Source organism: Coregonus lavaretus (genome assembly GCF_964263955.1).
Source record: "Coregonus lavaretus genome assembly, chromosome: 1".
Taxonomy (NCBI): Eukaryota; Metazoa; Chordata; class Actinopteri; order Salmoniformes; family Salmonidae; genus Coregonus; species Coregonus lavaretus.
Genome location: NC_139988.1, coordinates 73,011,455 through 73,136,572, shown reverse-complemented (window position 1 = coordinate 73,136,572; position 125,118 = coordinate 73,011,455). Strand labels below are relative to the sequence as shown.

General features: G+C 43.9%; 3 protein-coding genes across 3 annotated transcripts in view; 2 read left to right on the top strand and 1 right to left on the bottom strand.

The window, feature by feature from the left end:
- The first annotated feature begins 3,529 nt into the window (after positions 1-3,529).
- On the top strand, positions 3,530-34,197 carry mto1 (mitochondrial tRNA translation optimization 1). Its single transcript, XM_084171516.1, has 13 exons — positions 3,530-3,727; positions 4,280-4,493; positions 4,626-4,825; positions 5,209-5,326; positions 25,094-25,392; positions 25,652-25,764; positions 25,853-26,043; positions 27,142-27,272; positions 27,764-27,968; positions 28,293-28,464; positions 29,145-29,254; positions 29,453-29,610; positions 33,956-34,197. Exons 2-13 carry the CDS (start codon positions 4,298-4,300, stop codon positions 34,127-34,129), a joined length of 2,067 nt encoding a protein of 688 aa, XP_084027642.1. The 5' UTR covers positions 3,530-3,727; positions 4,280-4,297; the 3' UTR covers positions 34,130-34,197.
- Positions 34,198-34,296: 99 nt separating this feature from the next.
- Positions 34,297-67,386, bottom strand: LOC311137174 (tectonic-3-like). The gene is made up of 14 exons (XM_084171527.1): positions 66,770-67,386; positions 66,550-66,664; positions 64,683-64,783; positions 64,478-64,596; positions 64,258-64,366; positions 63,706-63,818; positions 58,949-58,990; positions 56,730-56,810; positions 56,491-56,610; positions 54,184-54,279; positions 52,723-52,826; positions 48,416-48,563; positions 35,220-35,357; positions 34,297-34,629 (listed from the first exon to the last, which is right to left on the bottom strand). Exons 1-14 carry the CDS (start codon positions 67,107-67,109, stop codon positions 34,393-34,395), a joined length of 1,863 nt encoding a protein of 620 aa, XP_084027653.1. The 5' UTR covers positions 67,110-67,386; the 3' UTR covers positions 34,297-34,392.
- Positions 67,387-79,746: 12,360 nt separating this feature from the next.
- The window catches only part of LOC311137183 (uncharacterized protein), a 58,699-nt gene continuing 13,327 nt past the window's right edge, over positions 79,747-125,118 (top strand). The window contains exons 1-4 of the mRNA XM_084171539.1: positions 79,747-79,873; positions 101,803-102,155; positions 108,508-108,592; positions 108,869-108,998. Of these exons, the coding sequence (XP_084027665.1) occupies positions 101,803-102,155; positions 108,508-108,592; positions 108,869-108,998 (568 nt within the window). The 5' untranslated portion in view covers positions 79,747-79,873. The remainder of the gene's footprint in view (positions 79,874-101,802; positions 102,156-108,507; positions 108,593-108,868; positions 108,999-125,118) is intronic.

Sequence of the window (125,118 nt, the reverse complement as noted above, 5' to 3'; positions counted from 1 at the left end):
GAAAGTGTGGTTTCACGTAAAACTCTTTTCTAAATAGTGTTCCATCAACAATATTCGAGATCACACCCTCATGTTCCTGACTTTACCTGCTAAGCTACCGGTCAGGTGTAACCACATGTACAAAATCATAACTATATTTATGAGTACGGTATCCAGTAGAGGTCGGTGTTTGAAAGCAGCTTAATCGAAGAAAACACCGGAACCACAGCGAAATCAGTGGGATCTCGCATTTTGCAACACACGGTTTGAAAAAGCACAAGATCAAATGAAGCTTCGGAATTAATTGATGACGTACTTCTGATAGTCATACACACATCCGCACACTGCTTCGAAGATATGCCGCGTTAAAGTGCTAGTCGGAACTAGGACACTCTGACATTTCCGAAGCACCACATCATTGCTCCCTCTCTCTCTCGCTCTACTGTGTGTGTGCATCTTGCTAGCTGTCACTCAAATGGCAAGAGGCTGAAGTGCATTGGCTAGAACTTGAAATTGCTAGGGGCTGGCCAACATGGGGGGAAATGTAGGGAAAATGGTGATGCACAGCTTCCAGAAAACAGTTGCTTTCAAACTAGGGAATTTGTGGCTAATTGAGATGAGACAGTAATTCTGCTCATAGATTATGCATGTATGAACTACACATTGACACATGCAGGTTTAAAAAATACTTACTAGTCGCCAAAGTACCGGAGCATGTCTTTAAGCCTGATACAGAGGCTATTTCTTTTGAGCTATTGCCTGTGTACAGTCGTGGTCAAAAGTTTTGAGAATGACAAGTATTGGTCTTCACAAAGTTTGCTGCTTCAGTGTTTTTAGATATTTTTGTCAGATGTTACTATGGTATACTGAAGTATAATTATAAGCATTCCATAAGTGTCAAAGGCTTTTATTGACAATTACATTAAGTAATGCAAAGAGTCAATATTTGCAGTGTTGACCCTTCTTTTTCAAGACCTCTGCAATCCGCCCTGGCATGCTGTCAATGAACTTCTGGGCCACATCCTGACTGATGGCAGCCCATTCTTGCATAATCAATGCTTGGAGTTTGTCAGAATTTGTGGGTTTTTGTTTGTCCACCCACCTCTTGAGGATTGACGTAAATGTAAATGATTGAGCACAAGTTCTCAATGGGATTAAGGTCTGGGGAGTTTCCTGGCCATTGACCCAAAATGTCGATGTTTTGTTCCCCGAGCCACTTAGTTATCACTTTTGCCTTATGGCAAGGTGCTCCATCATGCTGGAAAAGGCATTGTTCGTCACCAAACTGTTCTTGGATGGTTGGGAGAAGTTGCTCTTGGAGGATGTTGGTACCATTCTTTATTCATGGCTGTGTTCTTAGGCAAAATTGTGATTGAGCCCACTCCCTTGGCTGAGAAGCAACCCCACACATGAATGGTCTCAGGATGCTTTACTGTTGTCATGACACAGGACTGATGGTAGCGCTCACCTTGTCTTCTCCGGACAAGCTTTTTTCTGGATGCCCCAAACAATCGGAAAGGGGATTCATCAGAGAAAATGACTTTACCCCAGTCCTCAGCAGTCCAATCCCTGTACCTTTTGCAGAATATCAGTCTGTCCCTGATGTTTTTCCTGGAGAGAAGTGGCTTCCTTGCTGCCCTTGACACCAGGCCATCCTCCAAAAGTCTTCACCTCACTGTGCGTGCAGATGCACTCACACCTGCCTGCTGCCATTCCTGAGCAAGCTCTGCACTGGTGGTGCCCCGATCCCGCAGCTGAATCAACTTTAGGAGACGGTCCTGGCGCTTGCTGGACTTTCTTGGGCACCCTGAAGCCTTCTTCACAACAATTGAACCTCTCTCCTTGAAGTTCTTGATGATCTGATAAATGGTTGATTTAGGTGCAATCTTACTAGCAGCAATATCCTTGCCTGTGAAGCCCTTTTTGTGCAATGAATGATGACGGCACGTGTTTCCTTGCAGGTAACCATGGTTAATAGAGGAAGAACAATGATTTCAAGCACCACCCTCCTGTTAAAGCTTCCAGTCTGTTATTCTAACTCAATCAGCATGACAGAGTGATGTCCAGCCTTGTCCTCGTCAACACTCTCACCTGTGTTAACGAGAGAATCACTGACATGATGTCAGCTGGTCCTTTTGTGGCAGGGCTGAAATGCAGTGGAAATGTTTTTTTGGGGATTAAGTTCAGTTTCATGGCAAAGAGGGACTTTGCAATTAATTGCAATTCATCTGATCACTCTTCATAACATTCTGGAGTATATGCAAATTGCCATCATAAAAACTGAGGCAGCAGACCTTGTGAAAATTAATATTTGTGTCATTCTCAACTTTTGACCACGACTGTATATTTGGCAAACCTATTTGTATATGTTGTATGATATGGTGCTTTCACCATTGGATCACCAAGATCTGTAAATAAATCTGCACTTCAACCTGCCTTGCCTTCTGCTGATTTCATGCCCTTAAGACTGCTACAAGGTCCCTATTCTACAATTACATTATGAAAATGTGTTGTAGACAAAATAATGAAAAGAGCTGTCTGGTAGCCTCAATAAATACATATTTGTAGATGATCAAGTTGTTGCATGTAAAAAAAATTTTACTTGACTTGAAAAAACTCAAGACTCGACCCGTTCTACTTGGGACTCGACTTGAGACTCGGATCTTGTGACTTGAGACTTTCTTATGAGTTGAATAATAGCTACTTGGTCCCACCACAGTCTGCAGGTAGCACATGCAATCTATACAGTCCTTTGCCATTTATTCTGTACGATTCTGTATCTCTGCATTGGCGCCCTGGTGTATTCATTCAGTATTTGTGTATACCTTTGTTTCTGTCCGTTACAGAACCACTACCTTTCCCACTTTCCATCCCCATGTTCATCTTCGTCAGTGTGTGTGAATAAAGTTCCCTGTGTGTGTTACGTCTTGTGCTGCCTTACTCCCCTCTAATCGGGGCGGTGTACTTAGAGCCAGCAAATACTTAGAGCCGGGTCGCTCTCTTTCATGTCCAATAGACACGCTAGTTTTCGTTGCTAAAACGAGAGTTTCTACTGGACAAATTCAGGTAGGTCGCTCCCCGTTTCGTTCCGTTTGCTTCCGTTTAAGAAACGTTTTCCAACAGAATTTGTGTAAGGAATACTCCATTATGCTAATTAGCTCGCTATGTAGTTTGCCGGAACACCACCATGTAAGCGTACTGTAACTGGGGAGGAAGTGTAGTTCGTCAACTGGTGGCATACACAGCTTATCGATCTGTGCAAATCTACTACAGTAATTGTATATTTTTTTTATTTGAAATATTATTTATCGTTTATGAAAGATAAGGGCCATATGTTTCGAAATCAGTTTGGCAAGTGATGCTTATTGACGTTTCCAAACGTTAAAACACAGCACCGGAATTGTAGTTCACATGGCTAGTTGTGGGCGAAGTTAATCGCTGAAGGGTTTTCGAGAGCTAAACTAGGCCTACAGTACCGACGTCATCTTCATCATAATCATCATTATCAACAAAACTGTGCCACATATTTTAGTGCGCATATACACACTATATTACGGTTACGGGCACTGACAGCAAACAATGGCGGCCCGGGTGTGAACGACTGGATGAATGTTTTGTAATACTTCTCCTCACAGCAATGTATCTATTCTGATACTTCTGCAATATTGTAAACCCCTGTATGATTAAAAAAACTGTTTCGAGACCAGTAAAACTGATCACATTGTTCATTCTGCTATGAGGGCAATTGGTAAGTGGACATGGCTAGCTGGCTAGCTATTCAGAACCAACATTGAGCTTTATAGTTGAGGTCAGATTAGATAAGAGATGAAGCCCGGATGAGATAGATCAAGTCTACGTTGAGATCAAGACATCTTATTCAGATGCTCCAGTAAAAAAAAAAAAATGCAGGCATCAGTTCTTTTGTCAAATCAAAATCACATTTTATTTGTCACATGCTTAGTAAACAACGTGTAGACTAACAGTGAAACGCTTACTTGCGGCCTGGGCCCTTCCCAACAATGTAGAAAGGGGGGGGGAAAAGAGAGAAATAATAGCACGAGGAATAAATACACAATGAGTAACGATAACTTGGCTATATACACGGGGTACCGGTACCAAGTCGATGTGTAGAGATATGAGGTTATTGAGGTAGATTTTGTTAGGATAGTCTTGGAGGTAGTGCCACATTGACATTCTAACATGTTTCATTTGATCATATTTACAGATCTATTTTCAACAAGTAAAATAATGTTTTGTTTATCTGCGCAACCTAACTCTCCCTCTTCTCTCACTTTGATAGCTGTCATGAAACTTTGACATGTTGGCACGGAAACTGCACCTGCTCCGACACAACTTCCTGTCATTTGTATCCTCTCGGACTGGCAGTGACCTTGCCAGGCGCCAGTATGATGTCATCGTGGTGGGAGGAGGACATGCTGGGACGGAGGCGGCGGCCGCAGCAGCCAGATTGGGAGCAGAGACCCTCCTCATTACCCAGAAGATCACGACTATCGGTGAGAGAGAAAGAGCCTCCTGTAATTTACTTGTGGGATCAGTAGGAATAGAGCAGTGTCTCTCTGAACCACCCACCCACTCACACTCCCTCCCCCTCTCTCTCGCACCCTTCTCCTCTCCTTGTACCTCAGGGGCCCTCTCCTGTAACCCCTCTCTGGGGGGCGTGGGGAAGGGCCAGCTGGTGAGGGAGGTGGATGCTCTGGACGGGCTGTGTGGGCGAGCAGGTGACTGGGCCGGGGTCCACTTCTCCATCCTAAACCGCAGCAAAGGGCCCGCTGTGTGGGGCCCCCGGGCACAGCTGGACCGGGAACGCTACCGCCAGTTCATCCAGGTACCTACCGCTCAGCACAGCCAGGATCTGTCCAAGTTCATTTAAGTGAATTGTTTAAACAGGAATCAGACAAGTTGTTTACATAAAGTCCTGTGTGGGCTTAGATGGTAAGAGTGTGGTGCTAGCAATGCCAAGGGTTTAATTCCTGCAGGTATCACATTTTTTTAAAATTATGCACTCACTGCACTGTAAGTCCCTTTAGATAAAATCATCTACTATGTGGCATACACAAGAACACATATTGGCTCCAAATCCATTTTGCAGTGATACTCCTCTTTTTAGTTTACCATATATCTCAAGAAAGTCTGTCTATCTAGAAAATTATTAATGCTAAATCCTCTCATTGTAACCTTTGTTTCCTTGTTTGTCTCACTCCTCTGCAGTCAGAATTGCTGTCCACTCCCAGGCTGACAGTGTTGGAGGGTTCAGTGGAGGAGCTGCTGGTGTCACAACCCAACCCAGAGGAGCCTGGACACCACAGAGTCACTGGGATATGCCTGGGTAGGAAAGACTGACAGACTGATAGACTGGCTCTCTCTCACACACACACACACACACACACTACATACTACACAATGTCTCTCTTACTATCTGGTACTAGTGTTTTCCTGTTGAATCTTTGACCATTCCCCTACAGTATGTGTCTGTCCTGTGAACCTCCTGCTGTCATCTCTTTATGTAGGATGATTGTAGGTTTAAATGATGTACAAGTATTTGAAATGTAGTAGTATGCATCCTAATGAAAAATACTTATCAATATAAAATCTATTTCTCTCTCTCTCAAACTCCTCTGTCTCACAAACACACACTCCTCTCTCAATTTTAATTAAATTCAAAGGGCTTTATTTGCATGGGAAGCAAGTGGAATAGATAAACAATCTGAAATGAACAGGAAAGATTACACTCACAAAAGTTTCAAAAGAATAGAGACATTTAAAGTGTTATATTACTGGCTATGTATAGTGTTGTAACAATGTGCAAATAGTTGAAGTACGAATGGGAAAATAAACAGATAAATATAGTTTATTTACAATTGTGTTTGTGCTTTGTGGCAACAGGTCACAAATATTGCTGCTGTGATGGCTCACCTAATAGATATGGGAGTTTATCAAAATTGGATTTGTTTTCAAATTCTGAGTATGTCTGTGTAATGTGATGGAACTACGTGTCTCTAACATGGTCATTCGTTTGTCAGGAGGTTAAGAAGTGCAGCTCAGTTTCCACCTAATTTTTTGGGCAGTGGTCACATAGCATGTCTTCTCTCGAGAGCCAGGTCTGCCTAGGGTGGCCTCTCTCAATAGCAAGGCTATGCTCACGGAGTCTTGATGTAGTCAAAGCTTAATTTTATTCTGCCACTGTGTACTCGCTGTTTAGGGCCAAATAGCATTCCAGTTTGCTTTGTTCTTTTGGTTAGTTCTTTTTTCAATGTGTCAAGTAATTATATTTTTGTTTCCTCATCATTTGGATGGGTCTAATTGTGTTGCTGTCCTGGGGCACTGTGGGGTCTGATTGTGTTTGTGAACAGAGCCCCAGAACCAGCTTGCTGAGGGGAATATTCTCTAGGTTAATCTCTCTGTAGGTGAGGGCTTTGTGTGGGAATTACTTATTTTTACGTGGTTGAAGAATTTAACAGGTCTTTTCTGGATTTTGATCATTAGTGGGTATCATACTAATTCTGCTCTGCATACATTTTTTGCTGTTTTACGTTGTACACAGAGGATGTTTTTGCAGAATTCTGCATGCAGAGTCTCAATTTGGTCTTTGTCCCATTTTGTGAATTCTTGGTTGGTTAGCGGACCCCAGTCCTCACAACCATAGAGGGCAATGGGTTCTATAACTGATTTAAGTATTTTTCTGCCAGACCTAATTGGGATGTCGCATTTTATGTTCCCTTTGATGGCGTAGAAGGCCCTTCTTGACTTGTCTCTCAGATCGTTCACAGCTTTGTGGATGTTACCTGTGGTGCTGATGTTTAGGCCGAGGTAGGTATAGTTTTTTGTGTGCTCTAGGGCAACGTGTCTAGATGGAATTTGTATTTGTGGTCCTGGCAACTGGAAATTTTTTGGAACACCATTATTTTTGTCTTACTGAGATTCACGGCCTAGGTCTGAGAGAATCTGTGCAGAATATCTAGGTGCTGCTGTAGGCCATCCTTGGTTGGGGACAGAAGCACCAGATCATCAGCAAACAGTAAACATTTGACTTCAGATTCTAGTAGGGTGAGGCCGGGTGCTGCAGACTGTTCTAATGCCCTCCCCAATTCGTTGATATATATGTTGAAGAGGGTGGGGCTCAAGCTGCATCCCGGTCTCACCCCACAGCACTGAGGAAATCTGTGTGTTTTTTTCCAATTTCAATCGCACATTTGTTGTTTGTGTACATGGATTTTATAATGCCATATGTTTTTCCCCAACACTGCTTTCCATCAATTTATATAGAAGACCTTCATGCCAAATTGAGTCAAAAGCTTTTTTTGAACTCAACAAAGCATGAGAATACTTTGCTTTTGTTTTGTTTGTCAATTAGGGTCTGCAGGGTGAATACTTGGTCTGACGTACAGTAATTTTGTAAAAAGGCAATTTGACATTTGCTCAGGACATTGTTTTCACTGAGGAAATGTTGGAGTCTGCTGCTGTTAATGATAATACAGAGTTTTTCTTCCGAGGTTGCTGTTGATGCATATCGTACCGTAGTTATTGGGGTTGAATTTGGAGTTTAAGTATAGCCAATTACAATTTATGGTCTGTATATTTTATCATTTCATTTAGGATATCATCAACACCACAGGCCTTTTTGGGTTGGTGATTGGTAAACTGCCTCATATACACTATATATACAAATATTAGTTCAAATTAGTGGATTCAGCTATTTCAGGCACACCCATTGCTTTATAAAATCGAGCACACAACCATGCAATGTCCATAGACAAACATTAGCAGTAGAATGGCCTGACTGAAGAGCTCAGTGACATTCAACGTGGTACCGTCATAGGATGCCACCTTTCTAACAAGTCAGTTCGTCAAATTTCTGCCCTGCTAGAGTGGCCCCAGTCAACTGTATGTGCTGTTATTGTGAAGTGGAAATGTCTAAGAGTAACAACGGCTCAGCCGCGAAGTGGTAGGCCACACAAGCTCGTCTGTCCTCGGTTGCAAATCGTCTGTCTTCGGTTGCAACACCGAGTTCCAAACTGCCTATGGAAGCAACGTCACCACAATAACTGTTCGTCGGGAGCTTCATGAAATAGGTTTCCATGGCCGAGCAACCGCACACCAAGCGTCGGCTGGAGTGGTGTAAAACTTGCCACCATTGGACTCTGGAGCAGTGGAAACGTGTGTTCTCTGGAGTGATGAATCACGCTTTACCATCGGAAGTCCGACGGACTAATCTGGGTTTGGCGGATGCCAGGAGAACGCTACCTGCCCCAATGCATAGTGCCAACTGTAAAGTTTGGTAGAGGAAGAATAATGGTCTGGGGCTGTTTTACATGCTTCGGGCTAGGCCCCTTAGTTCCAGTGAAGGGAAATCTTAACGCTACAGCATACAATTACATTCTAGATGATTTTGTGCTTCCAACTTTGCAGCAACAGTTTGGGGAAGGCCCTTTCCTGTTTCAGCATGACAATGGCACATAGCGAGGTCCATACAGAAATGGTTTGTCGAGATCTGATAAAAGTACGCTCTTTGTCTTTATCAAACTAATGTTTTTACATATTTTCAATGTGGAATCTGTCTATGTTTAGGCGGGTAAGAGCGTCTGCTAAATGACTTAAATGTAAATGCCACTAGCAGTTCGCAAAGTAGGGTCGTCACTAACGTTAGTTGCCACAGCCACAAAGTCATAAACCCTGCCTGTTTCTACAACTTTGCTTCTTAAAATCTGATTTTAAACCTAACCCTTAACCACACTGTTAATCTTATTCCTAACCTTAAATTAAGACCAAAAAGCACATTTTTGTTTTCATGAATTTTTACTATATAGACAATTTAGACTTTGTAGCTGTGGTAACTAGTGACAACCGCAAAGTAGCCTATAAACTAAATGACGGAATTATTCAAAAACTGCAGCTCATTGTTGGAACACATCAGTGGCGATTTTAGCATGTAAATCTTGGCAGGGCAAACTCCCAAACATTTTTTGGATGCATTCCAGCAAAGCCACCACTACACAACACACCACTAAACAATACATTAATTGCAATATAACGGTGACAAACGGTGCCCACAAACTGTTAGGGCCTACATAAAGCTGTCCCAACAGCAGTCCCAACATCTTACCACTGCTACACCTGGCTATCAGCAGAGCCTTGTCTGGCAGCAAAACAGTTAATTCAGCCTTATTTACTGCCTTTTTAAAAAACATAGCTGATATGGCTGACTTGCTTAAACAAATGTGGATTCTACTGACAATTGAGATGTACAAACTATGGCATAAGGGAATGATGAGCGGATAAGAGGCAATTCGTAATTTAAATTAAGACAATGAGCGAGCTAAGACGGACGTAGTCAATAGAACTATTTGTTCAGCACTTTTGAAATGTACAGCAACAGAATTCACAACATGGGCCGTTCTTACAGTATTCTCCCTGTACACCAAGTCAGAACCGTAGGATAAATAAAGGGAGCATATAAGCAGACAAAGAAAGCTCTTACAATATTTTCGATGATGACATTTCTCTAAAACTGGCTAAAGGCTACATGTGCACCACCAAGTAGGCTAAATTATGAGGGGGAAAGGGACCAAATTACGGTGAGGCACATGGGCTACTAACAGCTTACTACACAACATACACTTAGTATTACTTTCTTAGCTACAGTATACATATCTCCCTGGCATAGTACATCATTTATGCAGCAGCATACAATATTTTTGGACTCACCATGTTTTGTTGTGCTGTGCTCACTTGAACATGAAGGTGGCGCGGCAGTCCTTCTAGTGGGCAAATTTTGTCATCAAACTTTGTCATCAAAGTCTGGCATTCTCTGGATTTATGGTTATTTCAAGACAACTGGGAACTCTGGAAAAAAAACAGGGTTGAAACATGACGTCAGTGATCTTTAGGTCGGAGCTTTAGAAAGAGGCCCGAGTTCCCAACTTGGAATTCCGAGTTGGATGACCGTTCAAAACGTATTTTCCCAGTCGGAGCTCGTTTTTTTCAGAGTTCCCAGTTGTCTTGAACTCACTGAAGTCTGAGATTTCCCAGTTCCGAGTTTCCAGTTGTTTTGAACGCGGTAGAAGTCATGCTGGATTGACAGCATGGCCAATGTATTCAACCTTTTCTGGCCCATGGTGTTGCATGTGAATGTTTATCCTTTTAAGCTTGGAAAAGAGACCCTTAAACCCAGACTTGGACCACACACCCTCTCCACTGAATAGCAGGCTAGGGATTGCTTTGCAATGCTTGCAGTTAGCCACTGATTCCTTCCAAACCACTCATTGTTGAATTTGCGATTTCCAACTTGTGTAATGTTTATGTCCAATGGCCGATGAGCACTGATACGTTTTATCTATAATTTCTCTTCATATAACAAGGATTGAAAAGGATTTGCCATTAGATTGTCGACTTGATTCATGATGATGACTGCTTGTCTAGCTTGCTAGCTAAGATTTTGAAAGTATGATGTTGACATGATCAGTCCAATTAAAGCTACGGTAGATATAACGTGATTTGACATCCTTTTATCTGTGGCCAATGACCTTGAGGCTTCTTGGATGGGCACTTCTAATGTAAATCAATAGCAGCACCCAAGAGGCTTGAATTTTTGAGCGCTCCCTGTAGATTTAGCGGTGACATAGTGTCCCCATGAGTGACAACACTGAGCCAATCACAGCGCAACTAGAGAACATTACCAACCTCTACGCTCTGTATTTTCCACTGGCTGCCCCTCCACCACAGAAAGCACTGAGCTAGGCTGAAACACCTGCATTTTGGAGCTGCCTTGCTCAAGAAAGCAAAAAAGAGTCCATGTTTGTATGCGGTTTAATTAATGTATTATTATTTAAAAAATTATATTGTTTGCAAACTGATATGGTGACACTTATTAATGCCAAAATAACATTTTTTTTTGCTAAACAGGTGGGGTACTGCCACTGGAACACTTATTTCCCTACTTCAGTCAACCAGTCCATTTAACATTTGTGATGAAACTGTTGTCAATTGGCAAGGACTGTAGCTTGTATCCCATCAGTTAGATATGTTTTTATAGGCATTTATTTCTGTAGGCGCACATAGCACGCGTGTGTAGAAGGAGCGGTCGGAACGCAATTGAGTGAGTGACACGGAGAGGAAAGGGAATTTAGGGAGCAGAACTGTGATGCTTGGCTTGGTTTATTTTTTGTTATGTCCCTCAAATGCACATGTACAAATGGAACAGTCAAAGAAAATGTACGTTGTCTTCAAGACAACATTTTGACCAAATAGTTTTACAGTACCAGTCAAAAGTTTGGACACACCTACTCATTCAAGGGTTTTTCTTTATTTTTACCATTTTCTACGTTGTAGAATAATAGTGAAGACATCAAAACTATAGTTAGGCACTCAAGTTCAGTTTTTTTGTCTTATTTCTTGTTTGTTTCACAATAATAAAATATTGTGCATCTTCAAAGTGGTAGGCATGTTGTGTAAATCAAATGATACAAACCCCCAAAAATCAATTTTAATTCCAGGTTGTAAGGCAACAAAATAGGAAAAATGCCAGGGGTGGGGGGGGGTGAATACTTTCGCAAGCCACTGTAAATAGCTCAATTCTGGTTCTGAATAGTTAGTCAGCTAGCCATGTCCACTTACCAATTGCACTCATAGCAGAATGAACAATGTGATCCATTTCACTGGTTTCTAATCATACAGGAGTTTTCTATCTTGCAGAAGTATCAGAACAATGCGTAAATTGCTGTGAGGAGAAGTATTACAAAACATGAATCTAATTGTGCACACTGGGGGCAGCCATTGTTTGCTGTCAGTGCCCGTAACCGTAATATAGTGTGTATATGCGCACTAAAATATGTGGCACAGTTATGATGATTATGTCAGTACTGTAGGCCTAGTTTAGCTCTCTCAAACCCTTCAGCGATTAACTTCGCCCACCGCTAGCCATGTGAAGTACAATTCCGGTGCTGTGTTATAACGTTTGGAAACGTCAATAAGCATCACTTGCCAAACGTTTTTTGAAACATATGGCCCTTATCTTTCATATCAGTGAGAAATAATCTTTAAAATGAAAAAAATATACAATTACTGTGGAATGCAGTGTTTGGTTTTCGCCAGACGTAATGGGACCCATCTCGTCCAAGAAGTCGACTCAAGTTTGCCAAAAAGCACCTGGAAGCAGCTGGATGATCATCAAGACTCTTGGAAGAATGTTCTATGTACAGATGAGTCAAAAGTACTGTATAACGTTATGGAAGACATTATGACTGGCGAAAACCAAACACTGCATTCCACAGTAAGAACCTTATACCAACGGTTAAGCGTGGTGGTAATGTGATGGTTTGGGGATGCTTTGCTGCCTCAGGACCTGGACGACTTGCCTTAGTATAAGGAACCATGAATTCTGCTCTGTATCAGAGAATTCTACAGGAGAATGTCAGGCCATCCATCTGTGAGCTGAAGCTGAAGTGCAGCTGGGTCATGCAGCAAGACATTGATCCAAAACACACAATGATGTCATCTACATGAAAATGTCTAAAAAGCAACACATTTGAAGTTTTGGAATGGCCTAGTCAAAGTCCAGACCTAATCCCAATTGAGATGTTGTGGCAGGACTTGAAACGAGCAGTTCATGCTTGAAAACCCACAAATGTCGCCGAGTTAAAGCAGTTCTGCATGGAATGGTGGGCCAAAATTCCTCCACAGCGACGAGAGAGACTGATCAACAACTACAGGAAGTGTTTGGTTGGAGTCATTGCAGCTAAAGGTGGCACAACCAGTTATTGAGTGTAAGGGTGCAATTACTTTTTCACACAGGGGCATTGGGTGTTGCTTAACTTTGTTTATGAAATAAATTAAATAAGTATTGTGTTATTTGTTCACTCAGGTTCCCTTTATCTAATATTATGTTTTGGTTGAAGACCTGATAACATTCAGTATCCTAATGAAGACAGCTTGTCTGTCGAAACGTTGGTTATTAAATTATTGCATCTGAGCTCCTAGAGTGTGTGGCTCTCCTTTTCTTTTTCAAGTGTTCTACTCCGTAACATTCAGTATCAAACATATGCAAAAGTAGACAAAATTATAAAAGGGGGCAAATACTTTTTCACAGCACTGTACATGGGGATGGAAATTGGGAAAAGTAGTGGTTCTGTAATGGGCAGAAACAGAGGTGTGTGTGTGTGTGTGTGTGTATACACACATACTGAATGAATACACCAGGGCACAGATACAGAATAAATGGCAAAGGACTGTATAGATTGCATATTCTACCTGCAGACAGAGGTGGGACCAAGTCACTATTATTGAAGTCGCAAGTCTAAAGTCACAAGGTCCGAGTCTCAAGTTGAGTCCCAAGTAGAACGGGTCAAGTCTTGAGTCAAGTCCAAGTCGTGCATTCTAAGAGCAAGTCGAGTCACAAGTTTTTTTCAAGTAAAGTAAAAAAAACTCTTTACATGCAACGACTTGATCATCTACAAATCTTTGTGTATTTATTGAGGCTACCATACAGCCCTTTTCATTATTTTGTCTACAACACATTTTGATTATGTAATAGGGACAGCCAACAAGTGCTCAGCATATGTCGGAAATGGTTGGAAAAGCATTCCAGGTGAAGCTGGTTGAGAGAATGCCAAGAGTGTGCAAAGCTGTCATCAAGGCAAAGGGTGGCTATTTTAAGAATCTCAAATATAAAATATATTTTGATTTGTTTAACACTGTTTTGGTTACTACATAATTCCATATGTGTTATTTCATCGTTTTGATGTCTTCACTATTACTCAACAATGTATAAAATAGTAAAAATAAAGTAAAACTTGAATGAGTAGGTGTGTCCAAACTTTTGACTGGTACTGTATATACAGTGCATTCGGAAAGTATTCAGACCCCTTGACTTTTTCCACGTTTTGTTATGTTACAGCCTTATTCTAAAATATATTAAATCGTTTTATTCTCCCTCAATCTACATACAATACCCCATAATGACTAAGCAAAAACTGGTTTTTAGAAATTTTAGCAAATGTATTAAAAATTAAAACCGGAAATATTACATTTACATAAGTATTCAGACCCTTTACTCAGTACTTTGTTGAAGCAGCTTTGTCAGCGATTACAGCCTCGAGTCTTCTTGGGTATGACGCTACAAGCTTGGCACACCTGTATTTGGGGAGTTTCTCCCATTCTTCTCTGCAGATCCTGTCAAGCTCTGTCAGATTGGATGGGGAGCATCGCAGCACAGCTATTTTCAGGTCCCTCCAAAGATGTTTGATCGGGTTCAAGTCCACGCTCTGGCTGGACCACTCAAGGACATTCAGAGACTTGTCCCGAAGCCACTCCTGCGTTGTCTTGGCTGCGTGCTTAGGGTCGTTATCCTGTTGGAAGGTGAACCTTCGCCCCAGTCTGAGGTCCTGAGCGCTCTGGAGCAGGTTTTCATCAAGGATCTCTCTGTACTTTGCTCTGTTCATCTTTACCTCGATCCTGACAAGTCTCCCAGTCCCAGCTACTGAAAAACATCCCCACAGCATGATGCTGCCACCACCATGCTTGACCGTAGGGATGGTGCCAAGTTTCCTCCAGACGTGAAGCTTGGCTTTCAGGCCAAAGATTTCAATCTTGGTTTCATCAGACCAGAGAATCTTGTTTCTCATGGTCTGAGAGTCCATTAGGTGCCTTTTGGCAAACTCCAAGCGGGCTGTCATGTGCCTTTTACTGAGGAGTGGCTTCCATCTGGCCACTCTACCATAAAGGCCTGATTGGTGGAGTGCTGCAGAGATGGTTGTTCTTCTGGAAGGTTCTCTCATCTCCACAGAGGAACTCTAGAGCTCTGTCAGAATGACCACCTCCCTGACCAAGGCCCTTCTCCCCCGATTGCTCAGTTTGGCCGGGCGGCCAGCTCTAGGAAGCGTCTTGGTGGTTCCAAACTTCTTCCATTTAAGAATGATGGATGCCACTGTGTTCTTGGGGACCTTCAATACAGCAGAAATGTTTTGGTATCCCCAGATCTGTGCCTCAACACAATCCTGTCTCTGAGCTCTACGGACAATTCCTTCGACCTCATGGCTTGGTTTCTGTTCTGATATGCACTGTCAACTGTGGGACCTTTATATAGACAGGTGTGTGCCTTTCCAAATCATGTCCAATCAATTGAATGTACCACAGATGGACTCCAATCAAGTTGTAAAAACAGAATGCGCCTGAGCTCAATTTCGAGTCTCATAGCAAAAGGACTGAATACTTATGTAATAAGGTATTTATTTTGTATTTTTAATAAATGTGCCAACATTTATAAAAACCTGTTTTCTCTTTGTCATTATGGGGTATTGTGTGTAGATCGATGAGAGAAAAAAAGATTTAATCAATTTTAGAATAAGGCTGTAACGTAACAAAATGTGGAAAAAGGGAAGTGGTCTAAATACTTTCCGAATGCACTGTATTTGTATTTATTATGGATCCCCATTAGCTGCTGCCAAGGTAGCAGCTACTCTTCCTGGGGTCCAACACATTAAAGCACTTACATTACATATAAAACAAAAGATAAAACAGTAAATCATATAACATTATTACACCACTACATATCTACAATACAAAATGTATAATACCACCATACAACAGTATTACAATGTATGCGTGTGTCTGTACCTTTTGTGTGTCTCTTCACAGTCCCCGCTGTTCCATAAGGTGTATTTTTACCTGTTTTTAAAATCTGATTCTACTTCTTGCATCAGTTACCTGATGTGGAATATAGTTCCATGTAGTCATGGCTCTATGTAGTACTGTGCGCCTCCCATAGTCTGTTCTGGACTTGGGGATTGTGAAGAGACCTCTGGTGGAATGTCTTTTGGAGTATGCATGGGTGTCCGAGCTGTGTGCTAGTAGTTTAAACAGACAGCTTGGTACATTCAGCTTGTCAACACTTCTTACAAAAACAAGTAGTGATGACGTCAATCAGTTTACAATCCAGGGTTACTCCAAGCAGTTTAGTTACCTCAACTTGCTACATTTCCCCATTATTCATTACGAAATGTAGTTGAGGTTTAGGGTTTAGTGAATGATTTGTCCCAATTACAATGCTTTTAGTTTTGGAAATATTTAGGACTAACTTATTTCTTGCCACCCATTCTGAAACTAACTGCAGCTCTTTGTTAAATGTTGCAGTCATTTTCAGTTGCTGTAGTAGCTGACGTGTATAGTGTTGAGTCATCTGCATACATAGACACACTGGCGTTACTTAAAGCTAGTGGCATGTCGTTAGTAAAGATTGAAAAAAGTAAGGGGCCTAAACAGCTAACCTGGGGAATTCCTGATTCTACCTGGATTATGTTGGAGAGGCTTCCATTAAATGACACCCTCTGTGTTCTGTTAGACAAGTAACTCTTTATCCACAGTATAGCAGTGCGTGTAAAGCCATAACACATGCGTTTTTTCCAGCAGCAGACTATGATCGATAATGTCAAAAGCTGCACTGAAGTCTAACAAAACAGCTCCCACAATCTTTTCATCATCAATTTCTCTCAGCCAATCATCAGTCATTTTTGTAAGTGCCGTGCTTGTTGAATGTCCTTCCCTATAAGCGTGATGAAAGTCTGTCAATTTGTTTACTGTAAAATAGCATTGTATCTGGTCAAACACCATTTTTTCCAGAAGTTTACTAAGGGTTGGTAACAGGCTGATTGGTCGGCTATTTGAACCAGTAAAGGAGGCTTTACTATTCTTGGGTAGCAGAATGACTTTTGCTTCCCTCCAGGCCTGAGGGCACACACTTTGTAGTAGGCTTAAATTGAAGATATGGCAAATAGGAGTGGCAATATCGTCCGCTATTATCCTCAGTAATTTTCCATCCAGATTGTCAGACCCCGGTGGCTTGTCATTGTTGATAGACAACAATAATTGTTTCACCTCTTCCACACTCATTTTACGGAGTACAATGCTTATCTTTCATAATTTGGTCAGATATACTTGTAGTGTCAGCGTTTGTTGCTGCCATGTCATGCCTTAGTTTGCTTATCTTGCCAATGAAAAAGTCATTAAAGTAGTTCAAATCAAATCAAATCAAATTTTATTGGTCACATGCGCCGAATACAACAGGTGCAGACATTGCAGTGAAATGCTTACTTACAGCCCTTAACCAACAGTGCATTTATTTTAAACAAAAAAAGTAAGAATAAAACAACAACAACAAAAAAGTGTTGAGAAAAAAAGAGCAGAAGTAAAATAAAGTGACAGTAGGGAGGCTATATATACAGTAAAATAAAGTGACAGTAGGGAGGCTATATATACAGGGGGGTACCGTTGCAGAGTCAATGTGCGGGGGCACCGGCTAGTTGAGGTAATATGTACATGTGGGTAGAGTTAAAGTGACTATGCATAAATACTTAACAGAGTAGCAGCAGCGTAAAAAGGATGGGGTGGGGGGGCAGTGCAAATAGTCCGGGTAGCCATTATTAGCTGTTCAGGAGTCTTATGGCTTGGGGGTAGAAGCTGTTGAGAAGTCTTTTGGACCTAGACTTGGCACTCCGGTACCGCTTGCCGTGCGGTAGCAGAGAGAACAGTCTATGACTAGGGTGGCTGGAGTCTTTGACAATTTTGAGGGCCTTCCTCTGACACCGCCTGGTATAGAGGTCCTGGATGGCAGGGAGCTTTGCCCCAGTGATGTACTGGGCCGTACGCACTACCCTCTGTAGTGCCTTGCGGTCAGAGGCCAAGCAGTTGCCATACCAGGCGGTGATGCAACCAGTCAGGATGCTCTCGATGGTGCAGCTGTAGATTTTTTTGAGGATCTGAGGACCCATGCCAAATCTTTTTAGTCTCCTGAGGGGAAATAGGCTTTGTCGTGCCCTCTTCACGACTGTCTTGGTGTGTTTGGACCATGATAGTTCGTTGGTGATGTGGACACCAAGGAACTTGAAGCTCTCAACCTGTTCCACTACAGCCCCGTCAATGAGAATGGGGGCGTGCTCAGTCCTCTTTTTTTTCCTGTAGTCCACAATCATCTCCTTTGTCTTGGTCACGTTGAGGGAGAGGTTGTTGTCCTGGCACCACACGGCCAGATCTCTGACGACCTCCCTTTAGGCTGTCTCATCGTTGTCGGTGATCAGGCCTACCACTGTTGTGTCGTCGGCAAACTTAATGATGGTGTTGGAGTCGTGCCTGGCCATGCAGTCATGGGTGAACAGAGAGTACAGGAGGGGACTGAGCACGCACCCCTGAGGGGCCCCCGTGTTGAGGATCAGTGTGGCAGATGTGTTGTTACCTACCCTTACCACCTGGGGGCGGCCCGTCAGGAAGTCCAGGATCCAGTTGCAGAGGGAGGTGTTTAGTCCCAGGATCCTTAGCTTAGTGATGAGCTTAGAGGGCACTATGGTGTTGAATGCTGAGCTGTAGTCAATGAATAGCATTCTCACGTAGGTGTTCCTCTTGTCCAGGTGGGAAAGGGCAGTGTGGAGTGCGATAGAGATTGCATCATCTGTGGATCTGTTGGGGCGGTATGCAAATTGGAGTGGGTCTAGGGTTTCTGGGATTATGCTGTTGATGTGAGCCATGACCAGTCTTTCAAAGCACTTCATGGCTACAGACGTCAGTGCTACGGGTCGGTAGTCATTTAGGCAGGTTATCTTAGAGTTCTTGGGCACGGGGACTATGGTGGTCTGCTTGAAACATGTTGGTATTGCAGACTCAGTCAGGGACATGTTGAAAATGTCAGTGAAGACACTTGCCAGTTGGTCAGCACATGCTCGGAGTACACGTCCTGGTAATCCGTCTGGCCCTGCGGCCTTGTGAATGTTGACCTGCTTAAAAGTCTTACTCACATCGGCTACGGAGAGCGTGATCACATAGTCGTCCGGAACAGCTGGTGCTCTCCTGCATGCTTCAGTGTTGCTTGCCTCGAAGCGAGCATAGAAGTGGTTTAGCTCGTCTGGCAATATCAGTGGGTTTTGTGATGGAGCCGAGTTTGCTTTTTTCCCCCAGAATTTCATTTAAGGTGCTCCAAAGCTTTTTACTATAATTCTTTATATGATTTATTTTTGTTTCGTAGTATGGTTTCCTTTTATTTAGTTTAGTCACATGATTTCTTAGTTTGCAGTACGTTTGCCAATCGATTGGGCTGCCAGACTTATTTTCCATACCTTTTGCCTCATCCTTCTCAACCATACAATTTTTCAATTCCTCATCAATCCAAGGGGATTTAACAGTTTTTACAGTCATTTTCTTAATGGGTGCATGCTTATTAGTAACTGGAATAAGCAATTTCCTAAATGTGTCAAGTGCAGCGTCTGGTTGCTCCTCATTACACACCACAGACCAGCAAATCATCAACATAAGAATCACTACAAAACTTATTGTATGACCTCTTATACACTATATTAGGCCCAGCCTCCTAGATATGGCTACTATATTGTGATCACTACTGCTTTAAAGCAACTTTCTGCAGCATTAGTAAAGATCTGATCAATACATGTTGATGATTTCATTCCTGTGCTATTTGTAACTACCCTGGTAGGTTGACTGACATCCTGAACCAGGTTGCAGGCACTGGTTACAGTTTGAAGTTTTTTCTTGAGTAGGCAGCTTGATGAAAGCCAGTCAATATTTAAATCACCCAGAAAATATACTTCTCTGTTGATATCACGTACATTATCAAGCATTTCACACATATTATCCAGATACTGACTGTTAGCACTTGGTGGTCTATAGTAGCTTCCCACAAGAATGTGCTTTAGGTGAGGCAGATGAACCTGTAGCCATATTACTTCAACATTATTTAACATGAGATCCTCTCTAAGCTTTACAGGAATGTGGTTCTGAATATAGACTGCAACACCACAACCGTTGGCATTTCTGTCTTTTCGGTAGATGTTATAGCCATGTATTGCTACCACTGTATCATCAAAGGTATTATCTAAGTGAGTTTCAGAGATTTTCAGAATATGAATGTAATCTGTTACAAGAAAGTTATTGACTTCATTAACCTTGTTTCTTATGTAAATATGTTAATATGGACTATTTTTAGCACATTTCTGGGTTGCTTTATTGTTTTTAATGCTTTACTGAGAAGCTTATCAGAAGTAGACTGTTATTTATATTGGAGCTGATAGTGCACAGTGAGCTGCACACAGTGGAATTCCTACTAGGGCACACCGCCTCAGTGCTAACATTGTAACTGGTTCATAGGCACATGATTACTACATACAATAGCTGTAGGATCAACTGATGTATTCAGGGCAGTTAGTAAAATTAATTTACTTACATTGTGTCTGCCAATGCCCCTGGGATAATGTATCTTATGCAGCATTATGACAACTCATTGTCACAATGGTAGGGATTAACTGAGCTGGTCTTGGGTCATTGAGAAGTCATTAACGCAGCCTTGAAATGTGTTAAGAGTCCAGGAGCCAAGATGATTTGAATGGACTCCATCATTCCTGTAGAGTATCTTCTGTTTCCAGAAGCTGTCAAATGTATCTATAAAAGGGATTCCAACAGAGCTACAGTAATATTTTAGCCAGATGTGTAATGCAAGTAGCCTGCTGAATCTTTCACACCCGTGGCCCAACGATGGTACCGGACCTGAAATGATTGGACGCTTTTTGGAATCTTTCAATGCTAGAATCAGTTCTTTAAAATACATTTTCAGAAGTTCAGAGCTAGCCCTCCTGATGTCGTTTCACCCCAGATGGACTACGACAGCGTCAGCTCCCGGCATCGGTCGTAGAATGGTCGGAAGCAGCCTTGTAATGTCCTGTACTCGTGCTCCTTGGTAGCACAGGGTTTTTGCACTGGGAACCGAGATGTTTCTCACCATAGAGCTGCCGACGATGACAGCTGGTGAAACAGCCAGGGAGGTCCGGCCGTTCTTTCGCCTCGAGGGGTTTAAAAGACCTCTCGAGGACTGAAGGGCGGTGGGGCCCGATGGACCAGAGCCGGCTGTAGTATATGTGGTAGAGACCCCTGGGCTGGAGACAGGGTAGAGAATGAAGGACCATGAATCTCTGGAAGCAGGTGGGCGAAACTGTTGGTCAGCAGGATGGGATCCCCAAAGCCATTTTAGCCCCATTCACCAAAAACCGCTGCCTTGTGCTGGGCTTACGGTGTGTGACGTGCCTCCACTGAGATGCAGGATCTATAACTGTGGCATCCGCCAGCTCCTCATAAAGCGTCCTTGCTCCTTTATTCTCTGAGGGGGGGCCGGGATGGGAGGTCGGGGTAGGATGGGGAGGGCAGGTGAGATGGGAGGGGAGAGGTGACTGCAGGGCAGTTCTGGCCAGTCAGTCAGAGAGTGGCAACATGGTGGCGAGGCAGTGGCACGACGACCAGGCTGAGGAGTAAAAAAGGAAAAGGTCTTAGTGGGACCTATCCAGGATATGCTGCAATGTCTCAATTTGCTTACTCTGGACGTCCAGCTCAGATATATATTCCTCAATAAGCTGACAGTTTCCACATTGGAAATATGTCCAGACACTATTATCCCGGAACTGTGAAAAGTAGGTGCAGCTCCTACATGGGATGAAACGTTCACCGTAGTCTCTGAAGGTGGTTGCTGCCAATCTGGAAAAAAGTAAGTTTCCCCTTATGGGGGAAAGTGGTAGACACAATTTTGTTAAAATCCACGCAAATAAAATAGGTTGTTGAGGAATCAGCTAAAAGTCAATCAATCCACACAGTGTGATAGTCAGATTGAATCACACAGTTTGTAGGATCACCACAGTCATAGGCAGCAAGCCAGAACCCAACCACAGGCTAGAAACCAGCCAGCAGTAGGACCCACAATAAACACAACCAAGGCACAAAACTCGCCAGCATAAAAACAGCAAGGAGAGAGCGGTGACTTACTCAATGCGTTTGAATGCTGGGGCCCATCAGCAACGTAATGGAGGCCGTGTTCCCAGTACGATAGCCAAGAGAGAAGCACCTTGGAGGGGATGTAGTTTCCAGTACAGGTTGGTGGAAAGCCGGGAGGGTGGCAAGCGCTACACCGGGACACGAGAGTCGAAAAGAGTAAAGTTTGGCAGTAGTCCAAAAACATCCCAGGCACAATGTCAAATGGAAGGATGGAAGCAGCAGTAGGCAGGTGTCTGTATAGTGTATCTGTGCTTTTGGTTTGTGGGCGCTACTTTCAGAACTACTGGCTAAAAAGTATACAAAAGTACTGGATATTCCCTTGAACCTATCCTATATGAAAGGACACAAGTAGAGGGCAAGACTGCACAGCCTCCCCTTGAGAAACCAAATCGAATATGTCTAACAGGAGCTCAAACAGGTACATATAAGCACTTGGCCCCTCCCAGGACCATACAATTACCCAATTGGCAATTACAACCAATAAACTGCTTCTACAATGTAAAAGGCAATTTCCACATCCATTGTTAAAATCAGAATTTAATGATTATGAATTATATTTCATCACCATACATAAATGGAACAAACAATTTTCTCTCATTCAATGTACTGACTCCAAAGCGTGCACGCTTCTATTATGCACAACTAGAATGACAAAGACATAGGACACAGACACAAGGAACTCCAACATAACCCCGGAAATATGAACAAAGGAAACCATACATTGAATTAAATAAACAGAACTTCTACCTCATGAGTCTTGCGAACGTTCATGTGCACAATAAACATTGCGCCCACTCAGAGGTTAAGACATGGGGCTAAATTAAAATGTATCAAAACATGAAACAGAAATGTCTAAGGGTTGCAATAAACAGTATGGGGATGGAATGATGAAACGCTAACATTAGCAATTATTGTAGGATTAGATGGAATATAGATTTAGCACATATGTATTTAAAGGTGTGAAAGCAACATCAAACATTTCAACAACAGAACAAGCGCTCCCAACTGGCCACTGGCGGGAGTTTGGAGAGCGCAAGTACGTCTATGGTGCGTCTTCGCCACAGTAATAATTAATTTTAACAGCAAATTCCAAATGCAAGCTTCATAAGTAAATTATTAATTTCAAACAATTTTGACAAAAGACCAGTAGGCCTATGCAAGTAATTGTTACTTGATGCCCCATTGCTGGTGAGCTTGCAAAGTAGGCCTAAACAGTAGTGATGTTACGTTTGATAATGGAGCCCAGAGGCATGCGTCGAAATCGCAAAACAGCTAATGCCACGTTCACATACTAGTCGGAACTAGGAAACTCGGAAATGTGCGACTTGCTGATTCGTTGAACGCGGCACCTATATAACTAAAACCAGTTAGCAAGTCGGAAATGTCAGTTTCCTATTTCTGACTAGCTCTTGAACGTTGCATATCCTCAAAGCTGTATACTGATGCGTGTATCACTTGACGTCCGAAACTTCGATTGATCACGAGATATCCACAGGAAAGTATAATTACATCAGGTTTTCAAAGCGCTGGTAGTGCATTCAGATTTCTATCACCTGAAGCAAGCGCACAAGGTAAAAATACATGCACGAGATGCATGCATACTTGCCGAGCTTGTGTACGTGTTTACATGGTTCTGCGCATGCCTAAAGTGATATAAATCTGAATGCACTACCAGTGCTTTGAAAAGTTTATGTAATTATACTTTCCTGTGGATATATTGTCTCACATTCCTACCACCAAAAGGACCAACCGCATTGACAACCGTTAAAGTGCGTTAAAATATAATTGTATTCAAAATTATGTCTTGTAAAGGTTGTGATAGGAAACTTTCCTGATTCAAACGTTCATTTCTGCCCGACGTAGAATTCAATGCCATTCAACTTCGGGTTTCCAGGCAACCCAGTAGCCTGTGCTTTCTTGTAGTTTGTACATCCAGGTACTGAGCACCACACCATGACTAAAATGTACAGTTGTTGTCGACACTAAAATAAAATAGTTATTCGCAAGCTGATGTTCTATGAATGAGTGGCTGGTCCGGTGAGTTAGCTATCTGTTGACACCCATTCTCAACTGGATCCACCTCGACAGGGGCGGTACCACATCCTGAAGTCGCAATGAATTGTGGTTTGCTTACAACCAGGAGATGTAGATGGCCCGTTTCTACCGGTGAGATGCAGAAAGGCTCGTATTTGCGTATAGTGAGGAAATTCTTGATTTTTATGACACATGTTAATAACATATTAGTGGACATATACAGTGAAAGAGCAACGGTAAAAATGTCCCTTAACAGAACTTTGCCTACTGACTAATAATGAATTATATCAGAATAGAGAGACTGAAAACAATAATTGTTAAAATATGGAGAGTCAGTGTACAAAACATTAGGAACACCTTCCTAATATTGAGTTGCACCCCCTTTTGCCCTCAGAACAGCCTCAATTCATCAGGCCATGGACTCTACTAGTTGTCAAAAGCGTTCCACAGGGATGCTGGCCCATGTTGACTCCAATGCTTCCCACAGTTGTACCAAGTTGGCTGGATGTCCTTTGGGTGGTGGACTATTCTTGATGCACATGGGAAACTGTTTAGCATGAAACCTTGCAGCATTGCAGTTCTTGACACACTCAAACCGGTGTGCCTGGCACCTACTACCATACCCCGTTCAAAGGCACTTAAATATTTTGTTTTGCCCATTCACTCTCTGAATGGCACACATACACAATCCATGTCTCAAGACTTAAAAATCATTTGACGTGTCTCCTCCCCTTCATCTACACTGATTGAAGTGGATTTGACAGGTGACATCAATAGGGGATAATAGCTTTCACCTGGTCAGTCTGTCATGGAAAGTTCCTTATGTTTTGTACACATGTAAATGTCTCGATCTGAGTTGACTTTTTTTTTTTTTTTTTAACCAAATGTATGTTTTTTTCTTTTCTCTCTGCTGTGATATAATTCGAAAGATCTTCTTTAAACCATATTATAATCCCTCCTGAACCTCAGCCACATTTTACATGTGGATGTTTCACTTAAGGTACAGTAAACTCCCTATAATTTTTGGGAGAGGATGTTTTCTAAATCTCCTCGACTCGCTGTTTCTAGAGGTATAATAATGTCTGAACTATATACAGTATCTACAAAGTCTGTGTCTGGGCTTTTAATACCAAAGGTTGAAGAGCACAAACCCTGCATGTTATAGCAGCTTATACTTAAGGATGCTATGTTTCAAATGTTCCTTTAGGACATGTTCTCTCTCTCTCGCTCTCACTCTTCTCTCCTCTCCTCTTAGTGGATGGAAGCCACCCCATCTTGTCCAGCTCAGTGGTACTTACCACTGGCACTTTCCTGTCCGGCTCCCTCTTCATGGGCCAAACCACCTCTCCCGGGGGGAGGATGGGGGACGCCCCATCATGTGCCAGACTTTCATACACACTGAAAGAGACATTGGGGTTGAGGGTGGGTCGGCTGAGGACTGGCACACCCCCTCGGATAGTGAAGGAGTCCGTAGACCTGTCCTTGGCTCAGATCCAAGCCCCGGACAAACAGCCCACTCCCTTCAGTTTTCTCAACACGCACACCCGCTGCAAGGTAAAAACAACAAATGAGTACAAAGAAAAACTACAACTGCCAATATGCCAACATAAAACATTACACCCGGCAAATATTGTTTTTGGGTTATGATAAGGTAAAGAAGTAATACTAAGCGATTTCAGGTATTTCTAAATCTTATTCTTCAAAAACCACTGGTCAAGACATAATTATAGACAAAATGTTGCAAATGCACCTTAAATTCTCTAGAAACTGGCTGTGATGCTGATATGCTATTTGTCCATGCTATGCCCTGTAGCCAGAAGAGCAGCTCCCCTGCTATCTGACCCACACCACTCCTGGAGTGGAGACAGTGGTCAGGGAGAGTGTCCACCTCAACTGTCACATACAGCAGGACACCAAAGGTCCCAGGTACAGACACACGCAGACAGAGACACACACTCACCCACACACTGCACACACTACTTTAAACACTGCATTTTGTCTTTCCTCCTCTTAGATACTGTCCCTCCATCGAGTCGCGGGTGCTGCGGTTTCCGGGGCGACGGCACCAGGTGTGGCTGGAGCCGGAAGGTTTGACCTCTGACCTGTTGTACCCCCAGGGCCTGTCCATGACCATGCCCCCTGACCTGCAGCTCCGCCTCCTTAGGGAGATCCCCGCCTTGCACCGAGCTGAGATCCGCACTCCTGGTACGCAGCCCTATATACAGACACCCACTCTGGGTCCCAATAATCTGTCCTTTCTCCTGAAGTGTTCACTTCCAATCCAATGAGTGAGTGGGAGGAGTGCACACAGAAAAATGGTATGCAGAATCTCAGGTCAACCTATCCCCTACCCCTTGACATTTATGCACCTTCCTAGATCTGAAAGAATTGGATGGGCATAAACAATATAGTAATAGCTCCACCTAGCTAGCCTTCCTGTATGCTAAGTGGGATTTTTGCCATTTTACTTATACCCATCCAGTTCTTTCAAATCTATGAGGAGGAATCCAGAAGATAACTAACTGTTAAACTTTCAATCAGATTTAAGCGCACCTGTTCAGCTCTACTGTTGTAGTTGTTTTGTTAGATCAAGTTAGTCACAGTTATCATCAACTCAGTTGTCAGAGCACCTTACCGATCACTGCACCTGTACACAGCCCATCTGAAATTAGCCCGCCCAACTACCTCATCCCTATATTGTTATTTATTTTGCTCATTTGTACCCCAGTATCTCTATTTGCACATCATCTCTTGCACATCTATCATTCCAGTGTTAATACTAATTGTAATTATTTTGCACTATAGCCTATTTATTGCCTTACCTCCATAACTTGCTACATTTGCACACACTGTATATATATTTATTTCTGTTGTATTTTTGACTTTGTTTTGTTTTACCCCATATGTAACTCTGTGTTGTTGTTTTTATCGCACTGCTTTGCTTTATCTTGGCCAGGTCGCAGTTGTAAATGAGAACTTGTTCTCAACTGGTTTACCTGGTTAAATAAAGGTGAAATAATAAAAAATAAAAATAAAACTTAATTGACCTAAACATGTTTTAGTTCACTGCCTACAACTACATTAGCACACTCCGGGGTGTGTCATTGTGGGTGTTTTGGAGAGACTACACTATAGTTGGACTGCGCAGAACCACTGATCTACAAATCACCTTGCATCCCAATTAACTACTCATTATTATGTGAAATTACTAAAATGATTAGAGATTCTGCGTCTCACCTTGCTCAAACTGATTCCCTCAAACACTCCGATTATAACCTCCCTCCTTATCTCTCTGGATTCCAGGTTACGGGGTGCAGTACGACTTTGTGTGCCCCACCCAGCTGACCCCGTCTCTGCAGGTGAAGAGCACTCAGGGGCTCTTCCTCGCGGGTCAAATCAACGGCACCACGGGCTACGAGGAAGCGGCCGCACAAGTAGGGGTTAAATTTCTTCTAATCTGGGAACTGGGACACCAGGGTCGTGTCATTAGGGCACGTAAGGGAAAATGTTTTGAAACTTTTTGCAACTAAAATGTGCATTTCTTATTGGGCAAGTCCAGGTAGTCCCTCCCTGTTTTAGTATTTTCTTCCATTTGGTGCCTAGTAAACACAACCCAGGTGTGTGGACTCTCTGGCCAACAAATGGTGACATTATCAGAAAAGAAAACCAGCAGCACTCTAGGACTGAAGGCTGGTAGCAGAATAGCCATTTTACATGTTTAACATTTTGGTCATTTAGCAGACGCGCTTATCCAAAGCAACTAACGGTACAGTGAGTGCATACATTTTTTGTATATGATCACTGTGGGACTTAAACTCACAACCTTGGCAATGATACCGGCCGTTCGCCACACTCTTACCAACTGACCCACACAGGACCCTACAATATATGCTACAACAAACCCCTTTCTCTCCTCACTCTCCAGGGCTTGTGGGCGGGGGTGAATGCTGGTCGGACGGCCCTCTCCCTGCCGCCCATGGCGCTGTCTCGTACCCAGAGCTACATCGGGGTGCTGATCGATGACTTGGTGGGCCGAGGGGTGACAGAACCTTACCGCATGTTCACCAGCCGCGCCGAGTTCAGAACCTCCCTCAGGCCCGACAACGCAGACCTCCGTCTCACCCCCAGAGGTACCATAATGTGTGTGTGTCTGACATTACCCAACTACTGGGTGCACTTGTTTTGGCTTACATAGGGCCCCGGTTGGGTGGAGTTAGCATATTTTAGACCATTCTATTGGCCCCAAAGGGACATCTCCACCCACCCGGTCACTGGGGGAGCTAAAACAAACGCCAACTGGAGGAATTATAAGATATATTGCATCTCTGGCCATGTTCGACTGACCACAGACTGAGCAAACTTAAAGTCACCAACTGCAATGTAGTCAATCTCAAAATGCCTTGTCAGACTTTGTGGATTAATAATATTTTATGACCTTTAACCCGGTCTGCAAGGGTTTGAGGAGGTGGGCTGTGTGACTTTGCGGCGGTACGAGAAGGCGGTAAGGGTGAGGGACGGCCTCCAGGAAGCCCTGATGGCCCTGCAGTCCGTGGCTCTATCCTCCACCCGCTGGAGAGAGAAGCTGGGTAACATCAGCCTGAGTGAGAACAAGAGCGCCACCTTGAAGTGAGTAGGAAGTGGTTCAGTGGTGGGTGGTTCAGCATGCATTTACTGGGGTGCACTCAGCAGGAAACAATGTTGTTGGACGTTCAGATAGAAATATACAGTGCATTTGGAAAGTATTCAGACCCATTGACTTTTTCCACATTTAGTTACATTACAGCCTTATTCTTAAATGGATTACATGTATTTTTTTTTTGGAGGTTCCAAACTTCTTCCAATCAAGTTGTAGAAACATCAAGGATGATCAATGGAAACAGGATGCACCTGACCTCAATTTCGAGTCTCATAGAAAAGGGTCTGAATACTTATGTAATACATCTGCAAAAATTTCTAAAAACCTGTTTTCGCTTTGTCATTATGGGCTATTGTGTGTAGATTGAGGACATGTCTCTCTGCAACATTCAGCAAGGTTTGCCTACTGAATGTGGCCATGACTTTCTATTGTTCTATGTATGGGAACAGTATCTTTCAAACACATCCTTATCTGGTATTTGTGTACACACACAGGTTGTCAAAAGAGTATTGTCTGTTTCAGAATGTGGAGTCACTAACAACACTGCAACCTATGAGAAAGTGAATGCTTACTACATTTTCAAAATTCCTTTCTATTGTTTAATCAAGCAGAGGTGTATATAGTCTGCTCATCATTAACTTTTACTATACCATTTATCTTTCTCTCTCAGTGGTTTGGATCTGTTGCAATACAAAGATGTGTCCTTTGACATGTTGGCCTCTGCCTTCCCAGAGTGCCTTTCACCATATTTTGAGTACTCACAACGACTCAAGATTGAAGGTAACTGCTCTTTTTAAGTCTCAAGCAGTCTGCGTCTGAAATGGCAGTCTATTCCCTACATAGTGCACTGCTTTTGTGGCTCTGGTCAAAGGTAGTGCACAATATAGGGAATAGGGTGCCATTTCAGACACGCACTCAGTTTAGTCTGTTAAACTTTACTTTAAAACAGTACTGAACCCTCTGCCACGTGGCTTTCAGCTGTGTACAGACCCCACTGCGAGAAGCAGAGTCGAGAGATGGAGAGAATACGGAGGGAGGAAAGTCTGACTCTCCCCTCTGACATGGACTACCTCTCCTTACCAGTGTCCCTCTCTCAGGAGGTCAGAGAGATACTGGACCGAGTCAGGCCCAACACTGTGAGTCTCAGTAAAACTACAACATAAACCATCAGTAAAGTCATATCGTAAAAAAATATAATCACGACAACTGATGGAAACAGGAAGTTTCTGTAACAATTTTATAAATACCGACAGATAATGTGTTTGTTTGACATGCTGGGATATTTTTGTGTCGGTAAAATGAATTATGCTGGAAATGGTGGTGGAAAGATATACAATTGTATTTGTCACATGCGCTGAATACAGCAGGTGTTGACCTTACCTTGAAATGCTTACTTACGAGCCCTTAACCAACAATGCAGAGTTAAAAAATTATAAAAATGTGCTAAATAAACTAAAGGAAAAATAGTAACACAATAAAATAACAATAACAAGGTTATATACACTGCTCAAAAAAATAAAGGGAACACTTAAACAACACATCCTAGATCTGAATGAATGAAATAATTTCTTTACATAGTTGAATGTGCTGACAACAAAATCACACAAAAATGATCACACAAAAGTGGTCCTCTGTAGCTCAGCTGGTAGAGCACGGCGCTTGTAACGCCAAGGTAGTGGGTTCGATCCCCGGGACCACCCATACACAAAAAAAAAATATGTATGCACGCATGACTGTAAGTCGCTTTGGATAAAAGCGTCTGCTAAATGGCATATTATTATTATTATATTATTATTATGTCCCAGATGTGCTCAATTGGATTCAGGTCTGGGGAACGGGCGGGCCAGTCCATAGCATCAATGCCTTCCTCTTGCAGGAACTGCTGACACACTCCAGCCATATGAGGTCTAGCATTGTCTTGCATTAGGAGGAACCCAGGGCCAACCGCACCAGCATATGGTCTCACAAGGGCTCTGAGGATCTCATCTCGGTACCTAATGGCAGTCAGGCTACCTCTGGCGAGCACATGGAGGGCTGTGCGGCCCTCCAAAGAAATGCCAACCCACACCATGACTGACCCACCGCCAAACCGGTCATGCTGGAGGATGTTGCAGGCAGCAGAACGTTCTCCACGGCGTCTCCAGACTCTGTCACGTCTGTCACATGTGCTCAGTGTGAACCTGCTTTCATCTGTGAAGAGCACAGGGCGCCAGTGGCGAATTTGTCAATCTTGGTGTTCTCTGGCAAATGCCAAACGTCCTGCACGGTGTTGGGCTGTAAGCACAACCCCCACCTGTGGACGTCGGGCCCTCATACCACCCTCATGGAGTCTGTTTCTGACCGTTTGAGCAGACACATGCACATTTGTGGCCTGCTGGAGGTCATTTTGCAGGGCTCTGGCAGTGCAGTCCTCCTGCTCCTCCTTGCACAAAGGCGGAGGTAGCGATCCTGCTGCTGGGTTGTTGCCCTCCTACGGCCTCCTCCACATCTCCTGATGTACTGGCCTGTCTCCTGGTAGCGCCTCCATGCTCTGGACACTACGCTGACAGACACAGCAAACCTTCTTGCCACAGCTCGCATTGATGTGCCATCCTGGATGAGCTGCACTACCTGAGCCACTTGTGTGGGTTGTAGACTCCGTCTCATGCTACCACTAGAGTGAAAGCACCGCCAGCATTCAAAAGTGACCAAAACATCAGCCAGGAAGCATAGGAACTGAGAAGTGGTCTGTGGTCACCACCTGCAGAACCACTTCTTTATTGGTGGTGTCTTGCTAATTGCCTATAATTTCCACCTGTTGTCTATTCCATTTGCACAACAGCATGTGAAATGTATTGTCAATCAGTGTTGCTTCCTAAGTGGACAGTTTGATTTCACAGAAGTGTGATTGACTTGGAGTTACATTGTGTTGTTTAAGTGTTCCCTTTATTGTGGGTTCGTTTCCCAGGGGGGGCCAGTATAAAATATATATATATATGTATTCACTAACTGTAAGTCGCTCTGGATAAGAGCGTCTGCTAAATGACTAAAATGTAAATGTAAATGTAAATTTTTTTGAGCAGTGTACAAGGAGTACCGGTACCGAGTCAATGTGCAGGGGTACGGGTTAGTTGAGAAAATAAGAATAAAATAAGGGGGTCAATGCAAATAGTCTGGGTAGCCATTTGACTATAATTGTTTAGCAGTTTTATGGCTTCGGGGTAGAAGCTGTTAAGGAGCATTATGGACCCAGACTTGGCACTCCAGTACCACATGCTGTGCAGTAGCAGAGAGAACAGTCTATGACTTGGGTGGATGGAGTCTGACAATTTTTATGGCTTTCCTATCGAAGTAAACTTGGAGTCACACGATGATTTAGTGTGTGTGGTCCTCCCACTATGACTTGGGGAAACTATGCAGTTATTAGGCTACAGCTTAAATAAATTATGAACTTCACAGGGTGGTGAAAGTGCACTGTGATGAGCTTGGTGCTCCTTTCCAATAAATATCGAGGGTCTTATTCTGATGACATGATCGATGCTTGACTGCTGTTTGACAAATACAAATATTCTCGCACTTATCCATAATAATCTCATGTAGACTAGCCTATCTGCACAGCCTACCCGCACTGTATCTGCGAGCTGTTGGCTGGAGCGCACGTTCCAAGACCAGAGTAGGTACATTTGCTATTTAACGCAACAGTTTTTATGAAAACTATCACTAGTTGAAAATGTGATGGAAACGCATTCGGTACATGAAAACGTAAGCGAAAAATAATATGTTATGTGCACTACGTCATCACGCACTGATTTTTATCGGCAATAAGTCATTTTGGTGGAAACACACCACTGGTGGGAAAATTCGCAAATTTTCTTTATACGGATTTTAGAATATTTGCATGAAAATCTGTCGCCAATTGGATGGAAACCTAGCTGGAAACCTAGCTACAGCTAGTCATTTGTTTATGACAAAAAATATATAACTGACCTAGTGTGATGTAGGGCCGTGTCCGATCACTCGTACTTGCGTCCTAAATAGGTTGTTTAGGTATGCGAAAATAGAAAGTATGACCCATGTGTTTGACAACAGCTGATAATCAGATAAGGTGACTGACTGTACCAAAATGAACAAATGGTGGAAAACATAGCAATTGCGCATTTGATGACGCATTCTCAGTATGGGTGAGCCTAGTATGTTGATATTTGTATATTTATATATAATGACATGTTACACTACCACAATATAGTAAATAGATCTAACACCTTTCAGCAGAATGCCAGTGGTTATCCAAATCTTCACCTGCTAAATGAGGTATAAAAAGACATAAAAAACTGAACTTGAGCGTGCATAACTATTCACCCCCCCAAAGTCAATACTTTGTAGAGCCACCTTTTGCAGCAATTACAGCAGCAAGTCTCTTGGGGTATGTATCTATAAGCTTGGATGGTGTTCTCGGGGTGATGAGAGGTGTTGGGTTTGCGCCAGACATAGCGTTTTCCTTGATGGCCAAAAAGCTTACTTTTAGTCTCATCTGACCAGAGTACCTTCTTCCATATGTTTGGGGAGTCTCCCACATGCCTTTTGGCGAACACCAAACGTGTTTGCTTATTTTTTTCTTTAGCAATGGCTTTTTTCGGGCCACTCTTCCGTAAAGCCCAGCTCTGTGGAGTGTATGGCTTAAAGTGGTCCTATGGACAGATACTCCAATCTCCGCTGTGGAGCTTTGCAGCTCCTTCAGGGTTATCTTTGATCTCTTTGTTGCCTCTCTGATTAATGCCCTCCTTGCCTGGTCCGTGAGTTTTGGTGGGCGGCCCTCTCTTGGCAGGTTTGTTGTGGTGCCATATTCTTTCCATTTTTTAACAATGGATTTAAATGGTGCTCCGTGGGATGTTCAAAGTTTTGGATATTTTTTTATAACCCAACCCTGATCTGTACTTCTCCACAACTTTGTCCCTGACCTGTTTGGAGAGCTCCTGTTTGGTGCCGCTTGCTTAGTGGTGTTGCAGACTCTGGGGCCTTTCAGAACAGGTATATATATACTGAGATCATGTGACACTTAGATTGCACACAGGTGGACTTTATTTAACTAATTATGTGACTTCTGAAGGTAATTGGTTGCACCAGTTCTTACATATGCACGCACCAGTTTTCCATATATTTTTATTTTTATTTCACTTCACCAATTTGGACTATTTTGTGTATGTCCATTACATGAAATCCAAATAAAAATCCATTTAAATTACAGATTGTAATGCAACAAAATAGGAAAAGGGAGATTAATACTTTTGCAAGGCACTGTATAGCTTCAAAGGGGTGTTCCTTGATGAAGGCTAACAATGATTCTATAGAAATTCTAGCTATCGAAGCTATCTAGCAAACGTTGGGCTGCCCTGTGCTTAAATAGTCATGATAATCAATTATTTGTAAAATTATTTATGTTGAGCAGATTGATGTTTTTGAGTTTGACTGAGTTTAGACTTTTGTCTTGTCTTTGTAAATTAGCTGGGCGCTGCTACCCGTCTACCAGGGATGACGCCCGCTGGGATCATCCACCTTCTCAACTATGTCCTCAGGACCGGGCAGAGGAACAGACACACAGAGCACAGAAACCGATCGAGCCAAAAAGAGGGGGGAAAGGGACAGCTGTGTGCAAGCAACATACAGATATCGCAGTGAAATAATGACTGTATAACAACTGTTAAAAAATAATGTACAAAAATAAACTATGGTAGTTTTGGAAATCATCACTGTTTAATTTGGAATGACTTGAGATTTCAAACCAAACAATTATGTGCACAATTTCACTCATTTAATTATCTATTCATCCTTGCCTTACTCTGAAGCTCTCACAAACAGTACCAAACAAAATCCAACATACAAACTATCACACAAGCTAAATTGATTATCGAGTGAACATTTCTAGTTCTGTAACAAACATTTTAGTGAAACCAACCCAACAGTAGTAGTGCAACCAACATTGTATCCCACGTGAGCTTTCTGAGGTCACTACTGTTGGTGGTGACAGTCTGTCCATCCAGCTCGCCTGTCCCTCTGGAGAAGAAGTCAAACGGAAACTTCCACTTGGGCTGTGGCGTTCCCCTGGGGGGTTCTGGGTAGACAGTAGTGTCAACAAACATCACCTCTGTGGTCACAGCGAAAGGCGAGACGAGGGGACACTGAAGAGGAGAAAGACAGTGTGCAGGGGGAAGAAGGTGGTTGAGAGGGAAACAATGGGGGTTCCAGGTCATTTATTTTGCAGTGGCATATCTCAAAAGACTGCAGCTGTATCATATTAATGTGGTTCCAGAGAAGTTTAACACTTCTCCTGGCGTTGTGAGAGCTGCTCAGCACAACTACAGAAAATATCATAAGGTCATAAGCCCTTATGAGGTTTATGCATACGTTATAGGGATAGTTTACCGAAATTACACATTTCTTTCCTTGGTGAACTATCCCTTTAAAATGGCAAAGGAGGTTGGAGGACACCCACCAATTTAAACTAAATGAACAGAGACTAGAGTAGGGGTATTCAAATCTTACCCTATGAGGACCAGACTACTGCTGGTTTTCTGTTCTACCTGATAATTAATTGCACCCACCAAGTGTCCCCAGGTCTAAATAAGTCCCTGATTAGAGGGGAAGAATGGGGGGGTAAAAAGCAGTGGAACTGGATTCGAGGTCCAGAATTGAATTTGAGGGGACTAGAGGATATGGAGAGGTTGAAAACTGCTCACCGACTCCAAGAGGAGACATGCTTGACCCTTACCTTGACCCTCTGACAGTGGAAGAGGTATTTGGCCCCTAGGATGTACTTCTGGGGAAAGACCAGGAGACCTGTCTGAGCCCACAGCACCTGGACAGACAGGGAGTGGGGGAGGAGACACCCGGACTCACACGACGACTCCTGAGACAGAGGGAAGAGAGAAGACATTTATACATGTACATTGAATGTGTAGAAAAGCCCCCTGTTGAGTGACAATCTTCTGTGTATTGCGCAATCTCCGGTTGCACACGGCCTTGCACTCCCTCTCGTGGCTTCACAGACTTTAGTTAATCTGCGGCATTCCACCTGATGCAAGCCTGCATCTGATAGCAGCTCCATTTAGGGATGGCCCTTGCTATCCGGGATCATTGGAACTTCCCTACCCCACTGACATTTAAAATGGTTAGGACTGCCCGTTCCATGATCTCGCCATCACGGTTGACAACTCCGCTGTGTCCTCCTCCCAGAGTGCGAAGAGCCTAGGCGTGACCCTGGACAACACCCTGTCGTTCTCCGCCAACATCAAGGCGGTGACCCGCTCCTGCAGGTTCATGCTCTACAACATTCGGAGAGTGCGACCCTGCCTTACACAGGAAGCGGCGCAGGTCCTGGTCCAGGCACTTGTCATCTCCCGTCTGGACTACTGCAACTCGCTGTTGGCTGGGCTCCCTGCCTGTGCCATTAAACCCCTACAACTCATCCAGAATGCCGCAGCCCGTCTGGTGTTCAACCTTCCCAAGTTCTCTCACGTCACCCCCCTCCTCCGCACACTCCACTGGCTTCCAGTTGAAGCTCGCATCCGCTACAAGACCATGGTGCTTGCCTATGGAGCAGTGAGGGGAACGGCACCTCTGTACCTTCAGGCTCTGATCAGTCCCTACACCCAAACGAGGACATTGCGTTCATCCACCTCTGGCCTGCTGGCTCCCCTTCCTCTGCGGAAGCATAGCTCCCGCTCAGCCCAGTCAAAACTGTTCGCTGCTCTGGCACCCCAATGGTGGAACAAGCTCCCTCACGACGCCAGGACAGCGGAGTCACTCACCACCTTCCGGAGACATTTGAAACCCCACCTCTTTAAGGAATACCTGGGATAGGATAAAGTATTCCTTCTAACCCCCCCCCCCCCCCCCCCCAAATTGTAAAGTGGTTATCCCACTGGCTATAGGGTGAACGCACCAATTTGTGAGTCGCTCTGGCTAAGAGCGTCTGCTAAATGACGTTAATGTGCCCTTGAGCAAGGCACTTAACCCTAATTGCTCCTGTAAGTCGCTCTGGTTAAGAGCGTCTGCTAAATGACTAAAATGTAAATGTAAAAATGTTAGGTAAGGGTTATGGTTAAGGTTAGGGACATCCCAAGGATCCCGGAGAGCACTAACCATTTAGGGATGGTTTGAAAAATGTACAGAATGGGGACCTGGAGGAAAATGGCGGGAGGGTCATGCTTTTTCAACTTCAGTCAGGGGGAGGGTTTAGTATTTTTTCAATCTAATCCAGGGGTCATGTAATTGATGAAATGTCAATATTTCAGAATAAGTTACTTATTCGGCTATATATCGATGTGTGCCCGATGCCGCCCCTCATCTCTGATTCTCTGCTGGGCGTAATATCAAGTGTGCGTATAGGCTATTTAGTGTGGTCTCAATCAAATGATCCATAGGCCATGCTCGGAGAAGCACAGTGCAAAGTTACACTACATTGCCAGAAGTATGTGGACACCTGCTCATCTAACATCTCATCCCTAGATCAGGGGCATTAATATGGAGTTGATCCCCCCTTTGCTGCTATAACAGCCTCCACTCTTCTGGGAAGGCTTTCCACTAGATGTTGGAACATTTCTGCGGGGACTTGCTTTCATTCAGCCACAAGAGCATTAGTGAGGTCTGGCACTGATGTTGGGCGGTTAGGCCTGGCTCGTAGTCGGCGTTCCAATTCATCCCAAAGGTGTTTGATGGGGTTGAGGTCAGGGCCCTGTGCAGGCCAGTCAAGTTCTTCCACACCGATCTCGAAAAACCATTTCTGTATGGACCTTGCTTGTGCACGGGAGCAGTGTCATGCTGAAACAGGAAAGGGCCTTCCCCAAACTGTTGCCACAAAGTTGGAAGCACAGAATCATCTAGAATGTCATTGTATGCTGTAGCATTAAGATTTCCCTAAACTGGAACTAAGGGGCCTAGCCCGAACTATGAAAAACAGCCCCAGACCATTATTCCTCCTCCACCAAACTTTACAGTTGGCACTATGCATTGGGGCAGGTAGCGTTCTCCTGGTATCCACCAAACCCAGATTTGTCCGTCGGACTGCCAGATGGTGAAGCGTGATTCATCACTCCAGAGAACGCGTTTCCACTGCTCCAGAGTCCAATGGCGGCGAGCTTTACACCACTCCAACCGACGCTTGGCATTGCGCATGGTGATCTTAGGCTTGTGTGCGGCTGCTCGGCCATGGAAACCCATTTCATGAAGCTCCTGACGAACAGTTCTTGTGCTGACGTTGCTTCCAGAGGCAGTTTGGATCTCGGTAGTGAGTGTTGCAATCGAGGATAGACGATTTTACGCGCTTCAGCACTCAGCGGTCCCGTTCTGTGAGCTTGTGTGGCCTACCACTTCGCGGCTGAGCTGTTGTTGCTCCTAGACGTTTCCACTTCACAATAACAGCAGTTACGGTTGACCTGGGCAGCTCTAGCAGGGTAGAAATTTGACGAACTGACTTGTTCGAAAGGTGGCATTTGAAAGTCACTGAGCTCCTCAGTACGGGCCATTCTACTGCCACCGTTTGTCTATGGAGATTGCATGGCTGTGTGCTCGATTTTATACACCTGTCAGCAACGGGTGTTGCTGAAATAGCCAAATACACTGAATTTAAGGAGTGTCCACATACTTTTGGTGTATTTCTAAGAAAATGCACGTCTTTCTCGAGTCTTTTGCGCTGCTGGGATGGTGTAAAAAAAACTAGGCTGCATTACACACTGCAATAGATATTCCAACCCTGATCCCCGGGTTGCTCTGCTCTTGTTGATCAAAACCTTTTTTTGTGCTTCCTAAACAATGGCTGTGCTGTGTAGGCCTACGATGGCAGTTCAGGAGGAGAGTCGAAGGCTTTTCCTCTTAACTTTTTTGATTAGGCGGTCATGTTCAGTTTGAGGAGAGAGCGAAAATGAGGTGGACCTGAAGTCAATTTTGATAGCTTGCTCCTGCTATAATTGATTTGAATATAAACAAAATGTTTCTTGCCCATGATGTATTTGTCAGAGTTGATGACCTCACAATAAGCCAGATAATTTACATTATGGTGCTGAAACTTGAAGCGGCAGCTGCGGCACAATCAATCGGAAATGGACAGCTAATGGTGCTGATAATAGGCAAATTCGAGTAGGCATAATTCATTTAAACAGTCTTCATTTTAATTTGACTTTACTAACAACTTTGTGTTGGATACTTTTTTGTCCTGTTTAAAAATAAGAGGTAGGCCTACCTGTTTGACAGATTAAATGAAGTTATAGGCTGCTATCCATAGATTTGTCTGCCAATTCCGCCACCCACCATGCACTTTTTAAATAGCCTACCTCTGTGTCAGTGAATGGCTGTTAAGACGTGACTCCGATGCATATGGGAATATCTTTGTTTAGTTTCTTTGACATTCAGAGGCTGAGCTATAACATTCTATAGCCGAGGAGACAAAAAATGTACTTTGCTTGGGAAGAAATCTAATTCTGTTACTATCAATTGATTAAGCAATTTACTTTCTGTACAATATAAGATGTTTAAACCCAGACAGCTTTTAGGGAAACACTGATGACCTTCTCTTGTTGGGTTAAGCCATGGAAGAAGAGTAGCCAGCAGTTAAACCTCAAATTTTTCTGCGTCGGTTGGCCTACTCTGTCTGGGGTGGAAAGGTAGGCCTAATTTTTGAAAGTACCATGCTCAGATTCATAATGACATCTCAGATTTAATTATTTGCAAACAGGGACAGTTTTGTTGCAAACAAGACACTGATAAGATGAACGCATAGGCCTATCTCTCTGTCCATTCTTAGCCTGTAATTTCAGTAATTTGTGTATTAAAAAAGATTCTGCAAAGGTCTCCAGTCATGTATAATGACGTAGAATTGCATGAAATGTTTATAAAAGGCAACTTTTTCTCTGACTCGCAAATACCATGATAGATTCATGCTTTTACTATAAAGGAGATCTTTCTACCCCTATTCTTGTCCACGGGGGTCTGCGAACCCACTACTTTCTGGCCCTGCGTGCGGCAGGTAGCTTAGTGGTTAAGAGCGTTGTGCCAGTAACCGAAAGGTCGCTGGTTCTAATCCCCGAGCCGACTAGGTGAAAAATCTGTCTGTGCCCTTGAGCAAGGCACTTAACCCTAATTGCTCCTGTAAGTCGCTCTGGATAAGAGCGTCTGCTAAATGACTAAAATGTAAATGTATCAAAATTCCTGCGTTGCCATGCAATGCTTCCAGGACGAAGAACAGTTTCTAAAACTGCACACCTAAGTCTCTGGTCTGTCCTAGGAGAGAGGGTTAACGGTAGGCATGTTCTCTGCTATCCACTTTGTGTTAATTATTATTTTGGGTATAGGGGAGGGTCACTTGTTTTTTTTCAAGCATTTAGGGAGGGTTTAATTAAAATATATTTTGCTGTAGGGAGGGACATCCATTTTCATTTTGGAGAGGTCCGATTTTCTCCAGGTAACCCTTATTATAAATAATGTACACTCCCTTATTGTTTTCCCTTTATATTATTGTGTTGTGTACACCAATGTGCGTAACTGCTAAAGTAAATTCATGACCTTGTATTGGTTGTTACTGTGATGACAATTAAGCACTATCTGTTATTTACCTTGTATAGAAGTTTCTGCTAATTAGCCTGCTACTTGCTAGGTCGTCATATGCTGGCTTAGCTTATTCCTATATTGAGACACTACCTGTATTTCGGCATTACTGCCTCCCGAGGTTCATAATTAATGTGAACATTTCAGTATTTCCTATACAGTTGTTCTGAATTCTATTTCTGTATGCAACTTCACCATATAGTTAGGTTATTATAGCCTTATTGTCCCCCACGATGAAATCGGGGAGGGGACTGTCGATCTGTCTCCATCCGTTCGTTCGTACGTTAGTCACACACGATATCTGACAGCACTGAGCCGATTTTGACTAAACTTAGGTCAATGAAGCGTCTTGCCATAGAGATCCAGCATTTACAAAATTACACTGATTGGCCTAAGGTGGGAGCTATAGTAATTAACAGAAATGTGTTAATCACATGCAATCTCAATTGTCATTCTCTGCCTTTATTTGTGTATATTTACAGTGCTTAAGCCATGATCAGCTTTAATATTGCAGATAGATTGTGGCTTCGGTCAATGTAATTATCTGCATAATTTCCAATCCCCCATATTTTTGCTGGGGAGTATTTCTGTCTGCAAAAAGCCCTTTTGTGGGGAAAAACTCATTCTGATTGGCTGGGCCTGGCTCCCCAGTAGGTGGGCCTGGCTGCTAAGTGTGTGGGCCTATGCCTTCCCAGGCCCACCCATGGCTGCACCCCTGCCCAGTCATGTGAAATACATAGATTAGGGCCTAATTGTGACCCGTTTCAGGAAACTAGGCGTATATCGCAAGTCACGACTTCACAGGAGAGCCATTTGAATTTTAAAATGTTTTATAATCAATGTGCTTTTTGGCAGAAATGCCTTCTGGAACATTTGAACTTTCATGCCTTAATAATAAACTTGTAGGCCATCTGTAAATACAAATAAAGTTGTTAAATTACAAGCCTAGTCAGTTTAGCCACAGAAATAGACGGGAACCTTCCCGCTAGCCATGATTGGCTGAGATAATGAGTGGGCTGGACATGCGTTTCAGATTGGTCTGCGGTGTAGCAGCTTGTGTCTATAAAATGAGCTGCTCGTTATGCGTAGATACTCCTTTCTACTGCAGTTTTTTCGAAAGATATAACGTTAGTCATGGAGAACTGCAAATATGTTGCTACTGCGCTCAATAACATTTCTGCCCCGAATTTATCAGGCGCTATCAACAAAGGTCAGTGGGAAAAAGTTGTGATGGACTACTTTCTGGAGGACGATCGTGCCATGCTGACTCACTCTGACTCTGAAAATGAATCAGACGATGAGGAAATCCCAGATTCAGGTAAAATCATTTTAATTGAAGAAGACATTGTAGTCTTCTGATGACAGTGATGGGGAAGAAACGGCGATCAACAGTGTTGTCACGGAAGAAGTTGACCGAGTTTTGAAATCAGTGGAATGTCTGGTAGAAGCAGAGTATGATAAGGAGATGAATAGAATTCTGCCGTTTGATTGGAAATGCATAGGGGGTTGAAAAGAGAACACAGAAGGCTGATGATTCTAATGGCATTGCACACACTCAGTGTGAACCAGAGTGACTTGACACAACGGGCCAAGCAAGCTGTACAAACAAAACGGAAACGACACAGGACGTCTTATTTAATGAAAGCGGTTGCAGTGAAGCGTTCATCCATGTATACGGGTAAGAGTCTAGCTACAGTTTCAGATATTATGCCATTTTCGCATTGCTAGTTATAGCCTAATGTTTCGCTAGCTAACATTTTACTTATTTGGTTAACTTTAGCTAGCTATGACAATCAGTTTGTATTGCTAGTACTCTATGGATTGGGATTGTGTTTAATTGTTTAGCTAGCTAGTTACATGTCTAAACAAAAGTCCAAGTTAAAGCTTACTGTTAGCTAGCTAGCTGACGACCCATCAAGTTAGCCAGGTGTGTCTGATGGTGATTACGGCTATCTATTGTATAATAATGCTAAAATATTTGTATCTGGAATTTGTCTTTCACCATCAGTAGAACACGCCTGACTCTCCTCCACCAGTCATACAAGGAGAATGGTCTGATGCCTCCCATCAAAAAGAGAGCTGGCCCAAGCAAGCACAGGTTACATCTGAAGCACGAGGACTTGCATCGAGTGGTTAACTTCATCAACAACTACGCAGAGGATAATGCAATAGTATTACCAGGACGCCACCCACCCAGGACACAAACACTTTGGTGGAAAGCTCAGATCAAGCAGTACTAGCACTTCAGGTGAATATCATTGCATTGTATGAGGTTATTCTTCTTATCTAAACTTGGGAGGTGAATTGATGTTGTGCAAGGTTGTAATGTCTTCTCATTTTTTGTTTTGTTATTTCCTGTTTTACAGCTTCGATGCTCTGGAGCCTGGTGTTGTTGCCAAGGAGCGTTCGGAGTCAGTCAGGACCAGGTTTCAGCTGCTGCGCAAAGCTGACATCCTTCCTCCCATAGATGGTCTGTACAAGCACCACCCGGACTGGACACAGCTAGACAAACTTATCTTTTTGAGAAGATCAGGGAGTTTTGCGACGTAGAGGCTATGGACATCACATGCCCTGCGCCAAAGAAAAAGGGCAGGACAGAAACAGGCTCTCCGAATATAGATTCCCTTGTTCATGCGTGGTTCGGACAGACCAGTCATCAGCACTATCTTCAGTACCTCTATTCAAATGACTCTCTTCTAACACACACACGTCTGGACACTTTCTGTTTACCTTGAATTTTTCCTTATTGTAGGCTACTACTTTTACCACTTTTAGTCTTAATCTTTACTACACGACTCACTGTTTAGCACATGACCTCACATGTGAATCCTTAAAGAGATGGGTGGGGATGGCTTAAGAGGGTGTGAACAATGCTGAATGGGTGTAGACAAAGGAGAGCTCTCCAGTAGGTACCAAAACATTCAAAAGGCCATTTTCTCAAAAGTGAGTTTACAAGTTTATCAACATTCAAAGCAGAATTACTTTCCCATTGTTCCTCAAAAATGCAGTGTATGATATACAGTGGGGAAAAAAGGTATTTAGTCAGCCACCAATTGTGCAAGTTCTCCCACTTAAAAAGATGAGAGGCCTGTAATTTTCATCATAGGTACACGTCAACTATGACAGACAAAATGAGAAGGAAAAAAATCCAGAAAATCACATTGTAGGATTTTTAATGAATTTATTTGCAAATTATGGTGGAAAATAAGTATTTGGTCAATAACAAAAGTTTCTCAATACTTTGTTATATACCTTTTGTTGGCAATGACACTGGTCAAACGTTTTCTGTAAGTCTACACAAGGTTTTCACACACTGTTGCTGGTATTTTGGCCCATTCCTCCATGCAGATCTCCTCTAGAGCAGTGATGTTTTGGGGCTGTCGCTGGGCAACACGGACTTTCAACTCCCTCCAAAGATTTTCTATGGGGTTGAGATCTGGAGACTGGCTAGGCCACTCCCGGACCTTGAAATGCTTCTTACGAAGCCACTCCTTCGTTGCCCGGGCGGTGTGTTTGGGATCATTGTCATGCTGAAAGACCCAGCCACGTTTCATCTTCAATGCCCTTGCTGATGGAAGGAGGTTTTCACTCAAAATCTCACGATACATGGCCCCATTCATTCTTTCCTTTACACGGATCAGTCGTCCTGGTCCCTTTGCAGAAAAACAGCCCCAAAGCATGATGTTTCCACCCCCATGCTTCACAGTAGGTATGGTGTTCTTTGGATGCAACTCAGCATTCTTTGTCCTCCAAACATGACAAGTTGAGTTTTTACCAAAAAGTTCTATTTTGGTTTCATCTGACCATATGACATTCTCCCAATCCTCTTCTGGATCATCCAAATGCACTCTAGCAAACTTCAGACGGGCCTGGACATGTACTGGCTTAAGCAGGGGGACACGTCTGGCACTGCAGGATTTGAGTCCCTGACGGCGTAGTGTGTTACTGATGGTAGGCTTTGTTACTTTGGTCCCAGCTCTCTGCAGGTCATTCACTAGGTCCCCCCGTGTGGTTCTGGGATTTTTGCTCACCGTTCTTGTGATCATTTTGACCCCACAGGGTGAGATCTTGCGTGGAGCCCCAGATCGAGGGAGATTATCAGTGGTCTTGTATGTCTTCCATTTCCTAATAATTGCTCCCACAGTTGATTTCTTCAAACCAAGCTGCTTACCTATTGCAGATTCAGTCTTCCCAGCCTGGTGCAGGTCTACAATTTTGTTTCTGGTGTCCTTTGAAAAAATTCTCAATTTGTCTGTCATAGTTGACATGTACCTATGATGAAAATTACAGGCCTCATCTTTTTAAGTGGGAGAACTTGCACAATTGGTGGCTGACTAAATACTTTTTTCCCCACTGTACCATTTTGTAGCTCTGTGTCTACTTTTATCCATTGTAAAAAACACCATTTCAAATTTTGCTACATAAGATTTGAGCCGGTCGGTCACAATTATTTTCTTTCAATTGACACATTTCCTTAAACTGTGACTCAGTAAAATCTTTGAAATTGTTGCATGTTGCGTTTTATATTTTTGTTCAGTACATATTCCTTCTTTATTATTTTCCCCTAACCCTACCATCCCTCCCCTAATTGGAGTAAACTAATGGACAACAATACTTAGGATTCTACTTCCAGCTTATACATACTATATACATTTTATGGACACAGTGTATATTTTACATGTTATCTTGTTTTTTTTTGTTTTTTAGTCCCACCCTTCAGCTCCTCTCAACCCCTCCCATCTATCTCTGAACACTATCCAGTTTTGATTTCTATTTAACATATATTTTTCAACTGTGCTGTTTCACAAAAGTTCTGAATCTTTCTATTCTCATAGTTTCTACAGATTGTAAATTAAATAAACATTTTTGCTAAGAGAATTATATTATTGATCAATTGACAATTACTTTTCAGATCACTCAGCAGTGCTATTTTCAGAGTTAACTCCAGGTAAATGTTGCAATTCTTCAGCCATTGCTGAACCTGCAACCAAAATCAAGCTACATCTAATGACTCTCTTCGCAGCAAAATCTGCAGAGCTGTGAAGGTTCTATCCCCCATATACAGTGCCTTCGGAAAGTATTCAGACCCCTTGACTTTTTCCACATTTTGTTAGGTTACAGCCTTATTCTAAAATTGATTAATTAACCCCCCTCAATCTACACACTTTACATTTACGTCATTTAGCAGACGCTCTTATCCAGAGCGACTTACAAATTGGTGCATTCACCTTATAGCCAAGTGGGATAACCACTTTACAATATGTTTTTTTTTTTTTTTTTTTTTTGGGGGGGGGGGGGGGGGGGATGGTTAGAAGGATTACTTTATCCTATCCCAGGTATTCCTTAAAGAGGTGGGGTTTCAAGTGTCTCCGGAAGTTGGTGAGTGACTCCGCTGTCCTGGCGTCGTGAGGGAGCTTGTTCCACCATTGGGGTGCCAGAGCAGCGAACAGTTTTGACTGGGCTGAGTGGGAACTGTGCTTCCGCAGAGGTAGGGGGGCCAGCAGGCCAGAGGCGGATGAACGCAATGCCCTCGTTTGGGTGTAGGGACTGATCAGAGCCTGAAGGTACGGAGGTGCCGTTCCCCTCCCAGCTCCGTAGGCAAGCACCATGGTCTTGTAGCAGATGCAAGCTTCAACTGGAAGCCAGTGGAGTGTGCGGAGGAGCGGGGTGACGTGAGAGAACTTGGGAAGGTTGAACACCAGGCGGGCTGCGGCATTCTGGATGAGTTGTAGGGGTTTAATGGCACAGGCATGGAGCCCATCCAACAGCGAGTTAAAGTAATCCAGACGGGAGATGACAAGTGCCTGGATTAGGACCTGTGCCGCTTCCTGTGTAAGGCAGGGTCGTACTCTCCAAATGTTGTAGAGCATGAACCTACAGGATCGGGTCACCGCCTTGATGTTAGCGGAGAACGACAGGGTGTTGTCCAGGGTCACGCCAAGGCTCTTCGCACTCTGGGAGGAGGACACAACAGAGTTGTCAACCGTGATGGCGAGATCATGGAACGGGCAGTCCTTCCCCGGGAGGAAGATGACCAAACAAAAACAGTTTTGAAAGAAAACATAAGTATTCAGACCCTTTACGCAGTACTTTCTTGAAGTATCTTTGGCAGCGATTACAGCCTCGAGTCTTCTTGGGTATGACGCTACAAGCTTGGCACACCTGTATTTGGGGAGTTTCAGCCACTCTTCTCTGCAGATCCTCTCAAGCCCTGTCAGGTTGGATGGGGAACGTCGCTGCACAGCTATTTTCAGCTCTCTCCAGAGATGTTCGATTGGGTTCAAGTCCGGGCTCTGGCTGGGCCACTCAAGGACATTCAGAGAGTTGTCCCGAAGCCACTCCTGCGTTGTCTTGGCTTAGGGTTGTTGTCCTGTTGGAAGGTGAATCTTCACCCCAGTCAGAGGTCCTGAGCGCTCTGGAGCAGGTTTTGATCAAGGATCTCTCTGTACTTTGCTCCGTTCATCTTTCCCTCGATCCTGACCAGTCTCCCAGTCCCTGCTGCTGAAAAACATCCCCACAGCATGATGCTGCCAACACCATGCTTAACCGTAGGGATGGTGCCAGGTTTACTCCAGACGTGACGCTTGGCATTCAGGCCAAATAGTTAAATATTGGTTTAATTTTGTCATTTAGCAGACTCTCTTATCCAGAGCGACTTACAGGAGCAATTAGGGTTAAGTGCCTTGCTCAAGGGCACATCGATAGATTGTTCACCTAGTCGGCTCGGGGATTAGAACCAGCGACCTTTTGGTTACTGGCACAACGCTCTTACCCACTAAGCTACCTGCCGCCCCGGCCCCAGAGAATCTTGTTTTTCATAGTCAGAGTCCGTTCGGTGCCTTTTGGCAAACTTCAAGCGGGCTGTCATGTACCTTTTACTGAGGACTGGCTTCCGTCTGGCCACTCTACCATAAAGGCCTGATTGTGGAGTGCTGCAGAGATGGTTGTCCTTCTGGAAGGTTCTCCCATCTCCGCAGAGGAACTCTGGAGCTCTGTCAGAGTAACCATCGGGTTCTTGGTCACCTCCCTGACCAAGGCCCTTCCCTCCAGATTGCTCAGTTTGGCCTGGCGGCCAGCTCTAGGAAGAGTCTTGGTGGTTCCAAACTTTTTCCATTTAAGAATGATGGAGGCCACTTTGTTCTTGGGGACCTTCAATGCTGCAGAAATGTTTTGGTACCCTTCCCTAGATCTGTGTCTCGACACAATCCTGTCTCGGAGCTCTACGGACAATTCCTTCAACCTCATGGCTTGGTTTTTGCTCTGACATGCACTGTCAACTGTGGGACCTTACATAGACAGGTGTTTGCCTTTCCAAATCATGTCCAATAAATTGAATTTACCACAGGTGGACTCCAATCAAGTTGTAGAAACATCTCAAGGATGATCAATGGAAACAGGATGCACCTGAGCTCAATTTCGAGTCTCATAGCAAAGGTTCTGAATAATTATTGGAAATAAGGTATTTAATGTAATTTAATTATTTTTGCAAATATTTTTAAAAACCTATTTTCGCTTTGTCATTATGGGGTATTGTGTGTGTGTGTAGATTGATTTTTATTTATTTAATCAATTTTAGAATAAGGCTGTAACGTAACAAAATGTGGAAAAAGTGAAGGGGTGTGAATACTTTCCATAGTCATACGCCAGTCACGCATCTTGTCACGATCGTCATAAGTAACGGACCAAGGCGCAGCGTGATATGCGTACATCTTTTAATGAGTACTTTACAAATATAACAAAACGATACGTGAAGTCCTAAGATTAACAAAACACAAACCTCTCCGGAACAAGATCCCACAAATGACAAGTGCACAACAGGCTGCCTAAGTATGGTTCCCAATCAGAGACAACAAGCCACAGCTGCCTCTGATTGGGAACCACCCCGGCCAACATAGAACCACATGAACTAGAACATAGAACAAACAACAGACACTACACACCCTGGCTCAACTTTTAAGAGTCCCCGGAGCCAGGGCGTGACACATCTAGTATTCCACAGAATATTACAGTAAATAAAAACTCAATTACCTGAAGTAACTTTTTCTAACACACTGATGACATTGAGGAATATCAACACACCGATAGACTTAAAAAGGGACAGTTCAGCCCAACACAAGTTTGTTTTCAGACTTCAAAAGTAGTCTAGCTATCTCAACAGAATATCATTTTTTAGGTCTGAAAACATCAAGCAAACGTTGATTTTGGAAGTAACTGTGCCTTTAAGACAAGAGCATGATTGCCTACTCATGTCATCTCTCACTCTGTGCCGTTGGCGTGTGCTAACTGTAATATTGAAATGAGTAAATTAAGAGTCTGGCTGAGGTAAAGCATTAAAGTGATAGTTTACTATCCTTTTAACAGACTCACCTGTGGTGTCACAGAGCATGCCTGTGTGATGACTCTTGCCCAGTCTGGTTGTGACCCCACGGTCATGGCAACCAGGTTGGGTGTGGCAACCCCCCGGAGGACCCTATAGAGCTGGGAGCGCAGCGTAGAGCAGTTACCCGAGGGGGAACTGAGTATTGACAAAGAATGAGAGAGACAGAAAATAAGGAACTAAATGCTGAAAAGAGGTTCAGGGACTTTCTTTAAAGGGATAGTTCTCTGAAAAGTTAACTTTCTGTACCTCGAAAGAAGCTCATACTTGAGTACTGTAAATTAATTGCTGTGACTACTCAACTACAGTGCTTTGCAAAAGTATTCATCCCTCTTGGCGTTTTTTCCTATTTTGTTGCATTACAACCTGTAATTTAAATTGATTTTTATACACAAAATAGTCCAAATTGGTGAAGTGAAATGAAAAAAATTACTTGTTTCAAAAAATAAATAACGGAAAAGTGGTGCGTGCATATGTATTCACCCCCTTTGCTATGAAGCCCCTAAATAAGATCTGGTGCAACCAATTACCTTCAGAAGTCACATAATTAGTTAGATTGCACACAGGTGGACTTTATTTAAGTGTCACATGATCTCAGTATATATACACCTGTTCTGAAAGGCCCCAGAGTCTGCAACACCACTAAGCAAGGGGCACCACCAAGCAAGCGGCACCATGAAGATCAAGGAGCTCTCCAAACAGGTCAGGGACAGAGTTGTGGAGAAGTACAGATCAGGGTTGGGCTATAAAAAATATCAGAAACTTTGAACATCCCACGGAGCACCATTAAATCCATTATTAATTATTATTGCTCTTATCCTTCTAGACCTGTCTGCTGCCTTTGATACTGTGAACCATCAGATCCTCCTCTCCACCCTCTCCGAGCTGGGCATCTCCGGCGCGGCTCACTCTTGGATTGCGTCCTACCTGACCGGTCGCTCCTACCAAGTGGCGTGGCGAGAAGCTGTCTCCGCACCACGTGCTCTCACCACTGGTGTCCCCCAGGGCTCAGTTCTAGGCCCTCTCCTATTCTCGCTATACACCAAGTCACTTGGCTCTGTCATATCCTCACATGGCCTCTCCTATCATTGCTACGCTGACAATACACAACTAATCTTCTCCTTTCCCCCTTCTGATAACCAGGTGGCGAATCGCATCTCTGCATGTCTGGCAGACATATCAGTATGGATGACGGATCACCACCTCAAGCTGAACCTTGGCAAGACGGAGCTGCTCTTCCTCCCGGGGAAGGACTGCCCGTTCCATGATCTCGCCATCACGGTTGACAACTCCGTTGTGTCCTCCTCCCAGAGTGCGAAGAGCCTTGGCGTGACCCTGGACAACACCCTGTCGTTCTCTGCTAACATCAAGGCGGTGACCCGATCCTGTAGGTTCATGCTCTACAACATTCGGAGAGTACGACCCTGCCTTACACAGGAAGCGGCATAGGTCCTAATCCAGGCACTTGTCATCTCCCGTCTGGATTACTGCAACTCGCTGTTGGCTGGGCTCCCTGCCTGTGCCATTAAACCCCTACAACTCATCCAGAATGCCGCAGCCCGCCTGGTGTTCAACCTTCCCAAGTTCTCTCACGTCACCCCGCTCCTCCGCACACTCCACTGGCTTCCAGTTGAAGCTCGCATCTGTTACAAGACCATGGTGCTTCCCTATGGAGCTGTGAGGGGAACGGCACCTCCGTACCTTCAGGCTCTGATCAGTCCCTACACCCAAACGAGGGCATTGTGTTCATCCACCTCTGGCCTGCTGGCTCCCCTTCCTCTGCGGAAGCATAGTTCCCGCTCAGCCCAGTCAAAACTGTTCGCTGCTCTGGCACCCCAATGGTGGAACAAGCTCCCTCACGACGCCAGGACAGCGGAGTCACTCACCACCTTCCGGAGACATTTGAAACCCCACCTCTTTAAGGAATACCTGGGATAGGATAAAGTAATCCTTCTACCCCCCCTTACCCCAACCCACCCCCCCTAAAAAATAAAAAAATAAAAAATAATATTGTAAAGTGGTTGTACTACTGGCCATAAGGTGAATGCACCAATTTGTAAGTCGCTCTGGATAAGAGCGTCTGCTAAATGACGTAAATGTAATTTAAAAATTGAAAGAATATGGCACCACAACAAACCTGCCAAGAGCGGGCCGCCCACCAAAACTCACGGACCAGGCAAGGTAGGCATTAATCAGAGAGGCAACAAACAGAGACCAACGATAACCCTGAAGGAGCTGCAAAGCTCCACAGCGGAGATTGGAGTATCTGTCCATAGGACCACTTTAAGCCGTACACTCCACAGAGCTGGGCTTTACGGAAGAGTGGCCAAAAAAAGCCATTGCTTAAAGAAAAAAATAAGAAACACGTTTGGTGTTCGCCAAAAGGCATGTGGGAGACTCCCCAAACATATGGAAGAAGGTACTCTGGTCAGATGAGACTAAAATTGAGCTTTTTGGCCATCAAGGAAAATGCTACGTCTGGCGCAAACCCAACACCTCTCATCAACCCGAGAACACCATCCCCAAAGTGAAGCATGGTGTTGGCAGCATCATGCTGTGGGGATGTTTTTCATCGGCAGGGACTGGGAAACTGGTCAGAATTGAAGGAATGATGGATGGCGCTAAATACAGGGACATTCTTGAGGGAAACCTGTTTCAGACTTCGAGAGATTTGAGACTGGGACGGAGGTTCACCTTCCAGCAGGACAATGACCCTAAGCATACTTCTAAAGCAACACTTAAGTGGTTTAAGGGGAAACATTTAAATGTCTTGGAATGGCCTAGTCAAAGCGCAGACCTCAATCCAATTGAGAATCTGTGGTATGACTTAAAGATTGCTGTACACCAGCGGAACCCATCCAACTTGAAGGAGCTGGAGCAGTTTTGCCTTGAAGAATGGGCAAAAATCCCAGTGGCTAGATGTGCCAAGCTTATAGATACATACCCCAAGAGACTTGCAGCTGTAATTGCTGAAAAAAGGTGGCTCTACAAAGTATTGACTTTGGGGTGGGGAATAGTTATGCACGCTCAAGTTCTCTGTTATTTTGTCTTATTTCTTGTTTGTTTCACAAAAGTATATATTTGCATCTTCAAAGTGGTAGGCATGTTGTGTAAATCAAATGATACAAACCCCCCAAAAAATCAATTTTCATTCCAGGTTGTAAGGCAACAAAATAGGAAAAATGCCAAGGGGGGTGAATACTTTCGAAAAGCAAGACGATTAACAAATAAGTATGTCTCATTGCCACATCATCAACAAACGTGATTGTAACGGATGTACAGTCAGGTCCAAAATTATTGGCACCCTTGATAAAGATGAGCAAAAAAGACTTTATAAAATTAATAATACTAATACTGAGCTATACACAGTGTACAAAACATTAGGAATACCTTCATACTGAGTTGCACCCCCTTTTGCCCTCAGAACAGCCTCAATTCGTCGGGTATAGAAAGCGTTACACAGGGATGCTAGCCCATGTTTACTCCAATGCTTCCAAAAGTTGTGTCAAGTTGGCTGGATGACCTGGGTGGTGGACCATTCTTGATACACATGGAAAAATGTTGAGCATGAAAAACCCAGCAGCGTTGCAGTTCTTGACACACTCAAACCAGTGTGCCTGGCACCTACGACCATACCCTGTTCAAAGGCACTTCAATCTTTTGTCTTGCCCATTCACCCTCTGAATGGCACACATACACAATCCATGTCTCAATTGTCTCAAGGCTTAAAAATCCTTCTTTAACCAGTCTCCTCCCCTTCATCTACACTGATTGAAGATGATATCAATAAGGGATCATAGCTTTCATGTCATGGAACGAGGTGTTTGTAATGTTTTGTACAATCAGTGTATTGTATGCTAAAAAAAGTAAATAATACAAGGGCCTGGAAAGATTCTGTAAGGAGGAACGGTCTAAGATCCCTCCCATGTGTTCTCCAATCTCATAAAACATTTTAGAAAAGGCTCAGTGCCTACATCCTCGCAAGGTGAGGTATTGAAAACGGGTGGCAATAAGTTTTACCCATATCTTTGAGATAAAAACATTACTTGTTAATCATATAATCTTTCTCTGAGCAATTGTATTAGTATAAAATAATAGAACTTTCCTGAATTTTTGAGCATACAATATAGCTCAATATTTGTATTATGGTTTTTTTATACAGTCTTTTTTGCTCATCTTTATCTAGGGCACCAATAATTTCGGACCCGACTGTATATAAAACTACAAACGGAAAAGCCAGGTGGACAGGACACTGTCACTAAGGGATGAGCATGATGGATAGGTAGTGTAGTCTCACCTGAAGGTACAGCCTGTGATGGTGTTGTGAGTGAAAAGGATGGGCATGCGGGTGCTGGGGTTAATAGAGCACTCTCCCCCCAGTGACACACCCAGAACAGTTAGCTGAATCTGAGTCAAAGAACAGGAACTCACTCAGTATATTGGCACTACGCCTCACCCCATTTAAACCAATGCAGTGCAGTATAAGAATGGAAAAATAAATATAGCTGCAAGCAGCAATGAAACGTGGTGCTGGCTATGAGCAGGCTTAAAGAGACAGTTGCATGGAAGCATTATACATCCTCCCTCGTGTACATGTAACAATTCAAAACATGATATATGCAAGTTTCAAGTTGATGAATTGAAAAGAAGTGAAATTAGGATTTAAGCCTAATTGAGGACAAAAAAAAATGGAAAATAGAAAGTAGTTATTTTCCTAAATGCTTCATACGGGGCTTATTTCTTTATTTTGAAAGTTACATATCTTGGAAACGTGAGTGCTGCCAAGAAAAACATTTTGGGACTATGTCAACAATGAAACAAATATCAAAAGATAGTTTGTGTGGAATTGTCCTTTAACTCTTCTCAAACCTACTAGAGACAGACATGATTGACATACATTCTGAGTTTTGTGTCAATCTGATGTACGGTTCATGAGATGATTTTTGAAGATGTTATAAAAAATCCAAGATGGTTGAAAATCCAAGATTGCGGCAGTCAGGTCCATGAGGCAGAATTGTTCCTTAAATTGAGAAACACTCATACCAAGTGTTGTGCTTGCATGTGTAACTGGGGGGTGGAGCTGACCCTTAGTCTTTTTATATCATTTAGATTTTTTCAAATTGATTAACGACTGACATGGTGAACATACTGTATATTTGGAGTTCCGAGTCAAACAGTTTTACAGTTCATGAGAAGAAGATTTTATTTATAATTCAGGATGGTGGAAAAACCTTGAGTCAAATTTGTTCGTTATGATGAGAAACATTGATATACCAAGCTTCGTGGTTATACGTCAAACAGGGCACTGCGGCTGAGCCTTAGTAGACTTTGAATGCTTATTACAGCACCACCTATTGGCCATATTGCCAAAGTATAATAATTGTTTTTACCAATCGCGCATTGTGATATTGCAACAAGTGCGAAAGAATAATCAGAAGAAAAAAATGATTCCATCAAAAACAAAAGGTTTTCTTGCAGCTTTGCTGTCAGCACCCCTAATAATAACATTCAGTACATAGTGTCAAGGTTATGTAAAATTCTTCAAAGCGACTGTAGTGTAGGCCCATTGATTTTACTGATTGATTTTACTGATATTCAGTTGTCTTCTCTGAATAGTTTTTAAATTAAACAAAGTCGCATACATGTCTCTGTATATCAACAAATAGTATGTCTCTGTATATCAAGAAGTAGTATGGCAAAAAATGAAAAACATTGTCTCTGCATGTCATGATGTATGCTATTCCCGAAGTAAGGATACAGGTTGGACTGCTTCGCCAAACTGACCAATCACTGGAGACCCCACTGTTAGTCCCACCACAGGGGTTGGTTCAGGAGTCGGAGGGGGTGTGGCTAACTGTGAGAAAGAGATGACTTTCAATTACATTTGAATATTGAACCATAGCATTGATACAATAGACATACAGTGCATTCGGAGAGTATTCAGACCCCTTCCCCTTTTCCCAAAAATGTTTACGTTACAGCCTTATTCTAAAAATGGATTAAATTAATTGTTTTCCTTATCAATCTACACACAACACCCCATAATGGCAAAGTGAAAACAGGTTTCTAGAAATGTTTGCAAATGTATTAAAATAAAAAACAAATAGCTTATTTACATAAGTATTCAGACCCTTTGCTGTGAGACTCAAAATTGAGCTCAGGTGCATCCTGTTTCCATTTATCATCCTTGGGATGTTTCTACAACTTGAGTGGAGTCCACCTGTGGTAAATTCAATTGATTGGACATGATTTGGAAAGGCACATACCTGTCTTTATAAGGTCCCACAGTTAACAGTGCACGTCAGAGGAAAAACCAAGCAATGAGGTTGAAGGAATTGTCCGTAGAGCTCCGAGACAGGATTGTGTCGAGGCACTAATCTGGGGAAGGGTACCAAAACATTTCTGCAGCATTGAAGGTCCCCAAGAACAATATGGCCATCATTCTTAAATGGAAGACGTTTGGAACCACCAAGACTCTTCCTAGAGCTGGCCGCCCGGCCAAACTGAGCAATCGGGGGAGAAGGGCCTTGGTCAGGGAGGTGACCAAGAACCTGATGGTCACTCTGACAGAGGTCCAGAGTTCCTCTGTGGAGATGGGAGAACCTCCCAGAAGGCCAACCATCTCTGCAGCACTCCACCAATCAGGCCTTTATGGTAGAGTGGCCAGATAGAAGCCAGTCCTCAGTAAAAGGCCACATGACAGCCCGCTTGGAGTTTGCCAAAAGGCACCTAAAGGACACCATGTGAAACAAGATTCTCTGGTCTATTGAAACCAAGATTGAACTCTTTGGCCTGAATGCCAAGCGTCACATCTGGAGGAACCCTGGCACCATCCCTACGGTGAAGCATGGTGGTGGCAGTATCATGCTTTAGGGATGTTTTTCAGTGGCAGGGACTGGGAGACTAGTCAGCATCGAGGGAAAGATGAACGGAGCAAAGTAGAGAGAGATCCTTGATGAAAACCTGCTCCAGAGTGCTCAGGATCTCAGATTGGGGTGAAGGTTCACCTTCCAACAGGACAACGACCCTAAGCACACAGCAAAGACAACGCAGGAGTGGCTTCAGGACAAGTCTCTGAATGTCCTTGAGTGGCCCAGCCAGAGCCTGGACTTAAACCCGATCGAACATCTCTGGAGACCTGAAAATAGCTGTGCAGCAACACTCCCCATCCAACCTGACAGAGCTTGAGAGGATTTGCAGAGAAGAATGGGAGAAACTCCCCAAATACAGGTGTGCCAAGCTTGTAGCATCATACCCAAGAAGACTTGAGGCTGTAATCGCTGCCAAAGGTGCTTCAACAAAGTACTGAGTAAAGGGTCTGAATACTTATGTAAATGTGATATTTAAGTTGTATTTTTATTTTTTAGAAACATTTATAAAAACCTGTTTTTGCTTTGTCATTATGGGTATTGTGTGTAGATTAATAAGGGGGGGAAAAAACTATTTAATCCATTTTAGAATAAGGCTGTAATGTAACAAATGTGGGGTCTGAATACTTTCCAAATGCACTGTACCAGGGTAGGAGTCAATTCCATTTCAATTTAGTCAATGCAGGAAGTAAACAGAAATTCCAATATTTAATTTAATCAGTCATGTGTTTTCATGGTCATCACCCACTCACTGTTAAAGGGATACTTCGGGATTTTGGCAACCATTTTTATGTCTCTGTGTCCAGTATGAAGGTAGTTAGAGGTAGTTTTGCGAGCCAATGCTAACTAGCGTTAGCGCAATGACTAGAAGTCTATAGGTATCTGTTAGCGCAATAACTACAACTAGCTTGCTAGTAGATACCCATAGAGACTTCCCGTCCTTGCGCTAATGCCAGTTAGCAACTTCCTTCAAACTGCATGCAGAGACATAAAAATGGTATCCACAAGTTAATCTGTCTCTGGGGAAGTATTGCCAAAATTCCAAAGTATCCCTTTAAGTTTGTCAAAGTCCCGACATCAGCGTATAGCTATTCTGCAACAGGGCTTTTTGACGCAAGAATGCGTGCACATCGTTCTAACGTGATGTTTGTTTGTAAACTAAAAATTGCACTATACACCATTGATTGAAAGCCTACCTGGAAACGGACAGTGTGCTTCTGCAACAGCTTCGTATCCGAGTCAGTGTCTACCAAGACCATGTTTACTGTTGCCATCGTGATCTCCCCTATAATTGTGTACCATATAAGATAGTCAACCTGCATGTGGAAAAGAATGAGAAGATGTGAGCTAGAAAGATTACATGGATATTCAGTCAACTTCTCAAATGTATTAATGTTCTTGGACAATTGTTTAATTTGATTGTTTAATCTCTAACCTTTGACACCACATTGAGACAGGAACCATTTTGTTCTCTCGGCTTAGGCCAACCAGGGCCAACTAGTGGAGTGACTGGGATCTAACACAAGAAGAGAATGCGAGGTCAGTGTGTGCGGTCCAAATCTTTCCCCTTAAGCCCTAAAGAATGCACTTCTTCACTCCCTTCCCCAAAGTACAGTGGCTAGTGAAAGTCTACACACCCCTTGCAGTCTTCAAATGTTGCTGCTTTAAATCAAAAACTGGATTAGATTATTATTTTATTTTTTACTGATCTCACAACCTACAATCCACATTCCAAATGAATAAACATTTCAAAACAAAAGATGTCTTGATTGCGTATGTCTTTACACCCCAGAGTTCATACTCGGTGGAAACACCTTTGGCAGCCATTAAAGCTGTTTTGTCAACATTTCTCAAGCTCAATACATTTGGTTGGAAATCATTGATGGAAATCAATATTCAAACCTTATCTAGGATTTTCAAGCAAATTTAATTCAGGACTGAGACTGGACCACTCAGGAACACTCAACACCTCTTGTAAAGCTATTATGTTGTGTCTTTGGCTTTAAAATGTGTGTAATTGTCCCGCTGAAAAATAAAACTAGCCCAGGGTTAGGTTTTCAGAAGGCTGAGGCGGGTTTGATCCTTTAAGATCCTGACAAACTTTCCAGTCCCTCCCGGTGACAAGCATACCCATAACATGATGCTGCAGCCACAATACTTAAAAATAGAGAGGGGTTCACTAGTGTGTTGTATTGAATTTGACCCAAACCTGTAGTTTTTAATTTAGGCTAACATTTTTAATTTATTTGCCGTGTTGTATTACTTAACGGCCTTATAGCAAACACAATGGATGATTTGGAGCGGATTGTTATTTATTTTTGTACTTTTTACTCCTTTTTCGTGATATCCAAATTGGTAGTTCCAGCCTTGTCCCATCGCTGCAACTCCTGTACGGACTCGGGAGAGACGAAGGTCGAGAGCCATGCGTCCTCCAAAACACGACCCTGACAAGCCGCACTGCTTCTTACATTTTACATTTTAGTAATTTAGCAGACGCTCTTATCCAGAGCGACTTACAGTTAGTGAGTGCATACATTTTTTCATACTGGCCCCCCGTGGGAAACGAACCCACAACCCTGGCGTTGCAAGCGCCATGCTCTACCAACTGAGCTACACGGGGCCTCTTGACACACTGCTCGCTTAACCCGGAAGCCAGCCGCACCAATGTGTCGGAATAAAACACTGTACAACTGGCGACCGTGTCAGCGTGCATGCGCCCGGCCCGCCACAGGAGTCGCTAGAACACGATGGGAAAAGGACATCCTGGCCGGCCAAACCCTCCCCTAACCCGGACGACGCTGGGCCAATTGTGCGTCGCCTCATGGGTCTCCCGATCGTGGCCAAGTAAAGAGGAAAACCCGCCATAGTCTTCTGAAAACCTAACCCTGGGATAAAGTTATATTTTTCAGTGGGCCAATTACACAAATTGTAATGCCAAAGACATACCCGAATGGCTTTCCGAGAGGTGTTGGAATGGTCCAGTCTTAGTTTTGACTAAAATCTGCTTGAATATAGCGGTCCATCATGATTCCCAACCAAATTCTGAACTTGTGCAATTTTTACAAAAACAATGGATATACTGTATGTTGCCCTAAGAGTTGTGCAAAGTTGGTAGTCTTATTCAAAATTATTCACAGCTGCAATGGCTGCCAAAGGTGCTTCCACCAATAATTAACTATGGGGTGTGAAAACATATGCAATCAAGACATCTTCATTTTTTATGTTTTATTAATTAGGAGCATTTTCTATAATTTTTCATTCACTTTGAAAATGTGGAGTAGGTTGTGTAGATCGGTAGGAAAAAAATCTAATTGAATCACTTTTTAGATTTCATTTAGGGCAGCAAAATGTGAAGACTGCAAGGTGTGTGTAGATTTTCACTAGCGACTGTATGTACTCATTTACCTTTCTCCCCGAAGGATGTACTCGTTCACTGCATATATTGAAAGCATGGGATTGGTATAAGAAGAAATAAGGTGGAGACGCTCTCCAGCTCCATGCTCACACCAATCCAATGCTTTGAAATCAATGAGGGGAAGTGAATGAGTGCACACTTCGGAAAGAGGCTAGAGAATGGGGCCGCAGAAAGTGAGTGCCATCCAATCTGAGACAAGTCACATGTTTTTGCCCTCTGTAATGTGTGGTCAATCTTACCAGATTATCTGGTAATATCTGAATGCTCTCATGGACTGGAATCTGTAATGACGACAATAATTAGTTGTGGTAGAATGTGTTAACATTACTGGAATCTTCACAGTGAAAGACAAGGCAATAGAAATGTTGCCAATTGCAACGAAGACGTTGAACTTCTTACATAGCACTGTGTTATTGCTGGTTTCTTAAAACAATATTAAAGGGAGATTACATGCACCTGCGTGCTAAAATAAGATTGATTGCAACGCAAAACCCACAAGAATAAACCAGTGATTTAGCTGATCTCACGTTGACACCAGATAGCTGCAACTTTTGGCGTCTAGGTTCTCTATTCCCGCCCCCAATGAAATAACGACATATCAGTAGCATCGGAGACCACAAGGCTGATGAATGTAAAATACTTATATCAGTACAACAATATAAAAGTAAGACATATTTCATTCTAACATTCAAACATTTAATCGTAAAATAGAAACATATTATAGCCTAATGTGCCATTTGAAATAACTTCATTAGACTACATTTTCATTTGATAAAAATTATATAACTCAATTATGATTGGCTTGATTTAGTTACACATTTTAAAATATGGACAGTGCAGGGATATCCCCCCCCATTTCATTTAGTCTCTGAGAAAATAAGCTAATTGATTGCACCCAAATTGGCAATTTTAATTGATAGGATTCAGATATTAAATAAATTGGAACACTTTACTTGACACCCAGCGCCATAACACGTCATGACAGTCATAACCATGTCATAATAACATAAGAGTGTCAAAACCCACAAAACCTACCACATAAGGCAAAACATTCCATTACACCATAGCCTACTTGTCAACAGTATGTTTATGTTATTTTAAAATGTTCTGAAATTGACCATATTAAATTATCATTGTAATTGTGCACACATTGATGTCAGACATGCACCTACCCCCCATGCTCTTTCTGATGACTGGGATGAATGCATGAGCAGACTTTAGGAGCACGACAAGACACCCTCTGTGACTGATGACTGACATAGGCCTATCACGTACATGCTCTTATCTGGCTTATATGATTATGATGGTCATAATGCTTCTTGACAGTGTCATAAAGTGTATTTTCTTAGTCCAAGTAAAGCGACACAGGATGGTCATAATGCTTCTTGACAGTGTCATAAGGTGCATTTTCTTATTCCAAGTAAAGCGACACAGGATGGTCATAATGCTTTATGACAGTGTCATAAAGTGTATTTTCTACAAGTTATTTAACCTTTTCACGCGTGAGTTCCAAATATCTCTAACCGTTGCCCCTGCATGAGTTTTTTCATGCGCGTGATGTCAGAATGCTCTCACTGTTCCAAACTGTGATTGTTACGCAACAAGACAGTTACCCGCGCTGCCCTCAAACCAAGGCACGCTGCCTACTAATTATCTATAGGTCGTCTCAACTTGTCAAATTCAAATTATTTTCTAACAGTTTGAATTAACCGGAAAGGCCGCTCAGCAAGGAAGAAGCCACTGCTCCAAAACCGCCATAAAAAAGCCAGACTACGGTTTGCAACTGCACATGGGGACAAAGATCATACTTTTTGGAGAAATGTCCTCTAGTCTGATGTAACAAAAATAGAACTGTTTGGCCATAATGACCATCGTTATGTTTGGAGGAAAAAGGGGGAGCTTGCAAGTTGAAGAACACCATCCCAACTGTGAAGCACGGGGTGGCAGCATCATGCTGTGGGAAGTTAAAGCTTGGTCACAAATGGGTCTTCCAAATGGACAATGACCCCAAGCATACTTCCAAAGTTGTGGCAAAATGGCTCAAGGACGTCAAGGTATTGGAGTGGCCATCACAAAGCCCTGACCTCAATCCTATAGAAAATGTGTGGGCAGAACTGAAAAAGCGTGTGCGAGCAAGGAGGCCTACAAACCTGACTCAGTTACGCCAACTCTGTCAGGAGGAATGGGCCAAAATTCCCCCAACTTATTGTGGGAAGCTTGTGGAAGGCTACCCGAAACGTTTGACCCAAGTTAAACAATTTAAAGGCAATGCTAACAAATTATAATTGAGTGTTTGTAAACTTCTGACCCACTGGGAATGTGATGAAAGAAATAAAAGCTGAAATAAATAATTCTCTCTACTATTATTCTGATATTTCACATTCTTAAAATAAAATGGTGATCCTAACTGACCTAAAACAGGGAATTTTTACTAGGATTAAATGTCAGGAATTGTGAAAAACTGAGTTTAAATGTATTTGGCTAAGGTGTATAAACTTCCGACTTCAACTGTATGTGTAAAATCCTTTTTTTTATGTTGTACTGATTATGATGAGCTAATGCTAAGCTATTTGCCGGCTATGTGTGGGACCATATTTGTTGACATTATACAATGCATTCTGGTTGTCACGTAAGCGTCTGTCAGACCAAAGATGTTATAACAAGAGATAGTTCACTCGACTGACTTATGGGTGCTTTCAAGACAACTGTGAACTCTGAAAAATACTAGGTAAAATCATGACGTCAATGATCTTCAGGTCGGAAAGTCGGAGCTCTAGAAAGAGTTCCCGAGTTGGATAACCGTTCAAAAATATTTTTCCCAGTCGGAGCTCGTTTTTCCCCTGAGTTGCCAGTTGTCTTGAACGCACTGAAGTCGGAAGTCAGAGATTTCCCAGTTCCCAGTTGTTTTGAACGTGGCATCAGATTGTAACTTTGGTACCTCAGGGTTGCCATCTCAGACCCCCCTTTCCAGGGTTTTGTTTGCACCCCATTTATTGATAAATCCCCCATCATAGTAATATTTCCTGCATCATATCCCCCCATGATACCTTCCCCCATTTCTACCCCCCATGGACTTGAAACCCCCCCACAAATGAAATGAACCCCCCCACAAACCCCCCTAAAATGGTTTCATCCCTGTTTAGCTTTCGCGCTACGGTTAGGCTAGGCAGTAGGCTTGTATTTGGTGTGATGATCTGTGAGGTGAAAACATGTTATTTGCTTTGTGATTTTGTCAAAAACTGTAAACGACCTGTCAAGTCATGTGCTCCAGTTCTTGTATTCACTGTAACAAGTACATCAACAATTTGTAATATGCTGAAAAGTGGCTAAACTAAGTTCATATTTTTGACTTTGTTTATTTGTGTCTCATAGTGAATGGCATTCTGGGATTAGGGAGTTTTTGCCAAGTCAAACATAAACAAACATGGCTGCCATCATAAAGAATTTAGCTGATGTTAGCTTAGCTGACACACATTTATTTTCTTAACAACATTACATTAGTCTCGTGCTCACCAGAGATGTGGTACATTGTAAACTAGTCTAGCTGTTAGGTCGCTAACTTATGTTTTGTTTTTTGTCAGCGCAACCTGTTATTTAGACTGGTTTATGGAATTAGTTTGGCTGTGGATGTGTTCCGTGTGATGCTTGGATGATGAAGTTCGCATTTATCTTTTACGATAAAAGGTCAAATAAAGTTTAAGACCTTTATTTTCCACCAGTACAAAAAAATATATAGATGCTGTTCAGACAATAATGCTGTTTAGACACGTTTGTTGCGTCATACGTTCTGTTGCTACTGTTCCAATCACATATTTGAGATCGTACGCTGCAGGGACCACTCAACAATGATCACAAATACGTGATCATACGCATCAAAGGGTTAAAATATGATGAAAAAAATGTACTAAAGAATTCATTACAACAACAAAGGACTTAAACAAACTTTCAAACGAAAGGCAACTTCTTGGCAGGAAAAAAACACATTTGAATAAATGTGGGTTGACACTTGTGTCATAACCAGCCATAAAATTATACAGTATATGGTCACAACAGGTGTAAATATGGGTCAAGACAGTGTTATGACCATATTATGACATGTTATGACAAGTTATGTCAGTTATTATGACATGGTTATGACCGTGTCATAGCGTGTCATGACGCTGGGTGTCAAGTAAAGTGTTACCAAATAATTATAGTACACAAAATCTAATTTGGACCAAACTTCTTCCTACTAATGAGTAAGACATGAGGAATCCAAATAAATGGTCAAAAGCCACCCACAGACCCCATGCAATCCCACCCCAACAACCAGTATCAGTTTTCTATGTTTGATGAGTAGTATGGAGCTGCGTCTTGGAGTATTGCTTCTCCATATTATGTAACGTATTCCCTGTGAATCTGGTAAATCCCCCCATTCAGAGAAATTTGTAATTGAAGTCGCTTGCATTATTTACCATAAAATACATTTAAATTGATAATTTGGGTGCAATCAATTAGCTTAATTTCTCAGAGATCAAATTATATTTCCACAAAATAATGATTCAGGAATGCTAATCGTATCTGTTACTAACCACAAACTATTTCAGAACAATCTGAGATGGTGGGTGTCGAAATCGTCTTTCTTGTGCTTTTTGAGGTGGAACGACCCTTGTACGGAATGATTGACAAATAGTTAAATCTAACCTTGGTCTGCTCAATAAGCAGGTTCAATAATACCCACCAGAGGGTGAAAATGTCTTCAAAGATTTTGAACTAAAAGTTAACACTGACATCTGCTTTAGGGAGCGGTAATTCAGTGGCCATTAATGGTTGCAATTGAAATCAGCTCTGCGGGTGATTTTATTGTGTATTGATCATTTAACAAGACCTTATCTTGTGTTAATACAGTGGCCAATGGTGGTTGCAATAGGCCCAAGGTGTTTAAGGTATTTATATTATAGAGATACTGTCCACATGCATCCAAACCTTGAGCACGCACATGCACACACACACTAACCTTGAGCAGGCTGATGCCATTGAAGTAGGACTGTGCATTGAGACTTGGGTCTGTGGCACAGGATTGGGGAGTCAGTGTGCGGGTGCAGGAGAGAGAAATAGATCGCAGGAACCCTACAAGGGGAGACCAGATATAGAAATATAGAACAAACCAAAAAACGTTTTAATAAAATAATGACTTGAGTACTGGTCATTAATGTACGCAATGGAAAACGAAAATGAGCGATTCTTATTGGACAAGTCCAGGTAGTCCTTCCCTGTTTCAGTCAGTTTTCTTCCATTTGGTGCCTAATGAACATGACCCAGGTCTCCCAAGACTGTTAGCACCACCCAGCAGTTCAGCCAACTGCAGCAGTAAATAAGATTTCTACTTTATTCAGAGTACAGGGGCAGGTTCAGCAGGACACAACGTTGGCCAACGTTCAGATAGACATTTATGTTCTACATAGCATATTTCTATCTGACATGTTGAAGGAATCATGTCAACTCTATTCATGGCATGTCTATCGGCAAGGTTCAACAACGTTTGGCTACTGAACAGTTGCCATCTTACTGGCAGGGTTACGCTCGACACAGGAAGATGTGGCGGCCCCTGGTGAAGGCTGTCGAAGGACCCCCCGAATGGAGGAGCTGTTGAAATGGGACATGATTGTGTCATCAACCTGCGACAAAGTAAGAAGACTGATCAGAGGAGAGAAAAATTACTACGCCTGTCTGAATGATTCAATCGCTGGTTAAGATAGTTATTATACAGACACCACATCTCAACATACCCTGTAGAAATCTTTGGTGTGGGTACTATAAGTTGCGGATCCCTTCCAATAGAAGTGGTATGAGGCGTACAATGGTGTATTAGCAAGAGCTGGAAGGGTCTGGGAAACTGTAGTTTTATCTGTAGAAAAGGAATGGATGGATCACTATCAGGAAAAAACACCCGTAAAAACATTTATGTGTGTGTGTGTGTGTGTGTGAGATTACCCTCTTCTGGTCGAATGCAGACAAATTTGTTTGTGACAGTGACGCATGAAGGATCCACATTGACTCTGAACATCAACCAGCTCTCAATGCATTCACCATATCTGCAAAACATCAAACAATTCAATTGGTAAAATCAATGTTCCTTGATGTGCTTTAGCAATGCATAACTAAAGAAATCTGATCAATTGCAGTCATTTACTTTACAGTGCATTCATAAAGTATTCAGACTCCTTCACCATTTCCACATTTTGTTACGTTACAGTCTTATTCTAAAATAGATTACATTTTTAAAAATCCTCAATCTACACACAATGCCCCATAATGACAAAGCGAAAACAAGTTTTTAGAAATGTTTGCAAATCTATTAAAAATAAACAGAAATACCTTATTTACATAAGTATTCAGACCCTTTGCTCTGAGACTCGAAATTGAGCTCAGGTGCATCCTGTTTCCATTGATCATCCTTGATGTTTCTACAACTTGATTGGAGTCTACCTGTGGTAAATTCAATTGATTGGACATTATTTGGAAAGGCACACACCTGTCTATATAAGGTCCCACAGTTGACAGTGCATGTCAGAAGAAAAACCAAGCCATGAGGTCAAAGGAATTGTCTGTAGAGCTCAGAGACAGGATTGTGTCGAGGCACAGATCCGGGGAAGGGTACCAAAACATTTCTGCAGCATTGAAGGTCCCCAAGAACACAGTGGCCTCCATCATTCTTAAATGGAAGAAGCTTGGAACCACCAAGACTCTTCCTAGAGCTGGCCGCCCGGCCAAACTGAGCAATCGGGGGAGAAGGGCCTTGGTCAGGGAGGTGACCAAGAACCCGATGGTCACTCTGACAGAGCTCCAGAGTTCCTCTGCAGCACTCCACCAATCAGGCATTTATGGTAGAGTGGCCAGACGGAAGCCAGTCCTCAGTAAAAGGCACATGACAGCCCGCTTGGAGTTTGCCAAAAGGCACCTAAAGGACTCTCAGACCATGAGAAACAAGATTCTCTGGTCTGATGAAACCAAGATTGAACTCTTTGGCCTGCATGCCAAGCATCACATCTGGAGGAAACCAGGCACCGCTCATCACCTGGCCAATACCCTCCCTACGGTGAAGCATGGTGGTGGCAGCATCATGCTGTGGGGATGTTTTTCAGCGGCAGGGACTGGGAGACTAGTCAGGATCGAGGGAAAGATGAACGGCACAAAGTACAAAGAGATCCTTGATGAAAACCTGCTCCAGAGTGGAGCGAAGGTTCACCTTCCAACAGGACAACGACCCTAAGCACACAGCCAAGACAACGCAGGAGTGGCTTCGGGACAAGTCTCTGAATGTCCTTGAGTGGCCCAGCCAGAACCCAGACTTGAACCGGATCGAACATCTCTGGAGAGACCTGAAAATAGCTGTGCAGCGACGCTCCCCATCCAACATAACAGAGCTTGAGAGGATCTGCAGAGAAGAATGGGAGAAACTCCCCAAATACAGGTGTGCCAAGCTTGTAGCGTCATACCCAAGAAGACTCGAGGCTGTAATCGCTGCCAAAAGTACTTCAACTAAATACTGGGTAAAGGGTCTGAATACTCATGTATATTACATATTTCAGTTTTACATTTTTTATAAATTTGCAAACATTCATAAAAAACTGTTTTTCTTTGTCATTATGAGGTATTGTGTGTAGATTGAGGGAAAAAAAACAATTTAATCAATTTTAGAATAAGGCTGTAACGTAACAAAATGTGGAAAAAGTTAAGGGGTCTGAATACTTTCCGAATGCACTGTATATCCCAACTTGACACCTATGTAGCGAACAGTGGCAGTGAACGCAGCGTCCCTTGTGAGGATCAAACCTGGATCACAGGCTTATTAACTTACATGATTTCATCTAAACATCCATTGAAGACAGAGCTCAAGTCAGGGATGTCGCAGTCCACAATGTCACAGCAGCAGCCAATATCACAGAAGTCTGGTGTCAAATCACATAAACACACTACAAGACAGCAAAGGTTAATCTCAAAACTATTGCAGTGCACTAGTGTATTTTTCTATGACAATATTTGACATACTTGTGATGTGTAACTATCTACCTACCTACCCTTTGGAGTCAGAATTGCTTTGGCAGTAGTTGCAACAGGAGGAGGGACAGTTTCAGCGACTGGCTCAGTGGTGGCTTCAGATGATGGCACCAGGTCCGAGGTTACCGTGGAAACATCATCTTGAGTGACAGTTTCAGCAGAAGCAGTTGCAAAAGTATCCAATGCATTGGTTGATACGGTATACATCGGGTCAGTGGTACTGAAAGGCTCATAGGTTGTTTGACTGTTCGTTGTTATTGAAGACTCTGTGTTGACTCCTCCATCTGTGGCCGCATGGGTCACACGTACAGAGAGGACAATAACTAGCTGCACTGCACGATACAAACGGTATGTGGACATGTTTTGTCTAACAGGTGCGAACTCTCTCTACGGCTAACGTTAACGTAAAAACATAGCTAACGTTAGCTAGCAACCTGATTTGGCTTGTATAGGTTGCAAAGCTACTTCTGCATCACGTTTGCTAGCACAGCGAAACAACAGCTAACATAAACTAGGAAACAAGAGACGAATTACTCACATGTGCATTTATCTATGCACTAAAATCAAACATTCTTGAAGACATGCTAACAAAATGTAGCTATAAAAAAAGCCTCACGTTGCCAAGGAAGCTGAAACCGCTTGGGTTACATCCGTTTCTTTTTCTTCTTCTATGGTATTTTGGAGGTCCGCAAACAATCCTTAGAGGTGCATGCCGCTACACACCGTGTACAGGTGGTAAACTATACAACAAATATCCATTGTAGGAAAGCAATAAAAAAACTGCCATCAAAATACAAACACAGACACATAAAAAAAAGTAAAATCCACCGGAAATCTATCTAGCACGTTGGGGGCGATGAAACAACGGAGGCCAATTAATTTTCAATGAAGCGAAATGGGCGAGGGAGCATAAACAGGGCAGGACCAAAGTTGGGGAAAGTTGGGCCATGTTCAGTTGCCAAACGTTCACGAACGTTGCAGATAAAAATGCCAAGAATAGAACCGGTGTAATTCCGTATGCTACATATCAGAGAGGCATGTGTGGTCTACATAGCTTGTTTCTATCTGAACATTGCAAAACGTTCAATCCTGGTGAACCCACCCCAAACGGTTTTACATACAGAATAAAACGAAATGCTCTGAAACCAGGTTGCAGCAGAAGAGCTATGGAACGCCACTGGGTGGTAAGGTATGAATCCTTTGGGTTTCCATAAAAAGCGGGAAAAAACGCTTCTCATCTCTGTGGTAGGCTAAGTGAATAACGTGATATGCCTCTGCCTGTAATATTTTTATTTGGATTTAAAAGGGTGGGGTCAAGTTTACCGTTGAAGCTGCTTCACTCTTAGTTATAGATGTAAAAAGCGTTAGTGTTATTAGCCTTAGCCCATTTAAATAGCTCGAACCAGCTAATCTGCCACGATGGATATCAGAAATGGTCTTTGCCAAAGTACCCAAACAAAGGAGAAGGAGAGCGATGACCAGCAGCAGCAGCATCAAACCACTGAGGCCACCGCAAAAAAAAAAAAAAAAAAAAACACTGTATAGCCTCAAAGCATGGTTAAAACTATACGTTAGATATCATGGATGGTTAGTCCTTGTATCCATAGCTATGAATTTGACAGTGGTTACATTTCTCCAGCCCCATCCCTCAGCTTTTTACTGAAACAGTGGCAGGGAGGACACTTTGTTATTGTTTCAACTGCTGATTTCAACTGAGATGTGATATGAGAAATAATAAGATTCCACAGAGTATGATCACAACAGCCTCAATGTCCTTTTAAATACCAGAATAGGCATAATAGAACTGTATGCCCTCACATTTTGTTTATGACCCTAAAGGTGATCCTTTCTTCAAAAACGAGTTTAAAAGTGCCCAACTCTGGGTGAGATGGTAGGTAATTGCTTGGAAAGGAGGAATAATGTACATCTATTATGTGAACAATTTGCAACCCTCTGTATTGTGTTGTGTCAAAGCAACATTATTGTTTTTATTAAATTAAAAACAACCAAACATTTTAAAATAAATATTTCAATGTACAAACATGGTCAGCAACTTTGCATTGTTTAAAGGCCAACTATCTCAAACTCGCATAGGCATTTCTTTGTATGCATTTTTCAGAGGCCACTCCCCCTCAGTTGCGAAATTTGTGATGGCTCCATAACTAGATCTGACTAGGAATCATAAAACTACCTATGTACCAAACATTGAATACAGGTGAACACATTATTCATCCAAAGGCATGAACTAGGTGTGACACACACAACCCCTCTCTACCAGCCCCTCTCAATTCAATTGATTGGACATGATTTGGAAAGGCACACACCTGTCTATATAAGGTCCCACAGTTGACAGTGCATGTCAGAGCAAAAGCCATGAGGTCGAATGAATTTTCTGTGGTGCTCAAGACAGGATTGTGTTTCGGCACAGATCTGGGGAAGGGAACCAAAACATTTCTGCAGCATTGAAGGTCCCCAAGAACACAGTGGCCTCCATCATTCTTAAATGGAAGACGTTTGGAACCACCAAGACTCTTCCTAGAGCAGGCCGCCCGGCCAAACTGAGCAATCGGGGGAGAAGGGCCTTGGTCAGGGAGTTGACCAAGAACCCGATGGTCACTCTGACAGAGCTTCAGAGTTTCTCTGTGGAGATGGGAGAACCTTCCAGAAGGACAACTATCTCTGCAGCACTCCACCAATCAGGCCTTTATGGTAGAATGGCCAGACAGCCACTCCTCAGTAAATGGTACATGACAGCCCGCTTGGAGTTTGCCAAAAGGCACCTAAAGGACTCTCAGACCATGAGAAACAAGATTCTCTGGTCTGATGAAACCAAGATTGAACTATTTGGCCTGAATGCTAATGTCTGGAGGAAACCAAGCACCGCTCATCACCTGGCCAATACCATCCCTACGGTGAAGCATAGTGGTGGCAGCATCATGCTGTGGGGATGGTTTTCAGTGGCAGGGACTGGGAGACTAGTCAGGATTGATGGAAAGATGAACGGAGCAAAGTACAGAGAGATCCTTGATGAAAACCTGCTCCAGAGTGCTCAGGACCTCAGACTGGGGTGAAGGTTCAGCTTCTAACAGGACAACGACCCTAAGCACACAGCCAAGACAACGCAGGAGTGGCTTCGGGACAAGTCTCTGAATGTCCTTGAGTGGCCCAGCCAGAGCCCGGAATTGAACCCGATCAAACATCTCTGGAGAGACCTGAAAATAGCTGTGCAGCGACACTCCCCATCCAACCTGACAGAGCTTGAGAGGATCTGCAGAGAAGAATGGGAGAAATTCCCAAATACAGGTGTGCCAAGCTTGTAGCGTCATATCCAAGAAGACTCGAGGCTGTAATCGCTGCCAAAAGTGCTTCAACAAAGTACTGAGTAAAGGGTTTGAATACTTATGTAAATGTGATATTTCCGTTTTTTATTTTGAATAAATGTGCTAATATTTATAAAAAACTGTTTTTGCTTTGTCATTAAGAGGTATTGTGTGTAGATTGATGAGGGGAAAAAACTATTTAATATATTTTAGAATAAGGCTATAACATATCAAAATGTGACCGATCAGCTCGTTTCGGTCTTAAGTAGCAAAATTTGAAATTGTGTTTTTTACATTGGATAAAAGTAGAGACTCAAGAGTTAGAAAATTGTATGTCATACACTACAGTTGAGGAACAATGGGAAAGTAATTCTGCTTTGAAAGTTGATAAACTTGTAACCTCACTTTTGAGAAAATGGTCTTTGAATGTTTTAGGACACCCACTGGAGAGCTCTTCTTTGTCTACACCCATTCAGCATAGTTCACACCCTCTTAAGCTATAGCCCCGCCCGTAAACTCTGAGCGTTGTCAGATTGTCAGTTCGTAAATTCAGAGTGTTTTGCTCTCGGAGCGTTCAGAGCGCACACTGGACGCTCTGGTAGAGGAGTAGGGTTGATCAGAGCGTTGTCCTAACAGCAGTCAAGCACCCAAACTAACGTTGGCAAGCTTGCTAGCTACTTCCAGAGAACAGCTCACTCTGACCATTTTATTCGCCCTAGCAGGGCTGGTTAGGCTATTTTTATGTTATCCAGAGCGTTGGTGACTGCAACTGTGCTGCTGGCAACAATTGAATTATGCTTTTTTGCCAACGTTTACTGACACCGGCCATATTCAATGGGTGTTGAGCATTCATAAATTTGTCAGTTATTCTGTGCTCTGGCACACTCAGACGAGAGTGCTCTGAAATAAGAGTAGATAGCCAGAGCGAATTTACCAGCTATGTCTATCAATAGTTGTCGCATTGACATCTTTCTTAATGGATGCCGTTTTACAGCCCCTCTAACCAATTCTACTATTATGTGTGTTTTTTCATGTTATTTGTAATTTATTCTGTACATAATGTTTCTGCCACCGTCTCTTATGACCAAAAAGAGCTTCTGTATATCAGGACAGCGATTACTCACCTCGTATTGGACAAATATTTTTTCTTCAACGAGTCGGAAGCAAAGGATATTCTACAGACACCTGACAAGGCCCAAATCCCTGTCATTCGCATGAGAAAGAGACAGAGAAATCGTGGACGTACAGTTGAAGTCGGAAGTTACATACAGCTTAGCCAAATACATTTAAACTCAGTTTTTCACAATTCCTGACATTTAATCCTAGTAATAATTCCCTGTCTTAGGTCAGTTAGGATCACCACTTTATTTTAAGAATGTGAAATGTCAGAATAATAGTAGAGAGAATGATTTATTTCAGCTTTTATTTCTTTCATCACATTCGCAGTGGGTCAGATGTTTACATACACTCAATTAGTATTTGGTAGCATTGCCTTTAAATTGTTTAACTTGGGTCAAACATTTCGGGTAGCCTTCCACAAGCTTCCCACAATAATTTGGGTGAATTTTGGCCCATTCCTACTGACAGAGCTGTTGTAACTGAGTCAGGTTTGTAGGCCTCCTTGCTCGCACACACTTTTTTAGTTCTGCCCACAGATTTTCTATAGGATTGAGGTCAGGGCTTTGTGATGGCCACTCCAATACCTTGACTTTGTTGTCCTTAAGCCATTTTGGCACAACTTTGGAAGTATGCTTGGGGTCATTGTCCACTTGGAAGACCCATTTGCGACCAAGCTTTAACTTCCTGACTGATGTCTTGAGATGTTGCTTCAATATATTCACATAATGTTCCTTCCTCATGATGCCATCTATTTTGTGAAGCGCACCAGTCCCTCCTGTAGCAAAGCACCCCCACAGCATGATGCTGCCACCCCCATGCTTCACGGTTGGGATGGTGTTCTTCAGCTTGCAAGCATTCCCCTTTTTCCTCCAAATATAATGATGGTCATTATGGCCAAACAGTTCTATTTTTGTTTCATCAGACCAGAGGACATTTCTCCAAAAAGTATGATCTTTGTCCCCATGTGCAGTTGCAAACCGTAGTCTGGCTTTTTTATGGCGGTTTTGGAGCAGTGGCTTCTTCCTTGCTGAGCGGCCTTTCAGGTTATGTCGATATAGGACTCGTTTTACTGTGGATATACATACTTTTGTACTTGTTTCCTCCAGCATCTTCACAAGGTAATTTTCTTTTGTTCTGGGATTGATTTGCACTTTTCGCACCAAAGTACGTTCATCTCTAGGAGTTAGAACACGTCTCCTTCCTGAGTGGTATGACGTCTGCGTGGTCCCATGGTGTTTATACTTGCATACTATTGTTTGTACAGATGAACGTGGTACCTTCAGGCGTTTGGAAATTGCTCCCAAGGACGAACCAGACTTGTGGAGGATATACGCTACATCGGCAGGATAGAACAGCTGACTCCGGTAAGACAAGGGGTGGCGGTCTGTGTATATTTGCAAACAACAGCTGATGCATAAAATTGAATACTAAGGAAGTCTCAAGGTTTTGCTCGCCTGAGGTAGAGTATCTCATGATAAGCTGTAGACCACACTATTTACCAAGAGAGTTTTCATCTATATTTTTCGTAGCTGTCTATTTACCACTACAATCCGATGCTGGCACTAAGATTGCACTCAATGAGCTGTATAAGGCCATAAGTGGCCGGGGACTTTAATGCAGGGAAACTTAAATCCGTCCTACCTAATATCTACCAGCATGTTAAATGTGCAACCAGAGGAGAAAAAAAACTCTAGACCACCTTTACTCCACACACAGAGATGCGTACAAAGCTCTCCCTCGCCCTCCATTTGGCAAATCTGACCATAACCCTATCCTCCTGATTCTTGCATATAAGCAAAAACTAAAGCAGGAAGCACCAGTGACTCGGTTAATAAGGAAGTGGTCAGATGACGCAGATGCTAAGCTACAGGACTGTTTTGCTAGCACAAAGGGGAATATGTTCCGGGATTCTTCCGATATCATTGAGGAGTACACTACATCAGTCACTGGCTTCATCAATAAGTGCATCGGTGACATCGTCCCCACAGTGACCGTACGTACATACCCCAACCAGAAGCCATGGAGCTGCCCAGTGACACAAGCCTACCAGACGAGCTAAATCAATTCTATGCTCGCTTCGAGGCAAGCAACACTGAAACATGCATGAGAGCACCAGCTGTTCCGGCTGACTATGTGATCACGCTCTCCGTAGCCGATATGAGTAAGACTTTTAAGCAGGTCAACATTCACAAGGCCGCAGGGCAAGATGGATTACCAGGACGTGTACTCCGAGCATGTGCTGACCAACTGGCAAGTGTCTTCACTGACATTTTCAACATGTCCCTGACTGAGTCTGTAATACCAACATGTTTCAAGCAGACCACCATAGTCCCTGTACCCAAGAACACTAAGATAACCTGCCTAAATGACTACCGACCCGTAGCACTCACGTCTGTAGCCATGAAGTGCTTTGAAAAGCTTGTCATGGCTCATATTAGCACCATTATCCCAGAAACCCTAGACCCACTCCAATTTGCATACCGCCCCAACAGATCCACAGATGATGCAATCTCTATTGCACTCCACACTGCCCTTTCCCACCTGGACAAGAGGAACACCTACGTGAGAATGTTATTCATTGACTACAACTCAGCGTTCAACACCATAGTGCCCTCAAAGCTCATCACTAAGCTAAGGACCCTGGGACTAATCACCTCCCTCTGCAACTGGATCCTGGACTTCCTGATGGGACGCCCCCATGTGGTAAGGGTAGGTAACAACACATCTGCCACGCTGATCCTCAACACGGGGGCCCCTCAGGGGTGCGTGCTCAGTCCCCTCCTGTACTCCCTGTTCACCCATGACTGCATGGCCAGGCACGACTCCAACACCATCATTAAGTTTGCCGACGACACAACAGTGGTAGGACTGATCACCGACAACGATGAGACAGCCTATAGGAAGGAGGTCAGAACCTGGCCGTGTGGTGCCAGAATAACAACCTCTCCCTCATCGTGATCAAGACAAAAGAGATGATTGTGGACTACAGGGAAAAAAAAGAGGACTGAGCACGCCCCCATTCTCATCACCAACAAACTATCATGGTCCAAACACACCAAGACAGTTGTGAAGAGAGCAGGACAAAGCCTATTCCCCCTCAGGAGACTGAAAAGATTTGGCATGGGTCCTCAGATCCTCAAAAAGTTATTCATAGACTGTTCTCTCTGCTACCGAACAGCAAGCGGTACCGGCGCGCAGAGTCTAGGTCCAAAAGGCTTCTTAACAGCTTCTACCCCCAAGCTATAAGACTACTGAACAGCTAATCATGGCTACCCTGACTATTTACATTGCTCCCCCACCAAAACCCAACCCAACCCCCTCTTTTACACAGCAGCTACTCTGTTTATTATTTATGCATAGTCACTTTAACTCTACCCACATGTACATATTACCTAAATTACCTCGACTAACCGGTGCCCCCGCACATTGACACTGTACTGGTACCCCCTGTATATAGCCTCCCTACTGTTATTTTATTTCACTGCTGCTCCTTAATTATTTTCTACTTATCTATTTTTTACTTAACACTTTTTTTCTTTTCTTAAAAAACTGCATTGTTGGTTAAGGGCTTGTAAGTAGGCATTTCACTGTAAGGTTTACACCTGTGGTATTCGGCGTATGTGGCAAATAAAATGTGATTTGATTTGATTTGATCATGAACATTCTATTGAAATGGTTACTTGCATAGTGGACTCTTTTGTTAAGACATGTAGCTGACTAGCTAGCTAAACAATGAACCATAATCCATGACGGTACTACCCTGCATGAATCTGAATATAGAAATAGAATAGAAATGTGTCATATCTGAAAATGTAGCTAGCTATACTATCTTACCCGTGCTCTGAAATCGGAGTAGATAGCCAGAGCAAATTTACCAGCTACGTCAATCAACAGTTGTCGCAGTGACATTTTATTGAAATGGATACTTGCTTAGTGGAGTATTTTGTTAAGACATGTAGCTAGCTAGTTAGTTATCTAAACAATTAACTCTAATCCCAACTCATGACGTTACTACCCTGCATGAATCTGCAGGTAGCTAACCATCCAGGTTCAATGTTAGCTAGCTAACATTAGGCTATAACTAGCAAAGCATATGGCTCTGAGATATGAATAATAAGATCTTACACGTAATGTTATTTAGCGAGCCAGCCAGCCAGCTAACAGTACACTTTAACTTGAAATGAAAACAACTTTCTGTCAAAATTAGAAATGTGTCATATCTGAAAATGTAGCTAGCTATACTATCTTACCCGTGCTCTGAAATCGGAGTAGATAGCCAGAGTGAATTTACCAGCTACGTCAAACAACAGTTGTCGCAGTGACATTATATTGAAATGGATACTTGCATAGTGGAGTATTTTGCTAAGACATGTAGCTAGCTAGTTAGTTATCTAATCAATTAACTCTAATCCCAACTCATGATGTTACTACCCTGCATGAATCTGCAGGTAGCTAACCATCCAGGTTCAATGTTAGCTAGCTAACATGAGGCTATAACTAGCCAAGCAAATGGCTCTGAGATACCAATAATAAGATCATGCATGTAACGTTAGCTAGCGAGCCAGCCAGCTAACGTTAGCTATCTATCTAACAGTACACTTTAACTTGAAATGAAAACGACTTTCTGTCAAAATTAGAAACGGGTAATATCTGAAAATGTAGCTAGCTAGACTATCTTACCCGTATACATCAGGGTTGGATGCTTCTCCCTGTCACGGATGCCATGGTTGCCCTTAGTTTGAAGATGTAATCCGGAGACAGGTGTTTTCTCCATCTCCTTAGCTATCATACTCTAATTCCACTGATTTCAAAACTTGGTCCTCCAGAAAGTGGACAGCAACACTTTCAGTGGCTTGCGAAAGTATTCACCCCCCTTGGCATTTTTCCTATTTTGTTGCCTTACAACCTGGAATTAAAATGGATTTGGGGGGGGGTTGTATCATTTGATTTACACAACATGCCTACCACTTTGAAGATGCAAAAATATTTTTTAATGTGAAACAAACAAGAAATAAGCCAAAATAACAGAGAACTTGAGCGTGCATAACTATTCACCCCCCCAAAGTCAATACTTTGTAGAGACACCTTTTGCAGCAATTACAGCTGCAAGTCTCTTGGGGTATGTCTCTATAAGCTTGGCACATCTAGCCACTGGGATTTTTGTCAATTCTTCAAGGCAAAACTGCTCCAGCTCCTTCAAGTTGGATGGGTTCCGCTGGTGTACAGCAATCTTTAAGTCATACCACAGATTCTCAATTGGATTGAGGTCTGCACTTTGACTAGGCCATTCCAAGACATTTAAATGTTTCCCCTTAAACAACTCAAGTGTTGCTTTAGCAGTATGCATAGGGTCATTGTCCTGCTGGAAGGGGAACCTCCATCCCAGTCTCAAATCTCTGGAAGACTGAAACAAGTTTCCCTCAAGAATTTCCCTGTTTTTAGTGCCATCCATCTTCTCCCACATGTCTTTTGGCGAACACCAAACGTGTTTGCTTATTTTTTTCTTTAAGCAATGGCTTTTTTCTGGCCACTCTTCCGTAAAGCCCAGCTCTGTGGAGTGTACGGCTTAAAGTGGTCCTATGGATAGATACTCCAATCTTTGCTGTGGAGCTTTGCAGCTCCTTCAGGTTTATCTTTGGTCACTTTGTTGCCTCTCTGATTAATGCCCTCCTTGCCTGGTCCGTGAGTTTTGGTGGGCGGCCCTCTCTTGGCAGGTTTGTTGTGGTGCCATATTCTTTCCATTTTTTAAATAATGGATTTAATGGTGTTCCGTGGGATGTTCAAAGTTTCTGATATTTTTTATAACCCAACCCTGATCTGTTCTTCTCCACAACTTTGTCCCTGACCTGTTTGTAGAGCTCATTGGTCTTCATGATGCCACTTGCTTGGTGGTGGTGCCACTTGCTTAGTGGTGTTGCAGACTCTGGAGCCTTCAGGTGTATATATACTCAAATCATGTGACAGATCGTGTGACACTTAGATTGCACACAGGTGGACTTTATTTAACTAATTATGTGACTTCTGAAGGTAATTGGTTGTACCAGATCTTATTTAGGGGCTTCAGAGCAAAGGGAGTGAATACATATGCACGCACCACTTTTCAGTTATTTATTTCTTATATCTTTTTGAAACACGTAATTTTTTTCATTTCACTTCACCAATTTGGACTATTTTGTGTATGTCCATTACATGAAATCCAAATAAAAATCAATTTAGATTACAGGTTGTAATGCAACAAAATAGGAAAAACGGCAAGGGGGATAAATACTTTTGCAAGGCACTGTATGCAGTTCTACTAAGCGATATATATAAAAAAAAAAGCCACATTAGACAGGATTACCTACACATACTGACCAGCTCAAATAGACAGAAGTGTGCTATATGGCAGACCAATCCGAACTCATCTCTCGGCATGTCCAGCCCACTCATTATCTCAGCCACCCGTTGAATATGGCCAGTGTCAGTAAACGACGGCAAAGAAGCGTAATTAAATTCCCGCCAGCAGCACAGTTACAGTCACCAACGCTTTGGATAACATGAAAACAGCCTAACTAGCTCTGCTAGGGCGAGTAAAATGGTCAGTGGGGTGTTCTCTGACCATTTTACTCGCCCTAGCAGAGCTGGTTAGGCTGTTTTCATTTTTTCCAGAGGTAAACAATGAACCATAATCCCAATTTAGTGTCTGAAAATCCCCGCAGCAATGTTCCAACATCTAGTGGAAAACCTTCCCAGAAGAGTGGAAGCTGTTATAGCAGCAAAGGGGGGACCAACTCCATATTAATGGCCATGATTTTGGAATGAGATGTTTGACAAGTGGTGTCCACATACCTTTGGCCATGTAGTGTACTTTGGATATATATTCATTTGAATGTGATATTTGAGTCTCTCTCAAAAATATACAATGTAGGCCTGCACACACATGATTTCAGTTTGTGAGTGTGTGATGTGGGGGTTGGAGACATGTTTATTTTGAAATTATATAGATATGCTTTTATAAACAATTGCAACACTGACATGTTGATCTGAGCTTTGCTGTTGGGAAACCACTTTTAGTGTCCGACTTTCGGCTGTTGCAGATGCACCTCCCCCGACTTAACTCCTCGACTTCTTCTACAGTTGGTTGCTTTAGCCACAGAGTTTCTAACTCGAAGCGCAACATCGCGAGACTACTGGGAACACTTGCGAAACAGACCAAGCAGACCAGGCCGAGGTTTGGGGTTTGAGAAGTCAATGAGAGAAGTGAAAAATTCTTCCTTACTTGTTAATTTTCTCGAAATCTAAAGGCACAACCTACATTTGAGCCAATGTCTTAAGTAGTTGAACATATTACTCCAACCTCGTGAAAGTGACAAACTGACACATTTTCATCAAAAACAACTTTATATCGAAGTTGATTTGACAGCCTGCACATGCGCAGTTCGGCTCGAGATGACCGTTAGACTCAATGACGTGATTCAGCACATGAGTTTAGCGCATAGAATTAGGAATTAGAATACTAGAAAGGCCATGAACCTTCTTATGATGTGATCAAGGGCAGCCATTTTGGTTAGGGAGTTGGTCCATGGTTTGCCAGTGCTGTGATAAGATATTGTATAAAATAATGAATTTGAAGAATTTATCTGCACTGTATGTTTGTTAGCTAACTAACCAGACAGTTTTAGAGGAATGATGCCATAAATATTTTCTATTTAAATGCCAATATGCCTACATTCTATTCAAACAATGCAGTCAATCCACAGCCATACACTGGCTGAAATCAGTTGATGTTAGGACTTAGACAAGTTGTAAATGCAACAAGTTCTGATATTGTATCATATAATAGCACTCACAGCTTTACAAGAAAACAAACATTGAGACATTTATGGTCTTTTTACATATATATTACATAACATTTGTATAAAACCTGTATAAATTGTATTTATAATTCTATGACAATAATTTAGGTATTACACCATTTCTGATATATCACATGCCTTACTTTTATTTTCCTGCATAAGTAAAATCAGGATTATGCCTCTACTGCCATTCATTCCAATTAGACTGGTTTGGATTTCTCAGTGACCAATATATCTGCCATTTTCACCCCATTCTGGAACTTTTAGGGTTTATGACATTGCCACTCTAGTAATGTAATAGGATATCTACGGTTTAGCTAGCCAATTTCGCCATGACATCACCTACAAGCGTGATCAGGGATTTTTATTAGACAAGCTGTTCATGCCTATCTTCATTCTGTACTGTTTTTGCTTTAGCCCTATGCTTTTGCCCTACCACTCAAACGCGCCCAATGGTTCACCCTTATATAAAACTCACAATATACATTTATGAAGTTTGTTTCAACAGAACTCATCCTTTATCTCATACACTGCGTTTGTTGGGCAAAAAAAGTATTACAAGGTAGCTTTTATAGATGTTGTAGTACGTGATAACAATCATATGTCCCCCTCAATTTGGCACCTCATAGTTTTTGCCGCTAAAATTGCGTCATGGGTCATGACATCTCCATGTGCGGAGGGGGTTAAAATTATGATAGTTGCTAAGCAACGATGTTTGTCGTCACCTCGATTCAAATGACTGACTGGAGGAGGGAGCTAGCATAGCAAACACATGTTGGTGTTCAAATACAACATAACACAATAGAGTCAATCAGAAAAAAGAAACAAGGACTACTCCAAAAAGGATAAGGTGAGATGATTCAGTTTTGGTTTGTGTCTTTTTTTATTGATCCCAAAGTGTGCTGGTTTGATCATGACAGCCAGCCAGGGCAAGTGTATTGCCAGCTAGCTAGCTAGATTAATTTAGCTAGCTAGTTAGTTAGCTAGTTTAAGGTAGACCCAGCGATATGAAGTAGACGCACATAGGAAACAGCATATTGGGTCAATTTCCGCAACGACTACGTGCGTTGAAGCGCGAGGCTAAACTTCTCTGCTGTGTTGGTCCCGTTGCTACTACAGTGTAACGGCGTGAAGCTAACCCGTGCACATGCGCAGAAACTGTGTGTGACTGTTGCCGCATTAAGAACAACTGGGAACTCCGGAAATCTCTGTCTCAGGAAAAAACAAGCTCAGACTGAGAAAAATGGTTTAGAACAGTCGTCCAACTCGGAATTCCAAGTCGGAAACTGGCATCTTTCTAGAGCTCTGATTTACAGACCTGAAGATCACTGACATCGTGATTTTACCTAGTTTTTCCCGAGGTCCCAGTTGTCTTGAAAGCACCATTAGTGAGGTCATTGAGCTATAAAATAACTGGCGACAGCGTCCAAGATGGCCGACCGTTATTTCCAATGTAATCTACTCACGTTCACCGTAGCTGCCATCTTTCAAGATCTGGTTTTACTGCGATAATTAATGGAAAAACATGTTTTTATTGTCACATTCACCGGATAGGTGCAGTGAAATGCTTTGTTTTACAGGGTCAGCCATAGTAGTACTGTGCTACTGGACCAAATTAGGGTTAAGTGTCTTGCTCAAGGGCACATCGACAGACTTTTCACCTTGTCTGCTCGGGGATTCGAGTGACCTTTCGGTTACTGACCCAACGCCCTAACCGCTAGGCTACCTGCCACCCTTGGTATACAGCTACGGAAGTGATCCTCTGTAGCTCAGCTGGTAGAGCACGGTGCTTGTAACGCCAGGGTAGTGGGTTCGATCCCCGGGACCACCCATACGTAAAAATGTATGCGCACATGACCGTAAGTCGCTTTGGATAAAATCGTCTGCTAAATGGCATATTATTATTATTAGGAAAAGAGTTGAGAGTTCCTCAAGGCACACCAGTGTGCCGCAGCACACGGTTAAAAACCAGTCCTCCCGTATCTCCAAAGGGGTATAAGGGGTACGGCTTAAGGTTCAATTAGGGACTGGGATAGAGGACAAAGAATATCATACTCAAGCTAAGTGTATTATGTCATTGATTGTCCATTAACATTTTTGAGACTGAAAACCATGATCTGAGAGCACTATGTGGACAATCAAAATATGTGAGAGTTCAACTTGTGAATATGATCTCTATCGGAAAAGGTTCTAGAAAGCTCAGAACTGGTGTGTTGACCAAAATAAGAATATCAGATTCATAAGTAGAGGGGCAGCACTCAAAATAGATTTTCAAAGCTACTTTATGTTTTTTTGTATTAATTGAGGCAACACAAATATTGTCAGTGTGTCTGATATTGTTTCTCCACAGTGTTCTTATCCTGGGTGTGACTAAAGGTCAGGTTCTATTGTACAAACCTACATTTTTACAGAAACCACTAATATACAATAATACAATAGTGTTGTGATCAGTGCATTGCAGTGAGGAAACACAAACAACTAAATTATTGCCATTACAGTTAATCAAGTCATTGCCATTTCACTGCCAACTACAGTGAGGGAAAAAAGTATTTGATCCCCTGCTGATTTTGTACGTTTGCCCGCTGACAAAGACATGATCAGTCTATAATTGTAATGGTAGGTTTATTTGAACAGCGAGAGACAGAATAACAACAAAAACATCCAGAAAAACGCATGTCAAAAATGTTATGAATTGATTTGCATTTTAATGAGGGAAATAAGTATTTCACCCCTCTGCAAAATATGACTTAGTACTTGGTGGCAAAACCCTTGTTGGTAATCACAGAGGTCAGACGTTTCTTGTAGTTGGCCACCAGGTTTGCACACATCTCAGGAGGGATTTTGTCCCACTCCTCTTTGCAGATCTTCTCCAAGTCATTAAGGTTTCGAGGCTGACGTTTGGCAACTCCAACCTTCAGCTCCCTCCACATATTTTCTATGGGATTAAGGTCTGGAGACTGGCTAGGCCACCCCAGGACCTTAATGTGCTTCTTCTTGAGCCACTCCTTTGTTGCCTTGGCCGTGTGTTTTGGGTCATTGTCATTTTCAATGCCCTGGCTGAGGGAAGGAGGTTCTCACCCAAGATTTGATGGTACATGGCCCCTTCCATCTTCCCTTTGATGCAGTGAAGTTGTCCTGTCCCCTTAGCAGAAAAACACCCCCAAAGCATAATGTTTCCACCTCCATGTTTGACGGTGGGGGGATGGTGTTCTTGGGGTCATAGGCAGCATTCCTCCTCCTCCAAAAATGGCGAGTTGAGTTGATGCCAAAGAGCTCAATTTTGGTCTCATCTGACCACAACACTTTCACCCAGTTCTCCTCTGAATCATTCAGATGTTAATTGGCAAACTTCAGACGGCCCTTTATATGTGCTTTCTTGAGCAGCAGGATTTCAGTCCTTCACGGCGTAGTGTGTTACCAATTGTTTTCTTGGTGACTATGGTCCCAGCTGCCTTGAGATCATTGACAAGATCCTCCCGTGTAGTTCTGGGCTGATTCCTCACCGTTCTCATGATCATTGCAACTCCACGAGGTGAGATATTGCATGGAGCCCCAGGCCGAGGGAGATTGACAGTTCTTTTGTGTTTCTTCCATTTGCAAATAATCGCACCAACTGTTGTCACCTTCTCACCAAGCTGCTTAGCGATGGTCTTGTAGCCCATTCCAGCCTTGTGTAGGTCTACAATCTTGTCCCTGACATCCTTGGAGAGCTCTTTGGTCTTGGCCATGGTGGAGAGTTTGGAATCTGATTGATTGATTGCTTCTGTGGACAGGTGTCTTTTATACAGGTAACAAGCTGAGATTAGGAGCACTCCCTTTAAGAGTGTGCTCCTAATCTCAGCTCGTTACCTGTATAAAAGACACCTGGGAGCCAGATATCTTTCTGATTAAGAGGGGGTCAAATACTTATTTCCCTCATTAAAATGCAAATCAATTTATAACATTTTTGACATGCGTCTTTCTGGATTTTGTTGTTGTTATTCTGTCTGTCACTGTTCAAATAAACCTACCATTAAAATTATAGACTGATCATTTCTTTGTCAGTGGGCAAACGTACAAAATCAGCAGGGGATCAAATACTTTTTTTCCCTCACTGTACATAAGATCAGTTATTTGACAATAGTGTGAAATAAATAATTTGTAGTCTCCCAGCAGTAGTTGTGGTACCCTGAGGATGAGGTGTTTCTGTGATTATGTAGCCAAAGAGTTGCGCACTTGCCAGAAATGGACTTGCCAGTGCAGCAGGACCTGTGAACGAACAGCAGTAAACACTTAAACCGCCCGAATACATAGGGTTGGCTGGTGCCTAGCAGAACTCGGCTAGGTGAACCGAACGAGTGTGCTCGAATACTCCCTTAAAATAAAAACGGAAAGAAAGGGGGAAAGCAGCGATATTACCCCAGGACAGTAGAGGGCAATGAGCTGGTAATAGCCATCTATGGCCAAAGAAGGAGGTGACAACAGACCCAAAAAAGGAATGACATAAATGACATAAAACGTCCAGGTTTTAAACAATTAAGTTAATTGGTTAAATAGTTTCAAAATGCTGACGCCTCCGCTCAGATTCAAGGTGGGTGATGTGCGGTGTGACCATTTGATCTGAACAAACCAAGTAACCTATGTAGACAGAATCAAGCCTTTAGACCAGGGGTGTCAAACTCATTCCGTGGAGGGCCTAGTTTCTGCAGGTTTTTGGTTTTTCCTTTCAATTAAGACCTAGACAACCAGGTGAGGGGAGTACCTTACTAATTAATCAGTGACCTTAATTTATCAATCAAGTAGAAGGGAGGAGCAAAAAGCCGCAGACACTCTGCCCTCCGTGGAATGAGTTTGACATGTGCTTTAGATGTTAATTACCCTTCATTATATTTGTCAAACATGACTGGCATTTAGCCTATATTTATGTACTTAAAAGTCTCATTAAAGTTTGGCAAAATGTTCTGGCGCCTCCCTCATGTCAGCATCGATTTGGACATGAGGCTGTAGCCAATATGCATATCACATACACTTTGACATGTATGGTTTTTTTAAATGTATGTTCATGATAAATAGATTAGAATATTATTCCAATGTAGTTTTATTGTGCTTTTTTTTTTTACTTGTCCATTCGGACAACTTAAATCTATATTCTTCTTGTCCAAAACACTATATCAAATCAAATCTAAGTTTATTTGTCACATGCACAGGATACAGAAGGTGTAAACGGTACAGTGAAATGGTTACTGGCATAGTGGAGTCTTTTTGTTTAGACATGTAGGTAGCTAGCTAGCTAAACAATGAACCATAATTACAACTCATAACATTACTACCCTGCATGAATCTACAGGTAGTTAAAGCTAACCAACTAGGTTCAATGTTAGCTAGCTAGCTAACATTAGGCTATAACTAGCAATGTAAATGTCTCTGAGATGCGAATAATATTACTACACAGATCATACACATAACGTTAGCTAGCTAGCGAGCCAGCCAGCCAGCTAACGTTAGCTAGCTAGCTAACAGTATGCTTTAACTTGCAATGAAAACGACTTTCTGACAAAATTAGAAACGTATAATATCTACAAATGTAGCTAGCTAGACTCTTACCCGTATACATGGATGAACGCTTCTCCCTCTCTGTCACGGATGGTTGCCCTTAGTTTGAAGATGTAATCCGGAGACAGGTGTTTTATACAACATCCTTCTGTGTGTTCTCTTTTTGACTCCCTCTGCGTATTTGCAATCAAACGCCTGAATTTTCTCCATCTCCTTAGCTATTATACTCTGCTTCCACCGGGCACTGATTTCAAAACTCGGTCCTTCAGAAAGTGGAGAGCATTAGCAACACTTTTGCAGTTATTCGTGATATCTTTCAAAAAAAGAAAGAATTACATTTACATTACATTTTAGTCATTTAGCAGACGCTCTTATCCAGAGCGACTTACAGGAGCAATTAGGGTTAAGTGCCTTGCTCAAGGGCACATTTACGTCATTTAGCAGACGCTCTTATCCAGAGCGACTCACCAATTGGTGCGTTCACCCTATAGCCAGTGGGATAACCACTTTACAATTTTGGGGGGGGTAGAAGGATTACTTTATCCTATCCCAGGTATTCCTTAAAGAGGTGGGGTTTCAAATGCCTCCGGAAGGTGGTGAGTGACTCCGCTGTCCTGGCGTCGTGAGGGAGCTTGTTCCACCATTGGGGTGCCAGAGCAGCGAACAGTTTTGACTGGGCTGAGCGGGAACTATGCTTCCGCAGAGGAAGGGGAGCCAGCAGGCCAGAGGTGGATGAACGCAATGCCCTCGTTTGGGTGTAGGGACTGATCAGAGCCCGAAGGTACAGAGGTGCCGTTCCCCTCACTGCTCCATAGGCAAGCACCATGGTCTTGTAGCGGATGCGAGCTTCAACTGGAAGCCAGTGGAGTGTGCGGAGGAGGGGGGTGACGTGAGAGAACTTGGGAAGGTTGAACACCAGACGGGCTGCGGCATTCTGGATGAGTTGTAGGGGTTTAATGGCACAGGCAGGGAGGCCAGCCAACAGCGAGTTGCAGTAGTCCAGACGGGAGATGACAAGTGCCTGGATTAGGACCTGTGCCGCTTCCTGTGTAAGGCAGGGTCGTACTCTCCGAATGTTGTAGAGCATGAACCTGCAGGAGCGGGTCACCGCCTTGATGTTGGCGGAGAACGACAGGGTGTTGTCCATGGTCATGCCTAGGCTCTTCGCACTCAGGGAGGAGGACACAGCGGAGTTGTCAACCGTGATGGCGAGATCATGGAACGGGCAGTCCTTCCCCGGGAGGAAGAGCAGCTCCGTCTTGCCAGGGTTCAGCTTGAGGTGGTGATCCGTCATCCATACTGATATGTCTGCCAGACATGCAGAGATGCGATTCGCCACCTGGTTATCAGAAGGGGGAAAGGAGAAGATTAGTTGTGTATCGTCAGCGTAGCAATGATAGGAGAGGCCATGTGAGGATATGACAGAGCCAAGTGACTTGGTGTATAGGGAGAAAAGGAGAGGGCCTAGAACTGAGCCCTGGGGGACACCAGTGGTGAGAGCACGTGGTGCGGAGACAGCTTCTCGCCACGCCACTTGGTAGGCGCGACCGGTCAGGTAGGACGCAATCCAGGAGTGAGCCGCGCCGGAGATGCCCAGCTCGGAGAGGGTGGAGAGGAGGATCTGATGGTTCACAGTATCAAAGGCAGCAGACAGGTCTAGAAGGACAAGAGCAGAGGAGAGAGAGTTAGCTTTAGCAGTGCGGAGAGCCTCCGTGACACAGAGAAGAGCAGTCTCAGTTGAATGACCAGTCCTGAAACCTGACTGGTTTGGATCAAGAAGGTCATTCTGAGAGAGATAGCAAGAGAGTTGGCTAAAGACGGCAAGCTCAATAGTTTTGGAAAGAAAAGAAAGAAGGGATACTGGTCTGTAGTTGTTGACATCAGTGGGATCGAGTGTTGGTTTCTTGAGAAGGGGAGCAACTCTCGCTCTCTTGAAGACGGAAGGGACATGGCCAGCGGTCAAGGATGAGTTGATCAGCGAGGTGAGGTAGGGGAGAAGGTCACCGGAGATGGTCTGGAGAAGAGAGGAGGGGATGGGGTCAAGCGGGCAGGTTGTTGGGCGGCCTGCAGTCACAAGTCGCAGGATTTTATCTGGATAGAGAGGGGAGAAAGAAGTCAAAGCATAGGGTAGGGCAGTGTGAGTAGGACCAGCAGTGTCATTAGACTTAACAAACGAGGATCGAATGTCGTCAACCTTCTTTTCAAAGTGGTTGACGAAGTCATCCACAGAGAGAGAGGAGGGGGGGGCGGGGGGGGGAGGATTTAGGAGGGAGGAAAATGTGGCAAAGAGCTTCCTAGGGTTAGAGGCAGATGCTTGGAATTTAGAGTGGTAGAAAGTGGCCTTAGCAGCAGAAACAGATGAAGAAAATGTAGAGAGGAGGGAGTGAAAAGATGCCAGGTCGGCAGGGAGTTTAGTTTTCTTCCATTTCCGCTCCGCTGCCCGGAGCTCTGTTCTGTGAGCTCGCAATGAGTCATCAAGCCACGGAGCTGGAGGGGAGGACCGAGCCGGCCGGGAGGATAGGGGACACAGAGAGTCAAAGGATGCAGAAAGGGAGGAGAGGAGGGTTGAGGAGGCAGAATCAGGAGATTGGAGGGAGAAGGATTGAGCAGAGGGAAGAGATGATAGGATGGAAGAGGAGAGAGTAGTGGGAGAGAGAGAGCGAAGGTTGCGGCGGCGCATTACCATCTGTGTAGGGGCAGAGTGAGTAGTGTGGGAGGAGAGCGAGAGAGAAAAGGAAACAAAGTAGTGGTCGGAGACATGGAGGGGAGTTGCAGTGAGATTAGTAGAAGAGCAGCATCTAGTAAAGATGAGGTCAAGCGTATTGCCTGCCTTGTGAGTAGGGGGGGACGGTGAGAGGGTGAGGTCAAAAGAGGAGAGAAGTGGAAAGAAGGAGGCAGAGAGAAATGAGTCAAATGTGGACATAGGGAGGTTGAAATCCCCCAAAACTGTGAGGGGTGAGCCATCCTCAGGAAAGGAACTTATCAAGGCGTCAAGCTCATTGATGAACTCTCCAAGGGAACCTGGAGGGCGATAGATGACAAGGATATTAAGCTTAAATGGGCTAGTGACTGTGACAGCATGGAATTCAAATGAGGAGATAGACAGATGGGTTAGGGGAAAAATTGAGAATGTCCACTTGGGAGAGATGAGGATTCCTGTGCCACCACCCCTCTGACCAGATGCTCTCGGGGTATGCGAGAACACATGGTCAGATGAGGAGAGAGCAGTAGGAGTAGCAGTGTTTTCAGTGGTAATCCATGTTTCCGTCAGCGCCAGGAAGTCGAGGGACTGGAGATTAGCATAGGCTGGGATGAAGTCAGCTTTGTTGGCAGCAGAACGGCAGTTCCAGAGGCTGCCTGAGACCTGGAACTCCAGGTGTGGGGTGCGTGCAGGGACAACCAGGTTAGAGAGGCAGCAGCCACGCGGTGTGGGGCGTTTGTGTAGCCTGTGCGGAGAGGAGAGAACAGGGATAGGCAGAGGCATAGTTGACAGGCTGCAACAGATGGCTACAATAATGCAGAGGAGATCGGGATGAAATGAACTGAACATCAGGGAAAGGAGAGAGCAGGCCTCCCTCACCAAAAAAGAATTAGACAGGATTACCTACACATACTGAGCAGCTCATGTTATAGACAGAAGCGAGCTACATGGCAGACCAATCCGAAACTAATCTCTGGGCATGTTCAGCCCATCCATTACCTCAGCCAATCATGGCTAGCGGGAAGGTTCCTGTCGTTTTCCTTGGCTAAACCAACTAGGCACTTAATTTTAACAATTTTATTTGTATTTACAGATGGCGTACAAGTTTGTTATTAAGGCACATGAAAGTTCACGTTCCAGAAGGCATTTCTGTCAAAAAACGCATTTTGATTAAAAAAACGATGTTTACGTTCAAATGCCTCTCATGTGAAGTAGTGACGTACGACATACGCATAGTTACCTGAAAGGAGTCACAAATGTAATATTGTAAGGCTTCCCTCATGCCGCTTTTCATGATGGTGCTAGCAGCCACGTGAGTGAGTGCTAGCTAGCTACCAACCGGAACATTAAGCTAGCCAAGACCAACAACACAAACAAACAGACTATACAGCTACAACTAGTGAGTGGAATTACAAACAGACTATACTAAACAAGTTAAATGTCTTACATGTGCCTACTTGGACACCAGGTCCCCACATTTCCCACTCTCTCAGGCCGAGTAGCCTGAAGCCACAGGGCTCAAGTTGAGAACTAAAAGACAGATTTAATTGTCTTCTCTTTAGAGCAATAGCCATTTGCTTTCCAAACTATGTTTTCCTGCAATGAAATTGGGGGTAGAGGAGAGAAAAAGCACGAGATATTAAAATATATCTGACGATGACTATTTTCTATTAGTTTGCAATTCTAAACTTGGCGAACGGGGAATGGGAACAATATCAAATTAGGAACATGGCATTCTCTCGCCCTTGGCTTGCAGGCCTGCTCCTGCTAATGTCGGCTTACGAACTAGCCCACTAAGCAAAACAGTGCTGCTTTCCACCTGCCTGTGCTGGATCAAGGTGAGCGCTTTTCTCTGCAATGGCTCGCATAGCTGTCCATGGTCCCGAAACGGTACATTTTTTGTGCTCAGTTTTATTAGCCACAATCTTGTCTTTACTCATTTAGTTACAACACCCCTCTCTCTCTCTCTCTCTCTCTCTCTCTCTCTCTCTCTCTCTCTCTCTCTCTCTCTCTCTCTCTCTCTCTCTCTCTCTCGCACGCACACACACACACACAAACCCGTTATAAATATGCAGTAGCCTACAAAGAAATGTACACGCTGTTCACAACAGGCTTTGTTGCAAACAGCCATGAGTTAAATTAACTTAAGGCGTCCGCATGCTTCCCAGCCGAAACAGTTCTGAACAGTACGTGATGATATTATGACAACATTTTGTGACGTTTTGGTTTTCGGCAAGGGTTTTTTCGGTTGTTTGTGTACACCATATTTTCTCTGGAGGCAAGCTGAAGTAGGCAGCCGAAGTCTATGCCCCTTGTGGGTGATTGGTCAACAATAGGGATTCTTCTTTGGTGATGTTTAACGGTAGTTGGCATCCAACATGTTGCATTACCGCCCCCAACTGAATTATAATATAGATTCATTACACTTTATTATACAAAATGGGAAAGGGGAACCCCAACAATATATATACATAACTACACCCGGAATAACATCTGCTAAACTCCTAAAGGAAATTACAGCTACTCACTCCGAAAGGCATTTAAACTGGTAAAAAATCAGTATAGAGACAAAGTGGAGTCGCAATTCAAAGGCTCAAACACGAGACGTATGTGGCAGGGTCTACATACAATCATGGACTACAAAAGGAAAACCAGCCACGTCGCCGACACTGACGTCTCGCTTCCGGACAAGCTAAACACCTTCTTCGCCCGCTTTGAGGATAACACACTGCCACCGACGTGGCCCACTACAAAGGACTGTGGGCTCTCCTTCTCCGTGGCCGACGTGAGTAAGACATTTAAGCATGTTAACCCCCGCAAGGCTGCCGGCCCAGACAGCATCCCTAGCCACGTCCTCAGAGCATGTGCAGACCAGCTGGCTGGTGTGTTTACGGACATATTCAATTTCTCCCTATCCCAGTCTGCTGTCCCCACATGCTTCAAGATGGCCACCATTGTTCCTGTACCCAAGAAAGCAAAGGTAACTGAACTAAATGATCATTGCCTTGTAGCACTCACCTCTGTCATCATGAAGTGCTTTGAGAGACTAGTCAAGGATCATATCACCTCTACCTTACCTGTCACCCTAGACCCACTTAAATTTGCTTACCGCCCCAATAGATCCACAGACGATGCAATCGCCATCACACTGCACACTGCCCTATCCCATCTGGACAAGAGGAATACCTATGTAAGAATGCTGTTCAATCAATTTCAATCAATTTTATTTTATATAGCCCTTCTTACATCAGCTAATATCTCGAAGTGCTGTACAGAAACCCAGCCTAAAACCCCAAACAGCTAGTAATGCAGGTGTAGAAGCACGGTGGCTAGGAAAAACTCCCTAGAAAGGCGAAAACCTAGGAAGAAACCTAGAGAGGAACCAGGCTATGAGGGGTGGCCAGTCCTCTTCTGGCTGTGCCGGGTGGAGATTATAACAGAACCATGCCAAGATGTTCAAAAATGTTCATAAGTGACAAGCATGGTCAAATAATAATCAGGAATAAATCTCAGTTGGCTTTTCATAGCCGATCATTAAGAGTTGAAAACAGCAGGTCTGGGACAGGTAGGGGTTCCATAACCGCAGGCAGAACAGTTTAAACTGGAATAGCAGCAAGGCCAGGCGGACTGGGGACAGCAAGGAGTCACCACGGCCGGTAGTCCCGACGTATGGTCCTAGGGCTCAGGTCTCTCAGTTGGCTTTTCATAGCCGATCATTAAGAGTTGAAAACAGCAGGTCTGGGACAGGTAGGGGTTTCGTAGCCGCAGGCAGAACAGTTGAAACTGGAATAGCAGCAAGGCCAGGCGGACTGGGGACAGCAAGGTGTCATCATGCCCGGTAGTCCTGACGTATGGTCCTAGGGCTCAGGTTCTCAGAGAGAAAGAGAGAACGAGAGAATTAGAGAGAGCATACTTAAATTCACACAGGACACTGGATAAGACAGGAGAAGTACTCCAGGTATAACCAACTAACCCCAGCCCCCCGACACATAAACTACTGCAGCATAAATACTGGAGGCTGAGACAGGAGCGGTCCGGAGACACTGTGGCCCCATCCGAAGAAAACCCCCGGACAGGGCCAAACAGGAAGGATATAACCCCACCCACTCCGCCAAAGCACAGCCCCCGCACCACTAGAGGGATATCCCCAACCACCAACTTACAATCCTGAGACAAGGCCGAGTATAGCCCACAGAGGTCTCCACCACAGCACAAACCAAGGGGGGGGCGCCAACCCAGACAGGAAGATCACGTCAGTAACTCAACCCACTCAAGTGACGCACCCCTCCCAGGGACGGCATGAAAGAGCACCAGCAAGCCAGTGACTCAGCCCCTGCAACAGGGTTAGAGGCAGAGAACCCCAGTGGAGAGGGGAACCGGCCTGGCAGAGACAGCAAGGGCTGTTCGTTGCTCCAGCCTTTCCGTTCACCTTCACACACCTGGGCCAGACTACACTCAATCATATGACCTACTGAAGAGATAAGTCTTCAGTAAAGACTTAAAGGTTGAGACCGAGTCTGCGTCTCTCACATGGGTAGGCAGACTGTTCCATAAAAATGGAGATCTATAGGAGAAAGCCCTGCCTCCCGCTGTTTGCTTAGAAATTCTAGGGACAATTAGGAGGCCTGCGTCTTGTGACCGTAGCGTACGTATTGGTATGTACGGCAGGACCAACTCGGAAAGATAGGTAGGAGCAAGCCCATGTAACGCTTTATAGGTTAACAGTAAATTGACTATAGCTCAGCATTCAACTCCATAGTACCCTCCAAGCTCATCATTAAGCTCGAGGCCCTGGGTCTAAACCCCGCCCTGTGCAACTGGGTCCTGGAATTCCTGACGGGCTGCCCCCAGGTGGTGAAGGTAGGAAACAACATCTCCACTTCGCTGATCCTCAACACTGGGGCCCCACAAGGGTGCGTGCTCAGCCCACTCCTGTACTCCCTGTTCACCCATGACTGCGTGGCCAAGCACGCCTCCAACTCAATCATCAAGTTTGCAGACTACACAACAGTAATTTGGCTTGACACCTAAAACCATCACAAACTTTTACAGATGCACAATTGAGAGCATCCTGTCGGGCTGTATCATCGCCTAGTACGGCAACTGCACCGCCCGCAACCGCAGGGCTCTACAGAGGGTGGTGCGGTCTGCCGAACGCATTACCGGGGGCAAACTACCCGCCCTCCAGGACACCTACTGCACCCAATGTCACAGGAAGGCCAAAAAGATCATCAAGGACATCAACCACCCGAGCCACTGCCTGTTCACCCCGCTATCATCCAGAAAGCGAGGTCAGTACAGGTGCATCAAAGCTGGGACCGAGAGAATGAAAAACAGCTTCTATCTCAAGGCCATCAGACTGTTAAATAGCCATCACTAGCACATTAGAGGCTGCTGTTGCCTATTGAAATCACTGACCACTTTAAGAAATGGAACACTAGTCACTTTAATAATGTTTACATATCTTGCATTATTCATCTCATACAGTTGAAGTCGGAAGTTTACATACACTTAGGTTGGAGTCATTAAAACTTGTTTTTCAACCACTCCACACATTTCTTGTTAACAAACTATAGTTTTGGCAAGTCGTTTGTGCATGACACAAGTAATTTTTCCAACAATTGTTTACAGACAGATTATTTCACTTATAATTCACTGTATCACAATTCCAGTGGGTCAGAAGTTTACATACACTAAGTTGACTGTGCCTTTAAACAGCTTGGAAAATTCCAGAAAATGATGTCATGGCTTTAAAAGCTTCTGATAGGCTAATTGACATCATTTGAGTCAATTGGAGGTGTACCTGTGGATGTATTTCAAGGCCTACCTTCAAACTCAGTGCCTCTTTGCTTAACATCATGGGAAAATCAAAAGAAATCAGCCAAGACCTCAGAAAAAAAATTGTAGACCTCCACAAGTCTGGTTCATCCTTGAGAGCAATTTCCAAACGCCTGAAGGTAACACGTTCATCTGTACAAACAATAGTACGCAAGGATAAACACCATGGGACCACGCAGCCAACATACCACTCAGGAAGGAGACACCTTCTGTCTCCTAGAGATGAATGTACTTTGGTGCGAAAAGTGCAAATCAATCCCAGAACAACAGCAAAGGACCTTGTGAAGATGCTGGAGGAAACAGGTACAAAAGTATGTATATCCACAGTAAAACGAGTCCTATATCGACGTAACCTGAATGGCCTCTCAGCAAGGAAGAAGCCACTGCTACAAAACCACCATAAAAAAGCCAGACTACTGTTTGCAACTGCACATGGGGACAAAGATCGTACATTTTGGAGAAATGTCCTCTGGTCTGATGAAACAAAAATAGAACTGTTTGGCCATAATGACCATCATTATGTTTGGATGAAAAAGGGCGTGGCTTGCAAGCCGAAGAACACCATCCCAACCGTGAAGCAAACGGGTGGCAGCATCATGCTGTGGGGGTGCTTTGCTGCAGAAGGGACTGGTGCACTTCACAAAATAGATGGCATCATGAGGAAGGAAAATTATGTGGATATATTGAAGCAACATCTCAAGACATCAGTCAGGAAGTTAAAGCTTGGTCGCAAATGGGTCTTCCAAATGGACAATGCATACTTTCAAAGTTGTGGCAAAATGGCTTAAGGTCAACAAAGTCAAGGTATTGGAGTGGCCATCACAAGTCCTGACCTCAATCCTATAGAATATTTGTAGGCAGAACTGAAAAAGCGTGTTCGAGCAAGGAGGCCTACAAACCTGACTCAGTTACACCAGCTCTGTCAGGAGGAATTCACCCAACTTATTGTGGGAAGCTTGTGGAAGGCTACCCGAAATGTTTGACCCAAGTGAAACAATTTAAAGGCAATGCTACCAAGTACTAATTGAGTGTATGTAAACTTCTGACCCACTGGGAATGTAATGAAATAAATAAAAGCTGAAATAAATCATTCTCTCTACTATATTATTCTGACATTTCACATTCTTAAAATAAAGTGGTGATCCCAACTGACCTAAGACAGGGAATTTAATGACAGGATTAAATGACAGGAATTGTGAAAAACTGAGTTTAAATGTATTTGGCTATAGTGTATGTAAACTTCGGACTTGCAAGCATCCCCCTTTTTCCTCCAAACATAATGATGGTCACTATGGCTAAACAGTTCTATGTTTGTTTCATCAGACCAGAGGACATTTCTCAAAAAAGTACGATATTTGTCCCCATGTGCAGTTGGAAACTGTAGTCTGGCTTTTTTATGGCGGTTTTGGAGCAGTGGCTTCTTCCTTTCTGAACAGCCTTTTGAGGTTATGTCGATATAGGACTCGTTTTACTGTGGATATAGATACAGTGAGGGGAAAAAAGTAATTGATCCCCTGCTGATTTTGTACATTTGCCCACTGAGAAAGAAATTATCAGTCTATAATTTTAATGGTAGGTTTATTTGAACAGTGAGAGACAGAATAACAACATATATATATTCTGTATGTGTATATATATATATTCTGTATGTATATACAGTGGGGAGAACAAGTATTTGATACACTGACGATTTTGCAGGTTTTCCTACTTACAAAGCATGTAGAGGTCTGTAATTTTTATCATAGGTACACTTCAACTGTGAGAGACGGAATCTAAAACAAAAATCCAGAAAATCACATTGTATGATTTTTAAGTAATTAATTTCCATTTTATTGCATGACATAAGTATTTGATTACCTACCAACCAGTAAGAATTCCGGCTCTCACAGACCTGTTAGTTTTTCTTTAAGAAGCCCTCCTGTTCTCCACTCATTACCTGTATTAACTGCACCTGTTTCAACTCATTACCTGTATAAAAGACACCTGTCCACACACTCAATCAAACAGACTCCAACCTCTCCACAATGGCCAAGACCAGAGAGCTGTGTAAGGACATCAGGGATAAAATTGTAGATGGGCTACAGGACAATAGGCAAGCAGCTTGGTGAGAAGGCAACAACTGTTGGCGCAATTATTAGAAAATGGAAGAAGTTCAAGATGACAGTCAATCACCCTCGGTCTGGGGCTCCATGAAAGATCTCACCTCGTGGGGCATCAATGATCATGAGGAAGGTGAGGGATCAGCCCAGAACTACACGGCAGGACCTGGTCAATGACCTGAAGAGAGCTGGGACCACAGTCTCAAAGAAAACCATTAGTAACACATTACGCCGTCATGGATTAAAATCCTGCAGCGCACGCAAGGTCCCCCTGCTCAAGCTTGCGCATGTCCAGGCCCGTCTGAAGTTTGCCAATGACCATCAGGATGATCCAGAGGAGGAATGGGAGAAGGTCATGTGGTCTGATGAGACAAAAATATAGGTTTTTGGTCTAAACTCCACTCGCTGTGTTTGGAGGAAGAAGAAGAAGGATGAGTACAACCCCAAGAACACCATCCCAACCGTGAAGCATGGAGGTGGAAACATAATTCTTTGGGGATGCTTTTCTGAAAAGGGGACAGGACGACTGCACTGTATTGAGGGGAGGATGGATGGGGCCATGTATCGCGAGATCTTGGCCAACAACCTCCTTCCCTCAGTAAGAGCATTGAAGATGGGTCGTGGCTGGGTCTTCCAGCATGACAACGACCCGAAACACACAGCCAGGGCAACTAAGGAGTGGCTCCGTAAGAAGCATCTCAAGGTCCTGGAGTGGCCTAGCCAGTCTCCAGACCCGAACCCAATAGAACATCTTTGGAGGGAGCTGAAAGTTGGTATTGCCCAGCGACAGCCCCGAAACCTGAAGGATCTGGAGAAGGTCTGTGGGCCAAAATCCCTGCTGCAGTGTGTGCAAACCTGGTCAAGACCTACAGGAAACGTATGATCTCTGTAATTGCAAACAAAGGTTTCTGTACCAAATATGAAGTTCTGCTTTTCTGATGTATCAAATACTTATGTCATGCAATAAAATGCAAATTAATTACTTAAAAATCATACAATGTGATTTTCTGGATTTTTGTTTTAGATTCCGTCTCTCACAGTTGAAGTGCTTTGTAAGTAGGAAAACCTGAAAAATCGGCAGTGTATCAAATACTTGTTCTCCCCACTGTATATATTCTGTATGTATAAAGTGCATTCAGAAAGTATTCAGACCCCTTGACTTTTTCCACATTTGTTACATTACAGCCTTATTCTAAAAGGGATTCAATTATGTTTTTCCCCTCAATTTACACACAATATCCCATAATGACAAAGCAAAAACAGGTTTTTAAAATTTGTTGGAAATTTGTTAAAAATATAAAACTGGGGGACCTCCCGAGTGGCGCAGCTGTCTAAGGCACTGCATCGCAATGCTAGAGCCGTCACTACAGACCCGGGCTCGTTCCCGGGCTGTATCACAACCGGCCATGATCGGGAGTCCCATAGGGCGGCGCACAGTTGGCCCAGCGTCGTATGATCGGGAGTCCCAAATTTTGCAATTTTATAAGAAATGTCATGCAATATACTTATTTTGCCATGGGGCAGAGAGAAAAAAAACAGTTTTACAGCTAATTCCCTGCAATTCTACCCATTTTGCCAGGGCGTGGAGACACCATTTTTCTGTTTTAAAGCTAATTTCCTGCAGTTCTACACATTTTGCCATGACTTATGACATGTTAATGATATCTGAGTGAGAGTGTAACAAAATCAATGGGGGCCCCCTGGAGGTCAGGGCCCCTGGGCACATGCCCTGCGTGACTGGTCCGTATTTGGCTATGATTACTACAAGTTCAGGTAGCTGGCTAATTTACCAATCTAAAAGTTGTTAGCTAACGTCACTGTTAGTGACTGACATAACAAGAAAAAAATTGCTCCGGCCTATCGGGCACAGTTTTCTCCGGTACACAGCAGGCGAGAGCAACACCATATGCTAGCTAACTAGCAATCTAGCATACGGTGTAGCTAACTAGCAAGCTAACTAGTTAGCTAACACACAGTGCCTGCTGTGTTAGCGGGGGCGACCGGTAGGCAGTGTGCTTCGGCCCCGCCTGTCAGGCATAGTTTTTTCCGGCACATAGCAGGCGGGAGGCGGGGGCGACACCACGTGCTAGCTAGCTAACTAGCAAGCTAGCACACGGTTGTGTCGCTAACAAGCTAACTAGCAAGCTAGCACATGGTGTCGCCCCAGCCTCCTGCCTGCTGTGCTAGCTTTCATCCAGGAACCAATGGAGTACTCGAGGGGGGTGGGCGTTCCTGCAGATGCAGGAATGCCCACATGCAGGAACGCCCCGAATTGCGGGCTGCAGTTGCACACTATTGAACAGATTAGAGGAAACAGATTTTCAGACTATAGGGCAATGTATCAAAAGTCCCAACAATCTAATATATTTATAAGGCCCTTTTTATATCTACAGATGTCATAAAGTGCTATACAGAAACGCAGCCTAAAACCCCAAACAGCAAGCAATGCAGATGTAGAAGCACGGTGGCTAGCAGGGTGAAATAATAATCACAGTGGTTGTAGAGGGTGCAACAGGTCAGTACCTCAGGAGTAAATATCAGTTGGCTTTTCATAGCCGAGCATTCAGAGAGAGAGAGAGAGAGAGAGAGAGAGAGAGAGAGAGAGAGAGAGAGAGAGAGAGAGAGAGAGAGAGAGAGAGAGAGAGAGAGAGAGAGAGAGAGAGAGAGAGAGAGAGAGAGAGAGAGAGAGAGAGAGAGAGAGAGAGAGAGAGAGAGAGAGAGAGAGAGAGAGAGAGAGAGAGAGAGAGAGAGAGAGAGAGAGAGAGAGAGAGAGAGAGAGAGAGAGAGAGAGAGAGAGAGAGAGAGAGAGAGAGAGAGAGAGAGAGAGAGAGAGAGAGAGAGAGAGAGAGAGAGAGAGAGAGAGAGAGAGAGATGAGAGAGAGAGAGAGAGAGAGGAGAGAGAGAGAGAGAGAGAGAGAGAGAGAGAGAGAACCCGCCTCTACCATCCGTCCTATTAGCCAACGTGCAATCATTGGATAATAAACTGGATGAGCTCAACGGGACATTAAAAACGTATGTTTCACCAAGTCGTGGCTGAATGACGACATGGATAACATACAGCTGGCTTGGTTTTCCGTGCATCGGCAAGATAGAACAGCTGCGTCCGGTGAGACAAGGGGTGGCGGTCTGTGTCTATTTGTCAATAACAGCTGGTGCATGAAATCTAATATTAAGGAAGTCTCTAGGTTTTGCTCGCCTGAGGCAGAGTATCTCATGCTAAGCTGTAGACCACACTATTCACCAAGAGAGTTTTCATCTATATTTTTCATAGCTGTCTATTTACCACAACAGATCGATGCTGGTACTAAGATCGCACTCAACGAGCTGTATAAGGCCATAAGCAAAAAAGAAAATGCTCATCCAGAGTTTGTGCTCCTAGTGGCCGGGGACTTTAATGCAGGGAAACATCAATCTGTTTTACCAAATTTCTACCAGCATGTTACGTGTGCAACCAGAAAAAAATAAAACTAGACCACCTTTACTCCACACACAGAGACGCGTACAAAGCTCTCCCTCGCCCTCCATTTGGCAAATCTGACCATAACTCTATCCTCCTGCTTCCTGTTTACAAGCAAAACTAAAGCAGGAAGTACCAGTGACTCGCTCAATACGGTAGTGGTCAGATTACGCAGATACTAAGCTAAAATACTGTTTTGCTAGCACATATTGGAATATGTTCCGGGATTCTTCCGATGGCATTGAGGAGTACACCATATCAGTCACTGGCTTCATCAATAAGTGTATCGATGACAGTGATCGTACGTACATACCCCAACCAGAAGCCATGGATTACAGGCAACATCCGCACTGAGCTGACGCTTTCAAGGAGCGGGACTCTAACCCGGATGCTTATAAGAAATCCCGCTGTGCCCTCCGACGAACCATCAAACAGGCAAAGAGTCAATACAGGACTAAGATTGAATTCTACTACACCGGCTCCGACGCTCGTCGGATGTGGCAGGGCTTGCAAACTATTTCGGACTACATTTACATTTTACATTTTAGTAATTTAGCAGACGCTCTTATCCAGAGCGACTTACAGTTTGTGAGTGCATACATTTTTCATACTGGCCCCCCGTGGGAATCGAACCCACAACCCTGGCGTTGCAAGCGCCATGCTCTACCCTACAAGGGAAGCACAGCCGCGAGCTGCCCAGTGACACGACCCAACCAGACGAGCTAAATTACTTCTATGCGCGCTTCGAGGCAAGCAACACTGAAACATGCATGAGAGCACCAGCTGTTCCGGACAACTGTGTGATCACGCTCTCCGTAGCCGATGTGAGTAAGACCTTTAAACAGGTCAACATTTACAAGGCCGCAGGGCAAGACGGATTACCAGGACGTGTACTCCGAACATGCGCTGACCAACTGGCAAATGTCTTCACTGACATTTTCAACCTGTCCCTTACTGAGTCTAATACCAACATGTTTCAAGCAGACCACCATAGTCCCTGTGCCCAAGAACACTAAGATAACCTGCCTAAATGACTACCGACCCGTAGCACTCACGTCTGTAGCCATGAAGTGCTTTGAAAGGCTGGTCATGGCTCACATCAATACCATTATCCCAGAAACCCTAGACCCACTCCAATTTGCATACCGCCCCAACAGATCCACAGATGACTCAAATTATATTGCACTCCACACTGCCCTTTCCAACCTGGACAAAAGGAACACCTACGTGAGAATGCTATTCATTGACTACAGCTCAGCGTTCAACACCATAGTGCCCTCAAAGCTCATCACTAAGCTAAGGGCCCTGGGACTAAACACCTCCCTCTGCAACTGGATCGTCAGGAATCTGCCACGCTAATCCTCAACATCTGCCACGCTAATCCTCAACACAGGGGCCCCTCGGGTGTGTGCTCAGTCCCCTCCTGTACTCCCTGTTCACCCTTGATTGCATGGCCAAGCACGACTCCAACACCATCATTAAGTTTGCCGACGACACAACAGTGGTAGGCCTGATCACCGACAACGATGAGACTATAGGAAGGAGGTCAGAGACCTGGCCGTGTGGTGCCAGGATAACGACCTCTCCTTCAACGTGATCAAGACAAAGGAGATAATCATGGACTACAGGAAAAGGAGGGCCGAGCACGCCCCCATTCTCATCGACAGGGCTGTAGTGGAGCAGGTTGAGAGCTTCAAGTTCCTTGGTATCCACATCACCAACTAACTATCATGGTCCAAACACACCAAGACAGTTGTGAAGAGGGCACGACAACGCCTATTCCCCCTCAGGAGTCTGAAAAGATTTGGCATAGGTCCTCAGGTCCTCAAAAAGTTATACAGCTGCACCATCGAGAGCATCCTGGCTGGTTGCATCACCGCCTGGTATGGCAACTGCTCGACCTCCGACCGCAAGGCACTACAGAGGGTAGTGCGTACCGCCCTTTACATCACTGGGGCCAAGCTTCCTGCCATCCAGGACCTCTATACCAGGCGGTGTCAGAGGAAGGCCCTAAAAATTACCAAAGACTCCAGCCACCCTAGTCATAGACTGTTCTCTCTGTTATGTCAAGCGGTACCGGAGCGCAAAGTCTAGGTCCAAAAGGCTTCATAACAGCTTTTCTACCCCCAAGCCATACGACTCCTGAACAGCTAATCAAATGGCTACCAGGACTTATTACTATTTGCATTGACCTCCCAACCCCCCACCGCTGCCCCATTTTTACGCTGTGCTACTCTCTGTTTATTATCTATGCATAGTCACTTTACCTCTACCTACATGTACATATGACCTCAATTACCTTGACTAACCTGTGCCCCCACACATTGACTCTGGTACCCCCTGTATATAGCCTCGTTACTGTTATTTTATTTTTGCTCTTTAATTATTTGTTAGTTTTCAATTTTCTTATTTTTTGTATCCTTTTTTAAAACCTTTTTTTTTTGTACTTTTTACTTTTTAGTTTATTTAGTAAATACTTTCTTAACACTTATTTTTCTTAAAACTGCATTGTTGGTTAAGGGCTTGTAAGTAAGAATTTCACTGTAAGGTCTACACCTGTTGTATTCGACGCCTGTGACAAATAAAGTGTGATTTGATTTTGAATTGATCTACTCACTTTCCTATACGGGTTGCATCCAGTTTACACGGCCCAACTTCACACACGCACTAGCATTCAGTGCTCACAGGGAACAGCTTTAGCAGCCACAACGTCATCACATCATCTAAAAACATGAGAGACATTGGATGAGTATAAAATGTTATTATCTTCAACTGTGAGTGATGTTTTGTGCACAAAGGCGATGACTAAAGTGTCTTATTAGGAATTTTCAAATCTGACTTCTCTATGTGGCAAAACTCTAGGAGCAGTTGAAACCTTGCTTCTATACCGGAACCCTAGCCCCTTGCTCGCTCATCGCAATGGGTGTGTTCGAGCAGTAAAGCTAACGAAGCTGACTGTAAGTCGGCGAGGTGCATCCGTGACAGCCGAAAGTCAGTCACTGTATTCTGAAGTTGTTTTCCAACAGCAAGGCTCAGATCAACATGGTAGTGTCAACATAGCTGCTATTGTTTTAAATTTTTCTTGATAAATACCTTTTATCTATAAAGTTCATAAAGAAAATCTACATTACATCTCATGTTCTCCTATCCAGATGTCTAACACTGACACTGCAGCCTCCAGGATTGGAGTCTTTCAAGCTCATGGTGATGGTGAAGAAGAGTCTAAACAATCCAGTCATAGCTGCATGCTGAGTGACTTTGACTCAGACCCCAGCACCGACCCTGGATCTGAGACTGACCCTGACAGTGAAGAAGCAGAGAGTGAACCAGAGTTAGAAACAGAACCAGACACACATACAGAGAGTGCCACAATTGGCCCAGAACTCACTGAATTGAGAGATATAGGTAAAGGCCCACAGACCAATGTGTATGAAGAAGAGTCGTACATAAGGACTACACACACCCAGCCAAAAACCGAAGGAGATCTCCACATTCACTCTGTGTTGTAAGTAGGTTAATCCTTGTGTGTGTGTGTGTGTGTGTGTGTGTGCGCAGAGATGGGCAAAGATACATCAAAGTGTGGCTTGTTAGAAAATAACCCCCAAACAAATTATCAAAATAAGCTACAAAATACTGTTGCCAAAAATTTTTGTATTTTAAAACACAGAAAATACAAAAGTCGATTTTACTTTTGTACCTAATTCACCCCATTATCCTCGCTCTGGAAGTGCATCCCTATGCTTCAGTTTTCTTTAAGATCCTCCACTCATCCACCAACATTTCTCATGGCCCCACACGATAGTGCTGTAAGACTTCTAATAACAATGCATTACATTTGGGATTGTAGGGCCCAAAAAATTGTGAACCGCTATAAACATTTTTTGGTAGAAAAGTATTTTGAAGATTTTCTGAAGTATCTTGTTACAAATCACATGGTGATTTTTTTTCATGTCTTTCATATACAGTGCATTCGTAAAGTATTCAGACCCCTTGACTTAATCCACATTTTGTTAGGTTACAGCCTTATTCTAAAATGGATTAAATAAATAAAAGATCCTCATCAATCTACACACACTACCCCATAATGACAAAGTGAAAACAGGTTTTTAGAAATGTTTGCAAATTTATACAAAATAATAAACAGAAATGACTTATTTACATAAGTATTCAGACCCTTTGCTATGAGACTCCAAATGGAGCTCAGGTGCATCCTGTTTCCATTGATCATACTTGATATGTTTCTACAACTTGATTGGAGTCCACCTGTGGTAAATTCAATTGATTGGACATGATTTGGAAAGGCACACAAATCAAACCAAATCACGTGTTTAGCAGATGTTATTGCGGGTGTAGCGAAATGCTTGTGTTCTAGCTCTGACAGTGCAGTAATATCTAACAAGTAATATCTAACAATTTCACAACAGATACCCAATACACACAAATCTAAGTAAGGAATGGAATTTAAGAATATATACATACAGTGGGGAGAACAAGTATTTGATGCACTGCCGATTTTGCAGGTTTTCCTACTTACAAAGCATGTAGAGGTCTGTAATTTTTATCATAGGTACACTTCAACTGTGAGAGACGGAATCTAAAACAAAAATCCAAAAAATCACATTGTATGATTTTAAAGTAATTAATTTGCATTTTATTGCATGACATAAGTATTTGATCACCTACCAACCAGTAAGAATTCCGGCTCTCACAGACCTGTTAGTTTTTCTTTAAGAAGCCCTCCTGTTCTCCACTCATTACCTGTATTAACTGCACCTGTTTGAACTCGTTACCTGTATAAAAGACACCTGTCCACACACTCAATCAAACAGACTCCAACCTCTCCACAATGGCCAAGACCAGAGCGCTGTGTAAGGACATCAGGGATAAAATTGTAGACCTGCACAAGGCTGGGATGGGCTACAGGACAATAGGCAAGCAGCTTGGTGAGAAGGCAACAACTGTTGGCGCAATTATTAGAAAATGGAAGAAGTTCAAGATGACGGTCAATCACACTCGGTCTGGGGCTCCATGCAAGATCTCACCTCGTGGGGCATCAATGATCATGAGGAAGGTGAGGGTTCAGCCCAGAACTACACGGCAGGACCTGGTCAATGACCTGAAGAGAGCTGGGACCACAGTCTCAAAGAAAACCATTAGTAACACACTACGCCGTCATGGATTAAAATCCTGCAGCGCACACAAGGTCCCCCTGCTCAAGCCAGCGCATGTCCAGGCCCGTCTGAAGTTTGCCAATGACCATCTGGATGATCCAGAGGAAGAATGGGAGAAGGTCATGTGGTCTGATGAGACAAAAATAGAGCTTTTTTGTCTAAACTCCACTCGCCGTGTTTGGAGGAAGAAGAAGGATGAGTACAACCCTAAGAACACCATCCCAACCGTGAAGCATGGAGGTGTAAACATAATTCTTTGGGGATGCTTTTCTGAAAAGGGGACAGGACGACTGCACCGTATTGAGGGGAGGATGGATGGGGCCATGTATCGCGAGATCTTGGCCAACAACCTCATTCCCTCAGTAAGAGCATTTAAGATGGGACGTGGCTGGGTCTTCCAGCATGACAACGACCCGAAACACACAGCCAGGGGAACTAAGGAGTGGCTCCGTAAGAAGCATCTCAAGGTCCTGGAGTGGCCTAGCCAGTCTCCAGACCTGAACCCAATAGAAAATATTTGGAGGGAGCTGAAAGTCCGTATTGCCCAGCGACAGCCCCGAAACCTGAAGGATCTGGAGAAGGTCTGTATGGAGGAGTGGGCCAAAATCCCTGCTGCAGTGTATGCAAACCTGGTCAAGACCTACAGGAAACGTATGATCTCTGTAATTGCAAACAAAGGTTTCTGTACCAAATATTAAGTTCTGCTTTTCTGATGTATCAAATACTTATGTCATGCAATAAAATGCAAATTAATTACTTAAAAATCATACAATGTGATTTTGTGGATTTTTGTTTTAGATTCTGTCTCTCACAGTTGAAGTGTACCTATGATGAAAATTACAGACCTCTACATGCTTTGTAAGTAGGAAAACCTGCAAAATCGGCAGTGTATCAAATACTTGTTCTCCCCACTGTATATGGACAAGCAATGACAGAGCTGCATGGACTAAGATACAGTGGAATATTATAGAATACAGTATATACATATGAGATGAGTAATGCAAGATATGTAAACATTATTAAAGTGACTAGTCTTCCATTTCTTAGTGGCCATTGATTTCAATAGGCAGCAGCAGCCTCTAATGTGCTAGTGATGGCTATTTAACTCGGTCCCAGCTTGGATGCACCTATACTGACCTAGCCTTCTGGATTATAGCGGGGTGAACAGGCAGTGCCTCGGGTGGTTGATGTCCTTGATGATCTTTTTGGCCTTCCTGTGACATTGGGTGCTGTAGGTGTCCTGGTGGGCGGGTAGTTTGCCCCCGGTAATGCGTACGGCAGACCGCACCACCCTCTGTAGAGACCTGCAGTTGCGGGCGGTGGAGTTGCCGTACCAGGCAGTGATACAGCCCGACAGGATGCTCTCAATTGTGCATCTGTAAAAGTTTGTGAGGGTTTTAGGTGCCAAGCCAAATTTCTTCAGCCTCCTGAGGTTGTAGAGGCTCTGTTGCGCCTTCTTCACCACACCGTCTGCGTGGGTGGACCATTTCAGTTTGTCAGTGATGTGTACGGCAAGGAACTTGAAGCTTTCCACCTTCTCCACTGCGGTCCCGTCGATGTGGATAGGAGGGTGCACCCTCTGCTGTTTCCACACCTGTCTATATAAGGTCCCACAGTTGACAGTGCATGTCAGAGCAAAATCCAAGCCATGAGGTCGAAGGAATTGTCCATGGAGCTCCGAGACAGGATTGTTTTGAAGCACAGATCTGGGTAAGGGTACCAAAGAAAGTCTGCAGCCTTGAAGATCCCCAAGAACACAGTGGCCTCCATCATTCTTAAATGGAAGAAGTTTGGAACCACCAAGACACTCCGTAGAGCTGGCCGCCCAGGCAAACTGAGCAATCGGGGGAGAAGGGCCTTGGTTAGGGAGGCGACCAAGAACCTAATGGTCACTCTGACAGAGCTCCAGAGTTCCTCTGTGGAGATGGGAGAACCTTCCAGAAGGACACCCATCACTGCAGCACTCCACCAATCAGGCCTTTATGGTAGAGTGGCCAGACGGAAGCCACTCCTCAGTAAAAGGCACATGACAGCCCGCTTGGAGTTTGCCAAAAGGCACCTACAGGACTCTCAGACCATGAGAAACAAGATTCTCTGGTCTGAAGAAAGATTGAACTCTTTGGCCTGAGCAGGTAGCTTAGTGGTTAAGAGCGTTGTGCCAGTAACCGAAAGGTCGCTGGTTCTAATCCCAGAGCCGACTAGGTGAAACATCTGTCGAAGTGCCCTTGAGCAAGGCACTTAACCCTAATTGCTCCTGTATGTCGCTCTGGATAAGAGCGTCTGCTAAAATATGTAAAATGAATGCCAAGCGTCACGTCTGGAGGAAACCTGGCACCATGATGTTTTTTAGCGGCAGGGACTGTGAGACTAGTCAGGATCGAGGGAAAGATGGACGGAGCAAGGTACAGAGAGATCCTTGATGAAAACCTGCTCCAGAGTGCTCAGGTCCTCAGACTGGGACAGCGACCCTAAGCACACAGCCAAGACAATGCAGGAGTGGCTTCGGTACAAGTCTCTGAATGTTCTTGAGTGGCCCAGCCAGAGTACGGACTTGAACCCGATCGAACATCTCTGGAGAGACCTGAAAATAGCTGTGCAGCGACGCTCCCCATCCAACCTGACAGAGCTTGAGAGGATCTGCAGAGAAGAATGGGAGAAACTCCCAAAATACAGGTGTGCCAAGCTTATACCCAAGAAGACTCGAGGCTGTAATCGCTGCCAAAGGTGCTTCAACAAAGTACTGAGTAAAGGGTCTGAATACTTATGTAAATGTGGTGTTTCAGTTTTTTATTTGTGATACATTTGCAAAAAAATCTAAAAACCTGTTTTTGCTTTCTCATTATGGGGTATTGTGTGTAGATTGATGAGGGGGAAAAACTATTGAATCCCTTTTAGAATAAGGCTGTAACGTAACAAATTGTGGAAAAAGTCAAGTGGTCAGAATACTTTCCGAATGCATTGTACAAATTACAAAATCCTCTGTGTGTGTGTGTGTGTGTGTGTGTGTGTGTACATCTAAAATCTCACTACAGTGAGGAAAAAAAGTATTTGATCCCCTGCTGATTTGTACGTTTGCCCACTGACAAAGACATGATCAGTCTATAATTTAATGGTAGGTTTATTTGAACAGTGAGAGACAGAATAACAACAAAAAAATGTTATAAATAAATTTTGCATTTTAATGAGGGAAAATAAGTATTTGACCCCCTCTCAATCAGAAAGATATCTGGCTCCCAGGTGTCTTTTATACAGGTAACGAGCTGAGATTAGGAGCAAACTCTTAAAGGGAGTGCTCCTAATCTCAGCTTGTTACCTGTATAAAAGACACCTGTCCACAGAAGCAATCAATCAATCAGATTCCAAACTCTCCACCATGGCCAAGACCAAAGAGCTCTCCAAGGATGTCAGGGACAAGATTGTAGACCTACACAAGGCTGGAATGGGCTACAAGACCATCGCCAAGCAACTTGGTGAGAAGGTGAACAGTTGGTGTGATTATTTGCAAATGGACGAAACACAAAAGAACTGTCAATCTCCCTCGGCCTGGGGCTCCATGCAAGATCTCACCTTGTGGAGTTGCAATGATCATGAGAACGGTGAGGAATCAGCCCAGAACTACACGGGAGGATCTTGTCAATGATCTCAAGGCAGCTGGGACCATAGTCACCAAGAAAACAATTGGTAACACACTACGCTGTGAAGGACTGAAATCCTGCAGCGCCCGCAAGGTCCCCCTGCTCAAGAAAGTACATATACATGCCTGTCTGAAGTTTGCCAAGGAACATATGAATGATTCAGAGGAGAACTGGGTGAAAGTGTTGTGGTCAGATGAGACCAAAATCGAGCTCTTTGGCATCAACTCAACTTGCCGTGTTTGGAGAAGGGGGAATGCTGCCTATGACCCCAAGAACACCATCCCCACCGTCAAACATGGAGGTGGAAACATTATGCTTTGGGGGTGTTTTTCTGCTAAGGGGACAGGACAACTTTACCGCATCAAAGGGACGATGGACGGGGCCATGTACCATCAAATCTTGGGTGAGAACCTCCTTCCCTCAGCCAGGGCATTGAAAATGGATTGTGGATGGGTATTCCAGCATGACAATGACCCAAAACACACGGCCAAGGCAACAAAGGAGTGGCTCAAGAAGAAGCACATTAAGATCCTGGAGTGGCCTAGCCAGGCTCCAGACCTTAATCCCATAGAAGATCTGTGGAGGGAGCTGAAGGTTCAAGTTGTCAAACGTCAGCCTCGAAACCTTAATGACTTGGAGAAGATCTGCAAAGAGGAGTGGGACAAAATCCCTCCTGAGATGTGTGCAAACCTGTTGGCCAACTACAAGAAACGTCTGACCTCTGTGATTGCCAACAAGGGTTTTGCCACCAAGTACTAAGTAATGTTTTGTAGAGGGGTCAAATACTTATTTCCCTCATTAAAATGCAAATCAATTTATAAAATTCTTGACCTGCGTTTTTCTGGATTTTTTTGTTGTTATTCTGTCTCTCACTGTTCAAATAAACCTACCATTAAAATTATAGACTGATCATATCTTTGTCAGTGGGCAAACGTACAAAATCAGCAGGGGATCAAATACTTTTTTCCCTCACTGTATATGCACTGACAATTGACAAATATCCAGAGGTGTGAAGGCCTTCTCCTCCTCCATCTCTCTGTCCATCTCTCAGGGAGTGTGGGAGTGAGGTGATGACGTGCCAGTTCAACAATGAAGGGACTCTGTTGGCTGTTGGTCTGAGTGACGGAACCATCAAGGTATCGGACTTGAACACCTTTTCTGGGTTTATGTTCATTAGGCACACTGTAACAAAACGCTTTGCACCAGACATCGAAAACGTGTTTCTTCTTGGACAAGTGCAGATTGTATCTCCCCATTTCAGAATATATTTATATTTTTCATGCCTAATGAACACAACCCGTTGATATGTGGCCGACCAATTGACGTGTAGGAGAATGATAAATTATAGATCCGTCCTTATAGATCTGTCCTTGGGACGCCTGAATTCATTTCACTCCATCTGTCTTTTTCAGCTCTACAGTATGGACAATAGGAATTTTCTACAGACACTAAGGGACAGCAGCAGCATTCTGTCCTCTCTACCAGTCACTGCACTACGATTCACTCTGAGCTCCCAGTCACGTTGTCTCCTGCTGGCTACCTGTGAGTAATACATCTTAGTCCCATAGAGATATAATTACTAGAATGGACATTCCAATTCAAGTCAGTGGGTGGACCTGGCCGTGAGTGATGCATGTTAGCCCTCTCTGAGGGCTCCTCTCCTGAACAAACATAACTAGACCTAAAGGGCCACAAACTCATAGAAATACAATGACTAAAATGGTAGAAGCCCCTCAGACCAAGACAATTAAGTGCACTCAAGGGTACACTCTTAATGGCTGCCATTGTCGACCTGTAATTTATAATAAGTTGACTTGGCAGGAGAGAGAAGATGTTAGGCCATGGTGTGGTCTAAGTAATAAACATCTTAGATGCAAGGGCATAGTACTAAATCATATTTCTTCAATCTCAAGTTAGACATTCTCAATTATGTGTACATGCATCATTACAAACGTTGGTTGATATGAAGCTGATACAACTTTCAGTTGAACAATGAGAACAGTGAGAGTTCTGCTACTTTGTCATGTTTCTGGTACAGTGATGTTCCGCAGTTTGAGCCAGTAGAAGATTGAATTATCACGAGTTCCTAGGGCCTCTGACAATACTGTATCCTGTATGATTTGAGGCACATGGTGATGGAAAACACTTGTTTACTTCAGACTTTTTAAAGTTATGTGTAAGCAATTAAGCAGGTTACTCGTGTTATTATTCTAAGCAAAGATATGTGAGGATATGACATCCGGGTCGTCTTGGCATCCGGCTTTGCTGTTCCACCATTCACCAGTCCCCTGTAGCTCAGTTGGTAGAGCATGGTGCTTGCAACGCCAGGGTTGTGGGTTCGTTTCCCATGGGGGGCCAGTATGAAAAATGTATGCACTCACTAACAGTAAGTTGCTCTGGATAATGTAAATGTAATGTTGGGGAAGCTACTCTGAAAATATATTTTACCAAGCTACCAATTACTTCACATTAGAAGAAGCTAAGCTACCCTAAAGCTACCCTTAAGAAAAATATAGTATACTAAAGTTACTTTGAAAAAGTAGTTCACTACATCCAAACTATTTCGTGAAAAAATTATCATATGTAAATCTGAAATGTCATAAATTACAAATTGCAAGAACAGATCACTTTGGGGTCATACTGTATGTTAAGATCGTGTGTAATTTAGCCTATTAGGTCTGATGCCAAAAAATAAAGGAAATTATTGCCTATATTTTATTCTTTGCAAAAAAAGAGTAGTATGTAGTTCCAGTAGTTAGCTATACCACTACATGGCAAAAAAAGTAATTAACTACTGAAAACACTACCTAGATTTGAATTTACACTGAACTAAAATATAAACGCAACATGTAAAGTGTTGGTCCCATGTTTCATGAGGTGAAATAAAAGATCCCAGAAATGTTGCAAACGCACCAAAAAAATATTTCTCAAATGTTTGGCACACATTTGTTTAGAACCCTGTTAGTGAACATTTCTCCTTTGTCAAGATTATCCATCCACCTGACAGGTGTGGCATATCAAGAAGCTGATTAAACAGCATGATCATTACACATGTGTACCTTGTGCTGCACTCTTAGAAAAAAGGGTTCCAAAAGGGTTCTTCGGCTGTCCTCATAGGATAACAATTTTTGGTTCCAGTGTCACGTTCGTTTAAAGAAGGGTCGGACCAAGGCGCAGCGTGATATGCGTACATGTTTATTAACGATAAACACACGACAAAACAACAAAGGAAACGAAACGTGAAGTCCAAAGGTACAACACAACAAACCTTACACGGAACAAGAACCCACAACTAGACAGTTCCAAAAGGCTGCCTAAGTATGATTCCCAATCAGAGACAACGAGCGACAGCTGCCTCTGATTGGGAACCACACCGGCCAACATAGAAATACAAATCTAGAATATTCACACCCTGACCAAACTAGCTATAGTTCTGTAGGCCAGGACGTGACAGTACCCCCCCCCCCCCCCCAAAGGTGCGGACTCCGGCCGCACAAACCTGACTGAATAGGGGAGGGTCCGGGTGGGCTTCCAGCCTCGGTGGCGGCTCCGGCTCCGGAGTGGATCCGCTGCCCGGAGCGGGCTTGGGCACCGGTGGGGCGGACTGCTCTGGCTCCGGAGTGGAGCTGCTGACCGGAGCTGGACTGGGCACCGGTGGAGCAGACCGCTCTGGCTCCGGAGTGGAGCAACCGACCGGATCTGGATCAGGCATCGGTGGAGCGGACTGCTCTGGCTCCAGAGTGGAGCCGCTGACCGGAGCTGGATCAGGCACCGGTGGAGCGGACTGCTCTGGCTCCAGAGTGGAGCCGCTGACCGGTGCCGGACCAGGCACCGGTGGAACGGGCACGGGCCGTGCCGGACTGGCGACGCGCCCCACTGGCTTGGTGCGAGGAGCAGGAACAGGCCGGGCCGGACTGGCGACGCGCACCACCGGCTTGGTGCGAGGAGCAGGAACAAGCCGGGCCGGACTGGAACACGCACCACTGGGTTGGTGCGAGGAGAAGGAACAGGCCGGGCCGGACTGGGAACACGCACCACTGGCTTGGTGCGGGGAGCAGGTACGGGGTGTACTGGATTGGGAACCGGCGCTGGAGGTCTATGACTGTCTCCGTCCTTTACACTCCGCGCCCGTCCTCCTCCAGTGAGGACTCCTCCTTGAGCCCCCACGAGTGCAGTGGTCGGGGCTCCTCTCTGTCGCTCCCCGACCACCCTTTTAGCCCCCCCAAAAAAAATTATTGGGTCTGTCTCTCCTTCTCCACCCTGATCCCTTTCAGGGCCTCCGTCTGCCTTGCCAGATCCTCTCTTATATCCCGCCAAGTCCATACTCTCTGCTCCTCCACCTGTGTCCAGGGTGTCTGCTGCTCCTGGGCACGCTGCTTGGTCCTCGTTTGGTGGGTTCTTCTGTCACGTTCGTCTAAAGAAGGGTCGGCTGTCCTCATAGGATAACTATTTTTGGTTCCATTGTCACGTTCGTTTAAAGAAGGGTCGGACCAGGGCGCAGCGTGATATGCGTACATGTTTATTAACGATAAACACACGACAAAACAACAAAGGAAACGAAACGTGAAGTCCAAAGGTACAACACAACAAACCTTACACGGAACAAGAACCCACAACTAGACAGTGCCAAAAGGCTGCCTAAGTATGATTCCCAATCAGAGACAACGACGACAGCTGCCTCTGATTGGGAACCACACCGGCCAACATAGAAATACAAATCTAGAATATTCACACCCTGACCAAACTAGCTAGAGTTCTGTAGGCCAGGACGTGACATCCAGGGAGAACCCTTTTTGGTTCCACGTAGAAGCCTTTTGGGTTTCATGTAGAACCCTCTGTGGAACCCAAAAATGTTCTACCTGGAATCAAAAAGGGTTCTACTTGGAACCAAAAAAGGGTTATTCAAAGGGTTTTCCTAGCCGAATAACCATTTTAGGTTCTAGATAGCACCTTTTTTTCTAAGCGTGTGGGGACAATAAAAGGCCACTCTAAAATGTGCAGTTTTGTCACACAACACAATGCCACAGATGTCTCAAGTTTTGAGAGAGAGTGCAATTGGCATGCTGACTGCAGGAATGTCCACAAGCTGTTGCAAAGAATTGAATGTTCATTTCTTTACCATAAGCTGCCTCCAACGTTGTTTTAGAGAATTTGGCAGTATTTTCCAACCTCCACATCCGGCTTCTTCACCTGCGGGATCGTCTGGGACCAGCCACTCGGACAGCTGATGAAACTGTGGGTTTGCACAACCTAAGAATTTCTGCAAAAACTGTCAGAAACCGTCTAAGGGGAGCTCATCTGCGTGCTCGTCGTCCTCACCAGGATCTTGACCTGACTGCAGTTCGGCATCGTATCTGACTTCAGTGGGCAAATGCTCACCTTCGATGGCCACTGGCACGCTGGATAAGTGTGTTCTTCATGGATGAATCCCGGTTTCAACTGTACCGGGCAGATGGCAGACAGCGTGTATAGCGTAGTGTGGGTGAGCGGTTTGCTGATGTCAACGTTGTGAACACAGTGCTTCATGGTGGCGTAAGGGTTAAGGTATGGGCAGGCATAAGCTACGGACAATGAACACAATTGCATTTTATTGATGGCAATTTGAATGCACAGAGATACCGTGACGAGATCCTGAGGCCCATTGTCGTGCCATTCATCCGCCGCCATCACCTCATGTTTCAGCATGATAATGCACGGCCCCATGTTGCAAGGATCTGTACACAATTCCTGGAAGCTGAAAATGTCCCAGTTCTTCCATGGCCTGCATACTCACCAGACATGTCACCCATTGAGCATGTTTGGGATACTCTGGATCGACGTATACGAAAGCGTGTTCCAGCTCCCGCCAATATCCAGCAACTTCGCACAGCCATTGAAGAGGAGTGGGACAACATTCCACAGGCCACAATCAACATTCTGATCAACTATGTGAAGGAGATGTGTCGCGCTGCATGAGGCAAATGGTGGTCACACCAGATACTGACTGGTTTTCTGATCCACGCCCCTACTTTTCTTTTTTTAAGGTATCTGTGACCAACAGATGCATATCTGTATTCCCAGTCATGTGAAATCCATAGATTAGGGCCTAATGAATTTATTTCAATTGACTGATTATCTTATATGAACTGTAACTCAGTAAAACCTTTGAAATTGTTGCATGTTGCGTATTATATATATATTTTATAGTTCAACTACCACATTTTAGTCATTTAGCAGACGCTCTTATCCAGAGCATACATTTTCATATTTTTTGTACTGGTTCCCCGTGGGAATAGAACCCACAATCCTGGCATAGCAAGTGTCATGCTATACCAACTGAGCCACATGGAATAAATTACTAATTTAATTTACTAATTCAATTAGTTAAATTACTAGTTGAACTACATGTAGTTCACTACTCCCCAACACTGCCACTAACCTTGAATGGGAATGTATGTTGTAGTCATTCTAATTCTATGCACAATAACAAGTCTGTTTTTGTTCCACGCAGACTTAGTCAAAATGCTCTGATTTCAACTCCTATTGCAACTCTAAATGCTTCTGATTGAACTAATGTAATTTTCAAGGACCGGAGTTCGCTGTTCCTATAACGTAACGTTATGACTATAACTACTGTTCCCCGAAGGAGGGAAACGAGGTACAACATACTATGGGGAGTCTCACTCTCGCGACTTTGGTTGAAGGATATACAGTGGGAGAAAAAAGTATTTAGTCAGTCACCAATTGTGCAAGTTCTCCCACTTGAAAAGATGAGAGAGGCCTGTAATTTTCATCATAGGTACACGTCAACTATGACAGACAAATTGAGAAAAAGAAATCCAGAAAATCACATTGTAGGATTTTTAATGAATTTATTTGCAAATTATGGTGGAAAATAAGTATTTGGTCACCTACAAACAAGCAAGATTTCTGGCTCTCACAGACCTGTAACTTCTTCTTTAAGAGGCTCCTCTGTCCTCCACTCGTTACCTGTATTAATGGCACCTGTTTGAACTTGTTATCAGTATAAAAGACACCTGTCCACAACCTCAAACAGTCACACTCCAAACTCCACTATGGCCAAGACCAAAGAGCTGTCAAGACTTACAGAAAACGTTTGACCTGTGTCATTGCCAACAAAGGGGGTATAACAAAGTATTGAGAAACTTTTGTTATTGACCAAATACTTATTTTCCACCATAATTTGCAAATAAATTCATTAAAAATCCTACAATGTGATTTTCAGGAATTTTTTTTTCTCATTTTGTCTGCCATAGTTGATGTGTACCTATGATGAAAATTACAGGCCTCTCTCATCTTTTTAAGTGGGAGAACTTGCACAATTGGTGGCTGACTAAATACTTTTTTTCCCCACTGTACACTGTGTATACCAAACATTAGGAACACCCCCCCTTTTTCCCTCAGAATAGCCTCAATTCGTCGGGGCGTGAACTCTACAAGGTGTCGAAAGCGTTCCACAGGGATGCTGGCTCATATTGACTCCAATGCTTCCCACTGTTGTGTCAAGTTAGCTGGATGTCCTTTGGGTGGTGGACCATTCTTGATACACTTGGGAAACTGTTGAGCATGAAAAACCCAGCAGCGTTGCAGTTCTTGACACAAACCAGTGCGCCTGGCACCTACTACCATACCCCATTCAAAGGCACTTCAATATTTTGTCTTGCCCATTCACCCTCTGAATGGCACACATACACAATCCATGTCTCAATTGTCTCAAGGCATAAAAATCCTTCTTTAACCTGTCTCCTCCCTTTCATCTACACTGATGGAAGTGGATTTAACAAGTGACATCAATAAGGCATCATAGCTTTCATCTGGAATCACCTGGTCAGTCTATGTAATGGAAAGAGCAGGTGTTCTTAATGTTTTGTATACTCAGTGTACAATCACGCCTGACAAGGCCAATGAAATCCATGCCTCGTTGGAAGTCCCGCCTTCCACAGGTGATAAGCGTTAGGTTCAGATTCATTCCTTCAATTTAATACCGCTCTTCACCGAGCCCAGGAACGGGTGGGGGGGGGGGGCAAACAGGTGTTGTACCTCATTTCCCTCCTTCAGGGAACAGTAGTTATAGTCATAATGTTATGTTCCCTTTCAGTTGGTCAACTTCAGTACAATATACTACGGGGAAATATAATCACGCCCCAAGCCGACCCCAACAGATACTAAATGAAATGGCCCATGGCAGACCACCCAGATCTGACCCCGCCAGATGCGACTGTCTGGGTATTGCGCACACTGCGCTCTGTGTAGTGACTTTCCCCGGTCCCAGCCATAATAAGCACGCTGTGGGCTACACGGGGAGAAGTGACATCCAAGCGATAAAACCTCACAAAAGTGTGTGGTGATGCCCAACTCGCTGCAGCATAAATATCTCCTGTAGTCAACCCTTTAAACAATGCCTTAGATGCTGCTAGACCCCTGGTGCAGTTGGCGCGTACACCGCTAGGTAACCCTTGTCCCTTGCTGATATATGTCAGGGAGATAGCCTCCACAATCCAGTGGGAGAGACGCTGCTTAGAGAGCGCCCTGCCGCTAACTGGATTAGCAAAACAGACAAAAAGCTTATTTCAATGTACGTGCGTAAAGCTGTCACTGGACCTCATGTAACCGCTGTTGTTTTTCAGAAGCAAACGGAGGAGGTCAAAAGGAAAATAGTTAAAAAGCTAACGACCTGTAGGACATAGCCATGACTTTCGAGGCGAAGGCTGCATTTGGACGTAACGTCACCTTAGAGTCTCCCGGGGCAAACTGAGTATAGGAAGGTTGTACGGATACGTTTAGCCAAGGCCAAAGCCATGAGCAGGGAGGTTTTGTAGAAGAGGATCTTCAGATCCACTGACTCCAGAGGCTCAAAGCTGGTTTTGGAGGTTTTGTAGAAGCGGATCTTCAGATCCAGACTCCAGAGTGCCTCCAAAACCAGCGCCAAGTCCCATGCTGGCGCAGTAGGTTTAGAGACCGGTCTGAGATGACGTAACCTTTCAGGAACCGCACCAACAGGTGGTGAGCCCCCAGTGAGGCTCCGTCAATTCCCACATGGCACACTGAGATAGCGGCTATGTGCACTTTTAAAGTGGAGAATGCTTAAAAAGCTCCTGTAGGAACATAAGGATGTCCCTCACAGAGCTCTGAAAAGGAACCAGCCCTTTATCTTGGCACCACAGCTCAAACATTTGCCACTTAAACGCATACAGCCCTCTCGCCCTTGCAGACTGAATGGTAGCAATAACATTCGGAGGTAAAGCTCTAGCCATCAGATTGGCCCTCTCAGGGGCCAGGCCCATAGGAACCAAATCTCCAGCCTCGCAAGCCAAACATGCCTGTGTGCCTGGGACACCAAGTCGCCGTGCAACAGGAGTTGCCACAGGTCCCCACCTAAAAGGCAAACCAAGGCTATCTGCCCCTTGACAATAGCAGAGGGTCCCACCAATGGGCCATGGCCCGTAGGCCTGACAGGAACACCCGAAGCAGCTGTAATAGCTGGTGGCTCGTGTGCATTCTGAGTTTGACTCTGAATGGGACACAAAGTCCCGTCCCTTTTCGTAACCAGGAAATACCGGCTGTACCAGCCGTCCCGGATCTTCGACATAGGAACCACTCGGATTACCTGCTTCTGGAGACGGGAGGATATTTCCTCCCTCAAAACGGGCGCTGAGGCCTCGGGAACAGTCGACATGATGATGCTGCAGAAGCGTGGGGGACGCACAACAAATAGTAGCCTGTACCCTGACTTCACTGTTAGCATGATCCAGGGCGACACTGCGCATGCAAGCCATTGGTCAGAGCAGACAGCAAGACTCCCGTGAAGTGCCACCTGTAGGGGCGGGACGCCACCTTGTAGACTGGGAGAGATTCTTCTTCCATTTCCACCACTCTTGAAAATATTGTGTCTGAATGTGGAGAAGGGACACCTTTCACCGAACTCGCATGCGGGAGACGCAACATGTTTGACACCCGTGAACACTGTGGAACTTGGTTGAAAAAAAACGGTGTTTATGTGCCCGGCCCACTCTGGGTACACAGGCTCCGGCGATCAGTGACGTACCCAGATTGGCAGTGCCACTTGGGGGTACTGTTGTCACAACAAGCCTCACTCGGTTTAGGCAGGAAGATGCGTTCCGGTAACCGGCTGGCACCAAGCGCTGGACCGCACGCATTAAATATAGACCCATGGAAAAAACGTTATCATAGAGGTTACCCTGCCGACCTGTCATAGGTACTGGCGACAAAGCGCCTTGTAACCTAGCTGGGAATGGGACAGACATAGGGCTCTACAGTGCAACCATTTTACTCGCATATGAGCCTAAAAATGTATGTGCGCAAACTGAAAAAGTAAAGTATGAGCATGTGCAAGTTGTGATTTATAGCAAAAATAAATGCTGCCGTAGCTATTTTCTAAGTATTTCTGACATTTTCCCTCATAGCTGGTAGCTAATCACACAAATAAGTACAAATCCCATCAAATGAATCTTTCAGCACTGGCACTGTTGTTGCTGCGCAAGATATCCCTCCTCTCTTGCAGCAACGGGGCTGAGCGCACTGTGAGTGAAGGGCTGAAAGATTCATTTTTAGCTATTTACAGTGTTTTGGTCACACGCTAGGTTGTTTGTAGCCTGTATCACTGGACACCTAATAGGGACTAGTGAGCTACAGGCAGGAATCAGCAATGAATACCAGTAATGAACCACCTATGTGGGAAGGACGCCCCCTTGTGGACAGAGACCCTACTTATTACTCTCACCCTGGGGAGATTGATATACTCCTTAAACCCTGTGGAACACGAAGTAACAGAGGGGGTAGCATTAATATGAACAAGCTTCCAACATACGTTGTGTTTCCGTGAGACTGTATAGCCTGAATGAAGCCCGGCCCCTTTACGGACGCAGGGGGCACTGGCAATGGCTGACGTAGTACCCCATTTGTACCATAACCAAACGTGGGGGCACTGTTGTCACAGTAATGTTTTTGGGGAGGGGATTATCCCAGCCAAGTGCTTGGGTGCTGCTTCCTCATCAGAGGTGCACGTAAAACCCACTTCCTCCACTCACTCCTGAAAATAGGAATGGGGTGCCATAATAACGGGGGGGAGCTAGTAAAGATTCCCTTGCTGGAAGTTAAGCATGCTAGCCGACGTTAGCCAGGAGGCTTTTTAGTCTAAGCTAGGCTAGCTAGCCTCTTTGACTGCAGCACGGTCCGTTTAGAATAACCAAGCGACTTAACGCTACATATACTAAACAAGAGAGGTACCCCAGAAACTCTACTGTGGGGAGGGAGGAATAGCTAGTAATAGCTAGCTCGCCTCGGCGAGTAGCCAACCTGGCTAGCATCTACGCAGCATTGTTTAGCCCGGTTTCAAAACTCCACGTACGACCGGATCACCTAGGTGGTACTGGACCCTTCATCAACAAGTCTGGGAAGAGAGGCAGTCACTCACCAGAAATTTCAGCAGAAATTCGACTTCCCTGACCTGAATCCTTTGTTTGAACTTCCTGAGGCAGCTCTATTCATCACTGGGTCTGCACCAAAACACAGATGCCGGAGAAGAGGGAGAAGGAGTGAGGCCCTAGTCAGACTGAGGTGGCATGCATACCATCCACCACTTCCGAGTATATTACTCGCTAACGTTCAGTCCCTGGACAATAAAATAGACAAGCTCAGGGCGATAATCTCCTTCCAGAGAGACATCAGGGACTGTAACATACTCTTGTTTTTACGGAATCATGGCTCTCTCCAGATACAGTTAAAGTCGGAAGTTTACATACACTTAGGTTGGAGTCATTAAAACTTGTTTTTCAACCACTCCACAAATTTCTTGTTAACAAACTATAGTTTTTGCAAGTCGGTTAGGACGTCTACTTTGTACATGACACAAGTCATTTTTCCAACAATTGTTTACAGACAGATTATTTCACTTATAATTCACTGTATCACAATTCCAGTGGGTCAGAAGTTTACATACACTAAGTTGACTGTGCCTTTAAACAGCTTGGAAAATTCCAGAAAATGATGTAATGGCTTTAGAAGCTTCTGATAGGCTAATTGACATCATTTTAGTCAATTGGAGGTGTACCTGTGGATGTATTTCAAGGCCTACCTTCAAACTCAGTGCCTCTTTGCTTGACATCATGGGAAAATCAAAAGAAATCAGCCAAGACCGCTCAGCAAGGAAGAAGCCACTGCTCCAAAAACGCCATAAAAAAAGCAGACTACGGTTTGCAACTGCACATGGGGACAAAGATCGTAGTTTTTGGAGAAATGTCCTCTGGTCTGATTAAACAAAAATAGAACTGTTTGGCCATAATGACCATCGTTATGTTTGGAGGAAAAAGGGGGTTGCTTGCAAGCCGAAGAACACCATCCCAACCGTGAAGCACAGGGGTGGCAGCATCATGCTGTGGGGGTGCTTTGCTACAGGAGGGACTGGTGCACTTCACAAAATAGATGGCATCATGAGGTAGGAAAATTACGTGGATATATTGAAGCAACATCTCAAGACATCAGTCAGGAAGTTAAAGCTTGGTCGCAAATGGGTCTTCCAAATGGACAATGACCCCAAGCATACTTCCAAAGTTGTGGCAGAATGGCTTAAGGACAACAAAGTCAAGGTATTGGGCGGCAGGTAGCTTAGTGGTTAAGAGCGTTGTGCCAGTAACCGAAAGGTCACTGGTTCTAATCCCCGAGCCGACTAGGTCCTTGAGCAAGGCACTTATCCCTAATTGCTCCTGTAAGTCGCTCTGGATAAGAGCGTCTGCTAAATGACTAAAATGTAAATGTATTGGAGTGGCCATCACAAAGCCCTGACCTCAATCCTAACATTTGTGGGCATAACTGAAAAAGCGTGTGCGAGCAAGGAGGCCTACAAACCTGACTCAGTTACACCAGCTCTGTCAGGAGGAATGGGCAAAATTTCACCCAACTTATTGTGGGAAGCTTGTGGAAGGCTACCCGAAATGTTTGAACCAAGTTAAACTATTTAAAGGCAATGCTACCAAATACTAATTGAGTGTATGTAAACTTCTGACCCACTGGGAATGTGATGAAAGAAATAAAAGCGAAAATAAATCATTCTCTCTACTATTATTCTGACATTTCACATTCTTAAAATAAAGTGGTGATTCTAACTGACCTAAAACAGGGAATTTCTACTAGGATTAAATGTCAGGAATTAAAAACTGAGTTTAAATGTAGTTGGCTAAGGTGTATGTAAACTTCCGACTTCAACTGTATATTGTCCCTGTCCATTCAGCAAGCGCGGTTCTCCGGCCATTGCGCAGACAGGAAGAAAGAACTCTCAGGGAAAAAGAAAGGTGGAGGGGTTTGTTTCATGATGAGCAACTCATGGTGTGATTGTGGTAACATACAGGAACTTAATTACTTTTGTTCCCCCGATCTGGAATACCTCACCATCAAATGCCGACCGGATTACCTCCCAAGATAATTTTCTTCGGTCATCGTCACTGCCGTGTATATTCCCCCGAAGCAAACACCGCGACTGCTGTCAAGGAACTTTACTGGACTATGTGCAAACTGGAAACCGCATATCCTGAGGCCGCATTTATTGTAGCTGGATATTTGAGGAAAACACTATAGAAATTATATCAACACATCTCCTGTGCTACACGTCGCCTCTGAGAAATGTGTCTTTGCCACGAAGACCCTCACAAACTTCTACAGATGCACCATTGAGAGCATCCTGTCGGGCTGTCTCACCGCCTGGTATGGCAATTGCACCGTCCTCAACCGCAGGGCTCTCCAGAGGGGGGTGCGGTCACACTGCCTGCCCTCCAGGACATCGACAGCACCCGGTGTCACAGGAAGGCCAAGAAGATCATCAAGGACCTCAGCCACCCAGCCACAGCCTGTTCACCCCGCTATCATCTATAAGACGGAGACAGTACAGGTGCATCAAAACTGGGACCAAGAGACTGAGAAACAGCTTCTATCTCCAGGCCATTAGACTGTTAAACAGTCACCACTAGCTGGACTCCACCCAGTACCCTGCCCTGAACCTTAGTCACTCTTCTAGTCGTCTACCACCCGTTACACTACCCTGCACCTAAGAGAATGCACCCACTTTATATGTACAGTGCATTCGGAAAGTATTCAGACCCCTTCCCCTTTTCCACATTTTGTTACATTACAGCCTTATTCTAAAATTGATTAAATAAAAACAATTCCTCATCAATCTACACACAATACCCCATAATGACAAAGCGAAAACAGGTTTTTATAAATGTTTGCAAATGTATTAAAAATAATACTATTTACATACGTTTTCAGACCCTTTGCTATGAGACTCGAAATTGAGCTCAGGTGCATCCTATTTCCATTGATCATCCTTGAGATGTTTCTACAACTTGATTGGAGTCCACCTGTGGTAAATTCAATTGATTGGACATGATTTGGAAAGGCACACACTTATCATTCCAAGATGGCGTAGTAGTGCAGTTGTGTTTTTATCGTATGTCTGTAAATAGCCTGTAAATACCCCATCCTTCTACAAGATATACTTTCCTGCAACCCGCCTCACTCAATGTGGAACGGATTATATTATTGACTTAGCTTTATCTAGAATCTAGAATCTCCAGTTGAAACTAGCTAGCCAGCTAACTAGCTACTTGCTATTAGCCACAGCTAGCGGTGTTTCACCCAGAACATTGGATTTTTTTTCTGCGGGATTAATTTTAATCACTGGACATTGATCACCGGATATTCGGCCAGTCTGCACAGCGTGTTATTGACCCAGAACATATCAGTTTTTCCGCCGGAATCACTGAATCACTGGACCTTTAACTCCGGATTCATCGCTACCAGCTAGCTACAACAAAACGGACGCTGTGGTCTGGCTAATCATCCTGAGCTAGGCCCATCTCCCGGCTATCTACCTCTCTGTCAACCGGACGGGACCACCTAGTGTTGACACGGAGCCCCGCCGATCCTACACGACTGGTCTGCCAACGAAATCGTCTGATGTGGTTACGACGTTAACCACGAAGATTCCATCCATCTGCTAGCCCTGGCCCGCTAGCACACGCTAGCCGTGGCCTCTTACTCACTAGTGCTTCACCACCGGACCTTATGATAACTCAGCTATACAGCTGATATCTGCTGGACTGTTCCTTTTTACGGTACTACATCCTGTTTATGTTTAGCCTCAGCCCAAACATGGTTAGTTTATTGTTGTTTCGGTTATTTCTAATTGTACTATATCACTGTAGACCCCCCAGCCTAGCTAAACCTGCCTTAGATAGCTCCTTTGCTCCTCCCCCTATACACGCGGAGACCGACTCAATTGATGTCTCTCTTTCATTGTTACCCAACGCTTAGGTTTACCTCCACTTTACTCATATCCTTCCATATCCTTGTCTGTACATAATGCCCTGAATCTTTTTTATAACACCCGGAAATCTGCCCCCTTTATTCTATGTACCCAACGCACTAGAAGACCAGTTCTTAAAGCCTTTAGCCGTATCCTTATTCTAGTCCTCCTCTGTTCCTCTGGTGATGTAGAGGCTAACCCAGGCCCTGCAGCCCTCAGTATCACTCCTACTCCCCAGGCGCTATCATTTGATGACTTCTGTAATCGCAAAAGTCTTGGTTTCTTACACATAAATATCAGAAGTCTACTTCCTAAGTTTGAGTTATTCACTGCGTTAGCACACTCTGCCAACCCTGATGTTCTAGCAGTGTCTGAATCCTGGCTCAGGAAGGCCACCAAAAATTCTGAAATTTCCATCCCCAACTATAACATTTTCCGTCTAGATAGAACTGCCAAAGGGGGTGGAGTTGCAATCTACTGTAGAGATAGCCTGCAGAGCTCTATCATACTATCCAGGTCTGTGCCCAAACAGTTTGAGCTTCTACTTCTAAAAATCCACCTTTCCAGAAATAAGTCTCTCACTGTTGCCGCTTGCTACAGACCCCCCTCAGCCCCCAGCTGTGCCCTGGACACCATATGTGAATTGATTGCCCCCCATTTATCCTCAGAGTTTGTACTGCTTGGTGACCTAAATTGGGATATGCTTAATACCCCAGCCATCCTACAGTCCAAGCTAGATGCCCTCAACCTCACGCAAATTATCAACGAACCTACCAGGTACAACCCTAAATCCGTAAACATGGGTACCCTCATAGATATCATCCTGACTAACATACCCTCTAAATACACCTCGGCTGTCTTCAACCAGGATCTCAGCGATCACTGCCTTATTGCCTGCGTCCATAACGGGTCCGCGGTCAAACGACCACCCCTCATCACTGTCAAACACTCCCTAAAACACTTTAGCGAGGAGGCCTTCCTAATTGACCTGGCCCAGGTATCCTGGATGGATATAGATCTCATTCCGTCAGTAGAAGATGCCTGGTTGTTCCTTAAAAGTAATTTCCTCTCAATCTTAAATAAACATGCCCCATTCAAAAAATACAGAACTAAGAACCGATATAGCCCCTGGTTCTCCTCAGACTTGACTGCCCTTGACCAGCACAAAAACATCCTGTGGCGTACAGCATTAGCATCAAATAGCCCCCGCGATATGCAACTTTTCAGGGAAGTTAGGAACCAATATACACAAGCAGTCAGGAAAGCAAAGGCTAACTTTTTCAAACAGAAATTTGCATCCTGTAGCACTAACTCCAAAAAGTTTTGGGACACTGTAAAGTCCATGGAGAATAAGAGCACTTCCTCCCAGCTGCCCACTGCACTGAGGCTAGGAAACACTATCACCACCGATAAATCTACAATAATCGAGAATTTCAACAAGCATTTTGCTACAGCTGGCCATGCTTTCCATCTGGCTACCACTAACCCGGCCACCAACTCTGCACCCTCTGCTGCAACTTGCCCATGCCTCCCCCGCTTCTCCTTCACACAAATTCAGACAGCTGATGTTTTGAAAGCGCTGCAAAATCTGGACCCCTACAAATCAGCTGGGCTAGACAATCTGGACCCTTTCTTTCTAAAACTAGCCGCCGAAATTGTCGCAACTCCTATTACTAGTCTGTTCAACCTCTCTTTCATAACGTCTGAGATCCCCAGAGATTGGAAAGCTGCCGCGGTAATCCCCCTCTTCAAAGGGGGTGACACTCTAGATCCAAACTGCTACAGACCTATATCCATCCTGCCCTGCCTTTCGAAAGTATTTGAAAGCCAAGTTAACAAACAGTTCATCGACCATTTCGAATACCACCGTACCTTCTCCGCTATGCAATCCGGTTTCCGAGCTGGTCACGGGTGCACTTCAGCCACGCTCAAGGTCCTAAACGATATTATAACCGCGATTGATAATAGACAGTACTGTGCAGCCGTCTTCATCGACCTGGCCAAGGCTTTCAACTCTGTCAACCACCGCATTCTTATTGGCAGACTAAATAGCCTTGGTTTCTCAAATGACTGCCTCGCCTGGTTCACCAACTACTTCTCAGATAGAGTTCAGTGTGTCAAATCGGAGGGCCTGTTGTCTGGACCTATGGCAGTCTCTATGGGGGTGCCACAGGGTTCAATTCTTGGGCCGACACTTTTCTCCGTGTATATCAATGATGTCGCTCTTGCTGCTGGTGACTCTCAGATCCACCTCTACGCAGACGACACCATTTTGTATACATCTGGCCCTTCATTGGACACTGTGTTAACAAACCTCCAAACGAGCTTCAATGCCATACAACA

Coding starts and splice junctions, on each gene's coding strand:
- mto1 (XM_084171516.1), top strand. CDS start 4,298: ATGTTGGCACGGAAACTGCACCTGCTCCGACACAACTTCCTGTCATTT. Junction 5,327..25,093: donor AGTCACTGGGATATGCCTGG/GTAGGAAAGACT, acceptor CTCTCCTCTTAG/TGGATGGAAGCCACCCCATC. Junction 29,611..33,955: donor ACCGAGTCAGGCCCAACACT/GTGAGTCTCAGT, acceptor TTTGTAAATTAG/CTGGGCGCTGCTACCCGTCT.
- LOC311137174 (XM_084171527.1), bottom strand. CDS start 67,109: ATGTCCACATACCGTTTGTATCGTGCAGTGCAGCTAGTTATTGTCCTC. Junction 56,811..58,948: donor AGATATTACCAGATAATCTG/GTAAGATTGACC, acceptor TTCTTGTGTTAG/ATCCCAGTCACTCCACTAGT. Junction 35,358..48,415: donor CATGCTCTGTGACACCACAG/GTGAGTCTGTTA, acceptor CCTCTGTCTCAG/GAGTCGTCGTGTGAGTCCGG.